This window comes from Aquarana catesbeiana, linkage group LG03 (assembly GCF_042186555.1).
Source record: "Aquarana catesbeiana isolate 2022-GZ linkage group LG03, ASM4218655v1, whole genome shotgun sequence".
Lineage (NCBI taxonomy): Eukaryota > Metazoa > Chordata > Amphibia > Anura > Ranidae > Aquarana > Aquarana catesbeiana.
Genome location: NC_133326.1, coordinates 332,601,716 through 332,721,341, shown reverse-complemented (window position 1 = coordinate 332,721,341; position 119,626 = coordinate 332,601,716). Strand labels below are relative to the sequence as shown.

General features: G+C 41.9%; 2 protein-coding genes across 3 annotated transcripts; both read right to left on the bottom strand.

Annotated features, from left to right (window-relative positions):
* Nucleotides 1-24,729: 24,729 nt before the first annotated feature.
* On the bottom strand, nt 24,730-45,158 carry LOC141132277 (ADP-ribosylation factor-like protein 3). 2 transcript variants are annotated; one of them, XM_073620526.1, is made up of 6 exons: nt 44,952-45,149; nt 32,944-33,096; nt 32,099-32,215; nt 28,977-29,027; nt 27,521-27,706; nt 24,730-24,894 (listed from the first exon to the last, which is right to left on the bottom strand). In XM_073620526.1, exons 1-6 carry the CDS (start codon nt 44,967-44,969, stop codon nt 24,847-24,849), a joined length of 573 nt encoding a protein of 190 aa, XP_073476627.1. In that variant the 5' UTR covers nt 44,970-45,149; the 3' UTR covers nt 24,730-24,846. The 2 variants fall into 2 exon arrangements, with proteins under 2 accessions (XP_073476627.1, XP_073476628.1); XM_073620527.1 differs by lacking the exon at nt 32,944-33,096 and having other exon boundaries at nt 44,952-45,158.
* Nucleotides 45,159-45,740: 582 nt separating this feature from the next.
* Nucleotides 45,741-118,939, bottom strand: LOC141132276 (uncharacterized). Its single transcript, XM_073620525.1, has 18 exons — nt 118,788-118,939; nt 112,571-112,711; nt 109,931-110,109; nt 109,547-109,752; nt 98,804-98,941; nt 98,461-98,644; nt 97,729-97,819; nt 95,288-95,386; nt 86,581-86,671; nt 79,519-79,713; nt 76,133-76,274; nt 67,264-67,351; nt 61,566-61,660; nt 59,993-60,147; nt 58,019-58,202; nt 57,458-57,570; nt 47,759-47,852; nt 45,741-47,675 (listed from the first exon to the last, which is right to left on the bottom strand). Exons 2-18 carry the CDS (start codon nt 112,671-112,673, stop codon nt 47,592-47,594), a joined length of 2,241 nt encoding a protein of 746 aa, XP_073476626.1. The 5' UTR covers nt 112,674-112,711; nt 118,788-118,939; the 3' UTR covers nt 45,741-47,591.
* Between the last annotated feature and the right edge of the window lie 687 nt (nt 118,940-119,626).

Genomic DNA, 119,626 nt, shown 5'->3' with positions numbered 1-119,626 from the left:
CATTTTCCGATGGGAGGCAAGCCACAGGGAGCGCGCTGGAGGAACAGAAAAGAAAGTGTCAGCGTGTAGGAGCGAGGCTCGGGAAAAGCGAGCGAAGCAATAGAAAAGTCATACATGAACAAGGCAGAGACAAAAGAGCAAAAGAGGAGATAATTAGAGCACATAAAATAGATGAAAAAATTACAAGAAAACAGCAATAGAAAGGAGAGAACTGGAAAAGGGCAGAAATGGCAGAAACAGAGGGAAAAAAAAGGGGGGGGGGGGGAATAAAAAAGAAATAAAATTAGATAAAATAAAAAATGGAATACAAAAATAAATACAAATAAAAACAAACTAAATAAAAAAATGTATAAATGTAAATACAATAAAAATAATAATAAATAAATAATAATAAATAAAAATAAAATTTAAAAAATAATAAAAATAAATCTAAATAATAAAAATAGAAAAAAATATATAAGAATGCATGTCAATGAAAAAAATGAAAATAAATAATCAAATATTAGAAAAGCAGAGATCCAAGCGACTCACTCCTATGTGGAGCACCCTATGCTAATATCACAGTGAAAGCTTAGAGTTATATCAAAAGCAAAATGGTTCATTGTGCAAGCCAATGGAAGTAAAAAATTGTCACATGCGGCTATTATGAAGTATGTCGGAATATAAACGAACTAACGTAGGTATACTTGGTGAGTCGCTTGGATCTCTGCTTTTCTGATATTTGATTATTTATTTTCTATTGCTGTTCTTTCTTGTAATTTTCTCATTTATTTTATGTGCTCTAATTATCTCCTCTTTTGCTCTCTTGTCTCTGCCTTGTTCATGTATCACTTTTCTATTGCTTCACTTGCTTTTCCCGAGCCTCGCTCCTACACGCTGACACTTTATTTTCTCTCCCTCCGCACGCTCCCTGTGGCTTGCCACCTGTCAGAAAATGCATCCGACGCACTGCGCATGTGCAGTCGATACGTCATGCCAGCTGATCGAGAAATCAGCTGGAGTGACGTAACGTAGGAGGCATTATCCGACAGGAGGCACTCAACGACGTTACACCGGCCGGGTGGCTGTAACACAAAGCCCACTGTGTGCCTTCATCCCTCCCAGCCCCTCTCACCCAGTTAAACCCTGTCTATTCCCCGCAGCCCCTCCCCCCCTGATACACCACACTCCCCCCAGCATGCCATGACCTAATGTAACCCGGAAGCTGATATGGTCTGCTGTAAGCCTTCCTGTGTAGCAGCGCTGTGTAGGAGGAAGCGGCTTGCTTTCCACGCCTCGACTGGGTGACATTGTCCCTGTTCAAGTGTTATGGCGGCAGAGGAGCACAGAGGAGGCTGGAGAGCGCTGCAAGGCGTTATGGCGGCACCTCTCTTGTCACTTTCCCCCGTCTTGTGTTATACTACTGCAGGTAACCGGAGCCCTGGGGACACCTGATGTAAGGAGGGGCCCTGGGGACACCAGATGTAAGGAGGGCTCCGCTGGGGACACCTGATGTAAGGGGGGGCTCCGCTGGGGACACCTGATGTAAGGAGGGGCACCGCTGGGAAAATCTGATGTAAGGGGGGCACCGCTGGGGACATCTGATGTAAAGGGGGGCTCCGCTGGGGACACTTGATCTAAGGGGGGGCAACGCTGGGGACATCTGATGTAAGGGGGGCTCCGCTGGGGACATCTGATGTAAGGGGGGCACAGCTGGGGACACCTGATGTAAGGGGGGCTCCGCTGAGGACACCTGATGTAAGGGGGGCTCCGCTGGGGACATCTGATGTAAGGGGGGGCCCCCCTGGGGACATCTGATGTAAGGGGGGCTCCGCTGGGGGCACCTGATGCAAGGACAGACTTTGCTGGAACACCTGGTGCAAGGAAGGACTCTGCTGGGGGCACCTGATGCAATGACGGACGGCAGGTTAAATGCTCAGGGATCCCACTGATTCAGCATTATGGTGAGTTGAATGATTTCATTTTATATTATGTAATAATAGAAATAATGCACTTCAATCATCCTGACACCATAACAACCATGGTGCCAGGATGATTGAAGTGCTAACACCAGGTGTTTGGAGTATCTTTATCTGCTGATTGTTAAACTTTCTAGAATACACATATTTCCATTGTTGTGTAGGATCTGGGGCTGCTGGCCCTATATCCTCTCCCCCCTTTCCCTCTCCATCCCTCATTCATCTCAGACTCTAACCACACCCCCTTTGAGCCACGCCCATTTAAGACTTGCCCACTTCCCATGTAAACCATGCCCATTTCACCCTGCGCCACGCCTACAAATGCATGCCCCGCCCCCTAATTATACCAAGACTCCGCCTACATCCAAAAAAGTGTCCCTAAAATTTTTTTTACAATGCTGGCAACTATGCACATGTGATGTCTGTGCGATGCAAATTTAATCCCTACAAACTGTATGGTTGAAATTGCATTGCATTTGCACCAAAATGGTGCAGGACCCTTTTTTTGGTCTGCAGTAGAATCGGATTGCATGGGTGTTACATAGTTACATAGTAGGTGAGGTTGAAAAAAGACACAAGTCCATCAAGTCCAACCTATGTGAGTGATTATGTGTCAGTATTACATTACATATCCCTGTATGTTGCGGTCATTCAGGTGATTATCTAACAGTTTCTTGAAGCTATCAATGCTCCCCGCTGAGACCACCGCCTGTGGAAGGGAATTCCACATCCTTGCCGCTCTTACAGTAAAGAACCCTCTACGTAGTTTAAGGTCAAACCTCTTTTCTTCTAATTTTAATATGTGGCCATGAGTCTTGTTAAACTCTCTTCTGCGAAAAAGTTTTATCCCTATTGTGGGGTCACCAGTACAGTATTTGTAAATTGAAATCATACCCCCTCTCAAGCGTCTCTTCTCCAGAGAGAATAAGTTCAGTGCTCGCAACCTTTCCTCATAACTAAGATCCTCCAGACCCTTTATTAGCTTTGTTGCCCTTCTTTGTACTCGCTCCATTTCCAGTACATCCCTCCAGAGGACTGGTGCCCAGAAGTGGACAGCATACTCCAGGTGCGGCCGGACCAGAGTCTTGTAGAGCGGGAGAATTATCGTTTTATCTCTGGAGTTGATCCCCCTTTTAATGCATGCCAATATTCTGTTTGCTTTATTAGCAGCAGCTTGGCATTGCATGCCATTGCTGAGCCTATCATCTACTAGGACCCCCAGGTCCTTTTCCATCCTAGATTCCCCCAGAGGTTCTCCCCCCAGTGTATAGATTGCATTCATATTTTTGCCACCCAAATGCATTATTTTGCATTTTTCTACATTGAACCTCATTTGCCACGTAGTCGCCCACCCCATTAATTTGTTCAGGTCTTTTTGCAAGATTTCCACATCCTGCGGAGAAGTTATTGCCCTGCTTAGCTTAGTATCGTCTGCAAATACAGAGATTGAACTGTTTATCCCATCCTCCAGGTCGTTTATGAACAAATTAAATAGGATTGGTCCCAGCACAGAACCCTGGGGAACCCCACTACCCACCCCTGACCATTCTGAGTACTCCCCATTTATCACCACCCTCTGAACACGCCCTTGTAGCCAGTTTTCAATCCATGTATTCACCCTATGGTCCATGCCAACGCACCTTATTTTGTACAGTAAACGTTTATGGGGAACTGTGTCAAATGCTTTTGCAAAATCCAGATACACCACGTCTACGGGCCTTCCTTTATCTAGATGGCAACTCACCTCCTCATAGATTGGTTTGGCAAGAACGATTCTTCATGAATCCATGCTGATTACTGCTAATGATATCATTCTTATTACTAAAATCTTGTATATAGTCCCTTATCATCCCCTCCAAGAGTTTACATACTATTGATGTTAGGCTAACTGGTCTGTAATTCCCAGGGATGTTTTTTGGGCCATTTTTAAATATTGGTGCTACATTGGCTTTTCTCCAATCAGCTGGTACCATTCCAGTCAATAGACTGTCTGTAAAAATTAGGAACAACGGTCTGGCAATCACCTGACTGAGTTCCCTAAGTACCCTCGGATGCAAGCCATCTGGTCCCGGTGATTTATTAATGTTAAGTTTCTCAAGTCTAATTTTAATTCCGTCCTCTGTTAACCATGTAGGTGCTTCCTGTGTTGTGTCATGAGGATAAACACTGCAGTTTTGGTTACTGAAGCCCCCCGATTCACTCGTGAAGACTGAGGAGAAGAATAAATTCAATACCTTTGCCATCTCCCCATCCTTTGTAACAAGATGTCCTTCCTCATTCTTTATGGGGCCAATATGGTCTGTCCTCCCTTTTTTACTGTTTACATACTTAAAGAATTTCTTGGGATTTTTTTTGCTCTCCTCCGCTATGTGTCTTTCATGTTCTATCTTAGCCGTCCTAATTGCACCCTTACATTTCTTATTGCATTCTTTATAAAGTCTGAATGCTGAGGATGATCCCTCAACCTTGTATTTTTTGAAGGCCTTCTCCTTTGCTTTTATATGCATTTTTACATTGGAGTTAAGCCATCCAGGATTTTTGTTTGCTCTTTTAAATTTATTACCCAATGGGATACATTGGCTAATGCCCTTATTTAATATGCTCTTAAAGCAAACCCATCTCTCCTCCGTATTCTTTGTTCCTAATATTTTATCCCAATTTATGCCTTTTAGCAAGGTTTGTAGTTTAGGGAAGTTGGCTCTTTTGAAATTCAGTGTCTTTGTGTTCCCTTCATGTTTCCTATTTGTGTGATTTATACTGAAACTAATTGACCTGTGATCGCTGTTACCTAAATTGCCCCGTATTTCCACATCTGTGATCAGGTCTGTATTGTTGGTAATCAGTAGATCCAGTAATGTTTTATTTCTAGTTGGTGCGTCTACCATCTGACCCATAAAATTGTCCTGCAAGACATTAAGGAACTGGCGAGCCTTAAATGAATGCGCGGTTCCCTCCGCCCAGTCTATGTCTGGATAATTAAAATCCCCCATTATGATAACACTTCCCATCCTTGCTGCTAATCCAATTTGTGATAGGAGATCCGTCTCCACTTCCTCCCTCAGGTTAGGGGGCCTATAGCATACTCCCAGTATTATTTTCCCCTTAGCTTCATCCCTTTGGAGCTCTACCCATAAAGATTCCACCTCCTCCCTAGCTCCCTCAGTGATGTCATCTCTCACATTCACTTGTACATTATTCTTGATATATAGGCATACCCCTCCCCCTTTTTTACCCTCTCTATCCTTGCGGTATAGGGTATACCCTTGAATGTTTGCCAGCCAATCATGAGAGCTGTTGAACCAGGTCTCTGAAATTCCCACAAAATCCAAATCCTCCTTGTACAACAGTATCTCTAGTTCACCCATCTTGTCCGCCATGCTCCTGGCATTAGTGAACATGCCACATAGTTTAGACCGGTCGCATATTGTCCTCGTATTGGGTGTTTCAAGATTGCAACTAGGACTTGCTACTATACTCACCTTGTGTTTTTGTGCTTTGGTTAACCTACCACTAATGCCCCCAATACTACCCTCTGGAATATCTTCCACGCGGGCTATCACTGTCTCTGGACCCTCCCCCCCATCGCCTAATTTAAAAACCCCTCTAACTTTTTGGCCATCTTCATTCCCAGCATATCTGCACCCTCCTCATTTAGGTGCAGTCCGTCCCTTCTATAGTACCGGTTACCGACTGAGAAGTCGGCCCAGTCCTCCAGGAACCCAAACCCCTCCTTACTACACCAGCTCTTCAGCCACTTGTTTATTTCCCTAATCTCCCTCTGCCTTTCTGGTGTGGCTCGATGTACCGGTAGTATTCCTGAGAACACTACCTTGGAGGTCCTTTTCCTCAATTTAGCACCTAAATCCCTAAAATCGTTCTTTAGGACACTCCATCTGCCTCTGACTTTGTCATTGGTGCCAACGTGCCCAGCCCCTCCCAGTAATCTGTCCACAAGATCCGTGATGTGCCGAACCCGAGCGCCCAGTAGATAACATACTGTTCGGCGCTTCAGGTCTTGGTTACAGATTGCCCTCTCTGTCCTTTTAAGAATTGAGTCCCCTACCACCAGAATCTGTCTTTCCTTTCCCTTTGCTGCCCCCCCACTCTCACTGGAGGAGTTCTTCCCCTGGCAGCTAGGAGGACCCTCATCTCCAGCAGTGCTGGTCCCTGACTGGTTTCACCAATGTCACTCAATGGAGCGTACTTATTGGGATGCTCCAGTCCTGGATCGGCCTCTCTGGCACTTCCCCCTCTACCCCTCCTGACTGTCACCCATCTACTCTTTGCTAGTGCCTGCACCTCTTTGTCTCCACCCGCCTCTGTGCTGGCCCCTGCCGGCACCTGCCGTGTACGTTCCTGGCTCACCTTTAGTATGGAGGGACTTCCCAGTGCTGACAGTTGCTTCCCTAGATTCAGAACCTGGGCTTCCAGGGAAACAATGTGCTTACATTTTGCACAGCAGTATTCGCCCTCGATCGGATGGTCAAGGAACGCATACATGCGGCAAGATGTACAAAGAGTCGCCTCTCCACACCCGCCGGGCATCGTACCTATTGAATATAGTGAGGATTTGGGGATTTTACCCTGTCCAAATTACCTAACAGCTAGCTTCCTGGCACTAATACTCAAGACAATACACAGGTACACAACAAGACAATACACAGGTACTCACAGACCTATGTGCACTCGCAATACACAAGTATACAGTACACAATACACAAGTACTAACGATCCACACACACTACTCAGACAACACTCAGATACTCACACTACACAGGTACTATGACCCCTGTTATAACCTCCTGTTTTAAACTCTGTTTTTTTAACTCCCACTTATTCCAGCTCCACTTACACCAAGTTCCACAGCTTCAGACTGAGCACGCTCAGACTGAGTCCTACAACCAGTTAAATAGGCACCTGTGAGCAATTAACCACACCCCTTAATTGATAGATTGATGGAACCAGAGAAAAAAAAAAAAGCTATTTAAAAAGTGACAGCAAAAGGCAAATTAAAAACTAAAAGGAAAAGCCCCAAAAATGCAACCTAGTAAACAAACAGCAAACAAACAGCAAACAGCAAACAAACAGCAAACAAACAGCAAGACTTGTACACTCTAACTCTGGTTTTTTAACTCCCACTTATTCCAGCTCCACTTACACCAAGTTCCACAGCTTCAGACTGAGCACGCTCAGACTGAGTCCTACAACCAGTTAAATAGGCACCTGTGAGCAATTAACCACACCCCTTAATTGATAGATTGATGGAACCAGAGAAAAAAAAAAAGCTATTTAAAAAGTGACAGCAAAAGGCAAATTAAAAACTAAAAGGAAAAGCCCCAAAAATGCAACCTAGTAAACAAACAGCAAACAAACAGCAAACAGCAAACAAACAGCAAACAAACAGCAAACAGCAAACAAACAGCAAACAAACAGCAAGACTTGTACACTCTAACTCTGTTTTTTTAACTCCCACTTATTCCAGCTCCACTTACACCAAGTTCCACAGCTTCAGACTGAGCACGCTCAGACTGAGTCCTACAACCAGTTAAATAGGCACCTGTGAGCAATTAACCACACCCCTTAATTGATAGATTGATGGAACCAGAGAAAAAAAAAAAAAAAGCTATTTAAAAAGTGACAGCAAAAGGCAAATTAAAAACTAAAAGGAAAAGCCCCAAAAATGCAACCCAGTAAACAAACAGCAAACAAACAGCAAACAAACAGCAAACAGCAAACAAACAGCAAACAAACAGCAAGACTTGTACACTCTAACTCTGGTTTTTTAACTCCCACTTATTCCAGCTCCACTTACACCAAGTTCCACAGCTTCAGACTGAGCACACCTATGCAATTCCGATTCCTGTACCATTTCATAATTCGCACTGCAAACCGATTTGGATGTGTCTTTCAGGCTCCATTCACACTAGCGCGTTTTTTGATGCATTTTGCATTTTGCAGAAATGCACGGGAATTTTTTAACATGGGTTCCTATGGAACATGTTCACATCAATGCCTTTTTGTTTCTCTGCATTTTTGGAAAGGGTCAGGGACTTTTTTTCATGCAAAATGCAGCGTTTTGCATGTAATAGAATTCAATGGACAAGCATCAAAAACGCAAGTGCACCGTTTTTGCAGCGTTTTTGATGCGTTTTTGATGCGTTTTTGCCGTTTTTTTTTTTTTTTTTTTTCATTTTTTTTAATTTTTTTTTTTTAGACTGTAAAAAAAAACTGTAAAAAAAAAAAAAAAGAAAAAACGCAAAACGCAAATCGCGGCAAAAACGCGGCAAAAACGCTGCTCAAAAACGTGGCAAGCATGAAAAAAAACCTCCAAAAATGCTCAAAAGCAACATGCATAGGTGTGAATCGAGCCTAACTTTACATTGACACTCACAGCGGTTTGCAGATGTCAGTGTGCTCTGCCTGCGATTCAGGTGCAAATCCTGCACAGGAATCGCAGGGTTTCCCTCATTGCACTATTGTTGACCCAGCATTAGCCCCCCCCGTTCACATTGACTGCGGCTTTGAAATCATGTGACTTCATCTGAAATCGCACAATTTCAAAGCCGCGTGTCAGTGTGGCTTGGAAGACATCTGTGCGGCTTAGTGCACAGGTGTCTATGCAAGTCACACCCAAAATCGCCAAAAGTAGTGCAGGAACTACTTTTTCAAATTGGCAAAGTCAGCGTTGCACCAATTTAAGTGCGGTTGGCGGCAATAGGCTTGCGACTTGTCATGCATTATCAAAGCTTAATTGAACAAGCTGAAGTTAAAGGCTGTTTGGCTACCATGTACAGCTGCACCAGATTCCTTGTGCGCTAAGTTTAGTAAATCTCCCCCCATGTCTGATGAGTAGTGATGAGCTCAGGTGTGTTCGCATCCTAGTCCTATGCTCGCCATACACTATACAAAAAATCGTTCTGCCCAGGTTCACACTGATGCTGTGAACCATAGTCAATTCCTGTGCAAATTACATGCGGTGTCTCTGGGGTGCGATTTGAGCCATGGATTTGTATGGCTCAAATTGCACCGCATTCGCTCTAAACTCGTGCAGGACCCTTTTTTGTCTGCGCCAGAATCAGATCGCATAGGCATTCACACCCATGCGATCTGATTCTGCAAATCGCACTGCATTTTGCTAATCGATTGTGGGGTGTCATTATATTAACCTTATATTCCACCATCGGTTCAAATGAATGGGTTGCAATTTTGATGCCCTGCGGAATTTGCAGCAAATTTGTCCAGGTCTAAGGACTACAGTGGGATGGGCTGAGATTTCCCCCTGACATCAGCTGGGCGGTTACATGACCACAGATTGGCACCCCCTTTTTTCATTGCAAAGACCATCCTATAAGCGTGTTGTGCTATTGATGTGCCTTTGAAGCATTTTTGATGTAGTTTCCATTCATTTCAATAGGGAGGTGCGTTTTTCATGCCCCCCTTTTTTTTTACCTGACTGAGTATGCTCCAAAAATGCAGCAAGCAGGATTTTTTAAAGAGCAACTGACCAGTGTGAAGTGCTACATAGGATTTAAAGATGCATTTTAATTCTTCTTTTTTTAGAGTTACTAAACCCACAACAGTTAAATCAGTCTGTATACGCAGTAAAGTATGCTTGTTATACTTACTGAGGAACCTAATCCAATCTATCTGCTGATAGAACAGAGCCTTCGGGGCAAGCTGCACATGCTCAGTTTGGTGTGTATTGCTAAAGAGTTTTATTTTTCCTGGAAGAGTGCATGTGATCAGCACAGGGCCAATCAGCACTGTCCAGACAGAGGATCAGGGGTCCTGCAGCCTCATAAGACAGTCAGAGGAGAATGAACTCCTCCTACAATGAAAACTCCTCCTACAAGCTTTAACCAGACACTGATAGAAGTCACAAGACTGCTATATACTGCTGATGAGAAAAGGTGTTTAGCAGTTTATATTTACTAAAATAACTGCATCTCCATGTTCTGTGTACTGTAGGAGACCAGATATAATGAATGCAGGGTCCTGGGTTTAGTAACATTTTAAGTGAAGAACTGAACAAAAGCTGATCAGTGTGAAAGCAGCTTTAGACATGCGGTTGGGGGGGGGGTAAAATTGGCGCTTGAATCGCGTTTTTGCCACCTGCAAACAGCCCCCCTTAAGCTACAATAGGCAGCAGACAGGGGTGTTTACATGTCACGGTCGAGAAGCTTCGTGCTTGTGTCAATGTAGCAACTGGCAGGCAGAAATGCCAATGAACGCAACACATTCAAACAAACAGGGAAGAACTGCAAACACCCTGCAACTTTGTGCAATGCACATGTTTGTTGGCAAAAATGGGGTTAAAACAGGCGTTGAGGAGGCTTCACATTGATTCCTCATCGCCTGTCAGTAGACTCTGAAGCGTGATACGAACATGGATCGTGCTTCAACACAAAGGTAGATTTGGATACACATCCAAATATATACTAACATGAGAGAGCCCACCAGGAAGCCGTCACTGTACTAGACCAACCACGAGAGGCCGATGTATTTCTTGCCCTTCAGCTGGATGTATATACACCCCTTGTATTCATACAATTGTAGGGCAGGGAATATCATAATTTGCCTAGTACAAGTGACAACATCCTGGCGGGCTCCCTCAGGTGGGATCAGACTAGGATCCGAACATGCCTGAACTCATCCCTGTTGTTGAACTGTGTTAATCTGCATAAATCAAGATGAGAGCACATAGAAAACAATTGTGTTCTATGTGCATTGCTCTCTTCCTAATACTGTGCTGGGATGCAGACATCCCAAGTCTCCTGCGAGGTGCGGGAGTCTCCCGCATTTCTGCTGCGGCTTCTGCACACCCGCAAGCGCCTCCCGATCTTCCGGGAATGATCAGTGCGGCGGAAGGGACAGCTATGGACACCAATCTCCCTGTATAGCTTTTTAGCTGACAGCCGCCTTCTCCTTCTCTCCCTCCCATGTCTGTCAGCTAAAAATCTACACAGGAAGATTGGTGTCCACAGCTGTCCCTCCTGCCGCAACAATCATTCCCAGCTGTTCTATGTGCTTCTCCCCCAACCCCCTCCGTGTCCTTCTCTGCCCCCCCCCCCCGTTTTTCTCCGGCCCCCGTGTTCTCCTCCGCCCCTCCTGTCCTCCTCCTCTGCCCCCCCCTCCCCCGCAGCCAGCTCCCCTCCTCTCCTGCCGGATGCGGGGGGATCTGTCAGGAATTGGGCACAGTGAGCGAGATCGCTCCTGTGTCCTGTGATAACTGAGAAGAGTAAACTGTGTTTACGCTGCTCAGTTTATGAATGAACAGGAGCCTCTGTCTCTGTGTCCTCAGTTCCTTTCTCTGTCTCAAAGGGGAGATGTCAGGGGCAGACCCCTGATATCTCACCAAAGCCCACAGAAAATATTTTAAAAAATTATTGTAAAAAAATTCTAAAAAATTAAAGTGTAAAAAAATAAAATAAAAAACTACTGACATCACTCTCCCCTGCCCTACCAACACTGTCCACTGCCTAAACCCCTTCCCCCCAAAAAGCATTGTAAAAAAAAAAATTAAATTGTAAAAAAATCAATAAGTAAAATTAAAAAAAATCTACTGACACGGTTCTCTGCCACATACCCCCAACCCCTTCCATAAAAACACTGTGAAAAAATATTGAAAAAGTGATTTTAAAAAAATGTTGGCGCTGGGGGGGGGGTGCGGGCGTGGAGCGCCACCTCCCTGAGATGAGTTTTTGCAGGTTGGGATGTGCTACATAAAATTGAACATGTCTCCATTTTTGCACAGTGTAACCGTCTGCACCACAGCGCCTAAAAATGTGCTGCTGTGCATAAAACTGAATTTTGTGACACTTCAATAAAGATAGTGTTGCACCCTCTACCTAGATAGTTGCTAGAGGTCAGGATTTTTGCAGTACAGGTAAATTTAGGCAGGCCTAGCTGGAAGCTAGGCCTGTTTGTTTTGATCTGTGTGGGGTGGAGCTGTAGGATTAGCAGGGGGAAGGCCTCCTTGAAATACCTAGAGTCAGCCCAGCTGGGGAGGAGTTGTCGGGTGGAAGAACTGAGGATGGATTACTAGGCTGTTGGGGCCTTTGAGGGAGCTCCCCAGTCTGGGGGGGTGAACTTGGACCTGGGACTTGGGTGCGGAACGCAGCCCTTCAAGAACTCATGAAGAATCTGTACAGGGGGAGTCAGAGAGGACAGCAGGAGCTAGTATTGCCGGGCAAGTCTTCAAGAGGGAACCACTGATTGCAGCCAGGATGGCTGGTCAGTGACATGTGCTATCATGAGGACTGGAGAGGCATGCCAGAGAGGACTGAGAGGAAACAGTCAGAGCTGGGAGTGGAGCCAGTAGGGAGGAACACAATGTCACAGGCAGTGAAGTCAGGCAGCTGCAGCCAGGAGGGCTGGCAGGGCCTGAAGAGGATTGACTGGGAGCAGGAGTCCACCCAGGGCCGGACTGGGAACAAAAACCAGCCCTGGAAATAATTTCATACCAGCCCCAGGGACGTAGCGTGGGTTGTCAGCACCCAAGGTAGGCAAGTAAATTGCACCCCTAACCGGCGGACATTTAGCGCTCCCCGAGTCTCTTCCACTCAAACTGTATTAAACCCCTTATGGTACATTTTAGGATACCACTCCTCTTTGTTCTCCTTTCTTTCCCCTTTATTTCTCTCTATCATAATTTCTTGTTTTTTTCCCCCATCTCTCTCTCTCTCTATCCATCTTTCTTGTTCTCTCTCTTATTATGTCTCTCCCCCTCTTTTCCATGCATTCTCTCTTTTTTCCCCTCTCTCATTTCCTTTCTTGCCCCCTTTCCTCTCCCTCTTTCCGGAAAGTAAATGGCTACATGCCCATTTATTGCATAAAATGATAGATATATATATAGATATATTATACACACACACACACACACACACACACACGATGTGAGTTCTGTATGTGTAAAAAAACAAAATCATACTTGGGGGGCACACCCTACAATGCGTTTACATTCAAGATGGTGCTGATAAGACCAACAAACAGTAAAAATATTACAGCGCACACATACAAAAATGACATTAAAATCCTGCAAGGATATTTAAAAAAACCCGAACATATTAAAAAAAAAAATGGGGATTTGGTCACACTATATGGCAGCCCACTTACTGCATCAAAGTACCCCTTAATTAGTGGGTCCTACACTAATAAAAGAATGAAAGATCCTGCGTCTCAACCATTGGAGATACACTCCTCTTTATGGGAGAACTCCACCCCCCACCCCCCCATTACCTCTTATTAGTGTCCACCAGTTCATAGGAGGAGTCCCTTCAGTTCTCCCATAAAAGAGGAGTGTATCTCCCATGGTTGAGACGCAGGACCTTTCATTCTTTTACTAGTGTAGGACTGCAGACATAGTACAGGAGATGGTCAGAGACTGCAGACATGGTACAGGAGATGGTCAGAGACTGCAGACATAGTACAGGAGATGGTCAGAGACTGTAGACATGATACAGGAGATGGTCAGAGAATGCAGACATGATACAGGAGATGGTCTGGGATTGCAGACACATTAGAGGAGATGGTCAGAGACTGCAGACTAAGGATGAGCTCCGGCATGTTTGCAAAGCCCATGGGCAGAGCCGGCCAGGAAGTTGGCACTGTGCTGTGCTAATCACAGGCAGTGAGACATTTCCCGATCTCTGCAGCTGTGCACTGTGATTAGCGCAGCGCCGGCTTCCTGGCGGGCTCTGCACATGGGCTGTGCGAACACACCGGAGCTCATCCTTACTGCAGACATGATACAGGGGATGGTCAGAGACTGCAGACATGATACAAGAGAAGGTCAGAGACTGCAGACATGATACAGGGGATGGTCAGAGACTGCAGACATGATACTGTTGTGGAATCTCATATTAGCCAATGTATTTCATATATATATATATTGATTTGCATATATTTTATTGATAATTATTATTATTATTATTATTATTCATATTATTATATAGTAGTGGTTTTATCAATATTATTATTCAATAAGTAAAGCAACAATTATTAATCTTTAATAATGTATACTGTGTTTTTCATAGATTTAGAAAGTCTTCATTTATAAGTGTTGAACTTTAAATGACCTCTGCTCTATGACAAGTACTTGTACACAGGTGTTCTCGAAAATGTATTAAGATAGTTTACTGGGTGAAAGTTCATTAGAATAGATTCAAGTAATATAGAATTGTCTCAAGTCTGAAATGCATATAAATCAGACAGATAAAGATATGAAAACAGGTGGTTTAGAAATAATTAAAGTTATGTACAGTGCATTAAATTAAGTTTGACAAGGTCAAACAAAGGTCTGCTTGTGCCCTCATTAAAACTGTTAAAATACATACATATAGTGAGACATATAACACATCTGGTGGGGTTATTGAAAGTTCATTTTCACAAATGTCATAAATCTGTCATCATTGAAGCTAGTTAAATCTTATCAAGATAAAGAGAGTTTGATAACACAGCTGGGTGCCAGACTGTCTCTATACAGGTGTTTTCAATTGGACAAAAACAGTTATAAATCACTTTAATGAACATATAGGAATTTTGGGAATAATTAAGTTTATCTGGTTGTAGAACAGGTGTCAGATTTATGGTTGGTTACTTTGACGTAGACCTTAGCGACCAATCATATGTAAGAGAGATGTTAAGATAAGACTTGTAAAAGTGTATATAAATGCAAGCTCTGCAATTGTTAGACAGACAAGTCAGATAGGAGCTCATAAGGCTGAACTCTATGTATGCTGCCCTATTGCACGGGTCATAGAGGTCAGAACCAATGGGCAAGTATCTGTCCTAACTTGTCCCCTCGGACAAGTCAGATAGGAGCTCATAAGGCTGAACTCTGTGTATGCTGCCCTATTGCACGGGTCATAGAGGTCAGAACCAATGGGCAAGTATCTGTCCATAACTTGTCTCCTCGTACGAGTCAGAGAAGACTTCTTAACTTGTTCCAGAATGTGGTCTCAGGTGACTTTCCCTCAAGAACTTGGTCGAGCTGGAACCCAGAACTCTGTGAGGGGACCAGACCACCGGCAGATCGGCTGGTCCCTATCAGGTGAGAGGTTCCCAAGAATTGGCAGAAAAGACCCATTCTGGTTCAAGGTGAGAACAATTCACAATTGTTTAAATTTGGTTAGAGGATAAGAATATTTATATCTAATATGCTTGCATTGTAAGAAACTGTATAAATTAGATCTGTATCTTGTAATACTTTGAACATAAACCTGTACGTTATCAGCTGTTAATAAACCTGCATTGCTGAAGTTCTGCCTGGTTCGATACTTTACTATTCTACTTCAATACAGGGGATGGTCAGAGACTGCAGACATGATACAGGGGATGGTCAGAGACTGCAGACATGATACAGGGGATGGTCAGAGACTGCAGACATGATACAGGAGATGGTCAGAGACTGCAGACATGATACAGGAGATGGTCAGAGACTGCAGACATGATACAGGAGATGGTCAGAGACTGCAGACATGATACAGGAGATGGTCAGAGACTGCAGACATGATACAGGAGATGGTCAGAGACTGCAGACATGATACAGGAGATGGTCAGAGACTGCAGACATGATAAAGGAGATGGTCAGAGACTGCAGACATGATACAGGAGATGGTCAGAGACTGCAGACATGGTACAGGAGATGGTCAGAGACTGCAGACATGGTACAGGAGATGGTCAGAGACTGCAGACATGGTACAGGAGATGGTCAGAGACTGCAGACATGGTACAGGAGATGGTCAGAGACTGCAGACATGGTACAGGAGATGGTCAGTGACTGCAGACATGGTACAGGAGATGGTCAGAGACTGCAGACATGGTACAGGAGATGGTCAGAGACTGCAGACATGGTACAGGAGATGGTCAGAGACTGCAGACATGGTACAGGAGATGGTCAGAGACTGCAGAAATGGTACAGGAGATGGTCAGAGACTGCAGACATGGTACAGGAGATGGTCAGAGACTGCAGACATGGTACAGGAGATGGTCAGAGACTGCAGACATGGTACAGGAGATGGTCAGAGACTGCAGACATGATACAGGGGATGGTCAGAGACTGCAGACATGATACAGGAGATGGTCAGAGACTGCAGACATGATACAGGAGATGGTCAGAGACTGCAGACATGATACAGGAGATGGTCAGAGACTGCAGACATGGTACAGGAGATGGTCAGAGACTGCAGACATGGTACAGGAGATGGTCAGAGACTGCAGACATGGTACAGGAGATGGTCAGAGACTGCAGACATAGTACAGGAGATGGTCAGAGACTGCAGACATAGTACAGGAGATGGTCAGAGACTGTAGACATGATACAGGAGATGGTCAGAGACTGCAGACATGATACAGGAGATGGTCTGGGATTGCAGACACATTAGAGGAGATGGTCAGAGACTGCAGACTAAGGATGAGCTCCGGCGTGTTTGCAAAGCCCATGGGCAGAGCCGGCCAGGAAGTTGGCACTGTGCTGTGCTAATCACAGGCAGTGAGACATTTCCCGATCTCTGCAGCTGCGCACTGTGATTAGCGCAGCGCCGGCTTCCTGGCGGGCTCTGCACATGGGCTGTGCGAACACACCGGAGCTCATCCTTACTGCAGACATGATACAGGGGATGGTCAGAGACTGCAGACATGATACAAGAGAAGGTCAGAGACTGCAGACATGATACAGGGGATGGTCAGAGACTGCAGACATGATACTGTTGTGGAATCTCATATTAGCCAATGTATTTCATATATATATATATATATATTGATTTGCATATATTTTATTGATAATTATTATTGTTATTATTATTATTATTATTATTCATATTATTATATAGTAGTGGTTTTATCAATATTATTATTCAATAAGTAAAGCAACTATTATTAATCTTTAATAATGTATACTGTGTTTTTCATAGATTTAGAAAGTCTTCATTTATAAGTGTTGAACTTTAAATGACCTCTGCTTTATGACAAGTACTTGTACACAGGTGTTCTCGAAAATGTATTAAGATAGTTTACTGGGTGAAAGTTCATTAGAATAGATTCAAGTAATATAGAATTGTCTCAAGTCTGAAATGCATATAAATCAGACAGATAAAGATATGAAAACAGGTGGTTTAGAAATAATTAAAGTTATGTACAGTGCATTAAATTAAGTTTGACAAGGTCAAACAAAGGTCTGCTTGTGCCCTCATTAAAACTGTTAAAATACATACATATAGTGAGACATATAACACATCTGGTGGGGTTATTGAAAGTTCATTTTCACAAATGTCATAAATCTGTCATCCTTGAAGCTAGTTAAATCTTATCAAGATAAAGAGAGTTTGATAACACAGCTGGGTGCCAGACTGTCTCTATACAGGTGTTTTCAATTGGACAAAAACAGTTATAAATCACTTTAATGAACATATAGGAATTTTGGGAATAATTAAGTTTATCTGGTTGTAGAACAGGTGTCAGATTTATGGTTGGTTACTTTGACGTAGACCTTAGCGACCAATCATATGTAAGAGAGATGTTAAGATAAGACTTGTAAAAGTGTATATACATGCAAGCTCTGCTATTGTTAGACAGACAAGTCAGATAGGAGCTCATAAGGCTGAACTCTATGTATGCTGCCCTATTGCACGGGTCATAGAGGTCAGAACCAATGGGCAAGTATCTGTCCTAACTTGTCCCCTCGGACAAGTCAGATAGGAGCTCATAAGGCTGAACTCTGTGTATGCTGCCCTATTGCACGGGTCATAGAGGTCAGAACCAATGGGCAAGTATCTGTCCATAACTTGTCTCCTCGTACGAGTCAGAGAAGACTTCTTAACTTGTTCCAGAATGTGGTCTCAGGTGACTTTCCCTCAAGAACTTGGTCGAGCTGGAACCCAGAACTCTGTGAGGGGACCAGACCACCGGCAGATCGGCTGGTCCCTATCAGGTGAGAGGTTCCCAAGAATTGGCAGAAAAGACCCATTCTGGTTCAAGGTGAGAACAATTCACAATTGTTTAAATTTGGTTAGAGGATAAGAATATTTATATCTAATATGCTTGCATTGTAAGAAACTGTATAAATTAGATCTGTATCTTGTAATACTTTGAACATAAACCTGTATGTTATCAGGTGTTAATAAACCTGCATTGCTGAAGTTCTGCCTGGTTCGATACTTTACTATTCTACTTCAATACAGGGGATGGTCAGAGACTGCAGACATGATACAGGGGATGGTCAGAGACTGCAGACATGATACAGGGGATGGTCAGAGACTGCAGACATGATACAGGAGATGGTCAGAGACTGCAGACATGATACAGGAGATGGTCAGAGACTGCAGACATGATACAGGAGATGGTCAGAGACTGCAGACATGATACAGGAGATGGTCAGAGACTGCAGACATGATACAGGAGATGGTCAGAGACTGCAGACATGATACAGGAGATGGTCAGAGACTGCAGACATGATACAGGAGATGGTCAGAGACTGCAGACATGGTACAGGAGATGGTCAGAGACTGCAGACATGGTACAGGAGATGGTCAGAGACTGCAGACATGGTACAGGAGATGGTCAGAGACTGCAGACATGGTACAGGAGATGGTCAGAGACTGCAGACATGGTACAGGAGATGGTCAGAGACTGCAGACATGGTACAGGAGATGGTCAGAGACTGCAGACATGGTACAGGAGATGGTCAGAGACTGCAGACATGGTACAGGAGATGGTCAGAGACTGCAGACATAGTACAGGAGATGGTCAGAGACTGCAGACATAGTACAGGAGATGGTCAGAGACTGTAGACATGATACAGGAGATGGTCAGAGACTGCAGACATGATACAGGAGATGGTCTGGGATTGCAGACACATTAGAGGAGATGGTCAGAGACTGCAGACTAAGGATGAGCTCCGGCGTGTTTGCAAAGCCCATGGGCAGAGCCGGCCAGGAAGTTGGCACTGTGCTGTGCTAATCACAGGCAGTGAGACATTTCCCGATCTCTGCAGCTGCGCACTGTGATTAGCGCAGCGCCGGCTTCCTGGCGGGCTCTGCAAATGGGCTGTGCGAACACATCGGAGCTCATCCTTACTGCAGACATGATACAGGGGATGGTCAGAGACTGCAGACATGATACAAGAGAAGGTCAGAGACTGCAGACATGATACAGGGGATGGTCAGAGACTGCAGACATGATACAAGAGATGGTCAGAGACTGCAGACATGATAGAGGAGATGGTCAGAGAATGTGGACACATTAGAGGAGATGGTCAGAGACTGCAAACTAAGGATGAGCTCCGGCGTGTTTGCACAGCCCATGTGCAGAGCCCGCCAGGTCAGAGACTGCAGACATGTTACAAGAGATGGTCAGAGACTGCAGACATGATACAAGAGATGGTCAGAGACTGCAGACATGATACAGGAGATGGTCAGAGACTGCAGACATGATACAAGAGATGGTCAGAGACTGCAGACATGATACAAGAGATGGTCAGAGACTGCAGACATGATAGAGGAGATGGTCAGAGAATGTGGACACATTAGAGGAGATGGTCAGAGACTGCAAACTAAGGATGAGCTCCAGCGTGTTTGCACAGCCCATGTGCAGAGCCCGCCAGGAAGTTGGCATTGCGCTGTGCTAATCACAGGCAGTGAGACATTTCCCGATCTCTGCAGCCGCACACTGTGATTAGCGCAGTGCCGACTTTCTGGCGGGCTCTGCACGTGGGCTGTTCGAACACGCCGGAGCTCATCCTTACTGCAGACATGATACAGGGGATGGTTAGAGACTGCAGACATAGTACAGGAGATGGGCAGGGAATGCATGTATGGCTGAACTCAATGTAAAAGCATATAGTAGGGCTGCGCCACTCTACTTAAACCAGCTCTTCAAGATCAAGTTAGTAATCCTCCTTTTAAAGTACAACTAAGTGCCAAAAGACAGCAACACATCCAATTTCCAAAATTCAAATTGTCTTACAATGAACTGGTCAGGATTAGTGGAGAACTTTAAACAGTTAATGAGTCTGTGAAGCTTCTAGCCTGAATCAGCAGTAAATCATCCAAAAAAAACATCAAACTGTGCAGAACACACAGAGTTCTGGCTAAATAGCTGAGCTGAAATGGTTAACAGATAACCATGTGTGACCTGTCACTGGACACAGAATGTGGCTGGCTGTAGCATCTCCCGGAGATCTTATCAGTGTGCAGGTTAGGAAGCTAAAACAAAAGAGTGCAGAGCCAGACAGGAGGGAGGGGAGGCTGATAGTAACCTGCACACTGCCCGAAGGCAGAGATTTCTGAATGACACCGGCCAGCATTACATATAACATTGCTCCAGACGATCTTGTTTCCATTCAGCCAGAGCTCTTGTGTGCTGCAGGATTCGTTTGGCTGTGGTCATACCTTCCTCTATCTCCTCAGCTTCAGGTACTGTGTGTATCTCCCTCCCGATGGCCCCATTCATCCCTGATCCAGCACCTGGGCACATTTAAATGTGGCGGGCTGGAGAGGGAGGGGGGTTACACTGCCTGCTGCACGATGGTTCCTCGCTCCTCCCCCCCTCCCTGCTACATATTTCCTCAGCCAGCCCCGCCTCCTGATCACAGCACAGCCAATTCTCTCTCAGCTGTTCTTAAAAAAAAAAAAAAAAAAAAAGTTACAGAGCTCATAGCTGACAGCGGCCTCGGAGCAGGCAGCCTACCGGGATATTTCCCGCTATCCCGGTAGGCCAGTCCGGCCCTGAGTCCACCAGAAGGACAGCTAGCACTAACAAGACTTTCTACCTTTTTTCTGCTACATTATAGGGGCCCGTGGTCCCTGCCTGCCAAGGGCAAGTTACTTAGGCCTGGCTGAGCTATTGTCAGATCTAGCCACCATGTGCTAGCTGTTCCTGGAATCACTAGATAGGAAGCGACATCCAGGAGGAATGGAGCGAACCACTAGATAGGAAGTGAAAAGTTGTGCTGGAGGAGTCTGGAGAAGTGTACAAGGAGTGTATATAGTTGTCCCTAGAAACGGTGCTGTTATTTCACTGGGCAACCCCGTAATTCCCATCCCCATCCAAGTTGAATTCCCCCAATAAAATAACAAAAACAAAGCCAGCGGACTGTTCATTGTCTTGGAGTGTCTGGGAAGTAAATGCCAGGCCGGGCAGGGTAACAAGTGGGCCTCATCACTTAGCAGCCCCTACAGGGGTACCACTACACTAGGGGAAAAAAATGTATACTGTGCCAGGTATTTTTTAATGAATCACGCTGCCCTTACAAAACATGCAATGCACATGTGTTTTAGCATGGGGACTGGTTTAAACAGGACCTGAGAGCTGAACTCTATGCAGATATAAAATGCACAGATGAATGCAGATGTGTAATAATGAATGCATAATTATATGTATTCCACCTCGTCAGGGAGCACTTTTCATTCATTAGCCACTTGCCGACTGTATAACTTACATATACAACGGCAAGGTTGCTCTGCTGCACTAGATTACATACCTAGTACGTGATCATGCACCTCTGGGAGTGGGGTGCGCATGATTACACACAGCGGGAGCCGATTTTCGGGTATCGCATACTGGATGTCCGCCAGCATTCAGCACAGAGGCAGAAAGGCGATTTGCCTATATAAACAAGGCAGATCACCGTTCTTTCAGTAGGGAAGGCATGGATCCTGTGTCTCTGCAAAGCAAGGACGTGATTCTGCGTCTTCCTAAAAGCACCTCCCACACAATGCACAAACACTAGTTAGGCACACATTTAACCCTTTGATTGCCCCTGATGTTAACTCCTTCCCAGCCAGTGTCATTAGTACAGTCACAGTGCATATTTTTAGCACTGATCACTAGTAAAAAATAAATAAAAAAAGATAAATATATCCCATAGTTTGTAAACGCTATAACTTTTGCACAAACCAATCAATATACGCTTATTGGGATTTCTTTTTACCAAAAACATGTAGCAGAATAAATATATTGTTACATATTTTTTTTTGGATATGTTTTTTAGCAGTAAGTAAAAAATGTAGCTTTTTTTCAAAATTGTCAGTCTTTTTTTGTTTATAGTACAAAAAATAAAAAGCGCAGAGGTGGTCAAATATCACCAAAAGAAAGCTCTATTTGTGGGCAAATAAAGATAAACATTTTATTTGGGTACAGCGTTACATGACTGTGCAATTGTCAGTTAAAGTAACGCAGTGCTGTATCGCCAAAAATGGCGTGATCATGAAGGTAGGTAAACTTTCCAGGGGGTCAAGCGGTTAAGAAAATGCAAACATTCTCTGAATGGCACCCGTGTTGAGCAGCCAACTTCCTGCGTTCAGAATGCCGCTCAGCGTGGGACCCAAAAACAAATGGAGATCACTGAAGTACTGGTGTCTATTTTAGTGGTTTCCAGCTTCCAGGGGCATCGGCCAGGCATTGTTACATTGGTCCAAGCTAGACCAATATAACCATAAAAAAATACCATGCCTGGAATTCTTCTTAAAGTAGTATTAAACCCCCAAAACAAAAATTTGTTATATTGCAGCTTACTAATTCTTAGATGTGATGGCTGCATTTGTTTTCTTTTTTAGGCTTACTTTCTTCTATTTTCTCCTGGTTATCCAGCCAGCAAGTCAGTTTCTTTTCAGAAGCTTAACCACTCAAGCGGACTGTATCAGAGAGAAACTTATTAATACTAGGAGAGGAGGTTACAATGATCAGCTTTTATTTATTGATGTAAAACCTTCATCCCAAAAGGAAAAAAAAAACTGTTACTGTAACTGATTTTAAAGTGTTAGCTGGAGTTTGGCCTCAATTTGTTATTGTATTCAAATCTGCTAATGTATTTTAGGCTGGGTTCACATCTCTGTGCGGAGCAGCTCAAAGCTGGGGTCCGGTGCTTCGTCCGGTGCGTCCCTGTTCACCGTTTCAGGTCCAATTTCGGTCCTAATTTTTGGCTGCATTCGGACCTGAAAGGGACAGTTGGGACAGTGACATCACACTCTCTACCTTTTCCAATCAGAGAACACTTTGCATTTATTGAGAAGTAGGCCACCTCCTGTGTTCAGTAAGTGGAAGGGCAGCTGCTCAGCAACATTTCCAAACCTGGAATTCAGCTTTAACCCCCACTCCACTACAAACATTTTTAGTTTTGGACATGTTGGGGAAAGAATAAAACCTCTGTTGGGTCTTTATTTCTGCAAGTAGAAAAATATACGGCGGCAGGTCGGCATGATCCAGCGAGCCGTCGTAGCTATACGGCGGCTCCTTTAAGCGGGATAGCAGGTGCGCGCGCGCTGCACTGCGGGAGTGCCGATGCTCGTGGCCGACGGTCACAATGACCGCCGGCCATGACCGATCCCGGGCACGAGAGGCACAACAGGGATGTGTGTGTGTAAACACACACATCCCTGTTCTGTTCTGTGAGGAGAGACAGATTGTGAGTTCCTAACTGCTAGGAACCACGATCTGTCATTTCCTCTAGGTCAGTCCCCTCCCCCTACAGTTAGAAACACACACAGGGAACACAGTTAACCCCTTGATCTCCCCCTAGTCTTAACCCCTTTTTATAGTAATCAGTGCATCTTTATAGCACTGATTGCTGTATAAATGCCAATGGTCCTAAAAATGTGTCAAAAGTGTCCGATGTGTCCGCCATAATGTTGCAATCCCGATAAAAATCACAGATCACCGCCAATACTAGTAAAAAAAATAATAATAATAATAAAAATGCTATAAACCTATCCCCTCTTTTGTAGACGCTATAAATTTTGTGCAAACCAATCAGTCTACGCTTATTGCGATTTTTTCACCAAAAATATGTAGAAGAATACATATTGGCCTAAAATGAGAAAAAAATTTGCTTTTAAAAAAAAAATGGGGATATTTAATATAGCAAAAAGAACAAAATATTGTGTTTTTTTCCAAAATTGTCGCTCTTCTTTTGTTTATAGCGCAAAAAATAAAAGCCACAGAGATGATCAAATACCACCAAAAGAAAGCACTATTTGTGGGAAAAAAAGGATGTCAATTCTGTTTGGGTGCAGCGTCGCACGCCCGCGCAATTGTCAGTTAAAGCGACGCAGTGCAGTTATCGCAAATCTTCTGGGGCTGAAGTGGTTATTAGTCCAGACACAATTTTATTACAGCAAGGGTCAAAGGGACAATAAAAAGAGTAGCCTATGTATTTTGGGAGCCCACAAATCTCCATTTCATCACCTTTATTTCTGCCCCTGTCCCATCACCACTTGACAAAGAGATGGAAAGTTAGACTAATCTGCAATGGAGACAACACCTGCTAAAGGTTTGGATTCTTTACTAAGCTTTAAAGGCTCTCAGGGGTTTATTTACTAAAGGAAAATCCACTTTGCACTGCTAGTGCACTTGGAAGTAAAGTCGCTGTAGATCCGAGGGGGACATACAAGGAAAATAAAAAACAGCATTTTTGCTTGCACATGATTGGATGATAAAATCAGCAGAGCTTCCCCTTTTTTCAGATCTACGGCTCAGATCTACAGCGACTGCACTTCTAAGTGCACTTGTAGTGCAAAGTGTATTTGTCTTTAGTAAATCAACCCAATAGTCTCTGTGTTGGTGAACCCCATGCCTCTCATTTTGTGTCCTGGGGTCATAGAGACAGGAAGTGAGGAAAAATCTCCCTAGTGGGCACACAGACAGCAATATAAACTTGCCAGAGATTCTAACACTTCCCTGCTTTATTCAAAACAAAAAGGTTAATGCTAGTGTGGTTTGGTTGTGGGTTCAAATATGGTTGCGTCAAGCTCAATATAAATAATCACATGACCAGATGTAGGGTACACATATCTTTATTACGGTCCAGTATAATAACATCAAGAATTATCTGAAAATCAATGTGCAGTTATAGGAGTTTCTCCATCTTCTACGTTCTTTTTACTAAATTGGGACATCACTTTTTCTTTGCCGTAATGTTTTTACATATCCAGTTCATTCCATCCTGCATATAAAACAAAGGCAAATATTCAAGTATAGATGACACTGTTCATTAGACATGTGCAGAACGGAAAAATTTGTTTCGTTTCAGATAGATTTGTTATGCTACTAATTTTGTTTGGAATTAGTTTCGTTTAATTTCATTTTCGTTCAAATTCATTTTTTTACAGTTCAGATTTGTTTTGTTTATTAATTCTCTAACTAATTCCAACTTTTCAGGACAATTAGAATTCGGATTGGTCTAAAAACGATCAACCAATACAAATTCTGTATGAAGTTAAGCAGCGGCTGAGAAACAAAACTATTTTTAACAGGTTTTAACGAAATTCGTCACTATTTCATTCGGAGATTTGGATACATCTGAATCTCCGAATAACCAAAAATGTATCCAAATTTTTATTCAGACCAAAACGAATTGCACATGTCTACTGTTCATAGATGTCATAAGTTTTATAAACCATGATTAGTGCATATCATTTTATTTTCATGAAATCTAATCGGTAACACTGGTTGCTCTCACCTGTTATATTTATTTATTCTGATTCTCTAATGTGAATCTCCTATTCTACATGAACTGCTAGCAAAATAGGATAGTTTACTGAGGCAGTTAGGACTTGTGAGGTTATACTGCCTCTGAAAAGCTATCCGAGGTGAATCACCTTGCAGAGAGAATTTCAAAGGCAGCGAGGAGGCGATATGTTTCCACCCATGTGAACAAGCCTTTAAGGAATAATGCATGTTTAAAATTGGTTATCTTCCCCCCACCACAGATCACTGCATTACAGCCTATGCTTTTTCACAGCAGAGATGTAGAACAAAAAAATGTCACTGGTCTGGGGTCAAACAGCCAGCCTAATGGTATGTGCACATTAGTGATTAGTATGTGCAGCCCAATAAGTTGATTTATTCTGCTTACCATGGTGTATGAATGGCAGCCCAACACACCGCATAAAGATGTGGTTGAGTTGCTAGGAAGCTAGGCAAACTTAGTTATTTTTGGCTCCCCTGTAGTCAGTGGAGCAGTTGTTGATTACTTTAAGCTGTTCTGGCTCTCACAGGCTGCAGGTTTGATTGCTCTCCCCTGCTTTCCAGAGGGTTGAGCAAGGCAAATGGGCAGCCTGAATATCTAGTGTGCTCCAGCTAATCCCTGGAGGGTGTGCCCAGAAGGTGGCTGGAGAGGCACATACATAGTCTGAGATTTAGAGCAGAGGGGCTCTCTGTTCCTTGTGGAGCAAATCTAACCATATGGGTGGGGGCGACTACCCCCACCTGCAGAAGTTCATCTGGTTCCTGCTAATATTCATCTAGATCCCAGCTGTGGCATGTGGCATAAAGACCCACTTTTGAAGCTAGTCAAGGGAACCCTGATCCGAGGACCTAGTTCACTGAAGAGTGCCTGGTGGAGGTTAAAAGGAGTCTGGCTGTCCTGTGGCATTGTGAGCTTTAAAGTGGAGTTCCGCCTGGAAAATAAAAAATTAAAAGTCAGCAGCTACAAATACTGTAGCTGCTGACTTTTAATATAAGGACACTTACCTGTCCAGGGAGCTCACAATGTCAGCACCCCAGCAGATCTTCAGATCGACTCCTGGGTGCTCCTGCCACCATTTCTGGTAAGGGAACCAAGCAGAGAAGACTTTCGGCTTCACTCCTGGTTCACTACTGTGCATATGCGAGTCACACTGTGCATTCTGAATGGTCCCTGCTGTCTTCTGGGACCTGTGTGTCTCCCAGAAGACAGCGGAGGAAGGAGGAGGGGCCAGACATTGCGTAGTTCACCACACAAAATGCGGCAGACTTTCCCTGGAAGTGGGAGCAGATACCTGGATTTGACAGAAATGTGGCACCAGAGGGGGGGGGGGGGGTATCCGATCAGCGGAAGTTCCATTTCTGGGTGGAACTCCGCTTTAACCTCTCCTTCACTGAAGAGTGCTCAGTGGAAGATGAAAGGGAAAATTTGAAAACATGCCAGCATTTGTTGGCGGAAAGTCTGACAACAATTGTCCGATGGAGCATACACACAGTCGGATTTTCCGCCAACAGCCCGACATCCAACATTTCCCGTCTGAAAGTCCGATCATGTGTACAAGGCTTTAGACCTCATACACAGTATTATATTTTCTGCAGATTGTTGTCTTCACATTTACCGAAACCATGTAGTGCAAGGGCCTGCCTGATTGCATACAAATTGAAACTCTTAAGGTTTGACCTCATATAATATGGTTTTGGTAAATCTGAAGACAAAAATCTGCAGAAAATCTAATAGTGTGTATGGGGTCTAAGAAGGGCTCAATCTCTGCCATATGTACTAGCAAGGTGGAGTGTCCTCCTGCAAAGAATCTGCAAATCTGAAGCATCCCATATTACCCAACATCCCATTCCCAAGTTTTTCAGCAATAAAAATCCTAAAAGACATCCCCTAGATGTTGCTGTGTGCCTGGCTGCCTCTGCATTGACTGGGGAAGAATCGGTTAAATTACAGCGGCTCCTATGGGGGTAGCGCTAGTGCTTTGTGTTGACATTAGTGTTTTAGCGCATGTTGCCACAGTGCACAAGTGTAAATGGGCCCTCAATCATGCAGAAATTTTCTAATGTATTATATGTGATTGCAGTATACACTAATACTGTACTACCTGGATCCCTTCCCCAGAGATTGCAGAGCAGGCTTGGATCTGCCATGTTCGGTCACGGTATGTATGCAGGTTGAGTCCAGCAGCAATGTCTGCAGCAGGGGCGGCCGTCAATAAATCCTGCTTGTTTGCAAACACAAGAAGGGGGACACCCACTAAGTTGTCCTCTTCCACCAGTTCTGCCAGTTCCTGATGGTAACAAAAGATAGAATATATAGAAAGGTTAATTTCTGACCAAGCTGTACCTTGAAAAATCTACTAGTAATGTGCATTTTAATATGTGAATTTACTTAGTCACTTCTGTTCTGTAACCAAATGACACTGTTGGGAGTTTGGGAACAAGAATAGACGGGAAATCTTGCAGTGGGGACAATTGTTCTGGTGACAAACCTGCCATTAACAGAATTAAATTCTGGTGGTTAAGCAGAAACTGGCTGAGTGCTGATCCATCTATGGGCAGGCTGGTTGTACTGTAGTCAATCCATCGATCGAGTTCAACCAGTCCATTGGATTTTTTTCATGTGATCACTGCCAGCAACTTTAGCAGCTTGCAGTGATCATTGTATTCTGCTGGTGGGGAAGGCTGCTGTCAGAACACAACAGTGCTGGAGGGATTCCCCCATCATTACTGACTGTGTTAATGGGGGAATAAGGCCATTTCAACAGAATCCCAAAAACTAGCCAAAATAACTCTGTACCTGTATGAACAGTAAATGTATTATTTGGTTAAAAAAAGCCAATGTTCCCCAATGTAGAACATTGTTGGTCTACAAATGACACTTAAAGCCGTGTACACACAACCGGACTTTTCCACCGGACTGGTCCGACGGAACAAATCCGACGGACAATCCGACCGTGTGTGGGCTTCATCGGACCTTCAGCAGACTTTTTCTGTCGAAAATCAGACGGACTTTAGATTTAGAACATGTTTCAAATCTTTGCAATGGACTCGAGTCTGGTCGAAAAATCAGTTCGACTGTATGCTAGTCCGACGGACAAAAAAGGACGCAAGGGCACCTATTGGCTACTGGCTATGAACTTTCTTATTGTAGTCCCTTCGTACATCATCATGTTCAAACCAATGGACTTTCGACCGGACTTTAGTCCGTTCGTGTGTGGGCAAGTCCAGTCGTTCGAAAGTCCATCGTAACTCCGTCCAAAGTCCGTCGGAAGGACCGTCAGACCTTTGATGCTGAAAAGTCTGCCTGTGTGTACACAGCATAACAGTTCAGGCCTGAGTAGGTAATTTCCATAGTAAAACAATTCCAACTGGAAAATCAACCATACATTATGCACCCCAGTCTTGTCTCTTATTTCAGAATATTATTACTGACTAAACAAAGGAGTAGGAAAGCAGGTGGTTAGGATGGAAGAGGGACTCTCTTTCCCTTTGTTGCTATCTGCCCAAGGATCAGCTTCTGGCAAGTCTTCATTTAAAACATTTTCAGAAAGATTATACCTGTCCTGTTTCTTCAAACCGTTTACGATCTGCACTGTCCACTACATAAATCTGAAACAAAATAAAAGCCATTATTGCATATGATGACTTTATTTCCTATTTATTTACGCATTGCAAATTCTGCATACATTTGTTTATTTTCAGGGCCAGATTTATGTTTCCTTTCATCCTAGGCCAAATGTCTATTAAAATAGTTTGCCCACTTACTGTATGTCAGTATCTTTAGTAATGTCAACAAGCGTGAGGCAAATTGTAACCTTATTTTGCTAAATGTTCAGTTGTAGGTGGACAGAGCCAGAGTGGTAAGCACACAGTACACTATTCCACCAATGAAAATGCGCAAGCTGTGCAGCAACGCCAAAAATGAGAACCTCAACAATACTGGGATGTCTGGAACATTGGGGAGGATTTACTAAAACTGGAGAGTGCAAAATCTGGTGCAACTCTGCATAGAAACCAATCAGCTATCAGGATTTTTTGCTAAAGCTTAATTGAGAAAGGTAAAGTTAGAAGCTGATTGGCTACTACGCACAGCTGCGCCAGAACCTGAGTGCTTCAGTTTTAGTAACTCCCCCCTTGTAGGCCACATTATATGTTTATTATGCTGAAATCCAGCTGCCCCGTCTATCTCTCTTTACCCCCTTCCAGTTAAGGGAGGGATGTTCCATCTCCGTATGGTTAAAGACTGGTATGTCCTTTTCTAGCTGCACACAAAACTTTGTTCTACTTTAAGTTACTGACTGATTTTTTACAGTGCTTTATAAATAGGCTTTTATATAGCAGTGTTAACTACTTAAAAAAATAAAATAAATTGTGGATGAAATCAACCTACTGTTAACAACTGTCTTTATAAATGTATATGTTATTGCTTAAATGGTACTAGGTTTTTGTGCTCCACTCTTTTTCAGAATCAAAAGCTGTTTGAATTTGTTACGTAATGAAATTTGGAATCAGACTGGATAACTTGTACTCAGCAGCCGGAATTTAAGTTTGGTAACCAGTGCAATTCGTTTATACTGCATGAGCTCTTTTAAAGGATCCATTCACATGGGCATACGCATATTTTCTGCATAAATACAGGTTCTTGCTGGCAGAAGATCCTGCAGAAAATATGCATCTAAAGTACATGTGTTTAGACGTGTTTGGATGTGTACTACATTTACCATTCTTCTTTCATTCAAATAAATGTCTACACACTTATGCGCTCACACGTTTATGCAGGTTTAGGTGTGTTTGTATGCAAAATCTGCAAATCTGTGTGGCCTTGGATGCAGAGGTGTCCTACTTTTTTTCTGCGCTGCTAAATGCAGCGCACATTATCTCAGTTAGGCGCAGCTGTGTGTATAGACTCATTGATTGCTTTAGTGCTGTGTTTGGATTCGCTCAAAACTATGCACAGTGGACGTCTAAACGCAGAATTTTTACCCATGTGAATGAGCCCTAAAGGCTCCCATCTGGGAGTCTAAGAGGTCTCCGATCCAATTACTATTTGATGCAAGAGCCTTATAAATAAAATAATAAATGAACTTCTTTTAGCTCCCTTTAGTCAGCGAAAACCTCCATTATGTATAGTATTATATTTTATCCCTCCCAGACACTGCAGCCAAAAGTGGGAGGATTTCAGTTCTGCAAATCCAGAAAGCATTGACAGGACTAGGTGTGACCAGGCGCTGGCCTGGTTGACAAGTAATGAATCAGCAGCAACAATGCTGATAGCCACAGCCCACTTCTTATCCTAGTGTAGTAAAAGTAGCCACAGCTTACATGAGGGACAATGCTACTTTGAATTCTGTGGCAGTGCAGCAATGTGGTCTCCCATCAAAGGAAACTGCATGAGGTAGACTTAACTGGCAGGATCAACAGGTATTTGTGAGACTTTGGGAAAATGGTGAATTCAGATGCAATTACAATTAAGTGCTGCATCGCATATTTTTAATGGGAGGCCATAGTCCTACTATTAAATTAAAGGATAATTCCACTGCACTCATATTAATTAGTAAACACATGTACATTTGTTTTTGTTTTGCATTGAAGCCTGCAAAACATTGCAACCACAATCAGTGGATTGCAGGTACAATGTTTTGGCTCCTGCATACTACTCCTCCAGCTGCAGTCATCCAGTACAGACCTTTAGTTACAGGGCTGGAAGACTTGCAGACTCAACAGGTGTTGGTGAGACTGTGCATGTACATTAAAGAAATCAGTACAAATGCAATTATAATTATCATTCAGCAATGATCTGTGTGGTCAGTAGAGGCTGTAACATTAGACTGATACATGTTGCAAGGAGAGGTGGAGCTTAGCTCCAGAAAGAGGGGAGCTTAGCTTTGAATCTGGACAGTCATATCCTATATACTGTATGTTACATATTACCATTGACCAAAGAGCTTCCCAAGCACACTGAAAAAGATTTAAAGTGGAGTTCCACCCACTTTTACAACTCTTCGGCATCCCTCACTAAACTGAGCACTGTAATCAATTTGGATATTTTTTTATTATTTTTCTCAGCACCTACTGTATATCTGCTGTATTCATTTTTCACTTCCTCCTCCCTGGCCGCGGCCCATCGCATCATTTCCTGTTTGCAATGCCTTCTGGGAAGGGGCGGCAACTTCCTCTGAAACTGCCGTTGCTATGGAAACCTGACCTGAAACCTATTAGACTGCTTGTGCTGCACTGAGCATGTGCGAGATCTGCAAGGATGAGATCCAGGAAGAAATACAGTCTGGCTTCAGATGCCCACACTTAAGATGGCCACGGCCTGCTGTAAGTTTATAAAATAACAAACTACTGCTATAAACTAACAAAACAGACCTTAGTTTACAGACTAACTTTACTAGAATACAATAAGCTTGTGTATTATAGGGGTATTTTTATTTAAAAAGTATAATTTCGGCCGGAACACCACTTTAAGTAGTTATAAAGACACTTCTAGTCACCACGTGGTAGTGTTGATCTGAACACTTTTATGATCTGACAACAAGATTGAGAGAGCTGAAAGACACATTTTAGAATCATGCAGGGCTTTATGTACTCCTTATTTATCAAGCTGGTAGCTTCATGTATTAATTAATTAGCACTACAATTTTTGGACCATTTGTATGCAACAATTGTTATCTCACCAGTAAGTCTGTGCTCCCAAGATATCTTTTCCAATGTGTTCGAATGGACCGTTGACCTCCAATGTCCCAAACTGATAGCTTCAGACCGTGAGACTGGACACTTTTGATATTAAAACCCTAAAACAAAGAGTTAAAATGGAGAAAATTTTGCCAAATGCAACATTTGTAATAACCCAATTTTTGAAGGGATACTGCCATAAAGTTTAGTGATGTACTGTTACCGGTACATATTTCTGTTATACTATTCACTGTGCTGAGTTTCACAGAATTCACATACATTGTTGTTGTTCACACATGTGGTAAGCAAAGGGACTGACAGGCTTACTAACTTCAGTGCACGGCTCACAACTGTACCCACTAAAGCATTGGCGGTTGGGACCAATAGGGTATCCAAAATGGGATATTCCAACGACACAGAATTATAGTCTGAAGTTAGTCAACATTTGTTTTAAAACCTGAAACATATCTGTGTTGAAAAGATGTATCTGTTGCACCTCTCTTAGCTTATTTTACAATATTTATTAATAGTCAATACAGGTATGTTGACTGCATTCAACAATGTCTACAACACAAATTTCTATTATCATTGTGAGCAAACCAGGCATGATGAAACACATCAGGGAAGGTTCGTTCTCAGATGCAGATACTGTTTTATGCAGTCAACTTACTGACTATTAATAAATACGGTAAGAGGAGCTAAGTGAGGGTGGTATGTGGCTGATACATCATTCATATTTTTGATGTAGAGTGAAGATGGACTACAGTGGGCAGCACCCAGATTGTCCATGTACTGTATAAGAGAGGTGAGTCTTGAGCAGAGCTATGGATTTGTGTAGTTTCTACACCTGTGTTGGAGTTATACTGCTGGCCTCCTCCAGTGCAAGGCGGGTCAATATTGTTGTCTTCCCAGCGTTGTCCAAGCCAAGTAGCACGATTCTAACTCCGTTGTCATTCAAATGTTCAACCTTTCTTAACTCTTCTACAAGGGACATCAAACCCTAAAAACATAATACAAAGTCAAAGATGTTTTTTGAAATCAGGAAATCTTAGATTATTTTTCTAAACATTTAGATTTTATGTAGACTAGTAGATATAGTGAACTAGTGTGTATCAAAAAAAGGGAACACACCACTCTACCCAGCACCCTTTTTTTGGAGGTTGAACGATGCCCAGTGTCATTCAACCCACTTCCTGTGTGCCCAGGACATTAGGAACCTGCCCCTTGGGGGTGCCTCATCAAGCCACCCTGGACTCACAGGATAAAGCTGCAGGGAACAATGCCATGTAATGCTCTGGAGGAAGATGAAGACAAGGACTCATAATGTCATATGACCAGATGGGAGACCCCTTGAAAAAAGATAAATATGCAGTAATGTGTTCTGGACGCTCCGGAAGAAAAGGGAGACTGGGGACAGAGGGCATGTTTAGGTAGAAATAGGTTTTAATCAGAGCTTTAAATTATTTTTCACAACTAACCTCCCATTCCGAAAAGTACAGAGGGTGCTGCTCATAGCTTGACAACAAGCAGCCCTGCATACATGCCAAATAATCCAATGCTCCACTACAGATATAGGGGGTTGATTTACTAAAGGCAAATAGACTGTGCAGTTGCTTCAGAGCTTAGTAAATGAGGTATGGCTTTACTTTGCAAAGAATACCTAATCACCCAATCACAACAGAGTTTCTTCTCATTTACTAAGCTCTGGAGCAACTGCACTTGCAGAGTGCAACTGCAATTTGCAAAGTGCACAATCTTTTTCCCTTTAGTAAATCAACCCCATAATATCCATGCACTTCCAGTTACAGGTTCTTTTTCTATGAATAAGCTTTCTGCTAATGAAACATGTTAGAGAGTATAGTTATAGAAGTTATACGGCATTGGACGAAACAATCTTTAAACTTTTAACTGTGGCTTTAAGCTGTGAAGGCAATGGAAGAGCACAGAAAGGGACGGTTGGAACCTTCTTCAATATACTGCATTGTTATGCCGCGTACACATGGTCGGACTTTTCTACTACAAAAGCCCGACAGTCCGTCCGACAGACTTTCGACAGACTTTTGGCAGGCTTCCGGCGGACTTTCTAACGACCGGACTTGCCTACACACGATCACACCAAAGTCCGACAGATTCGTACGTGATGACGTACACCGGACTAAAATAAGGAAGTTGATAGCCAGTAGCCAATAGCTGCCCTAGCATCGGTTTTTGTCCTTCGGACTAGCATACAGACGAGCGTATTTCTGGGTCCGGTGGAGTTACGACGTAAAGATTTGAAGCATGTTCCAAATCTAAAGTCCGTCAGATTTGCGACTGGAAAAGTCCGCTGAAGGTCCGGTGAAGCCCACACATGATCAGATTGTCTGCCGGATTTGGTCGTTCGGCGTCCGTTGGACCAGTCCGGTCGAAAAGTCCAACCGTGTGTACGTGGCATAAGACCTGAAGCTATCAATCTTTGCAGCATTGGAAATTCAATGCTGTGAAAAGAATTGGGCATCACTGGAGAGAAGGTTAAACATCAGCCCGCAGGGCGTGGCACATACTACATGGCTAGGGTACCCCAGATATATAATCTTTAACATTCCCAAACTTTGTTATATGCAAATGACACTTGACACTGAACTGGAGAAAAGTGGCTGTTTGGCCATTTTATTAACAAATAAATATTAAAATCTCTGTAACATCAACAATCAAAAACCAGTACCCGTAATGTATCACTAGAATAGGTTGCAGGTCTTATGCCGCGTACACACGGTCGGACTTTTCAACCGGGCTTGTCTGACGGACGCCAACGGACCAAATCCGGCGAACAATCCGATCGTGTGTAGGCAAGTCCGGTCGTTAGAAAGTCCGTTGAAAGTCCGCCAAAAGTCCGTCGAAAGTCTGTCAGACGGGCTGTTGGACTTTTGTAGCTGAAAAGTCTGACCGTGTGTACGTGGCATAAGGAGGCATCCCATAACCCCATTCAGCTTGGGTATCACAGTTATACTCAATTATCCCCAGCCATGCAACTCTGGCTCAGGGACAAACCCATTTCACTTCACTATCCCCAGCCGCGCAACACCGGTTTGGGGACAAACATTACATCTTCAAATTGTTAATGCCTCCACAGACCCCAACCGCCACACATCTATGCTAAGAAAATGAAAAGCAATCCACAATTGAAGGGTGGGAGGATGGGACTTCCTTCTTCTTTGATTCCAACACAAGTCTGCTGCTGTGTGCCATGCTGAGCTTCACTCCTCACAGCAGCCCCCACTTTCCTGAAAACCCCGAGCCACTCCTACTATCCTTCCTCTCCTCTCCACTACCTGTAATTAACCCTTTGTTATCAGTTATACACTGTCTCCCCTATCATGCAGCCCTGCGCCTATTTTTTTTTTTTTTGCTACAGGCTTGTCTTTACAGGTATGTTATATGACTGCAGCTCTAGCAATTTTTGAACTAAATGTCAGTAAACTTTCTTACATTCCTGTCTGGGCATGGCAGCTAGTGATACAGATATTTTAAACGGTCACAATTGCTGGAAAATCTCTGCACAGGGTGAGGCTGATTGTGTAGTCATCACATATGTTGTTACGCATATAAAGCATATGAATGTACAGTACACACCACAGCCCCAGGCTTTGTTTTGATAATATTTAAAAGGAGAGAAAATAGAGGTCCACACACTTATCAAAATTTGGCTAGTCCCTGCTGAACCAGCTGAATTTCGATCTGTGTGTACCCAGTTTTAGACAAAGGAGTGGCTGTGGATATATTATTTTTGGACTTTGCTGAAGCATTTTGAATATTGTCCCACAGATGGTTAAACTGAAAAAGTTTTTTTCTTATTTTTTTAATAACAAACATGTCATACTTAACTGCACTGTGCAAGGGTTTTGCACAGAGCAGCCCCATTCCTCCTTTTCTGGGGTGCCCCAGCAATGCTCCTGGCTCCTTGTGTTCTTTGGGTGCCCCCACGGAGAGCCGCTTTCCATGGGGGCACCTGTGCAGGCACACTCACGTGCCACTGACACAGACAGCAGGACTCGGCCCTGCTCCCTGCTCCTGTGTCACTGGATTTGATTGACAGCAGTGGGAGCCAATGGCTCCTGCTGCTATTAATCTATCCAATGAGGACCCAAGACAGTGGCTGGAGCTGCTGGGCTCATGCTCCTGGCTGCAATGATCAGATTTCAACTGAGAGAGCAGATAGAGGCACAAGGCACACTTTGCATTGAATGGAGAAGACTGTGATTTATACTAGTGGCTATAGGAGAAGATAGTGATGATTTCTAGCGCCTATAGCAACCGCTAGCGATAAACACAAGTGAATCCGGCAGGATGGTTGTACCCAGGGCTTTTTTTCTCAGAAAATAGGTGTAGAAACTCAATCACAACTCTCCGAACCCCCCCCCCCCCGTCAGGAAAAGCCCTCTTGCAAATATCCCAGCAAACTAAAGTTTAAAGGAATGCCTGTGCACAGAAGCGCCATCCGGCGCTCGCGTGCGCGCAATAGCGCCAATAGCGCCAATTGCACTAACGTGCGTACGCGCATGCGCAATAGTGCCACTAGCGCGAACGTGCGTACGCGCATGCGCAATAGCGCCAATAGCGGCGCCCTGTGACAGCACTTGGCGCCAAAGGGGCTATTTAAAGAGGACTGTTCCACTACAGCGTTCCTGAAGACCCCTTGTGCCCTGTTACTTGCATTTGCTACCTGATACCTGTTGGACTGTTCCTGACTACTCTGTTTGCTGCCTGCCCTGATCCCGGCTTTTGGACTTTGACTACTCTGTTTCTGCCTGCTCTGATTCCGGCTTTGGACTTTGACTATTCTCCCGGATTTACCTTCTGTACCTGATCTGCCCGTCTGTGTTTGACCCGGCTTGCCTGCACCCTGCTGTCTACATCCTGCTGCTGGACTACAAGACACCTCCCTGCTGTCTGCATCCTGCTGCTGGACTACAAGACACCTCCCTGCTGCTGCATCCTGCTGCTGGACTACAAGACACCTCCCAGCTGTCTACATCCTGCTGCTGGACTACAAGACACCTCCCTGCTGTCCACATCCTGCTGCCGGACTACAGGACACCTCCCAGCTGACTACCTGATTCAGCTCTCTGCTCCAGCCTTCCAGTCAGGCACTTGTGCCCCTTCGCACTCCCGAGCCCCTGTCATCACTACCAGGGGTTCCCGAGTCGGAGGTATACGAGAGGCCGTTCCCTGCATTCCGGGCTCTACCTACCAGGTACGTGAGACCCCCCCACACACACACACCCTCCAAACCTCACCACATAGTGAGTTAATAGCGTTGTTCAATTTCACTAACAGTGGGAGGGTCTTAAGGGGCACTAAACATCAGGAGTGCATTACATACAGAGTGCAGAGTTCGGGTGTACTACAAAGAGAGTGCAGATTTCAGCCTTTATCCACAGCCGCTTACCGCTGCATCCCACTTTCACCCATCTTCTTTGACCATCTCTGACCACTCCATGCAACCCCCCCCTTTCTTAAAATCTCCACCATCGTCCACATATCTTACTTTTTTTGCTGTATTAAGCTGAAACACCCAGCCGGCCCTAGTGCCTCCACTGTAGGTGACTTCTATGTTTACAGGTGATATTGGTAGGCAGAGAGCCTGAGCCAGAGGTGTTGGAACTGTGTTTCACTAAGTTCCAGCTGAAAAAAGCCCTGGTTGTACCCAAGTTGATCAATTGATCAACTTGGTATATTCAGCCTGCCCACACACGGTTCCTGAGGAACCGACCGAGATTCGAACCGCCTATGGCCGGCCTTAGGCTTTAATGGTGTATCTCGTGTTTCAATGTTTAGACTATTTTTAAATTTTATAGTTTGGGATTAAAAAGTACTATTTATGTGTTTATAGATTACACATAAATTTGTCCCTACAAGGTGTCTCTGACAAGCTGACCTAGATAAACTATTTAATGAAGCAATTTAGGGGAAAGTGTGGTTTAATGGCAGCACAGTGGTGTAGCACTTTCACCTAGCAGCAAAAAGGGTCGCTGGTTCGAATCCCAACCACGGCACCATCTGCCTGGGGTTTGCATGTTCTCCCTGTGCCTGTGTGGGTTTTCTCCCACACTCTAAAGACATGCTGGTAGGTTAATCAGATCCTGTCTAAATTGGCCCTAGTATGTATTAATGTGTGTTAAGGGACCTTAGGTTGTAAGCTCCTTGAGGGTAGGGACTGATGTGAATGTACAATGCACTGCGTAATTTGATGGCGCTATATAAGTACCTGAAATTATTAAATAAATAAATGTTAATAAATATAAAGTTTTGCACTTGGGGTCTAAAACATGTATGCAGTATATAACCTGGGGGGTACATCTGGGTATACAGCTTCTAGAGAGAGCAAGATAGTTTCTTGTATCATGGGAGAGAGAGAAAAGTAATCTTGCCTTGTACAAAGCTTTAGTAGGATGTCATCTTCAAACTGCAGTTCAGTTTTTGACATTAGTTTACAAAAAAGATGTTGCAAAATTTAAGAGAATGCAGAGAAAAGCCAATAAATTGATTAGGGAAATGGGGGACCTCAGCTAAGTAGTGATTTTATTACCAGTTAAAAAAAGTTGTTTATTGGGAAATATGATCACCACATAGAAATACATATTGTAATCTTACTTGGTACAAGGTTGTTAACTTTAAGATAATTCCAAATAAGAAAGCGCTGTTTGCATCTAGAGGAAAAGAAATTCAACTGCCACTTATGGAAATGCTTTTTACAGTAAGAGCTGTTTAGAATACATGTTTTTCCTAATGCCCAGAATATAACATTTATAAGTTACAGCACAATAGATTGTTGCTCCAGAGAGTATCCTATTGCTAAATTGTGGGGATCAGAAAGAACTTCCTTTTTTTCAAGAATTTAGGCAATGCTTAATATGGGTTTTATGCCTTAGGATTCTGTGGATCCGGGTTTTAAATAAGGTTAATGTTGTTTGTTGGTTGAACTTTATGGGCATACATACAGTATGCGCTTTTTTTTAAAAAAAACTTGGCTAAATCAGTAACTATAAAAGTAGTATAATCAAATATAAAATAAATGATGAAATTAAATATTTGAGGTGCTCTTTTATTTTTAAATCACTGGGGTATGCTTTAAACTTATCAAGTATCTACCACCACTTTGATGTCCCCTAGTTATTTGGGAGTTACGCCTTCAGCCCCATTGTGGATGAACCTGAATCTCCCAAATTTTTTCTCTCTTCCAGATCCCATGATATGGGCGTGTGGGGGTGTTAAGGTGTTGAATGACATTACCAGAGAGGGGGAGCTTTGTACATTTGATCAGATAAAGGCTAAGCATGACTTACCCAACTCCTTCTTCTTTCGCTCTTTGCAGCTGCACCACGCTTTTCAGGCTCAGTTTAATGGCCAAAGAATTGAATATATGCCATCAGCACTGGAGACCCTCTTGACTGAAGAGGAACTGGTCAAGCCTCTATCAACAGTATACAAATCTCTCTTCAAAAAAACACCTCTGGGAATATTATACAAGGAGAGGACTGCGATGATATGTGGGATCACCCCTTTACATATTTAGTATCTGCAAGGGACTGCTTAAACTACTTCAAGTTTCTCCATCGCATATAGTTTACACCTGCCAGACTGTCCCACATATATCCATCAGTCAGCAGCCAGTGCTGGAGATGCTCCCACACCCCAGCTGGCTCAGAACATGTCTTCTGGAGTTGCACACAGATCCAAGTTTTCTGGTCTGGTATTACAGAATGTCTTGCGGAAGTACTCAGCATCCCGGTCCCTATGACACCTAGAGTTTGCTTAATAGGATTGGTGGAGGAGGTAGTTCCATCTCGAGCACACCGAGACCAAATGTTCTCATTTACATAAGAGTATAGTTATCTGATACGTGAGAGACATGGTACGAATGTAATTAATCATAAGGTACACATCGTTACAAATGTGAAATTATGGCAATTGGTCGGGTAGGGTGGTTGGGGGGGAGGGAAGGACGGGAGTTAGATTGAACTATGTTAGTTCTTTTCATGGCCCTGTGTGGCTGACTCCGCTAAGGCACATTGCCTACCAGTTTGTGTGTGTGTTTAATTGTGATATGTTGTATTGCAAAAAAAAACTTAATAAAAAAAAAAAAACTTATCAAGTATCTAAAGAGAATACATAACACATTATTGAATAGACACAATTCTTGGCATGTCTTACCTTTGGTAAATAATGAAACATTTATGGCTATTAATGGATTGCTTGTAATGCAAATGGGAAATGTAATGCTTCTACCAGAAGGGAGAATCTTTCAGATAACAACCCTGACCTCAAAGAATCTCTAGATTTGTTCCACTCATGTGTGGTGGTGCAAGAACAACTCTCTCCTTTGTCACTAGTATGACAGTTTGTGCCATCCATTGGTATACCAATGTCATAGGATAGAGTTGTTCTTTTATTGGCAAGTGTTTAAATTGAAGATGAGGGCCTTAAAACAGGGTGTTATGAGAGGAAGCAAAAGATAGTGCCTTAGATGAGCCGGTGTGCTAAGTATGGTGTGTGCCTTCTCCTCCGGTGTAAATATTTGCAAGCATACAACAGATCTTCAGATTGTGCAAGTAAAGTGAAGTTCTGCATGTGCAAGTAAAGGCAGTGGAGGTTATGACAATCTTTCCATATTCCCATCATTACATGTCCGATGAAGGGGTCCTGCATGGCTCTGCACTCTCTTTGTGGCGTGATCTTTCTTCAATAAAAATTTGTTTGGACTGAAGACCAATGGTGTGCTTGGCAATTTTTTACACTGTATTGTGCATGTTCCAGTCTCTAGCTGGTGGTTGCTGCAGCACCCATTACTTTAGAGCCTATTCCCTGAACATATGCAATGGGAACGTGGATGATTGGTTGTTGTGCCAGACGGGCTGGTCTGAGTATTTCAAAAATGCTGATCTACTGGGATTTTCACGCACAACCATCCTAAGGTTTACAGAGAATGGTCCAAAAAAGAGAAAATATCCAGTGAGTGGCAGTTGTGTGGACAAAAATGCCTTGTTGATGTCAAAGGTCAGAGCAGAATGGACAGACTGGTTTGAGATGATAGAAAGGCAACAGTAACTCAAATAACCACTTGTTACAATCAAGGTATGCAGAATACCGTCCCTGAATGCACAACACCTTGAAGCAGATTGGTTACAGCAGCAGAAGACCAAACCGAGTGCCACTCCTGTCAGCTAAGAACAGGAAACGCACAGGTTCACCAAAATTGGACAATAGAAGATTGGGAAAATGTTGCCTGGTCTAGTGAGTCTCGATTTTAGCTGTGACATTCAGCTGGTAGGGTCAAAATTTGGCGTAAATATCATGAAAGCATGAATCCATCCTGTCTTGTATCATTGGTTCAGGCTGGTGGTGTAATGTGGGGGATATTTTCTTGGCACAAATTAGGCCCCTTAGTACCAATTAAGCATCGTTTAAATGCCCCGGCCTACCTGAGTATTGTTGCTGACCATGTCCATCCCTTTATGACGACAGTGTACCCATCTTCTGATGGCTCCTTCCAGCAGGATAATGCACCATGTCACAAAGCTCAAATCATCTCACCACTGGTTTCTTGAACATGACAATGAGTTCACTGTACTCCAATGTCCTCCACAGTCACCAGATCTCAACCCAATAGAGAACATTTGGGATGTGGTGGAACGGAAGATTTGCATCATGGATGTGCAGCCGAAAAATCCACAGAAACTGCGTGATGCCATCATGTCAATATGGACCAAAATCTCTGAGGAATGTTTCCAACATCTTGTTGAATTTATACCACGAAGAATTAAGGCAGTTCTGAAGGCAAAAGGGGGTCCAACCTGGTACTAACAAGGTGTACCTAATAAAGTGGCCGGTGAGTGTATATTTAAAGTATGGTAGAGAATGCAGAGATGTCCCTTGACTCCATTATGTGGCCAAAGCTGAAAGGGATTCTGTCACTCTTAAAAAAGGAAAGATGCTGTCAGATATAAAGTGCAGAAGTACACACCCACTCCAGCCTCTCAGACATCCCTATTGGACAGTGTGACAGCCCATCATATGGCTATTAGGAATGTGACCGGGAGGGAGAGATTGGATTAGCTCAACATTCGGCCATAGCAGGGACAATAAGGGCTCTTCTTTGTGCCTGCACTTTATAACTCCAAGCAGCTCACTTTAGAATACAAATTGGGAGGTCTTGCTGCTGAAGTTCCACTCACTTAAGGCAAGGCAAAACAATAGCTATTGTTGAAACGGGAGATTGGAGGTATGGTTCATTTCAGAGCCTTACATCCTCAGACAACATTAAAATGAAATTGTGAAATCAAAAGCTTTTTGTTTTATACTTTATTGCAGAGGAGAGGATAGATTTAAATCTTGTATTAAAAATTGAGGTAAATTGTAATCCTCTATGTATTCCTTTTTTTTTCACAATGTAAGTTTTTATTGAAATGATTTCAAAGAAATACAATAAGTACAAAGTTTACATATTGTAAAGAACCTATGTATTCCACCAAGTGGGTGCTACAAATACAAAGGTGCAGCAAAGCTGACGTGTAACACTTTTATTGTCCAGATTGGTAGTTGAGTTCTGGTGGTCACAATATACATAACTGGTAAACTGATAATGTAGTTATTTCAGTAGAGCAAACCCTTCATTATAGTGAGGGAGCACCGCAAGCTGATGGTAGTAATCTGCCTTTTTTATAGCTGGTAATGTGTTAACTTGCTGGTGTCATTCAACTGTCATGGTAAATCAATCCACAGACTTAATGGTTTTTCAACAGGATTAGACCGATTGCTTTGGCTGTTTAGGAGGCAGATTTAAGGTTAGAGTTGACCTTAGGTGATCTGTTTTGGGGGAAAAGATTAATAATTTGGCAGTGACTGCCAAATTTTTTTGGGACATAAAAGTTGTACTGACTGATGAGCCACATCACTGGCACTTTACAGTGCATATAATTATGTGTTTAATATTGTAAAGCGATCCGTAAACTGTTGGCGCTATATAAATCCTGTATAATAATAATATTAATGTGCGTTCTTAGAATATGGCTGTACATACAGTATGTCTAACAGGATAACAATAAAAATGTCTCTTATGTTTAAAAAAAAAAAAAAAAGCCACTTTGCAACTGAGCACAAGTATTTTGTAGAGGCAAAGGGAGACACAAAAATGCATTATACAACAAAGATAAAAAGGTGAGAATGCTACTGATCTAGTCACTGAAACAAAATACACATTTTAATGTGTCATACAGAAGGGTAAAATGTAAGGACATAAAAGAATCAATGTTTTGCCCTTTGCATGGCCAATCCTTGCACCAGTTCACCACCAACAACAGCTTGTAATGTCAAGGCTTACCTAACAATCTATTTAATTTATATCCATTTAAACATCTGCAATAAATACGGTAGTTCTTAGAAAATGTAAAAGTGAACGTACAATAAGTATAATGTGCAATGTGATAGGGGTGACCAGCTTTCCTCACTTTCAAATTCCTATTATTACATTTATTACAAATATATTACATAAATATATATATATATATAAAACATTTATACATTTATTACAAATATATTACATATATATTTAAATGTATGTATTTATTTAATGACATTCATTAATTAATTAATGCATTTAGTGGAAATGTAAATTATTACATTTAGAGCTTTTTCCAATGATGAAAATCCTCAGCTTGGGAATCATGCTTAAAATGTGGTTTGGATGAAGAAAACGAAATAGTTTTCACATAGCCCAATAAATTGTTAAATCTGGCCCCCACCCACTTGAGTTTTCACACTTTGTAAATTACAGCTCTTACAGAGATTTAGTAATGGCTTCATTACTGCAATTAAATTAAATATCTAGTGATACTATATTGCTGAGGCTGTTTGATTCTAGATATGACTTCATTTACTAAATATCAGCAGGAAAACCCCAGAAAATAGATAATAACGGGCATTAGTATGTATAAGGCAAAACTAGGAATACATATCTTGTATTTATTGTCCAATTTTCTGTTTTCTAATGTCTTAAGTATCATATAGCAATTTGCCAAATTTGAATTATTATACAATTCAAAAAATGAGTGTAGGATTACCATGCAAAGATGAACGTTTTTTTTTCTTCATAAAAATGTATAAATAGTCACATAAAACTAAAACATATTTTCATTTATTAGCACTGATTCATATACATTTTTGCATTCATAATTGTATATTTATACTCTGCCCTATCTTTCACATTCTCACATATGATTATATTTTTAAACAATCCACCCTAAATTTATTTGTAAATGTAATATTCAGTTAATTGTATTTTGTTAATACATGTCATGACAATATTCACTATGTTCATATATATTTATTTTATGATTTATTTCAATCATTTTATGCTTGCTATTATATTTTTCTCACCATTGAAATGCAGACTAAGCCAACCAGCAAAAAATGACAGTGACAGGGATTGGGACTATCTATCTATCTATCTATCTATCTATCTATCTATCTATCTATCTATCTATCTATCTATCTATCTATCTATCTATCTATCTATCGATCTATCTATCGATCTCTCTATCTCTCTATCTCTCTATCTCTCTCTCTATAGATATATAGATATATAAATATATCTATATAGATATATAGATATATATATTTTTAAGAGCATATTTCTTGGAACCACAGTTTTCCGTGGATGGTAGTTAATGCTGTATATCTAAAGTATAAGTGTCATGATTTTAGAAGAAAGAAAGCTTTGATTTTTCACACCACCCTCTATAAATGACCAAATCAAATATATACCAGTAACCAACAATGATCAAATAACAATATGTGTTTACATATATTTGCACTTACCTTTTGCACTTCACCCATAATGCTACATTCCTTATGTACAGGAGTCTTGTAAAGAAACCATTAAGTGGGGTTACAGTAAAGCGTCTGCGGTTACAGTGGTAGCAGCATTATAATGAACAGTTTTCTATATATTTTTCCCAGTGTGCAGTACACTGTCAAATAGGAGTGTTAGAACAAGGATTAGGAAGACTGACTTAGTTGCAGTTTTTGTCTCAGCATTAAGTAATTACCTTTCTAATCCCCATGCCATCTGTTGCCACTCTGCTGTAGGTAGTATATCTCTTTCACACAAGACACAACTATAAACGGCCACTCGCATTATGCAACCTTAGATGGCAAAGCTTGTAGCAAAGAACAAAAGAAGACCACACTTATATGCACATTTAAACTATATAGCAAGTCTTCCTTATTTTATGTCTTCAGATGCATCAGATAAAAACAGGTACAAGTAAGATGTATATGCTGGATATATTTGGTAGTGATTTATCTGTGATATTAGTTTTATTCACTGATAAACTTCCTTGAATCTCTTCCTTGTTTAGAGTGGACAGGGCATATTTATAAGGCACTGTGGTAACTCATAGCTATCAGCCTTACATTTTACCAAGTTCATCTATGCTTCCTGCATATTCTTGCACCTAATAGGTAAGCGCTTTCTTTATTTTTTTAATTAGAGAAGAAATTGTTAATCAAATTATTTCATTCATTGTATAAGAAGGATACCATTTGGAAATCTGAACTGCAGAAAAATAACCATAAGCAAAGCATGCACATGTGTACCAAACAGCATTATTTATCAAAAAGTTATTTTCGATTTATTTCTGTTAAAATACATTTAGCATTGAGTTTTACAATAAATATTCAAGGCAGTACACACTTTACATTTTCTTTCAATAAGGGACATAACAGCTAATGCCGGAGGGATAAACAGAATACACTCATAATATATGTGAAAATATCATTCTATAACAATGAATATACACTGGAATTTAGTAAATGCCTGTTTGCATGGGGTAATGAACCTACAGTTTATGGGCCCATTGACCTATTAGATAAGGTCATAAGTGGCAATATAGGATCTAAATAATGGAAAAAGGAGAGAGCACAAAGAGGATCAAGACGCAGAAAGGGGGGAGAGTTTAAGTAGACATACGGAAAAAAAGAAGGGAGGTGGAAAGGAGAGGAAGGTGTGGAAAAAGAAGAGAAAGGGGAGGAGGGAACAAGGTAAGGGTGGACCAGGACTGCTATAGTTTTGCAAAGTATGTGCTCCAGGGCTATGTTTAGTTAAAGTTTGAAAGCATATAATGCATAATCCAGGGTTTCCAGACCTTTTGAAATTTAGATATATTGGCCCTCTAATAAGGACAAGTAAACAACAGACAGAACGCCTTTTCCCAGGGGATCATGTAAACATAACAAACAGGGTGAGCCATCAAGGGGATGAGTTATGGGTTGTAGATGCAAGTGATATTGATGGCTTTCCTATCTGCAACTTACTAACCACAATTTTTTTACATCTAGTACTGCCCCACCTTTTTTTTCAACTCTTCCTCTCTATCGCTCTCTCTTTCCTCTCCCCACCTTGTTTTTTTGTACTCTTCCTCTCTTTTACTTCTCTCTCTTTCGCTTACCTTTTTGTTTTTCCTCTACCCAACCCCCCACCACCACCACTTTCCCTAAGGTCATTAAACTTTTAATTTCCCAAACTATAAAAACTGCTGAACAAAAGGACTATGGGTTTGGTTTACTAAAACTGAAGTGTAAAAAATCTGGTGCAGCTGTGTGTGGTAGCTGATCAGTTTCTAACTTCAGCTTTTTCAATTAAGCTTTGGCCAAAAAAACTGAAAGTTGATTGGTTTCTATGCAGAGCTGCACCGGATTTTACACTCTCCAGTTTTAGTAAATGAACCTCTGTGCATATACAGCAGATTACCAGATGCCTTGTGTAATTCATCAACCTGCCCCAATATATGATTCTTAGGATCAAACATGCTTACTGCTTTGTTCAGATGTGTTTTCTAAAAAACGTTATACAATATACTGTTTCATAATCTCTTTTGATCGTTAGTCACTAATCTGTCTAAAAAAACTGTAACAACCCTTGTAAAAAAAAAAAAAAAGCCTTGGATTCTAGGTTCAGGCTGTATATTGGCCCAAATCAAGATTGTAAGCCCCACAGCCTTTGTCATTCGGTTGTCAAATACCAAAGTATTTACTACCATTGAAGTTCTGACATTTTAGTAACAAGGGTGAAGCTTAGCAATGGGAGGGGTGGAGCAAAATCTTGGATTAGTTGGATTAGATAACAGTTGGGGTTTTACAGATGTACTGTCTGGGTCTGAGATCCAAGGGGCTCCACAGGCACACATGGCTAATTCAGCATTTTTGGGGTAGAGGCTAATGAGAAAAATACATCACGCCTATAAAGTAGCATAGAATATGATGGAACAATGTAGAAGAAATATAGTTAAAAGAATTGTTATAATAAACTGAATTGTTGTATAGTTTTTGGAGTCCAAACACTCCCCAATTGCAATACATACAATTAAAATACATACTGTATAAACCAATACAATAACAGTCTATTTTTTTTAAAGATCATGTAACCTCAGGAGTGTTTTGGTTTGTAGATCTAGTAGCTCACGGTATTGAATTGTTCTGGTTGTTGACCTTGTGATAAGCCTTCCATATTCTCACTGTCTTGTCCCATGACACTGTAACATACTAAATAGACTGACTAGTAAGACCCTATGCATATTTGCCTTTTATGTATTTTTATTTTACGTAAAAGTGCATAAGCACCATACCTGCTTCATCTCTGGAATGTGGATGAGGGACCGGATAAGGTCTGTATGTCCAGTGTTATACTGAACCTGAAGTAGAGAGTCTGGATCATAAACCCTGAGGATAATAAAAGAAAGAAAACTACAAAACAACTTACAAATGAGGAGTATTACAATGTTGCCAAAAGAGATGAAAACTGAAACATTTGAAACCTCTAGGTGAAACGAAGTACCATAATTCAATTACCCTAAAGGCAACTTGAATGTATGTTCCGAAAATAATTTCATATTCCTTGAAGAATTTCTGTGGAATTCACTCCCTCTTTTTAAAAATAGATCACTAGTTCTATAATGCACTGGCATACAATATTGGTCTAGCCAGCTTTGGTACTTCAATTCCTAGATTTAAGTGGGGCATAGTGACAGATCACCTACCAATACTCCTCATGGACCTTCACTGCCTAGAGGAAACTTTTGCTTGCCATGCACATACAGATTGCTTGCTAAATAGTGTGGATGGAAAAATCTCCCCTGCTGGCTATTGTATTCAGAGAGATGGCACCCGCAGCTGTCTGAATACCCAAACATTGGCTGCACCTGATGAGATGCAGTCATTATTCAGCTGACAGTTTTCCCGCTCAAGTCTTTAATTTTCTTTGCCGACAAGGCTACCCAGGACTCGAATTCCAGCCAAATCAACATGAATCAACCAAAATTTGAGCCGTGTATGGCCAGCTTTAGAATGAGTGGGCATCACAGTTCATTTATAGCGGCTGCAACCCTACAAAGAAAAAAAAAAACTTCTGTTCCTTTTAAACATGATAAATATCATAATGCTTCTGCAGTGTAATTTTTCCCATTCTATGTTGTATAATACCTGGTTGATCCTGCCTAGAGATGAGCTTTGCGTTCGAGTCGAACCAATGTTTGACTCGAACATCGGCTGTTCGATCGTTCGCCGAATTGCGAACGTTATGGGCCGTTCGCGCCAAATTCTTGTGGCGCGCCATGGCCCATAATTCACTGCAGCATCGCAGTGCATTGCTGGCTGATGATTGGCCAAGCATGCACTATGACCCGCATGCTTGGCCAATCACAGCGCCGTCAGTAGAGAGAGCTGTAATTGGCCAAAGCCAGGGTGGCTTTGGCCAATTATGGCTCAGGGGGTTTGGAACACGCCCCACACTATATAAGGCCGCCTGCACGGCGGCCCTGTGTAGTGTGTTCCAGCGTGCTTAGACAGAGAGACAGTGTCATTTCATTTGAGTTAGTTAGATTAGGCAGGACAGACAGTGAGTTAGCTGCACTTACAGTGTATTGTGTATAGATATGCATCCCAGGTGTTGTATATATATATATATATATATATATATATATATATATATATACACTGTATTCAGTTTAGCTAGATCCGTTCCTGTTATCTTCTATTGACAGGCAGGCTTGTCTTGTTACAGTATTTACAGCTACCTGAAGAAAATTGCTGGTGTTCTTTTGATCCTATTAGTACCACATTCAGGCAGCTAGACTATTTAGAGTTAGTGTAGTGCGTCCTCCTCACAGTGTTCAGTTAAAGCTACAAGTTAGTTTAGTGTGACCTCTGCACAGTGTTCAGCTAAAGCTACAAGTTAGGGTAGTGCATCCTCCTCACAGTGTTCAGCTAAAGCTACAAGTTGGTGTAGTGGGCCCTCCTCTTCAGCTAAAACTACAAGTTTGTGTAGTGCGACCTCTGCACAGTGTTCAGCTAAAGCTACAAGTTAGTGAAGTGCGTCCTCCTCACAGTGTTCAGCTAAAACTACAAGTTAGTGTAGTGCGACCTCTGCACAGTGTTCAGCTAAAGCTACAAGTTAGTGTGGTGCGTCCTCCTCACAGTGTTCAGCTAAAACTACAAGTTAGTGTAGTGTGACCTCTGCACAGTGTTCAGCTAAAGCTACAAGTTAGTGTAGTGCGTCCTCCTCACAGTGTTCAGCTAAAGCTACAAGTTAGTGTAGTGCATCCTCTGAACAGTGTTCAGCTAAAACTACAAGTTAGTGTAGTGCAAACTCTGTACAGTGTTCAGCTAAAGCTACCTGTCGAAGGTTGGTGGTGTTTTCCTGATCCTATCACTACCGCAGGCAGCTAAATAAGCTACAAGTTAGTTTTTTGCGAGCTCTGCACAGTGTTCAGCTAAAGCTACCTGTCGAAGGTTGGTGGTGTTTTCCTGATCCTATCACTACCGCAGGCAGCTAAATAAGCTACAAGTTAGTTTTTTGCGAGCTCTGCACAGTGTTCAGCTAAAGCTACCTGTAGAAGGTTGGTGGTGTTTTCCTGATCCTATCACTACCGCAGGCAGCTAAATAAGCTACAAGTTAGTTTTTTGCGAGCTCTGCACAGTGTTTACCTAAAGCTACCTGTCGAAGGTTGGTGGTGTTTTCCTGATCCTATCACTACCGCAGGCAGCTAAATAAGCTACAAGTTAGTTTTTTGCGAGCTCTGCACAGTGTTCACCTAAAGCTACCTGTCGAAGGTTGGTGGTGTTTTCCTGATCCTATCACTACCACAGGCAGCTAAATAAGCTACAAGTTTGTTTTTTGCAAGCTCTGCACAGTGTTCACCTAATGCTACCTGTTGAAGGTTGGTGGTGTTTTCCTGATGCTATCACTACCGTAGGCAGCTAAATAAGCTACAAGTTAGTTTTTTGCGAGCTCTGCACAGTGTTCACCTAAAGCTACCTGTCGAAGGTTGGTGGTGTTTTCCTGATGCTATCACTACCGCAGGCAGCTAAATAAGCTACAAGTTCGTTTTTTGCGAGCTCTGCACAGTGTTCACCTAAAGCTACCTGTAGGAGGTTGGTGGTGTTTTCCTGATCCTATCACTACCGCAGGCAGCTAAATAAGCTACAAGTTAGTTTTTTGCGAGCTCTGCACAGTGTTCACCTAAAGCTACCTGTCGAAGGTTGGTGGTGTTTTCCTGATCCTATCACTACCGCAGGCAGCGAAATAAGCTACAAGTTAGTTTTTTGCGAGCTCTGCACAGTGTTCAGCTAAAGCTACCTGTAGAAGGTTGGTGGTATTCTCATACTACAGGCAGGCAGTTGATTTTGCTAGCTGCAGTATCAGAATATATATATATATATATATATATATATATATATATATATATCCCAGCTTAGTGCAGCTACAGGCCATTAGTATGTCTGGAAGGCCAACAAGGAGAGGCAGACAATCACAAGCCAATAAAAGAGGGCGAGCAGGCTCTGTGGCTAGAGGCAACAGTGCTGGTCATGGAGACAGTGCATCCTCATCAGCACGTGGCCGTGGGACACGCTTGGCCTTTTTTTCGGCAGCTGGCCGTGCTGAGCCGCAACATGCGGAAGACTTGGTCGAGTGGATGACCAAGCCGTCCGCATCCTCCTCACCCTCTCTCACCCATGCTCAGGGTACTTTGTCTGGCAAAGCAGCTGCCAACACGGCCTCTTCCCTCGGCTCAATGGCATCAGTGACTCCTTCCCTAGCCCCACCATGTTCTCCTGAGGAGTCCCTCGAACTGTTTGACCACAATGTTGGGTACATGTTCCAGGAGGATGCCCAGCGTTTAGAAGGCTCTGATGATGATACTGAGCTAGATGAAGGCAGTAACATGAGCATGGACAGAGGGGGTGCCCAAGAAGGACAGCAATCTGGCAGTCATGCTCCCCCTGCTGCAGCATACTGCCAGGTTTGCTCCAGTGATGAGGAGGGAGGGGATGATGAGGTCACTGACTCAACGTGGGTGCCTGATAGGAGAGAGGAGGAGGCACATCACCAACGAGGCAGGATGCCCTCCAGGGGCCAGCCTAAGGGCAGCACACTGACTGCATCACACCCCGAAGCTCCGCATGTGCAGGGCACTGCTGTCTCTGTGCGTTATTCCAAAAGTTCTTTGGTGTGGGCCTTTTTTGAGACGAGTGCATCAGATCGCACCGCTGCTATTTGCAACATATGTCTCAAGCGTATCTCGCGTGGCCAAAACATCTCCCGCTTGGGCACCACATGCTTGACCAGACATATGTTGACCTGCCATGCAGTTAGTTGGCAAGCGTATCTAAAAGACCCACACCAAAGAACAAAGAGGACCTCTCCTTGCTCCTCATCAGCTGAGATCTCCAACCCCACTATACCTTCAGTCCTCTCTGAGACCTGCACTGAGAGGAATGAAGGTATAGAATTAGGTGTGTCACAGCCAAGTACTTGTGGGCAATCTGCTTTCGGTACACCAACGTCAGATTGTATCAGGCAATTTTCCCTGCCCCAGCTGCTGCACCCCCGAAAGAAGTTCGCTCCCAGCCATCCACATGCCCAGCCGTTGAATGCTAGCTTGGCAAAATTGCTAGCACTTCAACTGCTGCCTTTTCAGTTGGTAGACGCTGCCCCCTTCCGTGAGTTTGTGGAATGTGTGGTTCCTCAGTGGCAGGTACCCAAACGCCACTTTTTCTCACGGAAGGCGATTCTGGCTCTCTACCGGCATGTGGAAGGCAATGTCTTGGCCTCGCTGGACAGGGCGGTCAGCGGTAAGGTGCATATTACTGCTGACTCATGGTCCAGCAGGCATGGACAGGGACGTTACCTAAGTTTCACTGCGCATTGGATGACTCTGCTGGCAGCTGGGAAGGATGCAGGACAAGGTGCAGTAGTGTTGGAGGTTGTCCCGCCACCATGCCTCCAAAATGCCACTACTAATAATTATGACACACCTCTCTCCACCACCCCCTCCTCTTCTTCTTCCTCCATGGCCTCTTCCTGTGCTTTGTCCTTGGAACCAGCGGTGCTCCGTAGCCGTTCAAGGGGCTACGCAAGTATGCAGGCCAAAATATGCCATGCGGTGCTTGAGCTGGTGTGCTTGGGGGACAGGAGCCACACTGGGGCAGAAGTTCTGTCAGCTCTGCAGGGGCAGGTTCAGAGGTGGTTGACGCCATGCCAACTTAAGGCAGGAATGGTGGTTTGCGACAATGGCACCAACCTCCTCTCTGCCCTCCGACAGGGACAAATGACCCATGTGCCCTGTTTGGCTCACGTCCATAACTTGGTGGTGCAGCGGTTCTTGGGCAGGTACCCGGGCTTACAGGATGTCCTGAGGCAGGCCAGGAAAGTCTGTTTGCATTTCAGACGGTCATATAATGCCAGTGCTCGGCTGGCAGACCTCCAAAAATATACCTTTTTTAAATATATTAAATATATAAGTTTGTAGTATTAGTAGTGTATTTTGCTGTACCGTCAGGCAACTAAATGTATCCGGATATACTGTGCGGGGTAGACAGTAATAGTATTTGGTCACAAATTAGTGTAATATATTCATTTTTGACCCGAATACTGGTGACACAAACACAAATGGCACATTTGTCCGCATGGTGTAATCCTACGGCTCATTATAATGTAGTTTCGGTTTAGATAAATGGCCACGGGCTTCGGTCTGCTTAAATCCTGGCCATTCCACGCTGTAAAAATCATAGGGAAAATGGCCGCGGTCTCCGGTCTGCAACATCTCAGACAAAATGGCCGCTGTAGTATCGTGGAACGCAAACACAATACAGATAAAATGGCCGATGAAGTGCTGTGGAACGCAAGCACTTATCACACCGCACAGTATAAAAGGGAGGGGAGATGACGCAAGGGTCACGCTCCCGTAGACGTCCTCTGACGAAACGCGCATAGGGCGTGGCCTAACTCTGACGACTTGCACCATCTCCCAGCGAACACAGACTTTGAACCTGATGTTTCTCGGATGACATTTCATTGCTTGTTTGAAACCACTACAATGTGAGTACCGCTTGTCATCTAATATAAATAAAAGTGTTAATGGTTTTACACTATGGGATTCTCCTCTTTCCTTCATGTTCAAATGGTATCCCGATCCTGAACCTGCCAAGGACTGCGGCACAGTGGCACACACTCTGACTGCACGTTACCCCTGTAGGGGCTAAGGAATCTGGTGAGTGTCTGCACGATCACAGCGCGAGACACAAGCACCCGGTCACCATAAAGTAGTAGCAGATACAAGTTGAATATGCCTGCCTTGTCTTAAAGGGAAACACCAAGGAAATTCACATAGACTGTTGATCTTCACCTATGGTGCACTGAGCACGAATCACGGCTGGCTCAACCAGCATATTATTAAAGAGTGATCACAACAACACTATTTATTAAGATTGTTTAATTATCACCCAGTACATTATTTATGTGTGATTACTATAACACTATTTTAAGATTTATGCAACTATCATCACAGCTGCATGTCACGTGTTATTACATTTGTTATCCTTTTGATTATTTATTCTATTTTATTTTTTATCTTCTATGATACATAGCACAAGTCACTTTAATACTTTCTCCTTGTTCACAGTTAATCACTAAGGAGGTTTTTTCTTTGATAATAATATTTTAGGACGGCGCCATACTCACTCTTTATTTCACAGACCTCCAAAAGGAGTATAACCTGCCCAAGAACTGCCTAATCTGTGACATGCCCACCAGGTGGAACTCAACGTTGGCCATGCTGCACACGTAGCAGAGGGCCATCAATGAGTACCTGTGCGACTATGGCACCAGGACAGGGTCAGGGGAGCTTGTTTTTTTTTCCCCACGCCAGTGGGCCATGATCAGGGATGCATGCACTGTCCTGTCACCATTTGCGGAGGCCACGAGGATGGTGAGCAGTGACAGTGCATGCATCAGTGACACTGTCCCCCTTGTCCACCTGTTGGAGCACATGCTGCGTGGAATAATGGACAGGGCACTTGAGGCAGAACAGAGGCAGGAAGAGGAGGACTTCCTTAGCTCTCAAGGCCCCCTTTATCCAGACAGTGTTCCTGCGTGCCCGCCGATCACACAGGAAGAGGACGAGGACGAGGAGGAGGTGGAAGATTGTGTCAGTATGGAGGTGGAGCCTGGCACTCAGCATCAGCAGCAGTCTTTAAGGGATCAGTCCCAAGAAACACATGGACTTGTACGTGGCTGGGAAGAGGTGGCTGCGGACCATGTCGTCCTTAGTGACCCAGAGGACTCCGGACCGAATGCCTCAGCAAACCTATGCTGCATGGCCTCCCTGATCCTGCAAAGCCTGCGTAGGATCCTCGTATTCGTGGTATCAAGGAGAAGGATCAATACTGGCTGGCAACCCTCCTTGATCCACATTACAAGGGTATGGTTGCAGACCTTATCTTGCCATCGCAGAGGGAGCAGAGGATGAAAGATCTTCGGGAGGCCTTGCAGAAATCTCTGTGCAAGGCGTTCCCAGAGACTGGGAGGTTCCAAACCCCTGTTTCTGGACAACGTGTTGCTAAGGCTTCGGTCAGTCAAAGAAGGAGCGGTGGAGAAGGTGGCCGTCTGACCGATGCGTTCAGACAATTTTTTGGTCCGCAGCCCCAAGGTATGATTTTTTTAACAGGGGCGTGTAATTACAATTTTTGATGCAATACTTTGCAGCAGGGCTCGATTCTGCGTTCCAACTAGAGTATCTGTGAGGGGGTGCAGTGTTGTGGCAACAGCACCAGTGCCTAAGGCCCAATTTTTCAGCCCCTGTTTAACAGGGGCATGTAATTACAATTTTTGATGCAATACTTTGCAGCAGGGCTCGTTTCTGTGTTCCAACTAGAGTGTCTGTGAGGGGTTGCAGTGTTGTGGCACCAGCACCAGTGCCTAAGGCCCAATTTTTCTGCCCCTGTTCAACAGGGGCATGTAATTACAATTCTTGATCTAATATTTCACAGCAGGGCCCGTTTCTGCGCCCACCAAGAGCGAGTGAGGACTTACAGTGTTGTGGCACTAGCACCACCACCACCAAAGGCCCAATTTTTCTGCCCCTGTTCAACAGGGGCATGTAATTACAATTCTTGATCTAATATTTCACAGCAGGGCCCTGTGAGGGCTTACATTGTTCTGGCCACAACAACACCTAAGGCCCAAATTTCTGCTGAGTATATAGGGCAGGCCCCTACTTTCAAACATCCAACTTACAAACAACTCCTACTTGCAAACGGAAGGAGACAACAGGAAGTGAGATAAAATCTACCCCTAGGAAGGGAAATTCTCTCCTGTAAGAGTTAATATGGGAAAAATGTTTCTCCTTTCCACTGATGCTTTATCACCAATCCTTGTTTCACAAAAAACCCCAAGTTTTCAAAAAACATTTGTCATTGGGACAAAAAGTGAGGTGAAATCTTCTGAAGAGGAGCACAGACAGCAAAACAAATGTCACAGGGGTGATAACCCTTCCCTATGTTTTCCAAAAAGATTAAAATAGATCTTTTGGCTGGAGCTAAACACGTTAAAAATGTACCAGTTCAAAACTACAGATTCTACTTAACAACAAACCAACAGTCCCTGTCTTGTTTGCACCGCCTGTATACTGCTGTTCAGAGTATATAGGGCCTGGTGGCCCCACGCCTTTCCTTTTTTTAATTTAGGTGCGGGGTTCCCCTTAATATCCATACAAGACCCAAAGGGCCTGGTAATGGACTGGGGGGTACCCATGCTGTTTGTCTCACTGATTTTCATCCATATTGCCAGGACCCGACATTACATTAAAGCCGCAAGCAGTTTTAAATGACTTTTTTTCCTTTAAAAATTACATTTTGTGCAGGGACTGTTCTAAGCACGGGAAACGCGCCACTTTACAGGCATACTATAGACACCCCCCAGGTACGATATTTAAAGGAATATTTCACTTTTTTTTTAACTTTAAGCATCATTAAAATCACTGCTCCCGAAAAAACGGCCGTTTTTAAAAGTTTTTTTTTTGCATTGATACATGTCCCCTGGGGCAGGACCCGGGTCCCCAAACCCTTTTAGGACAATGCCATGCAAATTAGCCTTTAAAATTAGCACTTTTGATTTCGAACGTTCAAGTCCCATAGACGTCAATGGGGTTCTAACGTTCGTGCGAATTTTCGGTCCGTTCGCAGGTTCTGGTGCCAACCGAACTGGGGGGGGTGTTCGGCTCATCCCTAATCCTGCCTGTTTCTGTGTCCCCCTAGGTGTACTGACCATGGTAATCATAGATGCTAATCCATGATACTGTGGGTCAGTATACGTGCCTCCGTTGTCCTGCTGTGTGCTCAGAGTCTATCCCCCCCCGCCTGTAATTTCTGTGTGTGAGAGATGAATTTCTCCCTGCCCTTCCTTTATCCTCCTGCCGCTATTCCCTGCGGCTGCAAAGTAAGATTTACAAATAACTGGCATTCCCTCTGTTGCATGAAGATATAAAGTACTGTGTGTCAGTTTTTCTAAAATTATAATCCTAAATAGCTTCTTGCACAGCGCCACTATGTGGTCATGTGATTGCCCTCTGCTACCCAGCTGATGTTAGAGGGGAATCTCAGCCCCTTTCGCTGCTCTCTTTAAATCGGGGAAGGAGAGCAGAGGGAGGTCATGTGACCGCACAGCAGAGCTGTGCAAAAAGGTATTTAAGATTATGATTTTAGAAAAACAGACACACGGTACTTTATATCTTCATACAACAGAGGGAGTGCCAGTTATTTGTAAATCTGACTTTACAATCATTTAAAGTTGCCAAGTGAATGCTATTACAGTGGTAGGGGAAGATTCAGTCTGCAGAATACCAAGGTATACAAAAAATGGGTGAGTCTTGTTGTGTCTTACAAGTAGTTTTAGGTAGGAGAGATCCTTATACATTGCTAAATGCATGAATCTAATTCAGTAATTTATGTTTTCTAGAAATTGGAAAACTTTTTAAGTTTGTTAATATTACCTGACTGTATCTTGCACACCTGCAGCAATGCATCCGTTCATCTGGTCAATGCAGAGACAAGTAACTACTCCTTTAGTGTGGAGGATCTTCTCACATATAGCTCCTTCTTCACCCTGCATAGATAAGACATGTTGATTTGAAAAATAGTATTTTGATGATGGTACCTATTTCTCAGAAGCAATTGTTAAAAACCAAACAGTTTGTGCTTACTGCATTTAATGAATTTTGTCAAATCTGCAAATTTTATGGATCCAACTAATAAACGAATATACAAATACCTTTTATCTTTGCAATGTCTAAAAGAGAACATTTAAAAATTTTAAAACTTTGTAAGCAACTGTAGATAGTTAGTTAAGATTAGTAGGTTGATTCTGTTTGCCCCACATGGGTAAAGAAAATAAGCTCCTCTTGAGAAAAATTAGTAAGAAAGACTTTTCAATTCCTATACCACTAAGTGAAGTGAATATTAGCTGTTTGCTAACTTATCTTATCAGATCTTATTGATTTGATGGTCTTTGGTATGTTTTATGTTATTAAAAAAAAAACAACTTAAATAGCTACCCATATTCTAATGGTTCCATCTTCAGAGCCAGTGATCCACTTGTCTACAAGGTGATGCCACACAACTGTGGTGACCTCTGCTTCATGTCCCTTTAGAATATTTACAAGGGTCATCTCAGAACTGGCTACTCCAAAATGACGTATGTAAACTTTTCCATCACTGGAGGAATAGGCAAATTCTTTCCTAAAAGAATAATAGTATATTAAACAATTAAAATGATTGGCTCTGCTTTTATAAAATGTAATATACATTATAGGGATGATTTACTAAAACTGGAGAGTGCAACATCTGTGCATGATAGCCAATCAGCTTCTAGCTTCAGCTTGTTCAATTAAACATTGACAAAAAAAATCAACTAGATGCTGACTGGCTTCTAAGCTGAGCTGCACCAGATTTTCCACTCTCCAGTTTTAGTAAATCAACCCCTATATCACCTATTTTCCATATCTATATATATGTTATAAACTGACTTGTCATCTTGATGTGAATTGGCTGAGAGGCATTACATTTTCATCAAAACTTAAAGTGATAACAAAGGCTGTAATTATTTAACCTACAATGAAAAAAGATGTTTATACTTACACAACCTTACATAGAGTGGTCCCTTACCTTCTCCTCTCCTGGGGTTCCCCAGCGGCACTTTCCGTTCCCTTCTCTCCTGAGTGTTCCCCCACAGCAAGCTATGGGGGTACATGTGCGGGTGTGCTCCCGGGGAGGGCTGTGTGCATTTATAGACACACAAAGCGCAGCTCAGACACGCCCCCTCACTCCATCCTCACTGGATTTGAGGAGCAACAGGTGCTCCAATGCCTCATCCAGCTTGGTGACAATGACCGCCAGTATAAATATAGTGGTAAATCATCCCACTGGCAGCATAGACAGCAATAAAAACTTGACAGTAGTTCTCAACTTTCCCCACTTTGTCCAAAACTGAAAAATGCACTATAGGGTTCATTTACTAAAACTGGAGAGTGCAAACTCTGGTGCAGCTCTGCATAGAAACCAATCAGCTTCCAGGTTTTATTGTCAAAGCTTAACTTCAACAAGTTAGAAGCTGATTGGCTACTATGTACAGCTGCGCCAGATTCTGAGTGCACCAGTTTTAGTCAATGTCCCTTTTTAAGTTTATAGAAAAAATGCTTTGCCTTAATCTACAGTAGGTTTATTCTTTTTAGTCTTATTAGCATAATCAGAATCAAGATAGGTGCATACAGTTTTTCAGATGTTAAGTCCATTTGGCATAGATATTATGATTTATTTTTCCATGGTTTTTGCTTAGTCATACTGACACTTGCCCTTCTTTGACCAAACTTTTCATGGCTGCTTGGTATTTAGGTCCATAGTGCAGAATAAAGCAGTGCTCCCTATGATGTAGAAGTTGAATTTAGCTGAAATGATAAAGCCCTGAAGATTTTTGCTTCTTTCTGTTCAGGCTCAAACAAATGGGGAGCCCATGTATCACACCTTCTATGTGGTCAAAAAAATCCTGCCTTGGACAGTAAAAATTTGTGCATGCTGTGATGGGCTGCAGCTTGATCCCTGAGACCGACTTTTAGCTGTTCAAAACATGCTTTTGCACTGTACTGGCACAACTTGATGATTTGTTCTTATCTTGAAAAACATGACTTGAATGCAGCTCATCTCTATTTTAATTGCACAACAACCAGGTGGAAAATGTTTCTGTTGCACGTCAAGATCTGTCTGCATATTGAAATTGGAACCAAAAATGCAACTGATAAAAGCAAAATGAATGAAAATTGTGAATCTCTCCTATGTCAATTGTCAAGTAATTTGTAAGAAAATATAATTGTGATATAAAAAGATTGCTTATATAAATACAACAGGTAACAATATAAAACAGACTTTAAAAAACTTTAATAAGGCCAAGTGCTGTGACATATAGCAACAAATTATCAACAATATTTTATTGTGGTGGAAATTAATTTTATGAGAATTGCTTACAATGAGCCTACCTTTTTGGACAGTAACACATATCCAAAATGACTCCATCACATGCCTTTTCCCTTTGTTCACTCCAGTGATCCATTTCTGGTCTAGAGAATGTTTCTATAAGTGAGTAGGAATGTAGGTCCCATATGCAGATTCTGCAGTCCCATCCACCACTCATCTACTGAAAAATGGAGCATATATATTTGATTCAGCTCCCAAAGGTTTGACACAAGTAAATGCTCTTTATTTTAGCTATGTGACTTTATTGTTCAGCTTTCATTTCACTTACTCTTGTCACTTTAAAAAAAAAAAAAGAATTCTTCTTCTGATGTGTTTGCTTTGTGAATTGAGTCTATTGGGTGCTAATAAAGACTCTAAATCAGCCTTTCTGAACCTTTTCAACACAGAGAAACCCTTAAAAAAACTTTCTGGTCTCAGGGAACCCCTGCTAAAAAATTACTATATCTACAACGCATGATACAATAGAGTGATGGTTAGTGGGAAGAATGCTCTTTACACTTGTGGACATTGGCAAAAATTACCCCCTTACAGAGTGCTAAATAGATTAATGGCATCAGTGGGAACTTATCTTAGGCTGGCCATACATGGTCGAATTTCGAAAGAATTTTCTTTCGAAAATTTGTGCGTTTTGTGATCCGATGGTGCCACCATTGATTTCGAAATTCGGCCAACCAAGATTTTAATTTCACCTCGTGTTGCTACAGAAAAGAATTTTCGTGGCTGCGAATCTTCTTTTCTTTCCGGGAATTATCTTTTCTTGCACATGCGCATTTCTTTTTCGATTACATTTCTTGCACAATTCTCCCATCATTGATTAGAAAATCGTTCATTTTTTAAAAAATTTCCAACATGTCCGATTACTCAAGTTTGATTGCCGCACGAAAATCGGCTCTTGCTGCAGCCCACTAATGGCATGAAATACGAACAAAAATTCTTAGGCAGGCCATACATGGGTCGAATTTTGAAAGAATTTTCTTTCGAAAATCTTATCTAAGAATTTTCGTACTAAAAATCGCATAGATGTGAACCTAGCCTTATACCACCTAATTGTAATTGGTATGCCAGATAGTGGCAACATTAAAGTCTACAGACTCCTTAACTTCTTTAACAATTATTCTCCAAAACAAACAGTTGGGCTGCTCGTATATGGACCTATTTTGTAACAGAAGATTACTTAAGCCATGGAGGGGCTGTCACATAAGCAACGACATTGTTGCACAGGCTTTCTAACACTTTTTATGCCCATTGAATTTTTAATTGTTGAAGGATAGTTCCCTTCAGTTCAAATAAAAAGAGTGATGTTTTACCTGCCCATGTGTCAGGATGTTATTAGTGACTCAGTTAGTCTAAGTTACAGTAGGTGGCAGTGTGACATTTGGGACAAAGCCATATATTGCGTCTTTTCTCTATCTCTGAAAGAGCTGCCAGACTGTTATCTTTACATCCTCTGTAGTCCTCCTTGCTCGGAGGGTGTTAGTAAGCAATTCTATAGTTTTTTATTGTAAATATACTGTACAAGATATGTATTTCTGTGTTTTTTTTTAAACTATGTTTAAAATGTATTTAATTACTCACCAAATACACTGTGGAGAAACCACTTTCCTTCCCAACGATAGCTAGAGCTGTGACTGCCTTAAAGTGACCGGCCAATACCTTTTTACAGGTGAAACCTGACCAAAAAAAGGGGAAAGAGATTATTAAGCAACACCACAGAGATTATAAACTAATATATAACCAACAGATTAAAAATACTCAAAAAATAATCCTCAAAAATAATCAAAAATCAAAGAAAAAAACAATATATGCAATAAAATATTTTATGTGTGCTTTTCTTCAATCCTTCACACTCATCATTCCGTCACACTCGTTGTTCCATCATCCATCAGGTCCCGCTGGCAGCACAGTCTAAGGGCACAGGCAAGCAGTTTGTTTGCGGTTACATACAAAACCGATTGTAAAGCACACTACGGTGCTTTGAGCAACAAAAGGCATTGATACTTTGTAGATAATGTGAGTGTTTTATTGGCATGTGATGGAATAAAAGTGTTTTTAAGGACACATTTATTGTACTTTTCTAATATTTGCATGGGACTGAGTGGGAGAAAGTATTAAATATTAAATATTAGATATTAAAGTATTGTTTGAAGGAAGGAATAATCGATATGAGGAGTGTATCAAGGCTAGATATTTTATAACAACAAGGTGAGGGCACATCTGGTGAAGGTGGAACTAATTTTTTCAGCACGGTGGAAGAGATTTGATTAGCTTCAAGATTATTCAATAATTAAAGGATAAGACACTATATAAGGCAGTCCCCGGGTTACAAGCAAGATAGGATCTGAAGGTTTGTTCTTAAGTTGAATTTTATGTAAGTCGGAACAGGTACATTTTTATTGTGTAACTCGAGCCCAAAAAAATATTTTTATGTTTTTTGGATAGCATAGGGAAGGGTTAACACCACTGTAACATTTGATTTGCTGTCTGTACCAAATTCAGAAAATGTCACCTCACTTTCTCTCCCTGTCACTATTGGATTTTCTAAATCTTTGGTTGTTGTGGAAACAAGGATTGGTAATAAAGCTTCAGTGGAGATCTCTTTTTACCCTTTTCCCCATGATTTCTCCAATTCTTACGGGAGTGAATTTCCCTTCCTAGGGGTAGATTTCCTCTCACTTCTTGTTGTCTCCCCTCAGTTTGTAAGTAGGAGCCGTTTGCAAGTCGGATGTTTGTAACCAAGGGACTGCCTGTATTTGTTTTCTTTTCATATGATGCACGGAACATCAGGGAGATGATGAGTGTGGAAGATTGAAGAAGAGCACACACATAAAAAAAGTGATATTTGACCTATACTGAGAAGTAGGGTCATATTCATAAGATGAGAGCACAACTTTAAAAGATATAGCACGGAAAACAAGAAATACAGAACTCTAGGACTACGGAGATTTAAAGATTGATGGACATTAATTATATTGCATATATTGTTTTTTTCTTTGATGTTTGATCTTACACATAAGGAAAAGGGCTGCACCATTGAAGGAATTGGTAAATACACATTTAGATGGGAGTGTGTTTGGGTGCTGGCAGCTATTTACTAAAATAAAAAACACATAGCAGCTCACAAGATAACACTCAAATAATAGTGATTCACAGGTTGGGACCCAGGTGCAAAGGAGCTGTATTCCTGAATTGATCCAAACCCAATGAAAAAAACAGGAGTGCAATACATAAAATTAATTCTTCATCAAAGTCCCCAGAGCAGTATCAAGTTAACCATTTCAGATGACCCTGGAATTTATTGTGTGAATGTGTTAAATTACATTTGCACGGGTGGTTTGCCCTGGTGCAAATGGCAGTGGTGATCTGCTGATTCCTGATGCTGTTTTCACACCTATTAGTGGCCAAAGTGTCAAAATGCATCCAGCAGTGATCACTATAGGTAATCATTGGCTGTGCGAACAGCCACAAATAGCCGTGGCCACCAGTAACCTGTCATTACAGTGTACAGGCTCAGCAGATGCAGCTAGCCACTCATAGGTGTCAAAAATAACAACAGAAATCAGCAGGTTCCTGCCACTTAGATTTGCACAGGGGCAAAATGCCAGTGTGAACATAGCCTATGCTAATGCAAGAACACACACATACCATTCAGTGTTTTTGCTCTAGAAACCCAACAAACAAGTTGTCATCTTCCCAGTTTTAGGACCAGTGTCTATGCAGTTTAGCTTGCTTCAGTTTAACTTCTTTTTTTCCTATAAAAGTCAATGGCAATGCAAAAGTAACTGAAGCAAATCAAATGCAAGTCAGATGAATTTGCAGGTCACCTCTGGACACAGGCATTTAGTTTGCACAATCTCATTTACTTTTTGGCTTAATGTTTATGCAAATTATTTAAAGAAATTATTTGCACTTGTGTAAACCTTTTCTTCTGTGCTTTCTAAGTCACTATATTTTGTATAAAAAAACACCCATATCAGTTATCCATATACTAACCGAGAAATGGATGATTATGTTTTGAGGTATATCAGTGGTATTGTAAAGGCAGTATTATGACACACACACAGGAGTTTCCTTTAAAATTTTACTCTGGTATTAACTATATGAATTTAAATCTGCCACTATTTTAAGATCTGATTTGTCACAAAAAGGATTGAATGATATGACTTCAATGGCAAAAATGTATTTGGAGTAAAATTTACATAATGGTATGATGCCATTCACTTATTATTTTATATGTTTTTTGTTTATCGCTGTTCTAGCTATTCCAATGTATTCACTTTGCATTGTTTCAGTCTTTTCCTCATTTCATTCATTGAGATTTTATATTTTTTACTTCACTATTTTTCTTGTCCAGTGTTGTCTTCAATTGTTGCCAGCGCTCAAGCTATTGCACAAAAATACTGAGTTATATCAACTACCTTATTATAGTTAGATTTTTTACTGTTACTGTACTATGCTGTTGGGGGGGGGGGTCTCTTACTCTTTTTACTCTTACTCTTATATTACTCTTGGTACTTAATTATTTGACTAGAATTTCATTATGTTATTATATTGACTTGTTTTCTGGTATACATGACATTTAATTTTTGGATGATATAATTGATATGGTTATAAATGGTGCTCACATTACTATATGTGAGGTGACCTAATGACACTATTACCTTCGATTAATTTACGTGTCCATTGTTTTTATACAGTATTTATGATGCAGGGGTTACTGTAATTATTATATTTTTTAGTATTTTAGACTCCCTTAAGTATAATAAATGTTTTAGTGCATGATATATATATATATATATATATATATATATATACATATATATAGATATAGATATAGATAGATAGATAGATAGATAGATAGATAGATAGATAGATAGATAGATAGATAGATAGATAGATAGATAGATAGATAGATAGATTTTTTTTTAGAAAATTGCATATATTTACATAGGGGTTTTATGTTTTATAGTACACCACAACTTTAAATACAGTATCTCACAAAAGTGAGTACACCTCTCACATTTTTGTAAATATTTTATTATACCTTTTCATTTGACAACACTAAAGAAATGACACTTTGCTACAATGTACTGTATAACAGTGTACATTAGCAAATGTACACTATTAAACAAGCTGTACATTCACTACTTTACATTGTAGCAAAGTGTCATTTCTTTAGACAGTAGTCCCCTCAAAATAAATGAACGTGCAGCTATTAATGTCTAAACTGCTGGCAACAAAAGTGAGTACACCCCTAAGTGAAAATGTCCAAATTGGGCCCAAAGTGTCAATATTTTGTGTGGCCACCATTATTTTTCAGCACTGCCTTAACCCTTGTGGGCATGGAGTTCACTAGAGCTTCACAGGTTGCCACTGGAGTCCTCCTCTACTCCTCCATGATGAAATCATGGAGCTGGTGGATGTTAGAGACCTTGCGCTCCTCCACCTTCTGTTTGAGGATGCCCCACAGATGCTCAATAGGGTTTAGGTCTGGAGACATGCTTGGCCAGTCCATCACCTTTAACCTCAGTTTCTTTAGCAAGGTAGTGGTCATCTTGGAGGCGTGTTTGGGGTCGTTATCATGTTGGAATACTGCCCTGCGGCCCAGTCTCCGAAGGAAGGGGATCACGATCGGCTTCAGTATGTCACAGTACATGTTGACATTCATGGTTCCCTCAATGAACTGTAGCTCCCCAATGCCGACAGCACTCATGCAGCCCCTAGACCATGACACTCCCACCACCATGCTTGACTGTAGGCAAGACACACTTGTCTTTGTACTCCTCACCTGGTTGCCGCCACACACGCTTGACACCATCTGAACCAAATAAGTTTATCTTGGTCTCATCAGACCACAGGACGTGGTTCCAGTAATCCATGTCCTTAGTTTGCTTGTCTTCAGCAAACTGTTTGCGGGATTTCTTGTGCATCATCTTTAGAAGAGCTTCCTTTTGGGACAACAGCCATGCAGACCGATTTGATGCGGTGTGCGGCGTATAAGCTGAGCACTGACAGGATGACCCCCCACCCCCTTCACCTCTACAGCAATGCTGGCAGCACTCATACATCTATTTCCCAAAGACAACCACTGGATATGACGCTGAGCACATGCACTCAACTCCTTTGGTTGACCATGGTGAGGCCTATTCTGAGTAGAAACTGTCCTGTTAAACCGCTGTATAGTCTTGGCCACCGTGCTGCAGCTCAGTTTCAGGGTCTTGGCAAATATGTATAGCCAAAGCCATTTTTATTTAGAGCAACAATTCTTTTTTTCAGATCCTCAGAGAGTTCTTTGCCATGAGGTGCCATGTTGAACTTCCAGTGACCAATATGAGAGAGCGATAACACCAAATTTAACACACCTGATCCCCATTCACACCTGAGACCTTGCAACACTAACGAGTCCCATGACATCGGGGAGGGAAAATGGCTAATTGGGCCCAATTTGGACATTTTCACTTAGGGGTGTACTCACTTTTGTTGCCAACAGTTTAGCCATAATGGCTGTGTGTTGAGTTATTTTGAGGGGACAGCAAATTTACACAGTTATACAAGCTGTACACTCACTACTTTACATTGTAGCAAAGTGTCATTTCTTCAGTGTTGTCACATGAAAAGATATGAGAAAATATTTACAAAAATGTGAGGGTGTACTCACTTTTTTGAGATACTGTAGGTTATGTTGTTTGCTGACATGCTTGAGAGAGGTGGAGCGTGTGTTTTTAATATGTGTGCTTGGTATGTATGTAGTGTGATATTGTTTTAAAATGTGATATATGTAATAAAGTTCAGCACGTTTTGTACTTAGTCCAGTGAGTTTTTTTATATTTTTTTCTATACTTGTAGTATTGTAGAGCGTTGGTAGAGTCTAAACCAGTTTTTTTTAATTTGGGAAGTTATTTCTCATGCTAGTTCTACATTTTTATATACATACAATATAATGGATTGATATACATAGTACTAGGGATATGATCTGGAGGGTCAAAAAGAAGGTTTTGTTGTTGCAGTTCAGCTCAAGCCTAATGCAAATTATGCTATCCAGTTCCAGTATTAAAAAGTCCAATATGCACAAGCAGTGATAATTTAGATCTTGAGATATTTGTGCGCTAATTAAAAATTTACAATGCAGAAAATTCAACTCAAACTTATTTATTTCTTTATTTAAATCCTAATTCTTAATTTATTAAAGTGCTTGTTAATTTGTATTTTAGTCTATAATAACTAACTTTTAAACCAGAAAAATTTTAAAAAATGCACATAGAAATCAGCTACTTACCTGCTAAGTGCTTGTTCAATATCTTTGTGTTCTTTTGTGTTGGCTGACTCTCTATTGGAGAGCCTTGAGACAATAGAATTTCATATTTCTGTACAAAAAAAAAAAAAAAGAAACGTATTTGTAACAATAGAAGATAAAATAAATCCAAAAAAAAAAAATTGAAAGCAAAAGTTAAAACTTCTGCTTGGAAAAGGTAAACAGCAACTGGCATCCTCTTCTTCCCTTCATCACTCTGAGTTGTGGGTAGGCCCTTGGCATTCCTACCTACAATGCAGGACATATTGTCTTGGATTGTACAGGATGATGTCAGAGCGGCAACCTCCAGAGGAGTTCCGGATAGCAGAGACTTCGGAGGACTGGTCGCATGGAAGGAGAAGCCTGCTGCAGCAAGTGATAAGGTATGTAAAAGTGCTTTTTACTGGTACTTTAAGCAAAAACAAGAACCCAACCCATGTGGTGCAGGAAACCCCCCTGCAATTTTTTTTTTAATTTCCCTGAAGTTCAGCTTTAAGTTTGAATATTATATACTAAAACAATCCTTTTGGATTTCTGATGACATAGGGTAAGAATTTTTTGTTAGCTTACTGTAGGTTTAGTAGCTAAGTAACACATAGATGTTTTAAACATTACTGTTGAAGACATTTGTATATTTGAAAATGATCCAGTGCTGTTCCATCTGTAGTGATGCCGGTGGCATCATGCCGCTCCCTCTTCCTGGTCTCACAGGAGACTCTGAGAGCAGCGGGAGACATAGGCTGTGTTACATCTTGTGAGGAGGGAGCAGTGGCATGGCTTGTCGGTGCTGTGTGCATCTATGGATGCATACAGCCCCTATAGGGAGTGCACCTGCATGGGCGCCCCCCTCATAAGAAGAAAGAGCAGACAGCGCCACCAGGGGACTCAGGAAGAGAAGGTAAGGGACCGCTCTGTCCAATACCATTGCACAGAGCAGGTAGGTATAACATCTATTTTATTTTAATAAACAAAAATATCACATTAACGGCAAACTAGAGTGAAAAATATTGTTTGCTGGTAACTGTATAAGGTTATTACTTGTAATGATAGCATTCATTTTTGAATGTCTTTTTTCACATACATTTATATTTATTTGACATTTTTACATATATATCACTACCTTCACTGTTTTCACTGTTTCTTTATCTCCTAAAAAATGCTAGCTAGATATGAAATTCAATTTGTTTGTTGCTTACTGATACTGGCCATACATTTTACAACTTTCTTGTTCAATTTCCTTTAGATTTACCTTCAACTATGTAGAAGTGCCTGCCTGATTGCATACAAATTGAAAGTGTTTAGGTTTGACCTCATTATATGGTTTTGGTAAATCTAAAGAAATATTGTACAAGAAAATTGCATAATGTATGGCCAGGGCTAAAAGTCTATTTAAAATTACATGTCCACCTAAGACTACCATGTCCATAGGATTAAAGCGCTGCTGTAAGATATTTAGTATATTCAGATTATATAGCCTTGTACCTGTTAAAGTGGTTGTAAACCCTTTACAACCACTTTTTGCTACAGGTAAGCCTATAATTAGATATCCAGCTACACTGGATATCTCCTAAACCTGCACGGTTTAGGAGATATCCCTGTATTTGCATGTGCCAACTTCATCGGCACATGCGCACTGAAGCAAACTGAAGCAACGGCACGTACCTGCCATTGCTTCAGTTAGCCTGTGCCGTAACCAGCAGAGCGAGGGAGTGACGTCATCCCGGATCCGGCCAATCACAGCACCAGAGCTCGTGGTACCCGGAAGTAACTCCGGGAGAGATGTCAGCCACTGGAGCGGTGAACGAGGACCATTGCGGGGGCTTCGATCTCAGGTAATTCATAATGAGCCAGTATGCTATGCATACTAGCTCATTATGCCTTTGTCTTGCAGATTTTTTTTTTTGTTTGTTTTCTTAGGGTTTACAACCACTTTAGAGGAAGTGAATGAACAGAATCAACAGGCATTAAAACTATGTGTCAATAGAAAGAAAAACCCAAAACTCCTGCGCTTAAGAGATTGCCGTGCAGTTGATTAGAAAGAAATGGAGTGGTCTTCACTAATCAAGCCACCACATCAGCTATACTGCCACTCACAACAGGTCAGGGGGAACCCAGAAGAAACTCCAAAAAGTAAAAAAAAAACCAGAGGGCGCACCAGCCTTGCGCATTACCTTCGCAACACTTTAATGTATAAGAGATAAAAATGCATAATAATGTAAAGGCCATCATCCAGCAAGATCAGCTGGGCAGTAACTTCTTCAGAATCCATCACACCATTGTTACTGGCCAGCTGATCTTGCTGGATGATGCAAATGATGGCCTTTACATTATATGCTTGATTTTATTACTCATTTGTTAGTATGCATTTTTATCTCCTATACATTAAAGTGTTGCGAAGGTAATGCGCAAGGCTGGTGCTCCCTCTGTCCAATACCATTGCACAGAGCAGGTAGGTATAACATCTATTTTATTTTAATAAACAAAAATATCACATTAACGGCAAACTAGAGTGAAAAATATTGTTTGCTGGTAACTGTATAAGGTTATTACTTGTAATGATAGCATTCATTTTTGAATGTCTTTTTTCACATACATTTATATTTATTTGACATTTTTACATATATATCACTACCTTCACTGTTTTCACTGTTTCTTTATCTCCTAAAAAATGCTAGCTAGATATGAAATTCAATTTGTTTGTTGCTTACTGATACTGGCCATACATTTTACAACTTTCTTGTTCAATTTCCTTTAGATTTACCTTCAACTATGTAGAAGTGCCTGCCTGATTGCATACAAATTGAAAGTGTTTAGGTTTGACCTCATTATATGGTTTTGGTAAATCTAAAGAAATATTGTACAAGAAAATTGCATAATGTATGGCCAGGGCTAAAAGTCTATTTAAAATTACATGTCCACCTAAGACTACCATGTCCATAGGATTAAAGCGCTGCTGTAAGATATTTAGTATATTCAGATTATATAGCCTTGTACCTGTTAAAGTGGTTGTAAACCCTTTACAACCACTTTTTGCTACAGGTAAGCCTATAATTAGATATCCAGCTACACTGGATATCTCCTAAACCTGCACGGTTTAGGAGATATCCCTGTATTTGCATGTGCCAACTTCATCGGCACATGCGCACTGAAGCAAACTGAAGCAACGGCACGTACCTGCCATTGCTTCAGTTAGCCTGTGCCGTAACCAGCAGAGCGAGGGAGTGACGTCATCCCGGATCCGGCCAATCACAGCACCAGAGCTCGTGGTACCCGGAAGTAACTCTGGGAGAGATGTCAGCCACTGGAGCGGTGAACGAGGACCATTGCGGGGGCTTCGATCTCAGGTAATTCATAATGAGCCAGTATGCTATGCATACTAGCTCATTATGCCTTTGTCTTGCAGATTTTTTTTTTTGTTTGTTTTCTTATGCCGCGTACACACGGTCGGACTTTTCGTCTACAAAAGTCCAACGGACGCTGACGGACTAAAGCTGGCTGGTAATCCGATCGTGTGTGGGCTTCTCCGGACTTTCAACGGACTCTTTCAGCCTCAAATCCGACGGACTTTAGATTTGAAACATGCTTCAAATCTTTCCGACGGACTCGAGTCCGGTCGAAAAATCCGCTCGTCTGTATGCTAGTCTGACGGACAAAAACCCACGCTAGGGCAGCTATTGGCTACTGGCTATCAACTTCCTTATTTTAGTCCGGTGTACGTCATCACGTAAGAATTCGACGGACTTTTGTGTGATCGTGTGTAAGCAAGTCTGTTCGTTAGAAAGTCCGCCGCAAGTCCGTTGAAAGTCCGTCAAAAGTCTGTCGGACAGGCTGTCGGAATTTTGTAGCTGAAAAGTCCGACCGTGTGTACGCCCCATTAGGGTTTACAACCACTTTAGAGGAAGTGAATGAACAGAATCAACAGGCATTAAAACTATGTGTCAATAGAAAGAAAAACCCAAAACTCCTGCGCTTAAGAGATTGCCGTGCAGTTGATTAGAAAGAAATGGAGTGGTCTTCACTAATCAAGCCACCACATCAGCTATACTGCCACTCACAACAGGTCAGGGGGAACCCAGAAGAAACTCTAAAAAGTAAAAAAAAAAACAGAGGGCGCACCAGCCTTGCGCATTACCTTCGCAACACTTTAATGTATAAGAGATAAAAATGCATACTCACAAATAAGTAATAAAATCAAGCATATAATGTAAAGGCCATCATCCAGCAAGATCAGCTGGGCAGTAACTTCTTCAGAATCCATCACACCATTGTTACTGGCCAGCTGATCTTGCTGGATGATGCAAATGATGGCCTTTACATTATATGCTTGATTTTATTACTCATTTGTGAGTATGCATTTTTATCTCTTATACATTAAAGTGTTGCGAAGGTAATGCGCAAGGCTGGTGCTCCCTCTGTTTTTTTTTCCTTTTTAGGTTAAACCTGTGCTAGGAGGGACACAGAAAAGCAAAAACTGTTGTGTTACTACTAGTGACAGACAGCAGACAGTTGTTTCACTTTAATAAATTGTATTTTTAATTGTTATTACTGGTTTTGGTGCCTGTCATTATGAATATGCTGTATTGGCCTCTAGTTTCAGGAAAGCACAGAACCCTGTGCAGTCAGTCATACATTATATTCTACAAAGCTTCTCAATTTGTTTCCTATGATTTACTATGACAGAGGTTATTACATTATATAACACTTGATAACAGCCAATATTTATGTGCCTCCAGGTGCATGTTGCTGTATTGCAAGTACATCTCCCCACTGTACATCTGCTGCCAATACGCCCTAAACATTTATGAATATTTTACAGACAATAACTTATGTTTTTAAATGACACAGATATTAACCGTGCTTGTTTTTTTTTGCTACGATTTATTATTTACTAGATGGTCAAACTGCTATCATTAATTTACAAGCATGAGTCTCCTCTGAATCTGTCAGAAGTCGCTCGAGGGTGATACATAAGATTGGCTGAACTACGCTGCCATAGATGCATCACATTAGAATGCTTATCATGAGTAAGTCAGACTGACATGTTGTAGTTTCTAGACATTTAATCCCCAGTCTGCATTGCTGTTATCCTGTATAAAGATTTTTCTTTAAATTTCAATGGTACGATTCTACCCTGCACATTTTATGGCTAAAATAATCATAGAAACACCAAACAAGTATTAAATAACACACTGCACTGAAAATATGCAAAATTCAGTAACCCTGATTGGTTCCTGAAGGGATAACGAGTGATGCATAGTGGCCTGTCCCAAGAGCAGGAAATCACCTATATCCATAGAGGAAACTTAGAATTTCAAATAGGGCACTGCAGGACAGGCTTGGAAGAGGTGTTTGGCAGGGACACTAAAGAGTAAGGTAAGTAATGCAAAATATGCTTTTGAAATTAGATTTTTGCCCAAAGATGGGCTTTAAAGGAGAAGTACAGCCAAAGCTTGTTTGGCTGTACTTCCCCTGTGGATATCAGGAGTGCAGATCGTTTGCACTCCTGTGACCCATTTTTAACAAACAGCGGGCTGAAGCCCGCTGTCGGCTGATGTCACAGAGCCAGGCCAGGCTTGGGAAGGATTGCGACTATATGGTCAGGATCCACTCACATCCCTAGACAGGCACCTGGCTCAACCTCTCAGCGAGCCACTGAGAGGTTGAGCCGGCCACTCCCCCCCCTCCACAGCCCAGTGCTCCAGTGAGTAAAGGGGGCAGAGCAGAGAGCAGTGACTGACAGCCACCAGCTCTCTGCTCAGAGGGCCCTGAGGACCGAGCGATCGTGGGGTTTGATTGCTTGGTTCTCAGTCTTAGGGCTGACGAGGGCCAGATGAAGCATCGGAGCAATTCTGCATCCACCTAGGTAAGTATGATTCAACAGAAAAAAAATTCCCATACACCTCTTTTAATAAAACCAATGAAAAAGAAAGAACATCTGGAGCATGCTGTTGAGTCACTGTGTCAAGGATACCTTATGTAAGTTGTTGCTATCTGTTCAGTTGTCAAGGTACTTCAGCATCAATAGTGGTGAACGAACCAGTTAAAGTTTGGTTCAAAGGAGGTTCAGCAAACCCAGGAAAAGATCTGCAAACCCACACATAGTACTGAACGTCACTGAATCTTTTGTTAAAAAAAAAATAATGAACGGGTAGCTGGGTACTGCCATGAGAGACATGGACCAATTTCATGACCAGATCATTTTTTGCTATTCAGCACTGTGCTAATTTGACTGGCAATTGCTCGGTCATGCAACACTGTAGCCAATTGAAATTTATATCATTTTTTTCACACAAATATACATTTTGTTTGGTGGTATTTGAGCACCACTGGGTTTTTTATTTTTACTATAACAAAAAAAGACCAAAAATTTAGAAAAAAACCCCCAAAACTATTTTGTCTCCTTACTGTTATAAAACATATCTAATAAAATCTAATTTCTTCATAAATTTAGACACAAATTTATTCTGCTACATGTTTTTGGTAAAATAAATCCCAATAAGTGTATATTAATTGGTTTGTGTGAAAGTCATAGCGTCTACAAACTATGGGTAATATACTGGAAACTACGCATTTTAAGCAGCTCTGACTTTCTGACTGCCTGTCACATGTGATCAGGGACTTATAGTGTGACTGTGATAGTGTGGTGGGCAATCAGGGACTGGCGTTAACCGACAGTGGCTGGGAGGGACACCAACTGACTGACACTATCTGATGTCACTAGTAACACTAATACAGTGATCAGTGATAACACTGTACACTGTCAGTGTACTAATGACACTGGCTGAGTGACATGGGTGATCAGGAGGGGAATCAAAGGGTTAACTGTGTGCCAAACAACATGATTTTACTCACAGACTGGCTGGCTTTGCTTCCTGATCTCTATACTATACACCCTGTCCTCACTCTGTAGGGGGGGGGGGATATCTAGAGGCTGCCTTATTCCTATGAGTTACACACAGACCCCCACATTCCTTCTTGGGGAACCCCTAAAAATTCATACCAGACCCTGCATGTCTGCATCACTTGTCAAAATTTGTCTTTATTGTTAATGTGATTGTAAAGGCAGAAGGTTTTTTATCTTAATGCATTCTATACACTAAGATAAAAAGCCTTCGGCTCAGGTGCCCCCATAGCAAGCTGCTTGCTGTGGGGGCACTCAACAGGAGGGAGGGGCCAGGAGCGCCGGTGAGGGACCCGAGAAGAGGAGGATCTGGGCTGCTCTGTGCAAAATCATTACATGTTTGTTATTTTAAACTAAAAAAAATGAGACTTTACAATCACTTTAAAATTTCATGATGTGAAGCATTTTGGTGGCAGCAATGTGTACTCATCCAGGTGGCCTCATGTCTCTTTTGGAAGTGGGCATTTAGGGGGGCAGAAAAAACATGACTGAACTGTCCATTTTTGCTGCCTGTGTAAATGAGACCTAAGTGCAAATGCACTTAGAATTAGGGGGGTTCAAAAGACTGAATTTTTTTTACCTTCATGCATTCTATGATGATGGGAGAGTTGTGCGAATTTCTTTCCTGCAACCCGTGATTGCCAGGAAAGAAATTTGCACTGTGTATGGCTGGCCTTATGGGATGCTGTGTGTATGCACTGCATACCTATACCTTTCATAGTCTGTTTGGCTGCCACATCCCCTGCCTTGCTGTGTTTATTGATAGCAGTTTCCAGCTGATGTTGCTGCCAATCAACACGGAAGGGTTGGACGGGGGGGCGTGGCAGCCAAAATGACTGCAACTCCAAGCAAGGTACACGGCTATGTAAACTGACTATGCCAGCACTTATCTGCTTCTGTACTTGAAGTGGTCAATTTGATTTAGGATAAAAGGGGGACTGGCAGGATCACCAGGTACTTCTCCATCAAGGCTCAAATAAAAAATAAAAATAGAAAAGGCTGGATTTACCAGCACATACATAAAAACGCAACACTTATTTTTAATAGTTTTGGAGTAACATATACTTTACCTGCTAAAGCATTTTTTTTTTTTTTTTTTACTTTCAATAATTTTTTTCAGATTTTGTATAATCAAATATTGGTAGGGTTGTGACAACACTTTTTTTTTTTTTAAATGGGAGGCCATAGTTCTACTTTAACTACAAACAGGGTGTCTAGTTGCGTTGAGAGAACCAATAAAGGATCCATTGCCTTTAGAGAGAGAAGCACTGGAAGACCACATCCACTACAAGTGGTAACTGTTGGTTCATTATATTCACCTCTTCATTCATGGGTGAATGGAAAATGATGCATACTTGTACTTCATTGCCACTTTCTTGTCATGTAAGCTTGTGTGTGAGATCTTTAAATTTTGCACTTTTTTTTAGCACTTCTACAATGCTATATATAATAGATGTCATATATAGGCTATTATTAAATTGTATACCAGTGCTCATCATTGAAAGTAAGATGTGGGAGACTGATTCTGAATGTTCTTGTAGTTGTATTTTATTACCATAGCTGTTGTTTGTTTAGCCTGGATCACAAAACCAGTGCAATACATGCCAGTCTCTAAGGAAGCAAACTTCTTGTGTAATATGAGGACATACAAGTTGTTTGATTATTTAAAATTTTATAGCATCAGCCACACTTTATGGTTCTATTCCAAAAACAGTTACTCATTACATCTTGTCTGGGTTTCACAGCTGTTAACTGTACCTGCGATACTGTCTCTGAATTTAAAGTCCATTGGAACATACATTAAAACATTGTAGACCTTGTTCTCTGCATAATCTATTTGGATTTATCTGTGGACATGTCTACAGTATTTCTGAGGAACAAAAATATATTTTAAAGAGATGTGTGATTTTTAAATACATACACTGACACTAAAAAGATAAAAAGATGAATTACCTCCATGATCTGCTGGTTTTCATCCACTTCTGAATTATCCTCAGGAACTGGACCCGAGATGGAATCGTCAAACTCCCATAAATAAATGTCTCCATTTTCTGTAGCCATGATCAGGAGATCCATTTCGTCTGAGAACACGGACCTATCCAATAAAAATCAAATTACTTTTAAATTACTCCAGATATCATGCTGGATAATTTACACATTAATGTGGTCCCCAAACAAAGACTCTCAGACCAAGAGGTGATCACATGATGAGTCTTGGTCAGCACAATGACTCACCCCTTGGGATGAGTGGGTTGAATGACAATTGAAGACAGGTGCGGTTTACCCTCCTCTCTGTAGGTGGTGCTGTGTTGCTGACTACTGTACAAAGGGAATGGAAGATTAAAGGAACTTTGTTCCTATCAAGCCTCTGTAGGTGTCACCAGGGGAGTAGTGGTCCAATTGGACGCTACAACACTGGATGACCTCTGCGGTCATTTTTGGTGAGGGCAGTATTAATGCAGTTGGCGCACATTCATGAAGTGGATAGGCAAAGGACAGGATCCGTGCTGGCTATAGACAGAGCATCTGCTCCTAGGGTAAGGTTCCTAAGGAGGGGGGAGAGAATAGGGACACCTTCGCTGGCTCCCCTATCTCTGGACTTTAGAGTTGGTGATAAAGATCAGCCATTGGTCTGGTCAGTGCCGTGTACACCGCCACCCTGCCAAACAGCTACCCCTCTTCAACCAGATTCTGTACCGGTAATGTAAGCCTCATCAAGATGACATGTAAGTGCTGGGACTAAACCACTGTGCCAATAACGTGCTGAGTTTCTGTATCTGTGACGTTTGTGTCAGTGAGATACTGTTACCATCCCGCTCTTTTGAATTTTCTCATCACTGCAGTCGAAACCGACCGTCAATTTGACCCCACTAATGATTACAAAAACGAATGTTCTTACCGCATTACAACGTTCTTACAATGAAAAATGTTGAAAGAAACTCTGCTAGTTTATACCCAGCTAAGGATTGCCAATTTCATGGTGTATTCTGTATATAACTGCTCCATTTTACATAAGCACTGAGGTATGTGTACCCAACCCACAATGTAGGAACCTATGCAACACTTACAGGTGATACTTTAAGGTGACCAGATTTTTAAAATGAAATCTGGGGACATCTTTTTTTTTTATTGGCAAACTATTTTATAAGCATATTTTCCTCAAATTATATATGCAGTGTATGTGGTATGTGTTTATGCAATGATTGTATAATATATACATTGTTTCTCACATTTCTTCCATGAGATTAAAAAAAAAGATATTTTTGGGGATATGACTAACAAATGTTAAAAAGATAAGATAGAGAAAAAACTTGCAGAGGGATGGCGTGGCAAAATTCAAATGCAATCCAGGCAGGGGCTGCTGCAGACAATTTTTTTTTGGGGTGCTATGGTGGTACTTGAGATAAAAGTGAGGGTTCTAATGCTCATGTGGGTGGGGCCAAAAAGTGGGTGCGGTCAGCAAGCGGGGGTTTCCTCATGACAATGGTGATCAGTATATCCTGGCCTCTGTATACCAATAAAAAGCCAAAAAATGCAGCACAACCTTACACTTCCTTTATACAATTCTACAAATGGACTTATAAGTCCAATGGTAAAAACTATAAATGAATATCCAGTGCAAATCAACCAATGTATTGCAATATAATAGTGATTGTGTCACCCCCTCTGCAAAAATATTTTGAGAAATTGCAGAGCTGCAATGTTCAAATACTGGTGAAACCCCCTACATACAATAATAATAACAAAGATGCAAATCAACCAGTGTATCAGAAAAAAGTAGTGATGGTGTCACCCTCTCTGCAAAAGGTAAGAAATATTGTAGAGCTGAAATGTGCAAATAGTGGTGAAACCCCCCTATGTATAATCATAATAAAATGTACAATTTATGTACATATTTTACATTTTATTATTATGGAGAATTTCTCTGTTCTATTCCATCCCCTTTAGCAGGCTGGGCTGAGCTGTGCTCTCTCCTCTCCCTCCAATCTATCTGCCGACATGTCCTCTCCTCTGTGCATCTCACTCAAAGAAGACGGGCTGGAGAAGGGGGCTGGTTCAGCACTTTCCTATTGGCTAAGAAGGCAGCAAAGTGGCTGTATATCAATCCGCCTCTGAAATCTACCTGCTGGGTCTAGATAAAGATCATCGGCTTATGCAGTAGGAGCCGCTGTATCCCTCCACAGGAAAAAAAAAGAGTCCTCAGCTTCCTGGCTGCAGTACAGGATTTACAGTTAGAATAAAATTTAAAAAACACTGTGACGCATACAAGAACTGGTATATGAATTTTGGGGGTGCTGTGTGGGTGTGCTTAAAAAATTTGTGAGAGTGCTTGAGCACCCCCAAGCTCCTATCGGGCGCCGTCCCTAAGTCCAGGGACAAAACCGAGGACAGACTTGGTCCGAGCACAGTGTCCTCATTTCCTGGGAAACCAGGAACATCTGGTCACCCTATGATACTTATACTAACTACCGAGAGGAAACAATTAAGCAGATCGTATAAAAATGTTTCTGTTCCTTGATGTCCACAGACAGTATAAATATTAGCAGGGTCTTGTAACATAGCTATCAAATGAAATCTATAAAATATAAAGGAAAATGTAAGTAACGTAATAATGTAAGACTGAAGTAGGGAAAGAAAAAATACTGTGTCCAACTAGTTTTGGTTATTTCATAAAGTGCATAAGGACCAAAAATAAAGGCAGAGGCCTGAAGAAATCAGAGTGGCTGTATTATAATTTTATAATGGCTTGCATTAGTAAATTAGAAAGGACTAGTGAATGTTTAGGAACAATGGGGAGCAATTGCGATAAAATGTAATGGAGGGAGGGGGGCAAATATACATCAAAATGATGTAATATCATACTTATAAACACAGGACCTGGAAGCAAGTAGAGATCAATGGAGTAGTGGTGATCTAATATCACACACTGTACAGCGCACAACGGAGCTGAGTGTAATCTGAGACATGAGTGGAGTGAATGGACACCCCAAACCTCTCTGCACAGTCTAACTGGGAGACATGCATTTTTGAGGCTGACAATCACATGCTTTATGCTAAGGGAGGGGGGGGGGGAGTAGGCTGCCTCCTAAGGATTGCCTGGTGTCTGGAAAAAATGTCAGAAGTGACTGATGCAGATAGCAGAGGAAGGAGGGTTCAACCAGAATCCATACTGCTAAGTGCTCAGGACTGAGGCAAGTACACACTACCTGAGGATATGCTTTGTTAATTTTTTTATTTCAAAAGTTTACAACAACTTTAAAAGAATCCTCAACTCATGTACAACTAATTGTATGAAGGTTTCACCCTTGAAAACAGAATATTTGAGATCTTACACTTACTTTGTGTATCCGCAGCACTTCATGATACTAGTTCTCCCATTATTGAGCATTGTGCCTTTTCTCAGTATCCCAGCTGTTCCTGGCCGTTGAAGCCTTGACTGTGGTCTCTTGCTCTGGTTTGTTGTTTGTTTCTGTTGTAAGCAACGCAACCCCCTCCACTCAGGCCTGCTGTCCTCCATGTGATATGACTCTTTGCTTTAAAGAATGCACTTATAATGTCATAACCTAATCACACACACAGACATTATAAAATTCCTGATGAAAAATTTTGCATTTGCAATATCAAAAACGGCTCCAACAGGAAAGTTGTGCAACTTACGATCAAACTTTGCTCTGCAACATCGGTCAGACATTGGTCAGCCATCAGAGAGACTTTAATGAACAAGATCCAATATGAGATAAGTGAAACTTGGGTCTAGTATGTATTTGGAGTTTTTTTCAATACATTTTGCAGTGCTAGCATTGCCTCTGAGCACAAGTCACATGTCACAAGTCGGATTAGTTAAGATGGTGATCCGACTTGGATACGACTTACATTCATTCCTATGCACTGAAATCGGACAGAAGTCTGATCAAAGTAGTGCAGGAACCTTTTCCAAAGTCGGACCAACACAAGTCGGACCACTTAAGACAGCTTTCAAAGGGAAACATTGATCTTTAAATGTCATGCGACTTGTGCTCTCAAAGTCAGAGCGATTGTCGCACCAGTGTAAACCAGGCCTTGGACTACACTCTCCCCAGATAATCAGTACCGCTGTCCAACGGTGGCTTTTTTGCTTCTCCAGTGCAGTGGAAACACCCTAAGACAGCAAATCTGTTACTGGCCTGATTAACAGGTCAAAATAAATGGAAAAAAAAAGCCTAAAAAGGAAAAATGTGGAAACATTTAATGAATAATAAGTTGCAATACATAAATTTTTTTTTTTGTGTTTAATAATGCTTTACAAAAATGCTAAATAATTGCTTTATTCAATTAAAACTCTTTGGGCTTACTCGATGAGGAAGTATAAAATGAGAGAAAGGATATGCAACAAGTGCAGCAAGAGCCGCCCCCTTGGACTATTAAGGCAGAAATGGGACTAACAGAGTAATAAAGTATAAAATGCAATATGTTTTGCAACTCAGGCCAGTTATTTCAGTTTAGTTTAATCAGATCAGTTAAGAGATGAAATCTTTGTGTGGGTTACTGCTCTTTGCAGATCATTTTGTTTTACATATTAAATATGATATTTATGTGTGTAAATTTAATCAAGCATTCGTAAATGCATGCCTTACAAATACTGGTTTGGGAGAAGAGTCCTGTCAGGTCCAGTAATTTGTAATAAGTATGAGCACCAGTGAGATCTGCCTATATATATACAGTGCATTTCGAAAGTATTCACAGCGCTTTACTTTTTTCACATTTTGTTATGTTACAGCCTTATTCCAAAATGGATTAAATTAATTATTTTCCTCAAAATTCTACAAACAATACCCCATAATGACAACGCGAAAGATGTTTGTTTGAAATCTTTGAAATGTATTAAAAATAAAAAAGGAAAAAATCACATGTTCATAAGTATTCACAGCCCTTGCCATGACACTCAAAATTTAGCTCAGGTGCATCCTGTTTCCACTGATCATCCTTGTGATGTTTCTACAACTTGACCTGTGATAAATTCAGTTGATTGGACGTGATTTGGAAAGGCACACACCTGTCTATATAAGGTCCCACAGTTAACAGTGCATGTCAGAGCACAAACCAAGCCATGAAGTTCAAGAAACTACCTGTAGACCTCCGAGACAGGATTATATCAAGGCAGAGATCTGGGCTTTAGTCAGGGAGGTGACCAAGAATGCAATGGTCACTATGACAGAGTTCCAGCATTTCTCTGTGGGGAGAGGAGAACCTTCCTAGAAGAACAACCATCTCTGCAGCACTCCTCCAATCAGGCCTGTATGATAGAGTAGCCAGACAGAAGCCACTCCTTAGTAAAAGGCACATGACAGCCCGCTTGGAGTTTGCCAAAAGGCACCTGAAGGACTCTCAGACCATGAGAAACAAAATTCTCTGGTCTGATGAAACAAAGATTTGAACTCTTTGGTAAGCGCCATGTCTGGGGAAAATCAGGCACCACTCATCAACTGGCCAATACCATCCCTACAGTGAAGCATAGTGGTGGCAGTATCATATTGTGGGGATGTTTTTCAGTAGCAGGAAATAGGAGACTAGTCAGGATTGAGGGAAAGATGAATGCAGTAGTGTACAGAGACATCCTTGATGAAAACCTGCTCCAGAGCGCTCTGGACCTCAGACTGAGGAGAAGGTTTATCTTCCAACAGGACAACGACCCTAAGCACACAGCCAAGATAAAAAGGAGTGGCTACAGGACAACTCTGTGAATGTCCTTGAGTGGCCTAGCCAGAGCCCAGACTTCAACCCGATTGAATATCTCTGGAGAGATCTGAAAATGGCTGTGCACCGACACTCTCCAACCAACCTGATGGAGCTTGAGACGTCCTGCAAAGACGAAACTGTCCAAAAATAGGTGTACCAAGGTTGTAGCATCATACGCAAAAAGACTTTAGACTGTAATTGGTGCCAAAGGTGCTTCAACAAAGTATTGAGCAAAGGCTGTGAATACTTATGTACATGGGAATTTTTTCATTATGGGGTATTGTTTGTAGAATTTTGAGGAAAATAATGAATTTAATACATTTTGGAATAAGGCTGTAACATAACAAAATGTGGAAAAAGGGTGTGACCTAGTGCATGCAGAAGTAGGACATGTTCTCCTGGAGCTCCTGCACACACCGGACTATCCACAGCTCTCAGCGCTCCTCAGAACCGCAACAAAGGTCAGTAATGGGAAAGAGAGGTGGGGGAGAGGCCATCAGACTCCCGACCTGCACAAGGAAGGGGAAATCGGCCATTTTTTCACCCGATTAGGGCCCCCCCTCATGCAAGATGGCACCGTCCCGATCCTCAGGCACACATGCGGCCTCACAGGGGGCTGTTTCAGCACTCCAAACCACATATGAGAACCAGACAGTGCGCCAGGTCCCCTACAGACTCTGAAAACGGCTCAATCCATTCTGCCTGTCATTCTCCTGAATCACACCGATCCTTCAGTAGCTGGGACATGGAGGCTTATATTAAGGCCTTGCCAACCAGACATGATTTTGAAGTCTGTGTGCAGAGACTTGAACACTCATATAAGCAAGAGATGTCAGAGCTGCGCAGAGATGTCACAAACAGGCTGGAAGAAGTGGAACACAATGTAGAGGAGACTGTTTCCACATTACAATCACATGAAGCCATTTTACATGAGCACACCCTACAGATTCAACAAATAATGTACCACCAAGATGACCAAGAAAATAGGGCCAGACGCCTCCCGAAATGCCCCTCTGGAACTTGATCATGTACACAGAGCCCTAGGCCCTAAAAACCCAAACCTGGAACACCCCAGAGACGTGATATGCAGAGTACACTTCTATGCAATTAAGGCTGACATGATGCAAGAAGAACACACGCAAGAGGCCATATATTTTAATGGCGCCCAGGTTTTCCTAGTTCCAGACCTTTCCAAGGTGACCCTGGATATGTGTCGTGCTCTGAAACCACTTATAGGAGCCCTGCAAGCAAAACAAATGAAATATCGTTCGGGTTTCACCTTTTTGCATCTCAAGATGGGAATTCCTCGGGACTTTTGAGCTTCCACAAATCCCTATACCTGATTGGCCACTGCATGCAGCCATTCCTGGACTTCCCATCGCCACAGGCTGGCAAAAGAAGAAATCCAAGAAGAACAAACGTTGCAGATTGGAAGCCTCCAAGTCGACAGCTGGATGAACTTCCACTGCCTGCACTTTGACTAACTAATTTTCTCTTCACAGGCTTCAGACCCGTAAAGCCGTCCCTGATTACAGTTTTCTTGGGACATTACATTTCTAACCTACTTTTTATCTCCCACATACAGGTTTTGACTTTCTCCTTAGAAATGTGAACTCCTCATAAATGAGACCTACCCCCTGTTAGATATTGTTTTCCCTCCCCCACTTCGGGTCCCCACCTCATTATAATGTACTGTTATATCTAGAGCCAGTAAAAGGACCAGTATGCTATCAGGTTTACACTGTATTCTCCTAGGACTTGTCCTCCCAGATACTTACCTACTGCTATACAAAATGAACACAGCAATACAGGGCTCTGAGCTATTATGTTTACAAAAAAAAAAAAGTTTAATGTTGTTGCCCGGTGTGTGCGGGCCCCTCTATGCACTGACCGCAACCCTCCATTTAGGGCTTTCAGTGCCCAAAGCGGTCTTAGCTGACATGCTGATTACAACGCTATTAGTGTTGCCGTTGAGGCCTTGGTTTTCTACCTCTCTCTCTCTTTTTCTCTCCTTTCTACTTCTCATACCTACCTTCTACCTGTTCACCACTAGATGGCACTCTATTCCCTCCCAATCATCACCTACCCCCTTCCCTTAGACAGCGAGCCTTACCTACACCAATATACACCTACTCCCCAAGCTACTCCCCCCCATGGCAACACAAGCTTTCTTGAAAGTCTCCTCTCTAAATTATAGAGGCCTCAATACTCCAGAGAAGAGAAGGCAAATATTGTATCATTTCCATAAACTCCGCACCCAAATCCTCCTCCTTCAGCAAACTCACTTTAGATCTGACACGATTCCGCATCTCCTCCATAAAAAATACCCCACCTGGTTCCACAGCACCAACCCCTCCGCAAAATCCAAAGGGGTCTCCATCACCTTCCACGCCTCGTTCACACAAGATGTCATTGACACCTATATCGATCAACAAGAGAGATATGTTTTTCTTAAATTGTCATATATGAATATGATCTATACAGTAATTAATGTATGTTCTCCAAATCAGGATCAACTGCAGTTCCTCTCCTTGGTGACCACTCGCCTGAAATGATTTGGCACAACCAACATGATCCTGGGAGGTGCCTTAATGCCGCCTTGATACCTCGTCTAGACTCCTCGACTGGTAAATCCTCAATCTCCCTGGCCTCGCTGACCAAAATCCGATCAATCCTCTCTGACTTATCACTAGTAGACTAAAGACTACACATACTACTCCCCCGCACGCTCCTCTTACAGTAGGCTAGACTACATTTTCATCTCTCAATCCTTATTGGATTACTCCCCCACCACCTCCATAGGCCTCACCCTCTGGTCTGATCATGCCCCCATACACATGAGTTTAGGAAGTATCCCCACACATAAGAAGAGATCCTCTTGGAGGTTGAATGACAACCTATTACATGACTCAGTCTGCACTCAAGACATCATACAGACCATCAGAAACTTTGTAAAAGAACATACACATGACGACGTCAACCCGCTTACAAAATGGGAAGCACTTAAATGTGTTCTCAGGGGTAAATTCATTCAACACAGCTCCCGACTTAAATGTATACGCACGGCAGATATATCACGCCTTCTTACCACTATAGCCTCCCTGGAAGAGTCAAATAAATGAACCCCTGATCCCACTGTACAACTAGTACTGATCAACGCCAGGAGATACCTCCTGCGAATCTATGAGAACGCTCTATGATGGCGAGAGATAAAGGGCGATTTGCCCACTATTCTCAAGCCAATAAGTGCGGCAGACACCTTGCAAACACAGTCCAACTCAGACAAGCACGGAAACCTATTCCCTTTATTAATTCCTCTACAAAAGGTAAAATACTAATCAATGTGTCTAATCAAACGCTTACTCCGTTTCCTCCACTAGTTTTCCCCCTTTCTCTATTGCTTCTATCTCTCATTAACATGCCTATTTCTGGCTATGTATAGCCAGGCTATGAAATCATGTGTACTCTGGTTCCCAATATGAACACTTAAATCATTCATGGGACTTGAAAGCACAAATACACTTCTGTACAGATAAACTCCCAATGTTCAGTTCAGACACACTGATTTCCTCGGCTTCTGGGTGCAGCAGGATCCCACAGGGGTGCCCAGGCTGATAGAAATTGCACTTATACGAATGTCAGTACAATGTTTGAAACCTTTTCTCAATAATTCATCCTCAGGTTACCTATATAAATGGCATAGAATGCACTATATTTTTTGTACGATTCAAATTTGTTATACCAGAACGCCTTTTGTGGGGCACCTGGTCCTGTTCTTGTTTCTGTCTGTTTAAACTTGTGTTGAAAACAATAAAAACTTATTGAACCAAAATGTGGAAAAAGTGAAGCGCTGTGTATACTTTCCAGATGCACTGTAGATCTGGTCTGCCACCAGTCAAAATTAGTTTGCTATGCTAAGTGCCATATGTTTTTTAGATTACTGATCATTGTAACATTGCATTTATTGCAGCTTTCTGTATAAAATAAGCTATGAAACATCTTCAAAACTACAGATGCACTCCAGCATGTGACTAATTACTATTAGCGGCTTTGTTTATCAATTTACAATATAAATAAAGAGATCCCTCTTAACAAAGGCTTAACAAAAAACTTTGCAGACTGGTCTATTGCACAAACAGTTTAAGCACCACCAACTGTAATCTCCCATTACAAGTGCACATACCATCTGCTCAAATAAACAGGCAGCTATGTACACTATATTGTCAAAATTATTGGGATGTCTGCCTTTACACGCACATGAACTTTAATGGCATCCCAGTCTTAGTCCGTAGGGTTCAATATTGTGTTGGCCCACCCTTTGCAGCTGCAACAGCTTTGACTCTTCTGGTAAGGCTGTCCACAGGGTTTAGGAGTGCGTCTATGGGAATGTTTGTCTGACCTTCAAAGGGTGGGCCAACTCAATATTGAACCCTACGGACTAAGACTTGGATGCCATTAAAGTTCACATGCGTGTAAAGGCAGGTGTCCCAATAATTTTGACAATATAGTGTATATAACATGTAGCACAGGAGAGGGGGATTTTCTACCCAGCCACTTGCCACATGACGGCATAGTCCTGCAGATCATAAACATAAAATCAGAAGAATTGGCTATTTTTATGTTTTATAATGTGCATATGTATGTCTAGTTGGCTAATAGTAATTATTATTTAATTCTGTGCATACCTGTAAATACATGCAGAGGAATCATTTTTTTCCCATTTCTCCACCTTGCCACTGCTATCCCCAGTGAAAAGAAGAAGACATTTTTTTCCAGCTGAAAAATAGTGATATAGCACAACATCCTTTGTTTAGTCATTTCTTAAATACTGTATTTACTTTCTGCACTCTCTATACCATTGATGGCGAACCTTGGCACCCCAGATGTTTTGGAACTACATTTCCCATGATGCTCAACTACACTGCAGAGTGCATGAGCATCATGGGAAATGTAGTTCCAAAACATCTGGGGCGCCAAGGTTCGCTATCACTGCTCTATAGCAACCAACCAGATAAACCCTTATAGTCTTTGGCCTTATGCACACTGGGCTTTTGCCCAACAGCAACCTGCTCCGGGCAGGTGAAAAGCAGCTTAAAAAATGCACCTAAAGACACGTTTAAGTGCGTTTAGGTGCGCCAAGCATTTTGGGAGTTCATTCATTCCATTGACCAGAATATTAATTTATTTTGACCATTGGAATGAATGAATGCTCAAGCTCTAAACACACCTAGAATTAATGCGCGTTTACATGTGTTTACAGTCATTTAGGCCAGTCAAGCATGTTTTCTGCTCAAACTCTCCTTTCTTGAACGCGCAAGTGATGGGGTTTTTTTCAGCCTTTAAATGCTCCTCTTCAATATGCCTGTAAACTCCTATGTGTGTATGGACACATAGACTAACATAGAGGGGGTGTTTAAAGGCTAAAAAATAAAGTGTTTTTGCATCCTGTGTGCATGAGGCCTTTGAATGTAACTGGTAACTTGGTACTGAGGCCCAAATGCTTACGCAGATAAAATAATGAGCTGTAGTAAATCAGTTAAATCAATGAGAAATAAATAAGTAAGAGGGTAGTAATTAATCTGAACCAATAAGAAATAAAGCTCACTGTGCTAAATAGCTGAAATCGCTACGCTTGGTAAAGCAGGCCATACACGGTCGAATTTCGAACTAATTTCCTTTTCAAAATCAGAAAGTTCGTTTTTTTTTGTGATCCGATGACGCCACCATTGATTTTCGAAATTCGGCCGACCAAGCCTTCAATTTCACTGTATGTTGCTACAGAAAAGAATTTTCTTGGCCGGGAATCTTCTTTTCTCTCTCCGTAAATTTTCTTTTCTTATTACATTTCTCGCACGATTCTCCCATCATTGATTAGAAAATCGTTCGTTTTTCTAAAAATTTCCAACATGTCCGATTCCTCAAATTTGATTTCCGCACGAAAATCGGCCGTTGTTGCAGCCCACTAATGATGCAAAATTCATACGAAAATTCTTTCATACGATTTTCGAAAGAAAATTCTTACGAAATTCGAACCGTGTATGGCCGGCATAAGATTTACTGTATATTGTCTGTGCAAAAAAGGGAGAAAGGCTGGTGCCATGGAAGTTGGCTAAAACATTGTTTTATTACTGCAGGTGAACAACAGTCAAAAAGCCAAAATGTTTTGGCCATCGGCCCTAACCACTTCAGCCCTGGAAGGATTTACCCCCTTAATGACCAGGCCATTTTTTGCGATACGGCACTGCGTCGCTTTAACTGACAATTGCGCGGTTGCGCGATGCTGTACCCAAACAAAATTGATATCCTTTTTTCTCCACAAATAGAGCTTTCTTTTGTTGGTATTTGATCGCCTCTGCGGCTTTTATTTTTTGCGCTATAAAAAAAAGAACATCGAACATCGTGTCTGCCAAATCCGCCAATATTCCCTTATTTTCGGGCATTCCCACCAGATATGTAACATTGTATCCCTCATATCACATCCCCTTCAACAGGGTGGGGATATCTCTGGATGATATTTATGCATTCTTACTAGAGTAATGTACCATCTCGTTAAACTTTTATAATTCATTTTCACAGTGCTTACAGTATATCTGAAGCTGTACCATATACAGCTCTCAATAGTCTGCTTACTTGTTGCTCGTTCACTCGTTCACCCTTTCCCACGTGCTAATAAAGGGAGGTGTTTCAGTTCCTGCCATCTCTGTTATTATCTTATAAATCTGGGCAACACAGTGGGGTTGATTTACTAAAGGCAAATCCACTTTGCACTACAAGTGCACTTAAAGTGCACTTGGAAGAGCAGTCGCTGTAGATCTGAGGAGTAGATCTGAAATGAGGTCAAGCACTGCTGATTTTATCATCCAATCATGTACAAGCAAAAATGCTGTTTTTTATTTTCCTTGCATGTTCCCCTCAGATCTACAACGTCTGCACTTCCAAGTGCACTTGCAGTTTACTTCTAAGTGCACTTGTAGTGCAAAGTGGATTTACCTTTAGTAAATCAACCCCAGTGTCTTACACTAGTTCCTTGGTTACACAATTTTTCAATTGAATTTAGTTATTTTCCCGATCTAATAGGCTGTGGTAGTGTATCCACAAAATGCTTTAACTTAAAATACCTCCATTTATTCACATCCATTTTTTCTTTTTTGTGTTTTAAATCATTATATGAGCAAATCCTTCCCCCTCTAATTATATATTTTAATTGCGCATTTTTAATCCAATATATATTATATTTTCTCTCATTTCCCAGAAAAAAATAATTTGTGCCTGCTAGTGAAATTAAAGGTGAATTATATTTTCATTTTACTTTCCTGTGGATCGTATCCCAGATCTTAAGTACATTTCTTGTCAACTCGTGAATATTTCCCTCTATATTTCTATGCTTTTGTGGTACCCATATCATCTTACCCAAGTGTACTCCATTAATTGTGTTCTCTACCCTGACCCATCTTTTATCTACATTCATTTTTGTCCATTATATCATTCTTGTTAATATTATTCCTCCCTGTGCTTTTCCTTTACATAACATTGAGAAATGTATTCTTGGCTTCTTATTCTGCCACACATATCTCATAATTATTCATTTAATTTTTTTAAATATGACTGAAGCAGTGATATTGGTAACATTTGAAATTTGTATAAAATCTTCTGTAATATTATAATTTTTACCATATTTATTCTACCCAGCCATGAGAGTGTGCGATTTGATATTTTCTTAATTTCTACATTTACCTCATTAAGTAATGGAATTGAATTTACTTGATACAGATCTTTTAATAACGGTGTTATTTTTTATCCCCAAGAATTTAAATTCTTTCTTTCCCCAAGTAAATGGGAACTCTGTCATTAGAGCTGTTTCCTCTTTTTTATTCAGACCTACACTACCGTTCAAAAGTTTGGGGTCACCCAAACAATTTTGTGTTTTCCATGAAAAGTCACACTTATTCACCACCATACGTTGTGAAATGAATAGAAAATAGAGTCAAGACATTGACAAGGTTAGAAATAATGATTTGTATTTGAAATAACATTGTTTTTACATCAAACTTTGGTTTCATCAAAGAATCCTCCTTTTGCAGCAATTACAGCATTGCACACCTTTGGCATTCTAGCTGTTAATTTATTGAGGTAAGCTGGAGAAATTGCACCCCACACTTCTAGAAGCAGCTCCCACAAGTTGGATTGGTTGGATGGGCACTTCTGGCGTACCATACGGTCAAGCTGCTCCCACAACAGCTCAATGGGGTTCAGATCTGGTGACTGTGCTGGCCACTCCATTACCGATAGAATACCAGCTACCTGCTTCTGCTGTAAATAGTTCTTGCACAATTTGGAGGTGTGTTTAGGGTCATTGTCCTGTTGTAGGATGAAATTGGCTCCAATCAAGCGCTGTCCACTGGGTATGGCATGGCGTTGCAAAATGGAGTGATAGCCTTCCTTATTCAGAATCCCTTTTACCCTGTACAAAGCTCCCACCTTACCAGCACCAAAGCAACCCCAGACCATCACATTACCTCCACCATGCTTAACAGATGGCGTCAGGCATTCTTCCAGCATCTTTTCATTTGTTCTGCGTCTCACAAACGTTCTTCTTTGTGATCCAAACACCTCAAACTTGGATTCATCCGTCCACAACACTTTTTTCCAGTCTTCCTCTGTCCAATGTCTGTGTTCTTTTGCCCATCTTAATCTTTTTCTTTTATTGGCCAGTCTCAGATATGGCTTTTTCTTTGCCACTCTGCCCTGAAGCCCAAAATCCCGCAGCCGCCTCTTCACTGTAGATGTTGACACTGGTGTTTTGCGGGTACTATTTAATGAAGATGCCAGTTGGGGACCTGTGAGGCGTCTGTTTCTCAAACTAGAGACTCTAATGTGCTTATCTTCTTGCTTAGTTGTGCAACGCGGCCTCCCACTTCTTTTTCTACTCTGGTTAGAGCCTGTTTGTGCTGTCCTCTGAAGGGAGTAGTACACACCGTTGTAGGAAATCTTCAATTTCTTTGCAATTTCTCGCATGGAATAGCCTTCATTTCTAAGAACAAGAATAGACTGTCGAGTTTCAGATGAAAGTTCTCTTTTTCTGGCCATTTTGAGCGTTTAATTGACCCCACAAATGTGATGCTCCAGAAACTCAATCTGCTCACAGGAAGGTCAGTTTTGTAGCTTCTGGAAGGAGCTAGACTGTTTTTAGATGTGTGAACATGATTGCACAAGGGTTTGCTAATCATCAATTAGCCTTCTGAGCCAATGAGCAAACACATTGTACCATTAGAACACTGGAGTGATAGTTGCTGGAAATGGGCCTCTATACACCTATGTAGATATTGCACCAAAAACTAGACATTTGCAGTTAGAATAGTCATTTACCACATTAGCAATGTATAGAGTATATTTGTTTAAAGTTAGGACTAGTTTAAAGTTAGCTTCATTTAAAAGTACAGTGCTTTTCCTTCAAAAATAAGGACATTTCAATGTGACCCCAAACTTTTGAACGGTAGTGTATATTTAAGATTTCCGCTTTAACTGGATTTATCTTCAGGTTTGAAAGTTCGCCATACTCTTAATTTCTTATTCAGATTTGGGAGTGTTATTCTGGGGTTTGTAATATAAAACAATATGTCATCTGTGTATGCTGCCACTTAATGTGCTTCCTCTACTATTCTCACTCCCCTTATATCTGAGCTGTCCCTTATAGTTGCCAACAAGGGTTCCAGCGACAGCACAAACAAGAGGGGAGAGAGTGGGCACTTCTGTCTTGTGCCATTGAGCATTTCAAATATTGGTGACAGGTTACCATTTACCTTCACCGCTGCTGTTGGTCGATTATACAATGCTTTTATCCATTGGAGCATCTTAGGCCCTAGTCCTAAACTCTCTATTGTTTCCATCATAAATCCCCAGTCTACTCTGTCAAATGCTTTTTCAGCATCTATTGACAGTAGCAGACCTGGGGACCTACCTCTTCTAGACTTTTGTATTAAAAGTAGCGTTCTTACTCTGTTATCTTTACCTTCCCTCCCCGGGAACTTTTTTAATCTGGTGGCCAGAACCTTTGCATATAACTTTGTATCTACATTCAATACAGAATAAGTCTGTAACTAGAACATAGATTAGCATCTTTTCCTTCTTTTGAAGACAAAGTGACATACGCCCTCAGGGATTCTTCCCTCAACTAATTTCCTTCTTTAACCCAGTTCATTTATGAGCATAATTTGGGGATTAATTGATCTTTGAATTTTTTATAATACTTAATCATCAACCTGTCAGGTCCTGGACTCTTCCCTGATGCTGTACTTTTTAAAGCCCTATGCATTTCTTCATATGTTATTGGGTCTCCTAAGGCCTGCAACTTTTCTGTTGAAACTTTGGGTAGATTAGCCCCTTTTAGATATTCCTGTATCTTTTGTTTTCTTTTTAATCCTTCCTCTAACCCCCCTTTTTGTCTCACTCTATATGGGGAACTATAGAAGCTATGAAATGCTCTTCCGATTTCTGTAGTTGAGTATATCATTTCCCCTTTCTTATTTTACATTTTCTCTATATAATTTATCGATTTTGTTTTTTGTTTAATAATTTTGCTAAGTATTTCCCGGGTTTATTTCCCCACTTATATCTTTCTTTAGCTACTCTATTAAATACCTGTCTTCAGGGGCGTTGCTAGGTCTACAAAAGATCTGGGGCTAGAGCCCATAGCAGCGTAGTGAAGAAAGTCATACGCTTGGGCAGGCATACACATGTATATACAGTAATATACGTGTGTGTGTGTGTGTGTGTATATATCCCCAGATAGCCCACCACTTACATCAGGGTCCCCAGAGAGCCCCCCCTTACATCAGGGTCCCCAGAGAGCTCCCTCTTACATCAGGGTCACCAGAGAGCCTCCTTACATCAGAGTCCCCAGAGAGCCTCCCCCTTGCATCAGGGTCCCCAGAGAGCCCCCCCATTTACATCAGGGTTCCCAGAGAGCCCCCTTACATTAGGATCCCCAGAGAGTCCCCCTTAAATCAGGGTCCCCAGAGAGCCTCTCCGTTAAAATTAGGGAGGAAGCGGCATTGGCCGCAAAACTGTCGAGGTCAACATCTATACCCACATCATTGTGCCTCTACATATCTGTGGGGGCTTTCATTTCGTCAATTTTAATGTCATTCTCTCTATGTATTTTTGCAACAATCACTTTACTGTTTTTGTTGTAACTGATATTTTTATATCTTGTATAATAAACTTTATTTTTATCACATGCTTTACTATATACAGTGGGGATGGAAAGTATTCAGACCCCCTTAAATGTTTCACTCTTTGTTATATTGCAGCCATTTGCTAAAATCATTTAAGTTCATTTTTTTTCCTCATTAATGTACACACGGCACCCCATATTGACAGAAAAACACAGAATTGTTGACATTTTTGCAGATTTATTAAAAAAGAAAAACTGAAATATCACATGGTCCTAAGTATTCAGACCCTTTGCTCAGTATTTAGTAGAAGCACCCTTTTGATCTAATACAGCCATGAGTCTTTATGGGAAAGGTAAAACTAGTTTTTCACCCCTGGATTTGGGGATCCTCTGCCATTCCTCCTTGTAGATCCTCTCCAATTCTGTCAGGTTGGATGGTAAACGTTGGTGGACAGCCATTTTTAGGTCTCTCCAGAGATGCTCAATTGGGTTTTAGTCAGGGCTCTGGCTGGGCCATTCAAGCACAGTCACGGAGTTGTTATGAAGCCACTCCTTCATTATTTTAGCTGTGTGCTTAGGGTCATTGTCTTGTTGGAAGGTAAACCTTCGCCCAGTCTGAGGTCCTGAGCACTCTGCAGAAGGTTTTCGTCGAGGATATCCCTGTACTTGGCCGCATTCATCTTTCCCTCGATTGCAACCAGTCGTCCTGTCCCTGCAGCTGAAAAACACCCCTACAGCATGATGCTGCCACCACCATGCTTTACTGTTGGGACTGTATTGGACAGGTGATGAGCAGTGCCTGGTTTTCTCCACACATATCGCTTAGAATTAAAGCCAAAACATTTTATCTTGGTCTCATCAGACCAGAGAATCCTATTTCTCACCATCTTGGAGTCCTTAAGGTGTTTTTTTAGTAAACTCCATGCAGGCTTTCATGTGTCTTGCACTGAGGAGAGGCTTCCGTTGGGCCACTCTGCCATAAGGCCCTGACTAGTGGAGGGCTGCAGTGATGGTTGACTTTCTACAACCTTCTCCCATCTCCCGACTGCATCTCTGGAGCTCAGCCACAGTGATCTTTGGGTTCTTCTTTACCTCTCTCACCAAGGCTCTTCTCCCCCGATAGCTCAGTTTGGCCAGACGGCCAACTCTAGGAAGGGTTCTGGTCGTCCCAAACGTCTTCCATTTAAGGATTATGGAGGCCACTGTGCTCTTAGAAACCTTAAGTGCAGCAGAATTTTGTAACCTTGGCCAGATCTGTGCCTTGCCACAATTCAGTCTCTGAGCTCTTCAGGCAGTTCCTTTGACCTCATGATTCTCATTTGCTCTGACATGCACTGTGAGCTGTAAAGTCTTATATAGACAGGTGTGTGGCTTTCCTAATCAAGTCCAATCAGTATATTCAAACACAGCTAGACTCAAATGAAGGTGTAGAACCATCTCAAGGATGATCAGAAGAAATGGACAGCACCTGAGTTAAATATATGAGTGTTACAGCAAAGGGTCTGAATACTTAGGACCATGTGATATTTCAGTTTTTCTTTTTTAATAAATCTGCAAAAATGTCAATAATTCTGTGTTTTTCTGTCAATGTGGGGTGCTGTGTGTACATTAATGAGGAACAAAAATGAACTTAAATGATTTTAGCAAATGGCTGCAATATAACAAAGAGTGAAAAATTAAAAAATTTAAGGAGGTCTGAATACTTTCCGTCCCCACTGTATCTGGGTACCATGATAGTCCTAATCCTTCTTGGTGATTGAGGGCATTTTTGGAGTAGCCCTTGTCCAATCTCCTCCCCTTCTCTATTATATCAATATAGGATGATGGTACCCTTCATTGTTTATTTTGTTAATCCTTAGTGGCAATATCCATTGACTTATTTTTCCAGGCTGAGTGCCATGTTCTAGAGGCTGGCCAGGCATTATACAGGAGGTAGTAGCTTGGATCCTACCGTTCCTGTATATTGTAGCTTACTGCACAATGGTATTAATTGCACCCCAGTGTTTGTCATACTTGTTTCCAAATAAGACGCACTGTCTGTCAACCACTATGATTCACAGGTATGGATAGCAATCGAAAACCAGAGCTCCTGGTACAAATGACTGGATGTCTCATGTAAACACAGGTTCATCTTGCTTCATACTTCAGTAAACCAGGCCTTATGGCTCAAAAGCTGCTCCAAGTCATTCAAGCTGTATTGGAAATCAAATGCTACTTACTATATGACAGACATTCCAGAGGGTTTTTGCTATGCAATACAGCAACACAGCCTATCTTGTGATATTTCCACACTATGACTTGATTATTCTTAGTGGATCCTAAAAAAAGATAGAGCATATTTACTCTCATATTTATACATTTTTAATTAGGACTATAATCTAAGAGAATGCCATCTTTAGCTTCTAGAATGTGTCCATATTATATATTAGTGACAGGGACACAACATAATACATTGCTTCTCCTCCCGGCAGAACAAGAAGTGGGTCCTGAGACCCGATTGGACGGGAATCCTAAGACTGGCTTCCTGATTGGCCGGGAGGAGAATCAGGAAGACAATAGCAAATATTAATTCGCTATTGTCACACAACTGGGTGGGCTCGGGGCGCAATGCTCTGCGCCCCGAGCCCACCCTTTTTTGAAGCCAATTAGAGCCTCAGGCTCTAGTCATGTGCTTAAAAAAATCTATGCCTCCAGTGTCCTGCATGTAGATTAGGGGGCTGGGTGCATGGATTGGGGGGGCTGAGACCTGTATGGATTGGCCACCACTGTTCACTTAACTTAAAGTAAAATTAAACTCTACAAAAAAAGCTGACAAGTAGGATTTTTATGTGGGAGTTCACTGCTCCAGGGTAATCACCTCTCCTAAAGACAGCTGTCTCCGCAATCAGGCAGGGTGCTGGCTCTGTTTGCAACAGAGATAATGGAAAAATAAATAGCTGGATAGCCGTACTCCAAAAAATTCACCTTTATTATAAAAATGGATATCAGAACATCATAGGTAGGTACCGGCTAACTGCACAGCTGGTGACGCATTTCACACTGAATGCGGTGCTTAGTCATAGCTATCCAGCTATTTATTTTTCCATGAAGTAGGATAGTAGAAGACTCTATTAGTTTTTTCTGTCAAAGCCTCTTCTCCCTCTTCTCCCTGTTAGCGCTAATGTACAAAAAGCGCTTATGGCATCACTATGTGCCATGATGATGTGACTCCTGTCCACATGCAGGGGAGTGATGTTGTTGCGGCCCAACCAATCAAGCATCCGTACAGGGGACATAGGGAATTTAAAAATAACAACAGCATTTTAACTTGCACATGACTGGATTATTAGTCCTCATGCACACGGACGTTTTTACAGCTGCTTTTTTGAGCTTTTTTTGCAGCTTAAAAAGGCCTGTCTATGTTAGTCTATGGCTTCATGCCCACCTAGGCGTTTTTGAGCTGCAAGTGGCATAGGCGTTTTTAAGCTGTAAAAAAAACCCAGGACCAGTGGGTTCTGAGAGACGTTTTTCAGCTGTAAAAACGCTCTAACGCTCAAAAACGCTCGAAAACGCTCAAAAACGTCATTCACCAACGTTTTTTAGCGTTTTTGATCCATTGAAAAAAAAAAAAAAAAAATTGAAAAAAAAAAAACGCTCAAAAACGCTAACGCGGAAAAAGCGCTCAAAAACACTCAAAAACGCTCAAAAACGCTATTGCAAAAACGCTGAAAAACGCTGAAAAAAGTTAAAAAAAATCACTGCAAAGATACTGGCATTTTCATAACGTTTTTTTAACAGCCTGTGTGCATGAAGGCTTAATCTAAACAGAGCTTCACTTTTTCCCATTCACTAATATACAGATACATTCACTTTAATAGATCAGTCCCATTATGTTTCTGTTTCTTTGCCACTTGAATTATTTTATAAAGGAAACTATTGTATCACTGTTGTGTTTATGTGACCATACATTTTTAATTTTCACAATATTTTGTATTTAATGCCTGCCATTTTTTTTCCTTGGATTTAATCCATGTTAAATGTATTAAAACAGTACAAAACAGTAAAACATACTGATAAGATTATACCCTTTCCCAGCAGCCACAGGTTCTAAAAATTTGTTTACATCTCAGCCAAAACATCTTCTATGCGTCGTCAGTGTTGTGCAGAAGTTTCCCATAGACATCTATAGGACCATCTCCTGAGCATCTCCAGCATTGCAACACGTCCCTATAGAAGTCTACGGGGAGTTACTTTACAGGCTTAGCAAGATGTATGGGGTTGTGATGTTAACATACCTGTTGGTTGAGGCTACCAGACCAAGGTAAGTATGCACAAGGAAAGAGGGAGGTAGTTTGGGTCAGGAAAAGGTAGCAAAAAGGATAAGTGCAAGTTGTTTGAAAAGTTACTTTGTTGTATACATTGATAAAACTTGTTGGGGAAAACAGCACACATAAAACTGCAATTTATAGGTAAGGCTTGTACTGTATGACTTGAGTTGTTGTAGAAAGACTGTCTCTGGCTCCCTGGTTATGAATGATAAATCTTTTGCTTTCCCCCAATCTGGGTGGGTGAATGGCATCAATACCATTGAGAAGTTGAACCCCAGAGTACTACGCAGCAGTATTAGGGGTTGCTTGTTTGTGAAAGTAATCTTAAAAGTTAATAATTTGATGTAACTCACCAATCACATGACTTGTCTCAGGTAGACATACCAGCTGCTTTATTTGTGGGCTGTGTTCTTGGCTTTGAAAAGTATCCACAAATTCAGATATCTGAAAAGAAAACAAGTATAACTCATAGAAATGTTTTGAGAGGGTCAATCATTTTGTTTGGTTCTGTTGAAATGATTTGATGTCAAGTTCTCTAGTTGAATAATCAATCAGGACATATATTTGGTCGTATTCCGTAAAGCAAGGTAGTCAGCAATGGTAATGTATGTGCAAAGCTGCATAAGCTCTTAGGAATTTTAGTTCACTGAAGACAGATCCGAAAAAGATAAATTGTAATTAGCTGCTTTGGATTACTACAATTCACACTTTGCTCTTTGCCTTACTGAATAAGTGCAAAAAAAAAAGACTTTCCAAGGCCATATGTGCAAGGTCAAGGAACTTTAAATTCCTGAGAAGCCTCGAAGTTGTTTAGTATAAAATAAAAAGCAGCCAATCGGTAGGAGGTTGAGTTGCACCATCCTGGCTGATTATTTAGGGGCCATGAGGAGGGGTTTTCCACTTCTTGATTTGTGTACAAATCAATCATATACCCTCACTTTTTAAATGGTTGTCAGATGCAATATTTTGTTATTTATACAAATTAAAATGCATAATTTATTGTGAACCTGGAGCTATCATTATACATGGAATTTTGGTTTTACTAAAGCATTTCTTCTAACAAAAGTGAAGACAATATCACTTACTACGTCCCCAGATCGTGGGTCCAGAACAAGTGGTTGACTGTTCCCACTGGTAATCCACACTGCCTTCACCGATGCCACATAACACATACCGGTGATTTCACCTGAAAACTGGCGAAGCCTCTGGATTAGCTGACCATCTTGCGACCAAACCCCAACTGTGCGGTCAAAAGATCCTGTCAAAAACCTGGTAAAAATGATTGGTATTATGGGTTAGGGAAAATTATGTAAACTATAAATTAAATTTATAACGGATTATGGATTTCGAATATTTTATTGTACAGCTGTGGGTTTTTTTGTATTGTTCGAGTCCATCATACAGGGCACTTCAGGTATATGCACCTACCTTGTACACTCCCGGTCACGGATGAGTAGAAGGTGAGTGATTCCTGCATCATGAGCACGGAAATTACAATTGACGGCTCTAAGACAAATCTTTTCTGGGGTCTGATATGTGTCCAATATCAAAAACTTTCTGTCGTATCTAAAAAAAGAAATACTTTATGCTTTATACTTTAAATTATGATAATGTCATAATTTTACACAAACTAAATATGCTACATGAATTAAACATGCAGCGTTTAAAAGTTTCCATTGTTAATGAGACATATGAGAAAAAGGTTGTTCTAGGACCGTCTCAGTAGGCAGTAGGCCACCTCCTGGACTATTTAAATGGAACATTTAATAAACTTGCATGCTTAAGAAGCTTTGTATGTGTTTGAATCTTTGTCCAGTTCCCCAGTGTGTTTTTTTGTGACAGCAAAAAAAAGCTTTTGCAGTGTTCGCAGTCTATGTGCTGCTTGTACTATCTATGCTTTAAAGATCAGTTCCCTTTTGTTTCACTTCTTTTTTTTTTCAATTATAAAGTTTATTCAACTCCAAACAGGGGTGAGGGGCCCATAGTATAGACATTGACAAAAATACAAACCACGCTACAATTGCATTTGCAGAGAAAAAAGGTGCTCATTACAAAACACTCTATGCAGGTAAACATGAAACTCTAGAACATGTATTGGTTGCTAATGAAATACACTTTATGACAGTCAATGTATGTTATAAGTAACACACTATTGGGGTAATCCTCACCTACTTTTTCAACTTTTCTCAAAAATGGAAAAACCCAAGAAATACAATGAGGTAGTAGGAAGGAAGGAAAAGAAGGTTGGGAATAAGGAGGAAAGAGAGGCGGGGGGTAGGAGGCGGGATGGATGGGGGGGTAGGACATGGGACGAGTATGGGGGAAGAAGACATGGCGGTAGCTAAGTTTGCAAGTTATCCCAGAAGAGGGGGTGCAACCCCAGTGGGCATCAAGAGAAGGATTAGGAGCTTAATAGACGCTGACCCTCATCAGAATAAATAAAGAGATTCCAAATATCCCAAGTCTGCTTATATACCTCTTGCTTATGTTGTGCAGTGAAGATCAAATCTTCCATTTTCTTAATTTCTTCTACTCTCCTCAACCATAATGTTATGGACGGGGGAAGGCTTTGTTTCCACAAGATGGGAATGCATCCCTTTGCTGCATTGAGTAAATGGCGTACCAGTGACTTTTTGTATGTCTTGATGGGAATCGAGGAGAGGTAAAGAAGATAAAATGCGGGATCATCTGGGATAACATAATCGGTGAACTTTTGGTTGATGCGACTGACTTCCCCCCAGAAGTCCTTTAACTTAGGACATGACCAGAAGATATGAATCAGAGTTCCCTCTCCCTCCGTACAGCGCCAGCACTGTCCAGATGTAGCCGGAAAGCATTTCCTTAGTCTGGAGGGAGTCAAGTACCAGCAGGTAAGTAATTTGAAATGAGTTTCTTGTATTTTAGTGCAAAGCGAGGATTTGAGGGAGAGGGCAATGGTTCGTTTTCTTTGTGTGGGTGAGAAAGTGCAGTGTAGATCCCTCTCCCATCTGTCCAGACAGGTTAGATGTGGTTGTGTCGTAGGTGAGATCAACAACATATATGTTTGGGACAGGATGTGGGCTAACTGAGTGTCCTCTGAGCAAAGGGCTTCAAATGGCGTTTGTTCCCGAGTGAAGTCTTGCGGATCGGGGAGAGAGTGAAGAAAATGATGTAGTTGTACAGCTTTCCAGAAGGGGAGGTGATACACCCTTGCTGGGTTACATAAGTCTGAGATGGTTGGCCATTTCCCTCCAGAAATGAACGTAGCTGCACGGTCTCTGCCCGAGTCTCTGAGGGAAGAGAAATCCGCCGAGCGTAAGCCCGGGTCAAATTTTGGGTTGCCCAGTATGGGAAAAAGGGGAGAATTTTTTGACGTAAGAGATGCGTGGAAAGTAATTTGTTGGCTATTCCTCAAAGTGGTCCCTATGAGTGGGTGAGATTTCAGCCCATGTGGGAGGTCACCATAGCACCACAGTGCTCCCCCTAGTGGTATACTAGATTGTGATTGCTCAAGCTGAACCCATAGTTTGGATGCTCCATTTCTCCTCCAATCCAGTATACGTCCCAGATGTGAAGCTAGATAATATAAACGTATGTCAGGTAGTGCTAGTCCCCAATGTTGTTTGGGAAGAGTCATCTGCGTTCAACATAAACGAGGCCTTTTATGTGCCCATACAAATCTGGTAAAGAGTGCATGGATCTGTTTAAAGAAAAAGGGTGGTATATGGATAGGTAGGCTTGAATGAGATAGATGAATTTTGGTAAAATACTCATTTTAAGGAGGTTACATTTCCCGAACCAGGAGTGGAAACCTGTATGCCATTTATCCAATAGGGCCGGGGTCTTTGTCAATGGGGGGGGGAATTTAGATCGAACGTTCGTGTTATATCAGGAGGAATATTCGTACCCAGGTATTTAAGTGCGGTTTCAGTCCACCTAAATCTGAAACTTGATTGGAGTTCAAGTAGGGTGGAAGGGGGAACCACGACGCCCATCGCCTCGGACTTTGAGAGATTTATCTTTAAATGAGAAATTACCCCATAAGTTTTAAATTCTCGCATGAGATTTGGGAGAGAAATTTTAGGGTTTGTTAGGGAGAATAGGAGGTCATCAGCATAAGCTGATATTTTGCAGTGTGTGCTACCTACTTGGAGGCCTGTTATGTCCGGATTTGATCTGATAGTACATAGGAAGGGTTCGAGGGAAAGGGCAAAGAGAAGGGGAGACAGAGGGCACCCCTGCCTCATACCATTCCTGATGGGAAAGGGGCTTGAGAGTACTCCATTAACCTTCACTTGGGCAGATGGAGTTGAGTATATACTGCCAATCCATTGCAACATCCTGTCTCCTAGGCCAATATGACGGAGAACCGGGAACATGTAGTCCCAGTTCACCCTGTCAAAGGCCTTTTCGACGTCTGTACTAACAAATATGCTGGGGATTTTATTGGACTTCGCTACTTGGACGAGGTTGAGGACCTTGATGGTATTGTCCCTCGCTTCTCTGGTGGGGATGAACCCAACTTGATCTAAATGAATCAGGGAGTGGAGGTGTTGAGCTAACCTGGATGCTATTATTTTCGAAAATAATTTGAGGTCCACATTTAAAAGGGATATGGGTCTATAACTACCGCAGAGACCTGGATCTTTCCCCTCCTTGTGGATTAAGGAGATATGGGCTTTAAGAGTTTCACTGGGAAAGTTGGAACCAGCTCCTAGAGTGTTGAAGAATGCCACCAAGCGTGGGCCTAGGATTGGTAGAAAGGTCTTATAATATTGGACCGTGTATCCGTCCAGACCTGGGGCTTTACCTATTTTCATGGAGTTCACCGCTATTTGCAGTTCTTCCAGAGTGATTGGTTCATCTAATAGCCTCTGGGTTTCCTCTGGTAGTGAAGGGATTTGGGAGTCTGAAATATATTGGTCAATGTCTGCCTGACTGGAGGGGGAGCTGGGAAGATTGTATAGGTCTGAGTAGAAGACCTCAAAGCCCTTTGATATTTGTGTCGGGAGAGTGGCTCTTTGACCGTCCGGTGTGGTGATCTGCGGAATGTATGAGGAGGCTTTAATTTCTTTGAAAGACTTGGCTAAAAGTTTACCGCACTTATCTCCAGACTCGTAAGACATCCTGCGACAAAATTGTAAGGCGGCCTTTGCTTTGTAGAGTAATAAATCTGTGATTTGAGTGCGCAAAGTCCCCAATTTCGGCTCAAGATTCTGGGTAGGGAGATGTTTATGTTGTGATTCTGTTTTGGCCAACTCGGAGAGTAATCTGGTAAGTTGTGCGTTTCTTTCCTTTTTAAAGTTTGCCCCATGCTTAATGAGTATCCCACGTAGGACGCATTTATGAGCCTCCCACAATATTCCCGGGTCGCAGTCCTGTACATCGTTCTCTCTGAAATATAAATCTATTTCTTTGGTCAAATCCTCCAGTACCTCCGGTATTTGTAATAGGCTTTCATTTAAGCGCCAAAAGAGAGATCTAGGTGAGGGTCTCTCAGTAAGAGTATACGTGAGATGTACTGGAGCATGGTCTGACCATGTGGTCTGACCTATTGCTGTAGTGTTCACCAGGTGAAGCTGGTCGTGGGGCATCAGAAAGAGATCAATCCTGGAGTATACCTTGTGTGGGGATGAATAGAAGGTATAATCCCTCTCCCCTGAGTGTTGTAGTCTCCAAACATCAATCAGGTGAGCCTTATGAAGGATTTGTGTAATACGTTTCCGATGTGATTGTGGGTAAGAAGAGGTACCAGAAGAGGTGTCTACTGTGGGGATCAGAGGTACATTGAAGTCCCCCCCTAGCATTAGCTGGCCTTCTTTATAGTCCACCAGCTTCTCTATAGTACGTTTGATAAAACTGTCCTGGCGTTCATTAGGGGCATATAGTGTTGCAAGTGTAAACTGTGATTCACCTACCCGACCCTTAAGGAACAAGAAACGTCCCTCAGGATCTGCTAACACTTCCTGGCATTGCCATGGCAACCTATTGGAGATCAAAATGGATACTCCTCTGGATTTGGAATTGCAATTCGTAGAATGGTACACTCATGGAAAAGATCTATTCTGGAGCACAGGGGATTTGTCTGTTTTAAAATGTGTCTCCTGTATGAAGGCAATATCAGTATGTGATTTTTTAAGGTCGTGAAGCAGCATACGTCTCTTCTCGGGGGTGTTCAAACCCTTAGCATTAAGGGATGTTACCTTAATAGAGTCTACCGCCATGTCTTCAGGTAAGGAAGGGGGGTGGGTAGTAGAGGCCTCACTGAGGTCGTGGGGGGGGGGGGGGAGAAGGGGGGAGCAGTTAAGGAAGAGAAAAGAGAAGAGTAGGATAGAGTTGCGAAATACAGGGACAGTGACTGTGAGAGACCAGTCAAACTGTTACTTCTAAGGTTTCAAACTAAACAAATAAGTCTTGCTTACTTAAAGTGCATACAACATCGTAACCTTGGGTGCATACAATGACCTATGTGGGGTGTGGGTAGACAGTGCCCGTAGGCGAGGTCCCGGGACTCCCACCCATCCTGGGCTAACATGAGAAGCAGATACTGCAAATTGTATCTAATGGAACAAAAATAAAAGTCTTTTAACTAATATCAATGAACATTTTCCCAGTAGAACTGTCCCGATGTTCCCCTCCGCAGCCCTCGGGCACCATCTGAGGTCCGATGGTATCACGCAGGAGGTGAACATCTGGCCAGGCAAGAGAGTACTGTCAAACAGAAATCCAGCCCCACTCTATCAAAGGCGGCGGGGTTGTTTTATAAAAGTAGTATGACAGCAGGCTCATGGGATGGTGGACCTAGTAAAGCTCATCACTAGCTTCCGCCATGTGCAGGGCAGCAAAACCAAATATACATATAGATGGCAAATATGGCATGTCCCATCATACCCCCTCCCTCCAGCAGTAAACTCTTAAAACCCCCACATGTGCTAGACAGAGTACTCCTAAGGGGGCTCGGAGCCCCGGTCTAAGCTGGACATCTAAGGCAAATATCATTTCTCCCCATAACATTCCCTCTTAAATCAAGACATAAACATACACAGAAAGATTCTCAATTCTCTTGAGTCAGAGGTTTCTCTTTTCAGCTCATTGAACAACAGGTACGAACTGACTGTAAGGGCTGTGGGCACAGCTCACTGCATGCTTTGCGTCTGTTGGGAAGTGATATCTGCCCGCCTGTTCTCATCCGGAAGTGTGAGTTCCATGTAGTTGATAGCTGAATAGACACCCATTAGTAATAAGGGCCATGACTGGTGGGGAAATATAGCAAATTAAGGGCCCCTATAATCCAAGTAATGGCAATGGATGGGCTCGAGTGTGGCAGTGCATACAACATGACAAGTATCGTTCCAGCATAGCAGTGTGAGCTATGGCACAGCGGCAGGTGCTGTCAATAAGAAGTACACAGGGAAGAAGTTTTAGCAGTGTTCCAGACTGGGTCTCACGTAAACATGTGTGTTAGGGGTCTCAACGGGTTATAAGTTCCAAAGTAGTGGCGAGAGAGGGACAGATAGGACTACTCACACTTCCCGAAGATCATCATGAGAGAGAGAGCGGGGCCGGCGCCCGCTTCTTTCGGCCTCTGTGGTCTCGGTGCCTGGTTCCTTGGTGCGTTAAAGCGACCTGTAGCTCGTGGGAGATAGTCCAGCCAATTGGGAATGGCAATCGGATCCGCTCCTAGGAAGTCAAATAAGGTCGGCAAGGATTCTGGAGAGCGCAAAAGGAAAGATCTTTGGTCTTTATGAAAGGTAACCGATAGCGGGAAGCCCCAGCGATAAGTAGCATTGCAGCACCTGGCTAAATCTAACAGCGGTTTCAAGATGGCTCGTCGAAGTAGGGTCGACCTTGAAATGTCCGGGAGCACCTTCACGGTCGCACCGTCGAACTCAAGCTCTCCCGACTCCCAGGCCCCACGTGCGATAGCCTCCTTATGGATGTAGTGGTGCAAGCGGCATATCACGTCTCTGGGTCTAGATGGGTCTGACGAACGGGGGCCCAGGGCTCTATGGACCCGGTCAACTGCAATCTGTTCGGGCAGATGGTCCCCCCGCCACCCTCCAGAAGATATCCGTCACTGTGGCGAGTAGGTCCGCATGACCCGTGGCTTCCGGAAGGCCCCGGAGGCGCAAATTGTTCCTACGGCTCCGGTCCTCCATTTCTTCCATGCGCAGCTGTAGCTCTATTGCAGAGGCGGAATGATCACTCTGTCGGGATTCCAGGGTCGCAACTCTCTGTTCTAGAGTCCCTAGGGAGGATTCCCCTGATGATAAGCGCGTGCTCAGTGTCTGTACCTCTTGCTTCACTGCTTGGATCTCCTTCCTGTGAGCGGCCTCCACCCTCCCCACCAGAGCCTCAATGTCCGCTCTCGTCAGGAGAGCCTGTAGGATGGCTTTCAGCTCAGCGTCTGCCCCGAGCATGATCGATAGGCAGGGGGGTTCTGTCCAAGTCTGTCTCTGCCGGTCCGGGGGAGCTGGGATAGAGGATCGGGCTCCAGGAACCGGAAGGACCGTGATCCGCCATGCGGTCTGGTGTCTGCGAGCGGGAACCTCGTGGCTCCGCCATCTTAAGTTCCGGGGAGCCGGAGCGTGACCTGCCGAAAAGTCTCTAAAAATCCCTTATAGCGGGAGTGTTAAGAGCTGGGCTGTTCTTCTTTTTGTTCCTCCTGTAGGTCTGCTTCTTGGATGTGAGCATTCTGTGAAAATAGAGTGGTAATAGCCAAGATGGGTGAGGAGAGACCGGGATCCCTGTGGGAACACGTCTCTACTCGGCCATGTCCAGACCACGCCCCCTTGTTTCACTTCTTGTTAGTTGCAACAGTTATCTACAATTGCTAGCCAGCTTATAATATCTCTTGGGGGCTCTGGGGGAGACAACTTTCCCAGGTCTTCCAGTTTATCCAAACTACTAGAGCTTTTGCAAGGTAGTTCCCCTTTCAGTGCTGTTTATTGGTTTAGAGTATTTTAGGTTACAGAGAAAGCAAAAGGAAACGTAAGACTGTGTTTGAGGGTGCAGAGATAAGGACTCCAGTGGGGTGATCATACAGCTGGAGTCCCTGATATCCATAACCTAAATATCAATATAATTTTATTGTATAACACATCAAGTATGGGACTGGCTAGATGACTATCTATCAAAGACCTATATACTATGGGGATATCTTGGATAAATACTTGCAGGGAAAATTGATCTGCTAACACTTTAACACTCACCAGCCACTTTATTAGGAAAAAAACAGTTTAATTGCTTGATAACACAAATTGCTAATCAGCCAATCACATGCCAGCAACTCAATGCATTTAGGCATCCATACCTGGTGAAGACCACTTGCTGAAGTTCAAACCGAGCAACAGAATGGGGAAGAAATTGGATTTAAGTGACTTTGAACAAGGCATAGTTGTTGGTGCCAGATGGGTTGGTCTGAGTATTTTTAAAAACTGCTGATCTACTGGGATTTTCATGCACAACTATCTCTAGGGTTTACAGAGAATGGTCCAAAAAGAGAAAATATCCAGTGAGCAGCAGTTGTGTGTATGAAAATGCCTTGTTGATGTCAGAGGTCAGAGGGGGAATGGGTAAACTGGCTCAAGATGATAGAAAGGCAACAGTAACTCAAATAACCACTCGTTACAACCAAGATATGCAGAATACCATCTCTGAAAGCACAACACATGGAACTTTGAAGCAGATGGACTACAGCAGGAGAAGACCACACAGGGTGCCACTCCTGTCAGCTAAGAACAGAAAACGGAGGCTTCAATTCGCACAGGCCCACCAAAATTGGACAACAGAAGATTGGAAAAACATTGCCTGGCCTGATGAGTCTTGATTTCAGCTGCAACATTCAGATGGTAGGGTCAGAATTTGGCGTAAACAACATGAAAGAATGGATCCATCTTGCCTTGTATCAACAGTTCAGGCTGGTGGTTGTGTAATGGTGTGGGGGATATTTTCTTGGCACACTTTGGGTCCCGTAGTACCAATTGAGCATTGTTTAAACCCCATGGCCTACCAGGGTATTGTTGCTGACCATGTCCATCCCTTTAAGACTACATTGTACCCATCTTTTGATGACTACTTCCAACAGGAAAATGCACCATGTCACAAAGCTCAAATCATCTCAAACTGGTTTCTTGAACATGACGATAAGTTCACTGTATTCCAATGGCCTCTGCAGTCACCAGATCTCAATCCAATAGAGCACCTTTGGTATGTGGTGTGGAACAGGAGATTTGCATCATGGATGTGCAGGTGACAAATCTGCAGCAACTTTGTGATGCTATCATGTCAATATGGACCAAAATCAGAATGTTTCCAACACCTTGCTGAATCTATGCCACTAAAAATTAAGGCAGTTCTAAAGGCAAAAAGGGGTCCAACCTGATACTAGCAAGGTGTACCTAAAAAAAGTGGCCGGTGAGTGTATATTGCCATTTTACTTGGAAGAAACCAAGCTAAATTCTATACTACACAAAAGGAAGCCCTTATACCTTCAGGCTGGGTTCACACTATTGCGAATCACCGGAGCCTGTGACCGTCTCTCAATGGAGCCGGGACGGCTGCGGAGCAAATTGCACAGGACTCCTGATCATCTTCTGGTCCGTTTCAGGTCTGAATTCAGCCAAAAATTCAGACTGAAATAGGACCTGAAATGGTGAACAGGGACGCACTGGAACCCTGCTGTGAGCCGCTCTGCACGTAGATGTGAACCCAGCCTCAGTCAATTTTCAAGGGCTTCAGGCAGGGCTGGAGCTAGCGGAATGGAGTGATTGGTGCAGTTGCCCAAGGCCCCACGTGCTCTAAGAGTCCCTCTTCCAACACAGCAGTAATTTAATATTACAATTATGCCCAATTACTGTAATGCTGCAAGTTGAAATGTCCATAGCCCTGCTGTGACTGCATATAGATAGATAAAACGCAAGATTTTGCCTTGCATATGATTGCTTTGCTAAAGCTGGCCATAGATGGGTCAAAGTTTGTCTGGTTCAGCAGGGGCAGGACGAAATTCCATCAGTGTGTGGCCGCCCCTGTTCAACAGAAGTTTGTTTGATAAACTTCTGTCAAAGGAATATGCTGAAAAACTTTTGTTGATCTGTGGCTGCAGCCTGGATGGATACCTCCATCCTCTTTGCTTGTGTGGATAGAGGAACCTCTGGCTAAAAGAAAAAAACTACCCATCTATGGCCAGCTTTAGTAAGAATTCTGTACTCTTTGAGAGTACCCCTATTAGTCAGCCATCTTATTGAAAATTTTCATTATGGCTATGTTATATCTCAATGGTTAGAAGAGAACTAAACTTTTATCAAAGTGGAGGTATGCTTTTACATACTTTTTGCCATTTTACAAAATACAGAATACAGTAAAACCTTGGATTGCGAGCATAATTCATTCCGGAAACATGCTTATAATCCAAAGCACTTGTATATCAAAGCGAATTTCCCCATAAGAAATAATGGAAACTCAGATGATTAGTTCCACAACCATTTATTCATAGGTCTTTCAGTATATAGTCCATATAAAAAGATTATAGCAATGTGATAGGTTGTGCAACCATAAAATGTCCATTTACAAATGGAAGCCTACACAAGGGGATTCGAAGCAAAATCCAGCAGGAGCTACAGAGTATAAAAGAGAGGAGAGGCACCTCTAAGTGTAGCAATATGGTTATATTTAATGAAGGTACAACATTTAGCAACTCACATGGTCGATGATTAAAACTGGCACATCTAAGTATGCAGGCATCTAGGCATCTGGGGTAAAGCTGTCCACATAGACCATCCCCTGCACCGCCGTCAGTCTGCAATCGTGACTGGGAAGACTACCCTGCAGTAGAGCATTCTGAACGCGAGGCTTGAAGTGCTTGTGGAGTGCAACGTGGAAGGGATGACGTCGATGGCGGTGCAGAGGATGATGAGTTGGGAGGATGTGAGTTTCTAAATGTTGTACCTTCATTAAATGTAACCATATTGCCACACTTAGAGGCCTTTCTTTTCTTTTATACTCAGTTGTGATGTTACGCTACTTGTATAGCAAGACATCGCTTGTATATCAAGTCAAAATTTATAAAAAAAAGTTTGCTTGTCTTGCAAAACGCTCTTAAACCAAGTTACTCTCAAACCAAGGTTTTATTGTAGTTGTTTGAACGTATGGATTTTGTATCAATGTTTTCCTTATAGTTTATTTTGTACATACCCCACTGTGAAGATCTGACTGTCCAATGACACAATACATGATACAATGTCTACATGCTGATGGTCAGAAAAGCTCTTCCTTAGGTTGATCACATATCCACAGGTTTTCTGCTCATCTAGTGGGTAGATTGTAAGGTGATTCTTAAATCCACACACTAACAAATGACGGCGAAAATTGATGGCAATGCTAAAGATTGGACTTCCTAGCTGAAAAACACAGAAAAATGTTATTTCTTAGAGTTCTTTTTTTTTTTTCTTTTAACTGGAAAAAAGGTTATTGTGCTTTGCAGCCAATCAAAATCCACACTGCATTTCCTATCCAAAGTAAACCCACTCGTAAGGGTGTGTGGATCTAAAGCAATAGCCAGGAGTGAATTATAGTCACCTTGATTTTATCAAATACAACTGCTCCAGAGGTCCATACAATAAGTGTACCATCATTGGAAGAGGAGAAAATGAGCTTTGTATCTGCCCAGTACAACAGATTAGTGACCATTCCTGAATGTTCAGAGGCCGACTGAGACAAATTGCCACTGTCCAGATCCCACCATTTGATCACTCCATCTAGAAATTTGAATCAGATATTGCTTTTGTTATTTACAAACTACTGTGAATAGGCTGAAAGACAATTCGTTATATCAACAAGTAAACTGCCAGTGTCATCAGGGAACACTGAATTGTTCTAAAGTCAGGAAAGCAATTTGGTTAACCTTAAAGTTACCTTTAAGTAACCTAAAAGCAAAACTTTTTTTTTTTCATTTTGGATAGAGTAACGGAGGGTTATGACCTCAGGGTTTTTTGTTTTTTTGCCATCCTTTCCACTTCCTGTCCCAAAGCCAAAGTAGTAGTGAGAGGGAATCCGTGCAAATGAAAAGAATCCCTTGCCGCCCGCCCCTTGTCACTAGAACTAGTGTCCCCATTGGAAGATTTCCCCTCTATTACTTTCTGGGGACAACCCAAAATATGGAATTTTCTTTTACTTTCAATGCTAAAGGTGAACAGGACAAATAGAGAGGGGGAATCTACCTAATGGGGGCACAAACAGCTTTAAAAAACCCAATATGTGTTCTAATCTATCTTTACTCTTTAAAACTAAAAAAAAAAAAAGTTTTGTCTTTAGTAATACTTTCATTGAACTTTTACTGTATGTTATCTGATTTTGTAAGCTTTTGATGTGTGCTTATGAATGGGACTAAATATCCTATTAAATTATGTATATATATCTCTCTGTCCTTTTCTGGCAGAATTATAGCAGGGGGCCTATAGGGAATGGAATTGGAAATATCCGGTCCACGTATCTTTATAGCTCAGTAAAGGGTATTCACAGAAATAAGACTATTGGTAAGAAGATTCAGCAGTGGTATGGCCTAGAGCTAGGGTTGCCACCTGTCCAGTATTCACCCGGACAATTCGGGTTCGGATTCATGTGTCCGGGTTTCAGACTATCTGAAACCCGGACACATTATTTAGACTGGACTATGGCTTTCCAGCAGGGTTGCTGGCAGCTGTCTCAGCTGAGAGTGTCTGTTACACTCTTTCACACTGCCCAAAGCCAGCACTAACAAACCCCGCCCCCCCAACACATACAGATGAGAGAGGAGAGAGGGCTCGATCTGCACCTCTTCCCCTACCCCTCTGTGTCTGCCCACACTCCAATCCCCGGCACTGTGCCTCAGAAAAGGAAAGTGGGAGCTGGAAATTTGAAGTCCAGGAGCCTCAGATCTGGATGAGAGGTGCTGACTGCCAAGGGGTGAGTGGGCTCACCATCCATCCCTGTCTGTGACTGAAGTCTCAACCTTTTCTCTCCTGCCTCTGAGAGAGTACACTAAGGTAAATCAGGGTTCTCAGAGCACCCCTTACATCAGAGTTCCCCTTTACACCAGAGGCCACAGTGTTTCCCCTTACATCAGAGTCCTCTCCGTACATCAGAGTTCTCAGTGTTCCCCCTTACATCAGAGTCTTCTCCATACATCAGAGTTCTCAGCGTTCCCCCTTAAATCAGGGTTCCCAGAGCATCCCTTATGTTAGAGTCCCCAGAGTTCTCCCTTACACCCGAGTCTGCAGAGTCTCCCCTTACAGTGAAAAGGAACTTTGCAAACTCAGATGTAAAAGGGGAACTCAGTGGACTCTGCTGTAAAGGAAGACTCGTGTTATTAACTTCATATGATTAGAAATGTTATTTAACAGCAAAATCTATGTATAGTTTATACTAAAAATTACTGTGCGCCGCAAAAGTGTTCGGGTTTGACTTGAAGAAAAGGTGGCAACCTTACTTAGAGCATTACAGCTACATCTGGGTGAAAACTTAAAGTGGGAGTAAACTTATGTCTGCCATTTTTACCTACATGTAGGTTTATAATAAAGCCTACTTATTTTATGGTGCAGCAGCTGGTGACATCACTCACCCATGCGCTCTAAAGGAACAGCATACCGTGCCATTCCTTCAGAGGTCTGCGCCAGGGAGAGTGACTCCCATGCGCATGCACGGGAGTGACGTCATCGCGGTTTGGCCAGTAAAACGTCCGGAACCTGTGAACCTGGAAGGAAGACAGGATGAAGATGGAAGTCCTGTCAGCGGTGACAGTGAGCCGCTAGAGGGCTTCGTTTTAAGGTAAGTCTCTCGTAATGTAATAGTATGTGATGCATACTGGCACATTATGACATTGTCTTGCAGGATGAATTTTTTTTTTTATTCTACAGAGTTTACTACCACTTTAAAGTAGAACTTAAGACAATATAAAAAAAATGTGGCTAGAATAAGGAAAGGGTATAACCCCTGGCAGGTTCTTTTTTGACATTTGTGTCCCATTGGAGAGATTTCCCATCACTTCAGCCCACCCCTGACATCTGCCCGCCCCTGACACCTATGACCATTTCTGATCTCACTAGATTGTCAGGTGTGGTGCTTTTTCTCAAGTTATCTGTGCTTCCTTAAAATTGCAACACATTTTTTAGCCAAGATAGGTGACTTTCTTACTTTGGAGTTATATTATTGGTAATGGGTGGGAACGGTCAATAGGAGTACCTTCAAAGCCTGTGAGAAATTCTCGCCTTGCTGAGTGGTACCCAAGCGCTGTAATGGATCGTTGGTGGCAGTCTCGCACATTAAGGTGTTTCTGCATTGCCATGGTGACAGCTCCAGTATGACATTCATCCACATTGGTGCCTGTTCAATTTTAGTGTAAAATCAAAAAAAAAAAAATGCAAAAAATGTACAATATTGTTAAGAGTAATGTATTAGTCACTGATTGTGGGTTTTAAAATACAGATCAAGTAGAGTAACTACTATATATAAGTCAGAAAATAAAAAATAACTTTTGTTGGTCTCTATGCACATTGTATATTGCAACAATTGTTTTTAATAATGGTGCTGTCATTTTTGTATAATATGATAACTGATATTTATAAATAATATTATCAGTTCTGATAATACTTTTTTACTTACATACAAGAGCCACAGCGGGCTCCAAGCAGCTTCTCTAATAGCATGATAGTTTATCCAAGAAGAGATATTTCTTAAGAATCTCGGGAACCTTTTATGGGTTTTAACGACCTTATGGCTTTAGTATGTTTGCAGCTTTTCTCCATACATAAATCTCCATCTAAATCGCTTTTGAAGGAGAATTTTTCTAAATACTATTTGAGTATAAATTGACCCCATAACATAACCCTGATCCAGCTTAAAAAAAAAAAAAAAAAGATTTTGCAAACCAAAAACCTTATTGTTTATAGGGCCATACACATGTGGAAAATGAAAAACTGAATTCAAACTGTGCATGACAAGTGCTCATTTTCAGTATGTTTTATCTGATAATAGTAAGAGCACTAAGGCTGACTCTCTTTAATTCTGGTAGTAGATGGGAAATTGCAGTGAAATTCATTTGATGCGAAATTAAACCTGGAATTCTACTCTAGCCTTCTTGCACCCAGACTATACTTTACTGATGTTTTATACTCAGGATCTTGTTGACAGAAAGATCCTGTTCTGTGAAGACCTTGCATATAGGTGCGTACAGGCCTTGAACCTGGGGTGGGAAGGAGGGGTGACTGCCCTGGGCACTGTGGTATCATGTGAGGTGGGGGGTGCTGCGAATAGATTGAGGAGGGGGGGATTTGTGTTGGGAGAGGGAATTGGGGGGTGGCAGGGGGTAGGAATTGTTCTAAGAGGAGAAATTTAGAGGGATGTGCTAAGAGTGGTGATTTGTACTAGGAGGGGTGATTGGGGGGCTTTTTGCTGGGAGGGGAGAGAGGACAAGGGGAAATTTGAGAGGTAGAGGGTTTGTGTTAGAAGGGATGATTTTTTTTGGGGGGGGGGTCATTTGTGCTGGGGGAATTTAGGGGATGGGGGGGGGCAAAGATTTGTGCTGGGAGGGGGGATTTCAGCAGGGGGGTGAATTTGTACTGGGAAGAGGGGGATTTATGCTTGGGGGTAAGCATGCAGATTAGTGCTTTGTTTTTTGGGGGGGGGGGGTTTCTGACACATGATGCTCATACGTCCGGGAGGCGCAGTTTGGCATGTTTGCTCTGGGCTCTAGACGACCTGGGACTGGGTGTGTAAGTGTGCATATGTGTACACATGCATACATTTTTTTCACTTCTAATTGCCAGTGTTGCAATATCTGCATGTATACATGTGTATACATGTGGTGTATGCGCATAAAATGCTGCACTTAAACATAACATTTTCTATTTTTATTTTATGACTCTGTATGTATTTATGTATTATTGATCTTTACACAGCTGTGTGCATTGTTCCATAGACAGCAATGGGGGTATTTATCAAAACTGGTACACACAGAATCTGGTGCAGCTGTGCTTAGTAACCAATTAGCTTTAAACTTCAGCTTGTTTAATTAAACTTTGACAATAAGCCTAGGTTCACACTGAATGCGGGTTTGAAATCAGTTTAGCTGAACTCGCATGGTTTCAAAACCGGCATTTCAGTACAACTTCGGGGGTGATTTGAGAGACATCTGCGTGGATTCATGCACAGATGTCTATTGAAATTGCCACCGAAGTTGCCAAAAGTAGTGCAGAAACTTTTGGTGAGGCGCCGCAAAGCTGGCGTCGCGCAACTTCGGACAGTGCCGTTGCCGGCAATAGGCTCTGATTTAGCATGCAATTTGACATATTGCATGTCAAATCAAGCCAATGTGAAGGAAGGCTAAAACCCAGAAGCAGATTAGTTACTATGCACAGCCGCACCAGATTCTGTGTGCTCCAGTTTTAGTAAATCTCCCCCAATGTATATTCATTTTATACAAGCAGTGTAAGTACCTGAGTTTTAACTGGTGTTGGCCCCTTGCAGTCCCTGTATAGCGAGGCTGGATTGTGAGAGGAAGAAGCAGAACGGGGAGCCAATGAGTTCATATGCTGGTAAGAAGCATGCTGATAGGAGGAGAAGGGCAGAATGACATAGAGGTGAGCTCATCACTTCTGCTGCTTCTCCTTTCACTGTTAAGGACAACCCGGGATCAGAGGAAGAGGGTTGAATAATGATTGTCATTACAGTAAGGATATCTTCGGCAAGTGTTACAGGGTAAATCTGTGAATTAGAGGTGAATATGGTAGCCAAAACGGGTATGCTTGTTATTATTTCTTTTTTATGAGCTATACATTTTATCTATTTTTTCGGCTGCAGTTATGATTTAAAGGCATAGTTCACTTTACCCAAAAACTGCTTATGCAGATAAGGGTCGTCTGCAGATCAATACAAACTGTGAAGCTTTGACTATCACTGTGCTGCTTCTCCTTTCACTGTCCAATCACAGGCTGGGGTGGATCCAGGATGAACTTGGCTCAGAAGAAGTGAGTTAATATATATTAATAGATATGCTAATGCAACGGTGGATTGGAAGTTTTCTCAATTCTCAGAAATGATTCTGCTTCTCCAGGAGCGTAGCACAGACTCATTTTTAATGCCGATGATCTGTACTGGAATATGGTATGACATTCATTGGGGGCAAGTGCAGGGGCACAAAGAACAGGAAAACCCCACATGAAAGGTTGACCGTGAATACAAGTGTATTCTACATGGTCACCTAACGGTCCAATACATTCCCTTTTGCATTGGCCATTAGATACAATTCCATCACCTCATCAAAGACATATACACATGGAATTAAGAGCATCAAGCTTTAAAGGGACCTGACTTGTTTATGTCCATTCTCAAATATATATTCATCAGGGCTTTTTTTCAGCAGGAACGCGGGGGAATGCAGTTCCGGCACCTCCAGCACTGACTGTATGTAATGGTAAGGGGTGCTGGGGTGTGGAGGGGATCTATTTTTGCAGGGGGGTCTATTCTTACTGGTGGGGGACCTGTTGTTACTGGGGGGTGGGTCTTGTATCGCTGAGGGATCAGTTTTGGCTGGGAGAGATCTACTGTTGAGGGAGGGGACTATTGTTGCTGGCTGCTGGAGAGTCTATTGATGCTAGCTGCGAGGAGCTCTGTTGTTGCTGCCGGGGGATTTTGTTTCGGGTGGCCCATTGTTAATGTTGGGATCTATTGTTGCTAGAAGGGGCTTTATTGTTTCTGGCTACAGGGGATCTATTTTACTGCTTTTCTTGTCATCACTAACAAATTCTATACAAATTACTTATCACCACAAAATGATACTTGGTTCTGTATTCTCTAAAAGGGCAGTAATGGGAGGTAGGTAGGTAGAGGGTGCTTGGAGGTGGGTAGAGGTGGAGAAAAGGGGTGACTCAGAAAGGGGGGGTTCCTGCACCTATTCTCTGAGAAAAAAAAGCCCTGATATTCATACCTGGCATGTCTTCTATCCAATCCAGCTAGTTGGTAACATCAGACTGTAAGTAGTATCACAGCATCTCTGAGGCAATCCCCAAGTCTGGTCTATACTGATAAAAACTTTGCATAGTTGTTTGACCATTGAAACTTCATGTAAGTAGCAGTAAACGCTGCCTCTTTTTTTTTTTTGCTGATTTGCAAAGTAAAGGCATCACATACTAGCACATTATGTGAAACTTACCTGCAAACAAAACCCTTGTTGTTATCGCTGGAGGCCACATCCACCGTCTTTAGCCCGTCTTCCTTCCGGGTTCACGGACTCCGGCTGTGTGACTGGCTAGAGCTGCGTGATGTCACTCCCGCGCATGCATACGTGAAAGCCACCGGTCACGGCACAGGGTTCTGAAGAAACAGCACGGGTGGCTGTTCTTTCAGAGCGCATGCGCTGATGACGTAATCGGTGGTGTATACAGTAAATATCTCCTAAACAGTGCAAGTTTGGGAGATATTTACAGTACCTATAGGTAAGCCTTATTATAGGCTTACCTATTGGTACAAACAAACCAGGGAAGTTTACTTCCTCTTTGGCCACTTTTACACTGAGGCGCTGCTTTACTGTCATTTTACTGGTGCTTTTTGGCCGCTAGCGGGGCGCTTTTAACCCCCGCTAGTGGCCAAAAAAGGGTTAAAAGCGCCCGCAAAGCGCTGCTGCCAAAGCGCTTTGCAGGCGCTTCGGCAGCTCTGGCCATTGAATTCAATGGCAGGGGCAGTTTAGGAGCGGTGTATACACCGCTCCTGCACCACCCCAGAGATGCTGCTTGCAGGACTTTTTTCCTGTCCTGCAAGCGCACCGCCCCAGTATGAAAGCACTCGGGCTTCCACACTGGGGCTGCAAAAGAGGCAGTTTACAAGCGCTTTTCAGGCGCTATTTTTAGCGCAAAAACGCCTGTAAAACGCCTCAGTATGAAAGTGGCCTTTAAGAAACATGAAGGGGGGAAATACTGCATTATGGCCACTAAATAGAGCTGAGGAGCATACCTGTTTCCTATGACAGTCAGCGCCATCTAGTAGCCATAATGCAGTATTTTCCAGATGTTTCACTGTTCTTTTTTTTAATGAAAAACATTCAATCTGCAGAGAATATAGTATTTGCTCCATTTGCATAGAAAGAATTCACATGCAGTTTAGATAGACGAACAGCTATGCAAACTTTTACACATACACCCCTTGACTGTCGGGATCCTCTTGAGGTCACAACAGGAACCATAAGGTCTTTTCACTATTATTTTGTATTCAACATTGTGATATGGGCTATTGAATTGTTTTTTGTCATAAGGACCTCCTTTACCAGAAGGTTGTGTACTGTCTACAGTATATGGACTCTTTTTTTTCAGAAATAATTAATTTACAATAAACTAATGCAGCCCTAAATGACATTCGGTTTGTCTTTGCATGTACTATCATAGCTCCCAACTGTCCCTGATTTCGAGGGACTGTCCCTGATTTCGAGGGACTCTCCTCGATTTGGAACATTGTCCCTCTGTCCCTCATTTGTCCCTCATTTTGGTCTGACCTATATAGATGTATATAAAATGCACTATTTATCCACCAAAAAGTGTTTTCCAGCGCTAAACCTTTCATCTGATTTCTAAATTGCTGCATTTGTAAATGTCAAAGGACAATATAAAGGAATAATAGTAATGGGGAAAAAAGCACTTGTGGGTTTAACTAATTTTTTTTTGTATAATTCTCCTTTAAGAAGGCGTGGCAGGGGGGTGTGTCCTATGCCTACATACTTTTGCTAATAGGTGTCCCTCATTCCCATCTCAAAAAGTTGGAAGGTATGTACTATAAGCATTATATAATTTGCTTGAAAGTAAACCAGTGCACATTTTTGTTGCCTCACAAAACTAGTGGGCAGTTTTATTTTTCAATAAATAACCTTCGATCTACAGAGAATATAGCCTGAGAACATTCAATTTTGCCCCATTCGCCCAAATTTTTTTATGCAGTTTTGATGATCGATATAAAGCTATATAATGTTTTTATGAATACACCTCTAAATGTCATTCGTTTACACCTTACACCTACTTTAACATTATTTGAATTGCTTGAAAGTTTTTTGGTTTACAAAACTAAGACAGAAGACCAATTCAATTTATATGTATTATTATATTAATATATAAACAGAATATTTATGCTTATGTGGTACATTATTTCATATTACCATACAGTACAGAAGCAACATAAATTTGCACGGTAATGTAACTGAACCCATGGCACCTAATTGCAAGCTTGAGCTTGTTTAGCAAAGTGTGTATAGGACTACTTTAGAGTACTGTATGCACTTACTGTGAAAGGGATCATCCACAAAATATTAGTCGCTTTTCATCACAAATGACCCTAATCATAAGCATAGACCAGGTAGGACATCCTGGAATGTACTGTATGTGCAGTAAAAGTCCATTACAGTGTCATTGAGTGTCATTACCTGCCTCAGACTCTTCTCAACATTCTTTACGTTGGGGACGACATGTTGCATTCAACTTGTGTTTGGGACATTGTATTATTTCCTGCTGCTGTCTCTATGGGAACTTGTTTCCACACTCTTTTGTCTGCATCTCTGAAGAAACACATTGCTTCAGTCCTCCTCCCAAACGGCCATGTCTGGGCGTCTCTCTTCTTTAGAAACCATTTGACTATTGTGCTATATTTCCATGAGAATTTGTTTATTGGATTTGGATTTGGGATTAACTTTATTTTCAATGTTTTGTACTCTTTTTCAAATGCTAATTACCACTGCTAATATGAAAACCATTTGCATAACTCAAATGAAGTGTGACATTAAAACAAAGCAATCCCTGTAGGGAAAGAAATGACTGCATTCAAATTTGGGAAGTATGAGAGAACAACCGCAAAGGCTGATAAAAAAGGAAAAAGCTGCTTCAGCTGAAGAATAGAAATGACATGAGATTGTTAACCACTTCAGCCTCGGAAGGATTTACCCCCTTCCTGACCAGAGCACTTTTTTGCGATACGGCACTGCGTCTCTTTAAATGACAATTGTGCGGTCGTGTGACATTGTACCCAAATAAAATTGATGTCCTTTTTTTCCTACAAATAGAGCTTTTTTTTGGTGGTATTTGATCACCTCTGTAGTTTTTATTTTTTGCGCTATAAACAAAAAAAAGCGGCATTTTTAAAAAAAAAGCAATGTTTGTTACTTTTTGCTATAATAAATATCCCCCAAAAATATATTAAAAAAATATTTATTTCTCAGTTTAGGCTGATATGTATTCCTCTACATATTTTTGCTAAAAAAAAAATCGC

What these genes read in the sequence shown, in the direction of transcription:
- LOC141132277 (XM_073620526.1), bottom strand. An exon ending in TTGGGAGCACAGACTTACTG is followed by an intron (nt 29,028 to 32,098) that starts GTGAGATAACAA and finishes ATTTTGTTTCAG; the next exon opens with ATTTATGTAGTGGACAGTGC. An exon ending in TCTCTGGGGAAGGGATCCAG is followed by an intron (nt 24,895 to 27,520) that starts GTAGTACAGTAT and finishes TTTTATATGCAG; the next exon opens with GATGGAATGAACTGGATATG.
- LOC141132276 (XM_073620525.1), bottom strand. Translation starts at nt 112,673, where the DNA reads ATGGCAATGCAGAAACACCTTAATGTGCGAGACTGCCACCAACGATCC. An exon ending in ATTTCTCACAGGCTTTGAAG is followed by an intron (nt 110,110 to 112,570) that starts GTACTCCTATTG and finishes TCAAATTTCTAG; the next exon opens with ATGGAGTGATCAAATGGTGG. An exon ending in AAAACCAGCAGATCATGGAG is followed by an intron (nt 67,352 to 76,132) that starts GTAATTCATCTT and finishes TTTTTTGTACAG; the next exon opens with AAATATGAAATTCTATTGTC.